The sequence below is a fragment of the Acanthochromis polyacanthus genome, chromosome 19 (assembly GCF_021347895.1).
Source record: "Acanthochromis polyacanthus isolate Apoly-LR-REF ecotype Palm Island chromosome 19, KAUST_Apoly_ChrSc, whole genome shotgun sequence".
NCBI classification, from domain to species: Eukaryota; Metazoa; Chordata; class Actinopteri; family Pomacentridae; genus Acanthochromis; species Acanthochromis polyacanthus.
In genome coordinates, this window is record NC_067131.1 from 6,691,341 (window position 1) to 6,794,785 (window position 103,445).

Below are 103,445 nucleotides of genomic sequence, written 5' to 3' on the forward strand. Positions count from 1 at the left end.
TTTCCACCCTGAGGACTACTTAAGTAACTTCCTACCCACCTACCAAAAGAAGAAGTCTGGCCACATTGTCTCCTCTGTAGAGGTCAGAGGTCAGGGTGGACTCCTGAAGCTGGAAGAACCTCAGCATCTTGCTTAAAGACTTGAGCATCGTGTTCACTCATGGACTATGGACGCTCGCTGTCGCCGCAACACAATGTGTCCTGAAAAGACATTTAACTGTCACAGGAGCACTGTGAAGACAAAAACAAGCTTTGACGGTTGAAATTATGTAGGCTACAAGTTTCTGAAACGTCCCGTTTGTTTTTCCATCCGTTCTGAAAGTGAAACGGACGCCACGGCCTACACAAAGCCACACGAAACACCAAGAAACGACGCGACTTCTCTTATTAAAATACACAGCCACCACCGGGTCCTTGGCGGGTATTTTATTTCATATATAGACGCTTTCTGTAATCAAATGTGAGTGCAATCAAACAACAGCAATACAAACATTACCAATGCAGTCTGAGAACCAGGAACAGGGTTAAAACAGGGAGTTCACTCACTCTACACAGCGAGCAGCTAGTAACCTCATGGACAACATTAAAAAAAAAAAAAAAATCCTCTGTCAGGACAGTCTGCCGTTACCTCCAACCGTGACGGTGAGGAGGCAGGTAGAGGAAGCCCATCGGACCCCTCCCTCCTGCCCTAACACCCTCCTCAAACAGGAAGTCCAACCAGTGATACAACAACCGCCCACCCGACCCATCACCCCCGAAGCCATGAGTCCAACTTGCACTCGGCTCTTCAGTGACAGCCTCCCATTTTTTTTACCCCCCCCCATCATGATTATCATCGTCATCAACATCCTAATAGTATCGACAAAAAAATAAAATCCAAAAATCATTTCCACTTCTCACGCGGCAGGAGCCTATCAGCGTCCAGAGGTCCTTCAGGTTCAGTCAGTCTCAACCAACGGCTGTCCATCCGGGTCGATTAGAAAACCACGTAGCTGTACACGTAGAACCAAAGTCCTCATGCAGTGCCCTGCGAAGGTGGCACATCACATACGTGCACAGGTGGAAGTGGGGGGGTGGGTGTTTATGATTCGGTGTGTCTGTGTGTGTTAGAGAGAGTGTGTGTGTGTGTCTTTTAAGAGGGAAGAAGCAAGGGTGTTAGGCAATTTATCAGACCCAGGAGCACGGGAAAAAAATGTCCAGGAGAAGAAGAATTACATACAAAGTCTTTATCCACCATCTGTCTCCTCTTGGCCCTCCTTGAAACACTCTCACACACAAACTCTCTCTCTCGCACGCACAAACACACACACACACATGATAGGTCCTCATGTCATTGTGAAGTCAGGTGTTCAATGTCAACATTCAAGAAAAGAAAAGAGAGAAAAAAAAAAAACACCTCAATGGTAAAAATCATCTCTACCATCACAATGCTTCAGTTCATAAAATCTTGACATTTCTGAGAAGTGATTCTGTTTTTCCTCCAGGTTTAAAGCAGTATGCGTGTGTGTGTAGTTGTCGTCGTCGTCGTCTTTGTCCCACTGCTGTACACACACACACACTCACACTCACACATGCACAACCAACATACGCACACTCACGCGCTCCAGCACACACCACATGTCCTCTTTTTTTAGTGGAGAAAGACATGGCGCAATGGAGAGACACTCCTCCTCCAGGGTGGATGCACAGATCACCAGGAGGAGACGGGGGTTGTTGCCACGGCTACCAGGGGTCATCGAGCTCGCCGGCATTCTGGGTGAGTTAAGAGGAAAAAAGATGGAGAGGAAAGCATGTTAGGTTTGTAGCGCTGCGCACGGTAGATACTCATACTCCTGATGCCTTGAACCTCACTCCTCTTTTTTCTTTTTTTTTTTTAAAAATCTACTCAAACTGAATGGATAATGGAAGAAAGTGATATTCCCCTGCCAAGCCTGTGAGTTAACACAACCAGAACCTCTGATGACTCACCTTGCGGAGAATCACGAGGCCAACTGTCAGACTGAAAAACAGGGGAGGAATGGAGAGAATGGAGTCCCTATAAGTCTACGCAGCCTCCCTCTCTCGCTCCTCGCCGCCAGCTCATGCAACGCAGCGGCGGGCGTTTATTTTGAGGTTTCGTACCCGAGAGCTGCTATTGTCTTAAAGGAGACGACAGATTAAGACGTACTTCAAGCAGCGGTGGTACAATTACGAGTCTAGGCCGGAGCTAAAAGCTGACAGAGGAGAGCGAGGAAGGTGAGGGTTTGCTTTCTGCTTTAGCTGTTCCCACAAACTTCACAGCCTACACAGACATATACAACACATTAAACGGAGTAAGGACACTGAAAAATCCCACTAAAGTGTTGGGGAATGGCCTTGTATCAAATGCCACCATACTGCATTTAGATTGCAATGATCTCTCCTGAAGTAAAACCAATGTTTGAATTGGAAAACCAGACTTTTTCAGCTTTTTTCTAACAACCCCGTGTGTATTCTTTTGCACGGTGACTGATACAGGACCAGAACAAAGGAAACAGAGCTCTAAAGTCAGTTCACAGAAAGAGACACTGATACACTCAACACAAATCATAACGTTATACCTCAAATCCTTTTTTATTTGTTCATTTTGTCACTTGCAGGACTGATTTGTCCCACGTCAGCGCATACAAATTGAACTCACGCATACACAAACACTCATACATACACTCAGTGTTTAGCATTACCTCCCCTCCGATAGTTTAAGTGCTTTAGATATTGAAAAGATAAGAAGTACAGTGCATGCATTACCAGAGTCACTGGGCTTATACTGAGCCGTGATAACCTCCCTTTACCTGCCGTCTAGAAGAATGAACACAGTTTGTTTCAATCACACTTTCAGAATGAGGTACGTGTTTGAAACGGTTTTGAACATAACCTGCGAGGACAGACGTACGCTTTTGTAACGGCTTTTATCAAGCTGCGACACAAAGCTGCGGTTAATACCAGCAGCTGGAACAGATTCTTTAATGCTCCAGATGTACTGTAAAGTCACACATTCAACACTTGAATTGTGTGATTTAACAGCTCTATACTGATGCAGATGATTTTAGTAATGAAACATGGGTTGGCTGGTCCAAAATTTTAATCAAGAGTGACGCATTTTTGCCAACACTGGATGGACTGATACGTGGAAGAAACACTCGTGGTCACAATCCCGCATGGAGCGCCACCTTCAGATCAATGGCAGAACTGATGAAACAGCAGCTGTCCTACATGTGAGTATTAAAACATGCCAGCGTGCTCAAATAATTAATGTCGCATATTAAAGGTTAGCACGCCGACATGTAAAACACTGCATGATGTATGCTGAATTCCAGCATGTTCAACAGCTTTAGGAATGTTTCTAGGAATGTCAATTTCAAGAATGTTTGATAAAGTGTTGCGAATGTTTAAACGCATCCACAGTGCCTCTGTTTATATCCACACAGTTTGACTTTCATCTGTGTATGTGAACAAAACATAAATAGAACCGCAGCATGCAAACGATTACATGTAATTTCTATTGTTGTGGTTAGAAAAGGGTTTTTGTAATATGTGAGCTGTTTAAATTCCTAACCATTAAATTAAACCACAGCTTTGCACGTGTGGCTTTTAAGGACAATGATCAGACAGTGTAAACAGTTGACAGACACTCCGAGCAGCAAAAGGTCTCCTTGAAATGCAGATTTACTCAAACGACTCGATGCCACAGATAAGAGAAAGATGACTTCACAATTTGCTGCCAAAGAAATTATTTCAGCAGCGGCTTAGCGTGTCTGTCAGCGTGGTCCTGTCCCCTAAAATGTTCACCAACTTCACAGAGCCTTTTAGGCAGAGTTGCACAACATTTCATAAGCAGCATAAACTTTGTGTGGCACTACAGAATGTAAATGGCGGACATACTTGTTCAAGACTTTGGATTTTCGGCCTACAACTCTAGTCTCGATTAGCTCACTGTCATTTCCAATGTGGAGTGTGTTTTTGGTTGTGACGTTCAATTTGCTGTGAAGATGTGATAAACAAACCAAAAAAGGATTGAACTGAATAAGACATTACATGCTGCGTTTGTATTGTTGTTCAGTATACTTATCCTCTGTGCTTTGAGATGAACGCTAGCATGTTATCAATGCATTTCAAAACGCTAGTGCTGTCATGCTAACATCTCGTTGATCTTTGAAGAGTTTTAGCACAAATGCAGGCCACATCACACCTGACAAGCTAGAAAAACAAAGCCACTGTACATACGATTAATCATCTTTGCAAACAATACGATCTTTGTTCACCACTGTTTTTCTCCATTTTTCAACCATCCAAGAATTTTGTTTTTTGCAATGAGCGTTACCGCCTTAAAGGGTTGCTAGTGTAGATTTCACTGAGACATTTACATCCACCTGAGCACAATTCAACCTCTCCAGGTGCCTGTGAGGCAGCGTTTTAACAAGTGGTGGCATGGGAGATGTAGTTTTTAGTACCCATTCTGGTTTGAACAACCTGACATCACTGAGCATGCTGATAATTGGCTTAATTCCACAATTTACCAGAAACACAAATTTCAGGAGTGACGATCGATCGGTCTCTTGCTCCGTCTCTCAAACCCATGCAGACGCACACACACATACGTACATACATATACACAAGAGTATGTTTAGAGTCTGTAGACGGAGTTGGCCTGGAGACGGTGCAGTGTGTCGCACAGCTGCAGTTCAGTGTCTCCTCTCCTTTGCTTTGTCAGTCCATCCACTATAAGCAGGTGTGGGGGAGAGGCTGGGAGCTGAGAGGAGGGAGGGGTCAGCCAGAAGCAAATAGTGGGAAATGTAGGCCAGAGAATGCAAGGTTCACTTTGGCTTCACCAGTCCACTTTTGCATGTATTAATAAATTGTTATGATTCTTTTCTTTTCTATCGTAAACATCAGTCTGTGTGGTCAAGTTTAGTAAAAGTGACTAGCAAGTTTGGGAATCCAAGCCAAGGTGGGCAGGAGGAGCAAGAAAAGAAACAGGAAAGAGAGTCCCCAAGGTGTTTTTGTGTGAACTTGAACAGACAGAAGAGCCATTTTTTGTTTGCGGTGAATTCCTTTGAAAAACATTCGAATGAGCATGACAGAGCCGGAAATGGCCGATGTGCCTGTTCAAGCTCTGTGATGAGGGAAAAGAGGAGGAGAGGTCGTAGCGCGTCTGACTAGAGCTCTGGGGAAGGGTGGATGAGTGGGTGGGTGCGGGCAGGTGCTCAGTCGGAGGAGGTTTCGGACTTGGGGGCATCTTGGCTGGCCTCCGGCTCTGCAGTGGCGGGTGAGGGCGGGGGCGAGGGGGGAGAGGGAGGGGAGGCGGGCTGCTCCTGGCCGTCGTCACTGCCGCCGCCGCCGCCGCCGCCGCCGCCGCCGCCGGTCCTCCTGCTCTCCCCTGCTCCCTCGGCAGGACTCTCCCCCCGCAGGTTGTAGGCGGCCAGGGACTCCTCCAGCACCGAGCGGTACTGCCCCCGGTAGTGCAGCCGGAACTGCCGCAGAGCCTCCAGCAGATGAGCCGCCGTGCTGCCACCTCCCTCCTCACTCTCCTCCTCCTCCTCTCCCCCCGCACAGGCCTGAGGTGACACGCCAGGGGTGAGACTCTGCAGGCACGCCCCATCGTCAAACACACACACACACACACACACACACATCGAACATCGTCGCACAGAAACATCTACCACACAGCAGCGTGACAACGTCAAGAGAGATTCTTGTACCAGTCGAACGGGCCCATGCAAAAAAAAAAAAAGAAACAAAAAATCCGCTGCTACCTCTGACCCTGTGACCAACAGCCCTTTGTGATATTCACTGTGCGGTGAAACAGAGGGAGGGGAGTTGGTCAGAACCCACACAGCCCAGAGAAAAGAGCCTGAGAGTCGAGACTCGGCTGACATTAATGTAAGAGAAACACATGTGCATTTGTACATACACATTCACACCCACCTTCACATTCAGCCCTGCAGGCTATTATAACTGATCTCCTGTCAAAGCACACACACCTTTCACTGCAATTCCTGCACGATAATGGACGTGAGATTTCCTCCTTCAACTACATACGAATTTCCTGGATGTAGAGATGACACTGAAGTTGAGGTTATGTAGCTTTTTTTGCCAGATGCCTGGAGCAGCTGTTATAAAATGTTTAGCTGTAGTTACTTAATGCTTAAGGGAACAAGATTTCCCTGTGCACTGTGGTAAACGTTTGAAATTAAATAAACACATGTCCCAGTTTTATGATGACATTTATCTTGTGCTAACGTAAATGTATTTATTAATGTGCTTTAATTTGGTAAACAATATTAATGAGCAAGTTTCATTCAAAATATGATCAAAACAGATGCCATTTTTGTTGTTTTTTAACTCTCATGTTGGTCAAAATTGACCCATTTTAAAGTTTAAAAATGTGGAAAATATATATATTTTCACAGTGAAACTTCTGATGTTCCACATTTTCAACATTTTTGGGAAGTCTTTGAACATTTTTTGCTGGAAAAAAGGAATGTTAAAAACATTCACAAAAAAATCAACCAAAATTCAGCGAAATTCGCTGGATTTTGGTTGATTTTTTTGTGAATGTTCTTAAAGAAAATATTAGAAGTTTTACTGACATATTTATTCATTTTTGATATTTTTAGGATTTTTTGAAAAAAATTTACTTATTTTTTGAAAATATTTATAAGAATTTTCTTGACAAACTTTTAAGGGAAACTTTTATGGAATTATTGGAATTTTCTTCCTGAAGGTTTTGCAAATTTTCAGAAATTTGGGGAATTTTTTTGCTGAATTTTTGGATTTTTTCAGACAAGGAAACAATATTTTTTGGTGCCTGTAAATGAGGACAACAGGAGGGTTAAATTTACATAAAGAAACATGCGTTAAAACAATCATAAGTTAGTAGTAACTCAGCTAAACATCCATCACAATGCAGTAAAATTTAGAGTCTCAGCATTTTTGTCTGCCATTTTTGATACACGTAGATAACTGCTTTTTACATTTTGAGCCCTAAATACATGCAATGAAGCACGATTGTTCTATTTTTGACTTTTGTTGGTTTAAATCTAAATAAAAATGGGACATCTGTGAGATAAAGATAGCATTTGCTGCGTGGTGACAGTCAATAAATATTTTTAAGACACAGGAAAGCATCTTGTAACCCTCTTCATGGCTTTGAATCTTCCTTTTGTGCACATATTTAGCAACATTAACGATATATTCAGCCTTATGTCTAAAGAAAATGCCATCAGGAGAATTTGATCAGGCTTCCCATCATCAAATTCACATGAAACCAGGTCTGTGAAGCATCAAGCGCCACAAGCTGGCAATTTAAAGGACGTGCACTTTTTGCTGAGGTTGCCTGAGGTCTTACCGTATATCCTGTTTCAATGATAAATATCAAATGTAAACGGACCGCAAAGAGCATCAGTGCTTTTCAACGCGGAATCCAGTCAATTGAGTTCCGCTGATCTCGCCAAGGTTATTCTGTTTAGACTTTCCTCCGCCCTCTTTCACACTTAAAATCACCTTCGTTTTCTCTCGCTCTCTCACCACACACGCACAAGAGTGTCCTCGTCTGGGCTGGTGTGTGTTTACCAGGTCACGCTGAGGGGAGGGTAAAGGCAGAAGAGGTGAAGGCTTCAGACGGAGGTCAACTCACCCCTTCCTCTTCTCTGTGAGGGTTCAGCTTGTTGTACACCGCCTCGATCACACTCCGCCTGCAAACACGCAAAACGGCACACTGAGCTCGGACGCTTACGGAAGACGAGCAGCTGCCAACATAATACAGCCTCCGTCCATTCAGAGTAAATGTATATTGATTGAGAGTTTAATGGAAGTAAAAAAGCAACTCGGTCGATATTTGAGAACTCACTATTCATGCATAAAGCGCCTGGAGAATCTCTTCATTCAGAAGTGATGTGAGGAGAATTAGCTGCATATTTTGAAGCTTTAAACTGCATGTCTGGCAAATATTTGATTACGCACATCTCATCATAGCATGCAGGGATACAGCAGTTTATTTTTATCCTTATCAATGAATCTGCAAAATACTTTCTTGAGAAATCATCTGAAAATTGAGAGAAACGCCTAAGGGAATTTTCCTACACAAGAGGTCCTCGACTTACGTTGGAGCTGTGTTCCTAAGGATCAACTTAAGTCATTTTTCGCCATAAGTCGGAAAATGTAAACTGCCAAAAATGTAAACAAAGCATCGGGTTTTTTTTTTTAGTTATTTTGGCGTTGGCTACGGCCCACAGTAGCCTGTGTGAAGGATCAATAAAGGAACAGAGAACCAGATTAAGTCTCACTCATTCATCACTGAGGGTCTCTACAATACATTGACTATTTTTGCAACTTGACCGACGCTCGTCTGTGTTTCACCCTGTTCTGAGCGTTTTATTGTAGGGCTAGTTTAAAAACATGCCATTGTAAACTGGCTCAGATTATATTGCACCATTTCAGACATACAGATAATATTATTACAGTGACTTCTCTAGTATTTTAGCTCATTTATCTGCAGAACTGCTGTGATTATTCAGCTAAATTATTTAGCTGTCGGACAGAAAGTTAATTCCAACTATTTTGATTACCTTAACTGTCAAAAATTCTATTGTTGCTACATCTGAAATGTGAAGATTAGTTGCTCTTTAGTCAGATCTGGTATCGAACTGAATATTTTGGATTTTCTGACAAATAACACAAGCTTTTTTACTGCATTACTTAAACAGCTAGAACATTCTAAGCTGGTATTTTCAGCTGTTTTATAACACTTATTGGCAATGAATTAAGGAGAAAGTAACTGTCAGATTATCTGATAATGGAAATACTTTTATTAATTGCTACATAGTTACAGCGTAATTAGCTACAGCCCTGTTGAAATGCTTCCTGAATAATTTCCGTCTCTTATGTTTTTGTTAAGACATGTTTTATACAAATAATGTTGTTGCTGTTTTCAGAGACTTAAAGGATCCCGTTTGTATTTTACTGCATAAAATATAACCACTATTCAATAGCAAGGAGCATCCTGGCATTACGTTATAATAAATAAATAATCTACGTGGATGGTCAAGTCTGATTTTATCGATCGGCGTGTGCATAAAATGCAGCTAATGTATATTTACTTGCTGGCCAGGCCTCCACCAGGTGGAAGGTTGGGGATGTTCTCTGTGGCAATGCTCCTGAGGACAGACACCAGGTCAGGGACTCCAGCCTCCCCACCGTTCCCCAGAAGCTCTGCAGACAAAATACGAAGAGGGCAAGAGCTCTGTGAGAGGTTATGCTGCATAGTGAGGCATGATTACAGTATATTATACACCGAGTTTTTTGGATGTAACCACCACCTTTCTGTACAGAGGCTGAAAAATCACCTGCAGCAGTGGAAAAATCACACACACCACTGCTTGTCTTTCAACAGCACCACTCTGTAGCAGACTGATTTCAAATATTTGTACTACCTAAAGAATGTTTATTTTGTCCTGGTTATGGACACAGAATTGGAGCACGGTATGTGGCCACTTGTTTCAGTTAACCTTTTGGAAATACACGTTTTAAAATGGAACAGTGCAGAGATTTTACCAACGACTAAACAGCTTAATTTTCCATCACGGCATATCAGTACTTGGTGTGCTCGCAAAACGGGAAAGATGCTGCTAGAAAATAAGTAATATATCCTGTTCCATAAAAAAACAGTCACACTATCAAGACTGTCCTCGTGAATAGCACTAAAAATGCCATCAGTGTGTTATATTTGCATGTGTATTTTCAGAATGCTGACCTTCAACACGGGTTTCCAGGTATTTATCCAACTCTTCTTCCTTCTTCACGGCTTCCTCGGAGATCTTGGGAGCTCCGGGTAAACACACCAGCACCACGCTCATGTTGTCCCTGCTCCCCTGCACAACAAGGACAGCGACAGAAAACAGGTCAATTAAATCTACACAAAAATATTTTTTTCCCCCACAACTGTGACGAGAGAAAAAAAAAAGACACATGATATTAAGAGTGTTTTGGTTCACTGACCCTCACAGACATTTAGGCAGTGACTGTGTTCCCTTTTCTTGTTTACAACAAATTCAGGGCTTTCCCTGTCAATATGAAACCAAGGCAACCAGTGTTTTTCTGCTACTTGATCAAAGGCATCAGAGGGTAAAGTTACTGTTGGAAAAGGATTAAAACAGGACATTGGCATGCTGTTTACAGTCCAACAATTCAGCTGCTTTCACAGCCGATGCTTTCTCGTGTTTAGGGTAGCAGATGGTTGAAATAGGTAGTGATAACTGGCAGTTTTCAGTTGGTCAAATCTACCTTTAAGCACAGTAAGCACATCAAACATACTCAAGCTTCAAACACACACAGTCATCACCACCCTGTGGAGTACTAGCAGTTCTCAAGTAGCACCCAAGAGCAGCTTTTTACTGGGTGTCTCTCTGTTTGGTTTGTGTTGCAATACAGTCTGTCAAACTGTCAGTGGCTTCACATTAATCCAGTGGCCTACAGGTGGCAGTAACACGCTGAGATATGCAGCGATGTGCCGGCAAAGACAGGAGAGAAGAAGACTACGAGGAAGGAAAGATGGATGTAAACAATGCAGAACTGAGAAAGTTTCTTTGCAAATGTCTTATGAGGCAGAAAATGCATTTAACATGTTTGACAGACCGAAAAAATGCACAGAATGAGTTTTGGTGATTGAAATCTACTGTAAATTTAACATATTTGAGGTATAGTGCATCTTTTTCTTGTGTTGTCACTAAAATTATAGAAGAAGAATGAGTTGTGAAGCTAACAGATCAGCATGTTCTCAAAGCTCAGCATCTTGCATCTGGTTTTCGGTTTTTCACATCACAGAAAAATGATCAGGGAGTGATAAATTATTACTTATTTTGTAATTATTTTGACACTTTCACCTTTTAAAGCACGGGAGTGGAAAATAATTTCAACTAATCACATACAAGTACTGCTTTTTCTAAGTCTTTCAGAACCATCAACTATTACATTCACTGTTGATTAATCAGATTTTTCACTTTCTGGATGAATGAACCCATCGTTCCATCCATTAAACCTCAAAATTCAATGATGAATGTCAGCAATATTGCAGCACAAGTGTCTTAAGATTTCTTTAAATGTCTTCTTTAATTAAAAACTGACTTAACTGGCAAAAACAAGGAACTCCTTACAGATGATCTAGAAGCAGCTAACAGTTGTTGTTTCTTTAATCAACTGTTTTAGCTCTAAAATATCTCATTTTAAGCCTCTAACCATTTTATTTCACTGGCATTATGGATATTAGCCACTCAGTACTAGCTGGACAGCATAACAATTGGCATTTAAAGGACGCACAGACAGTTATAGTCGAGATAGAGCCCTGGTCTGAACTAAATCGACAGTCACCTTGTCATTACCTTGTAAAAGTCAACGTGGTCACAGTACATTTCTGTAAGTATACAGTGTCACATACATCACAAAAGGCAGCGGCAGCAGAGGAGATTTATGACAGCGTGCGGCTGTTACTTGAGATAACCCATCCAGTAAGGTAAAAATAACTAGGCTGCTGTGCACTCGCTGGTTCTTGGAGTACCCCAGACACAAAATAAGTGATACATGGAAGACAAAAGTCTAACATGTGGACTGCTGAATGAGTTCTGTTGAGGCAAAGAGCAGTTCTGTGCTTTATCCTGCATCGACAGCTGAGAGGGAAAACGGACAGGAACAGAATGCAAAGCACTAATGCATTAATCATCATCTGATCTCACTGTGAGATGTTAAGTTTTATTACATACATTTATATATAATTTATTATATATACCTAAATAACAAAATTAGGCTGAGTTTATTTTTGTCACACATTTATCCATTATGCTATGTGATATATTTGGTGAAAATACATAGTTTCAGATTCTTATTAAAACATTGTTGGCTCATTTTTCACGGCATTATAAAGTCCTGCACCTCGACTCAGAAATGTTTTCCGTGCAGTTTAACACGATTATGGTTCCACAGATCATCAACTAAAGTTGAATTTCTTTGACTGCTTATTTTACAAAATATGTTTTAAAAATGCAGTCAACATGTCCAACATTTCCAAGTTTTGCTTCCATTTTAATTTGTTCCCAAACTTTCTGTTCCGTGTAAACACAGCCTGCAGTTCAGTCTAGTTTGGCCAAAAACCCTGAATATGTTGGATGCAGGTGTCTGTACTCACTAATGGAGTCACGGTTGCACAAAGAACAGAATCTGGATACAGCAGACAGTTTATTTTTGATGGATTTTTAAATGAGACAAGCAGAATAAAGTGATTTAGTGTTTTTAGATTTGGTTAACTTTCTGTATACAGTTTCTGGAGCTGACGAGTAATTTTTGCAATGGGCAACGTTGGTTTGTAAAATTCTAAGAATCAGAGGCAAGATCTGTCATGAAATGCATTTGACTAGCATAATTTTGAAGGATTAAAGTTTTTTTAAAATATTTTTTCAATACACACAAAACATGAAGGATTAATTCAGAATGCTAAATCAGTCAGACTTTACACATTGATCAATTTTAACCAGTATGATCCCTTTTTGTAGTTATGTGTCTCACTAGTTGGGTCAATATATAATTGTGGGACTTTTTGTAACATAGTTGACATTTTTGCTGTTTTCAGGCCTAAAATCAACATTTCTTTTATTCTAACCAAACACCACATGGTATTTTTAAACAAAGATTTATCTAAATATTACATATACAATTGAGAAAAATTGAAATTGAAAGTTATTTATAACGATATTGTAGTAAACCTGTTGACATGCCATAAATCCACACTTGACTCACACAATACTTTATATTAAATAAGTCAGAAAGTCTTGGAGTCGTTCCAGTCTTTTCTTCAGGAGGAAATGACATCATGTGGAGCAGGTCATGTGATCTGGAATTAACACACTTCCTTCAGAGGTGTTTTTGTAATGGGTAACTTAGTTAAAAATGATTTCTCGGACACAGTTACAATTTGTTATTTTCCAGTTAAAATTTGATATGTTGCCAAAAAAGAAATATGTGTCATGATTGTCTCAATTTAATAAAAAGAACACGATCAAAGCAATTTTTGAATAAACTCAGTTTATTATTGTTTAGCTAATTAGAAGATGGTTGTTATTAAATTTGAACAGTTATTTAGTTGACATTTTAGTGATATCCAGTCATTTTTGATTAATAAGTGATTGCTCCCATAATAAATACTTATGGAATTTGTAAAGACATGATCATAATGAACATAAAAAACATTAGTTGTTAATACTTTTAATAAAAATGTATGCAAACTATATCCCTTCAAAAGTCCCTCAATTATATATTGACCCAGTCTTGCGTGCAACAAAGTTCTTCCCCATACACAACACTAGATTTCCACTTATTAGATTTTAAAGTTAAATTTTGCATTTCAAATGTTCTTTATATTTGCAAACAGGAACTAAGTTAAACATAAATAATGTTCTACAGCTGTAAAGTTAAAGACAAGCTGAAAATAAGGTATCTATGTCCACGCTTTCACCTTCAGTGTGGACCGTACATGGAAAAAAGTCTTACCTTATGCAGACAGGTGTCCACCACTGAGTTACAGACCTTCTCCAGGTCATCGCACACCAGCAGTCGAGAGCGAACAAACTCACACAGCTCCTCGTTGGACATGACGTCCCAGATTCCGTCGCACGCCAGCACCACAAACTCGTCTCCTTCGGCCGCCCGCTCCAACACACACACCTCGGGCTCGGGGCTCACTAGCTGCTCCGTGGGACCTTTACCGTCCACACATTTGTAGTCGTAGTCCCCCAGGGCTCGGGACACAGCCAGGGAGCCGTTTACCCTCTGGATCATGACCGAGCCGCCAGCATTCTGGATGCGCTCCTTTTCGCGGGGGTTGCAGGGCTTGTGGTCCTGGGTGGAGAAGCCCACCTTGCTGTCTCGACTCAGCACGGCCCGCGAGTCGCCGCAGTTAATGAAGTAGAGGTGGGTCGGGCTGAGCAACACGCAGACGGCCGTCGATCCGCTGCGGTCCAGGCCCTGCCGCAGGTCGGAGAAGCTGCGCATGTACTCGTCAATGTTCAGGAAGCCCGAGCGGATGCCGTCCTTCACGCCCTCCACGGAGCCCGGTCCTGAAGCGAAGTCGGCCCCTCCCGACAAGATGTGCTCCAGCAGGTGGCCGGAACAGTAGTTGGCCACCCTGGAGCCCGCATGGCCATCGTAGACAGCAAAGAAGGACCAGTCGGTGAGTCCATGGGGGAGGCCCACCACTGCTGTGTGGGCGTCCTCCATTTCCACCCGCCAGCCCTGCATGGAGCTCAGGCCATAGCGCAGCCCATTGCCCTCACCGTGGGCACTATGTTTCTCCGTCTTCGGCTTGTCCAGGAATGCACCCATTGCTGCCTATAGCTGGAGGAAGAGAATAAAGAAACAGAAATTAAACGTTACACCAAGAGCAAAGAAAGAACAAAGAAAATGATGTGTCCCTCAAAAGGCCAGCCACCTTTATCATAAAGCAAACATGTCGTCTAACTCCACAGAGTTAAATTTAGACTGATAGATCAGTCAGGTTTATGTAACAGCCATGTGCAGTGTGTGTATATATTGGCCTATAAATAATGAGAAATATAAGCACTGAATGTCAAACACTGCTTCTAAATTTCATCATTGATTAATCTGTGCACCACAGAGGACTCAATATCTCAGCCACAAACTGTGTTTACATAGGAAAAAACTGTACATCTATCATCAGATTCTTAAACCTCCAAACATCAAGAATCCCCTATTGGTCAGGGTGTACTAGGAAAACACAGATGGGAGACACATTAAAGGAAAACACCGTAACTTTGACCCCTATAATGAGGGGGATCTGGTGGCTTTGTCATCATGTGGGGGGCATTTTACGAGCATGATTTAGGTCTAATTGTTCCTATAGAGGTAAGGGTCATCGCAAATCAATACAAAGTTGTGCTGAGCGATCACTGTTGTCCTGTGACGAAACATTTCTATCCTGATGGGAGTGCTCTCTTTCAGGATAACAATAGTGCCATCCCTGGGCCATGAGGGGTCACTGAATGGTTTGATGACTGTGAAAATGATGTGAATGGCCTCAGCGGTCGCCAGATTTCAAGCCAATTAAAGAGCTGTGAAAGATTTTGGACCAACACGTTTGACAGCAAACACCAAATGATTAAATATTAATATAATAAATATAAATATGACTCGCTGAATCGGTGCCATGGTGCACTGAAGCTATTCTGTTGGCCCAACACCTTACACATTATGTTTGTTTTCCTTTAATTTGTCACCCAATCAGTAGATATTTGTTGTGGGATAAGACTCTTTTTGTTGCTTTAAAAAAAAAAAAGGTCAATTTTTCTGTCCTCACATGAAGAAGGAAGCATGGAAGCTGTATTGTAGTACTGCATTTAACTTGATTTTGTACGTTTTCATGATTCCACAAGCTGAGACGAGCATTTAACGGCTACACTCACATATCTTACTATACACTTTTGTTGCCTATCATAACTAATTTGTTACCTCACTTCACAAATATGCAAGTGAAACAAAACTGACTTCTTTCGTCACATTTCACATTTAATATAAACATGTTTGCTGTTGTAAACTTCCATGTGAATCACCTTTTTCATGTCAGTAATTCAGTACGCTGCTTCGTACTGTGAATAGAAAGTGTTTTTAATTAGTCAATGGATGGTGAGACCCAGCGATCCCAATGAGACAAAGATAGCAGAGGAGAAACGGCAGAGGTGAGGATTACACTTCAGCTGCAAAGCTTCTTTGAGCACACAGAGCCTCTTTCAACCTAACACAGGGTAAGTAATACTATTAAGTTAACTTGTAGACAGGAAATAGACTGTGTGACATTAGTGAATCAGCAGGGTCTGAAATCCTGCCCTGCCAAGAACTGAATGGGAATGAAATCTGACTGAGCACTTTTTGCTCTTTGCCTCTCGTAAACTTCATCCATTCTTAGCCATTTCTGACCACAGGTTAATCACAATTAAAGGTTTAATTATTGATGCTGATGCAGCCAGGCAGCATCTTGGGTGTATTAAAAATTCACATGGGATGTGTTGGGACATGCTGATTCAGGTACAAACCATGAAGTCCCGTTTGAGCAACATATTCACGGGTCTGAAGGCTTATCAGACACCAAACTGCTCCGTAGCAGCTTATTATATATTGTCAAGAAAGTTTTTACTGCTCTGGAAAGAAATTATCAACGATTTTAGCGTTTGCTGCTGCAATTTCAGGGAAACTGTAGAAATACGGCATTCATGCTAGAATAGAATAAAGTTTTGTCGTATTGTTTGACAACTGTAATGTTAATGGCAAGAAATTATTTGGTATTTTTATCATTTTTTGAAAATATTTACAAGAGTTTTCTTGCCAAATTTGGGGGATTTTTTAAAAATAAAACTTTTAAAGGGAACCTTTAAGGAATTATTGAAATTTTCTTCCTGAAGGTTTTGCAAATTTTCAGAAATTTGGGGAATTTTTTAATTGAATTTTTGGATTTTTTTCAGACAAGGAAACAAAATTTTTTGGTGACCGTAAATGAGGACAACAGGAGGGTCAACAAGACATGTAACGTGGAAATTTTCGCCATCAGCCACCTGAAAAGCAGAGCTGTAGCTGAAAACAAAATCTAAATGAGCATATTCTATCAAACTATATTATAAGAAATGAAGTGATGCTAAAATTCTACACATTTTTTGGTCAGTTTTCAGCAGCCTCCAGGTCACTACACTGGCCACAGACTACAAATGTTCAACCACCTTTGGGCATCTCGCTGGCATTTCTGACCTTGCGCTATATCTCCACATAATTCCAATCAATTCTGACCTAAATGTCAGCAACTATACTACAGTACGGAGCTACTTCCAGTACGCGCTGCTTGGCTGCTGTTGTAGCACTCATGGGATCTTGAAATCAATGAAAGGCGATAAAAATCAAAAGTGCCCGGACAACATATCGATTTCTCGCAGGGCATTACTTCCCACGTGAGCGCACACACGGCATGACAGGCATGTGCCCAAAAAAGGCTGGTACATGCGAGGAGTGACTACAGCTGGTTTAGGAGGAGCGTGTATGTGTGTGTTTGTGTCGGCTCTGCGCATGTGTGCAGTGTCATAGTCTATGTGCGAGAAAAAGATGCTCTATAAATATGCCAGGCCGGTTTAGATTTCATGACTAGGGTGAGGCTGTGGGCCACGCCATTCATATTTCTGCTGCTTTCCTTCTTCACGATTACAAGATTTTCCCCCCTCGAGCTTTCATTTTTTTAACCGCTCGGCTCCAGGCTATGTGTTCATGTGTGATGGGAAAGAGTGTTCACATATGTGTACGAGAGAAAGGCAAATGTGCTATGTTCACCAGCAGTGATTCTCTCTAAAAATAAAACAAACACACTGCCATTGCCTAGCAACCACCCACCCTGCAGTGCAAACATCCAGGCTAAGCTTCATTCAGCGACATCCCCCTCTCCATGTCTTTCTCTCACTCGCTTTAAAAGACACACACACACACACACACACACACACACACACACACACACACACACACACACACACACACACACACACACACACACACACACACACACACACACACACACACACACACACACACACACACACGGCCGCTTGGTAGCGAGAGGAAGGGGGGAGTTGCATCATCCATCCATTAAAGCAGTTGCAGCAGCCAGACCCTGAAAGGAGACATGCAGGCTGCACGAACACACGCAGATACTATGAGATTTCTCTGGCCGGCAATGGTACAACAGACTGCTGGCAGCAAAAAAAGAAAAAGAAAAACGCACACAAGAAAATAAAAAGCCCAGAAAATATCCCCATTGAGACATCAAGACTGAAACTAGGAACTCTCAACCTCTTAACCTCCTCAAAACTGCTGTCACCCATGCTTTAACCACAGGTCGAAACCAACACCCCCTGATGCTAAAACGTACGTCTGCCAAAAACCACTGGCTACGAAGAGGGAAGTGGAAGGTTGGGGATTACATAATGCTGCAGAGAGCCCAAATGCTGCTCTGAGAGGAGGCACACTCACGCAAAACAGCCACTGCCGTCCTGGAAGCAAGGTTAACACACAGCTTTCAGCGCTGTCCATATGTACACATTCATATCCTACAGTTCACTGGGACTCACCCACTACAGATACACCAGCTTTGGGGTGTTGGTTTCTGGATTTGATTCGATTACAGTCTATTTGAAATTATTCATTTTTTAATTTCGCAAAGATTATTCAAGACCTTACTTGACGATAATGAGATTTAAAGCATCCTAAGACTTCCTCCAGGAACTTCCAGACCTTCGCGTTGCCGTCAACAGATCAAATTTTGCCGGACAACGCAAATTGACCCGGTGTTGCTTTCATGAATAACTGTTTTCCTGGCTGGATAAACAGAAGAGTCTTAATGGGGAGCACTAAAGAGGATAAGATTACCCAGATGACAGAAGAGGACACGTTAAACAAAGCCAGAAACAATAGTTTATCACACGTCAGCACATGCAGGTTAACAGTGACGGCCTGTGTTTCACATCAGCACTCAGCTACCGTTACAGCCCTGCATCCATTCCAACTTGCCTGGTTTTCAACACGTTAACATTAAAAATAATAGGTTACTAGTTGTTTAATCTTTATTTCCAGGTCCTTGGGAGATTACACTGAGAGCTAGTAAGAATTTAACTAATTGGCTAGGTTGCTGGCCAACTGAAGTCACCCCATCAACACTGTCAGTCACACTCTGCTAAACGGCTAACACGCTAACTCTGGCTTCAAAATATTTACTCGACTGCCTCGAAAGTTTCTGTGAAGTTAACTGAACACAGCCCCACCTTGGTCTTTCTTTGGCAATTAGACTTTCCGTTATCTGAACACCTTCGTTTGCTTTGTCGCTTAGTGTGATTTAACAAGCTAGCTTTAGATAAACAACGTACTCTCAATACCGACTGCCATTCTGTGCAAAGGTATTACATGTAGTGTCAACAAACAATGGTCTCACAAGTGGCAAAATACATCAATCACTGGCGACTGATAAGGACAAAGTCAAACCCTTCCTTCATGGGGAACAGCTGACAAGACGGCACCATCGTGTTGACTAATGGTGTGGTGATAAAACAGACAGAAAGTCCACGGACTATGGTCTTTTGCACAAAACGAGCACACAGGACATACAGATTGGTATCATATGACCTCAGAACCCCAGCAAAAAGAAAATTTCATAGAAGTGGAAGGAAAACAAAAGCGATTCACATCGATTCGCCGATCCCAAACATTGATTTCTGAGGTTGCTCTCCAAAATGCCACAGCTTTAATTTATCAGGTAACTTCACATAAAGTGCCATGAAAAGAAAAAATCCTAAAAGAAACAGGTTTTGCATTCTTTTGCCTTCAAAACAGCCCCCATGCTACGTTTTAGGCTAATAAGGTTGCTTCTGTTTGCTTTGTGTGACACCAGACTGACTATGATATTAGAACTCTGTTAGGTCCATACTATCTGTTGCAGGACTCCCATGTTCTTCCTGGCTCTGGATGTCTAGGGTCACTGCCATGAATTAATAAATCTAGGACCTGTCAGAGACCTTCCTGAGGGTACCGCGTCATCACAAAGAACCCAAACATCCGAACTGCCTAAAAAATGTGCTCATTGATGGAACAAAAACGGCACAACTCTGCTGTAAGAGCCCGGTACCAGGTCGGCATACAGCGAGAACACACTAAATCCAAGATCATCATGAAAGAAAGCATCATCTAATGTAATCATTAGCTTGGTAAAAACACAACTAGCCAAACACACTGCACACAGTTTGTTGTATTTTAAAAGTCCAGCGCTGGTACAGAGCTGTGGATAATGAATTTCACTGGTAACAACACTTGAACAGACGGGGAGTCCTCCATTACTGGAGACAAAACGTTATTAATGGAACCGTAGAGCACAGCACTTTCTTCTTCTGATTTGTTTACCTCTTTTAACTCGCAGCTGAACAAGATATTTGGCGGGTGAGATTGGGGACTGAATTCAACTTTTACCTCCCTTCTTGTACAGGCAGGAGACTGTAAGCAATTAGACTTTTTAAATTTAAAAAAACTGCATATTTTCACACATATTTCACTACTTTTTTTCTGTTCAGGAGCAAGTGGAGTTAATCAGGAAGAGATTAACTGCCAGTTATTTTTCACATTACAATTAAGTCGTTTGGCACAGTGAACTGGAGTAAGAACCTGAAGTAGAATTTAACAGAATAGATCTTTATAGTCATTGGTATAGAGCAACAAAAAGCCTTCTTTCTGTTTTATTCAATCAATTTTGAATAAAAAATAGTTTTAAATAGAATGGTGATGCCAAGAAATGGAATTTAATTTAATTTTGACATTCATATGATCATATATTAAGCATTTTTCTGACAATTAAGTTTTTCAATGAGGCCCAATAAAATAAATTCAGTTTGGCTCTGATGACGCCACATAACGTCCTGTCACCGACCATCAAATTGGTTAAATGTCAAGAGTAATAGTCAATGAACACATAAAAACAAGCATTTTACCAAAGTTTTGTGATGGAGTTTGTCTTGCTCCATGTTTTGACGACAAGGTTTTTTATTTATACTGCAAGTATTCATATATAGCACCTCCAAATATTGGTTATCAGTCTCCTTGATTACAAATAATTGATACCAGTCATGAAAAAAGCCTATTGTTCACCTAAAGTATACAGGTGCTCTGTCTGTCTGTGCGCTTGTCTCATGATTGGAGTATTCCAATTTCCAAATCTCAGGTGAACTTCTGTCTTGAATGAAAACCTTTATAAAAAATAATATTCCCTCAAAATGCCCTGAAAACAACTAAATACTGTTTTAAAAAGCTGCATCAAAGTTCACAATATTCACGTTCCATGACAATGACATTTACAACAAGAGGTGTGATGTTTCCCGACAAGACTAACATTAGTAAACACTGTACTCACTCATTAAAACTTTTAAAGAATTCTGTTCATGTCCAAGCAAAAAAAAAAAGAATAATGGTCGGAAATTACAACTGTCTTGTAGTATCTACGCTGGGCTGCAGCTTCAGTCCACACGTCTAGCTGTAGAAAACCTGCTAAATATGACATGATCATGAGATATTCCTCCATATTTACATGGTGAACAGAAACATGTGAAATCACCATTAAACTAACCAGCCCAAAGAGGATTGTGGGACAGTGAGTGGGGACTGCAGAGGATACACCGGGTCACATTTCACAGCCGCATTTGGAGGAGCCTGTGGAATGGGACAGCCTTGTCGAACCGTTGTGACGTATTCAGTCTCGAAATACGGACTTTGAAGCAGGCAACCCTGAATTGGGACACAGCTCATGTTGTGCAATTGGTCTCCTGTGTAACAGCAATGACCACACCTTCCTATTATATCCATTCACACACCGAAACATACTTAAATCTGCCTTTTTAAAAAAAAAATCTTATCTAACACTCTTGACAAAGGCTCCAGCTGAAAGCACTTCTAACCTCTACTATGCTCCAATCCTGACCTTGCCTTGCCTCCATTTTTACATTTCTTTCGCTACACGCAGAACAAAGGAGCACTGATCCAACATGCATGTGTGCTTTGTGCACATATCTGCAGCTGACTGCTTCCAAGGTTGATGTTACAACTCCTGAACAATAACAGAAAACTCTGCTATACAAAGCTCATATATAACATTTGCCACTTGACAGCTGTATTTAAAGAAAATGGGTGTTAACAAAACTAGCTTCGCGGTGACATTGGTAAATGTCTGCAATCTTTAGGAATGAAAGCATAAAAGCGCACAATGTGAAGGATAACATGCCACAAAGTCACACAGTCCTAAAGTCTGAGGTGGAACCACATGAATTAAAAGGCACCTGAGGCTGGAACTAATGCTTATTTTTTACTACTGTTAAATCTGCTGAATAATAGATAGCCGATCACAAGATGTTAGAGTCAAAACTAATGTCTTCAAAGGTCTTGTTTTGTCGCACCGAATCTTCCAAACTTAAAGATAATCAATTTGAAACACACACAAAAATCTGCAAACATGAGTGAATAGTTGCCATTATCACTTGGCTAAACAACTCTAGCAATTACTCAAACCGTTCTAATTGATTAAACGACTGTTTCAGCTCTCGAGGCAATCAAACACAGTCTGTGACTAAGATGTGTGCCGTTTAGGTCTGGACACTCCGTTCGAGAACAAACGCAGCTCAACTACAGTCCTCACAGCGGTTTTCTGAAGTCTTCTTGAAACCAAAGTCACCTTCCTTCATGAGTGACAAATTAAAAATTACAAATGAAAGCAATGATTGTCTAGTTACTAAGATACTATCAAGACTTCCAGCCACGCCTGTTAACCGCTACAATGTGTAAATTTTTATTATTTTTTTTTAATTTAAAAAGAGGAACAAGTATTCACAAGGCACTGCCAGACACAAGAAGTTGCAGTAAGACACGGGGGGAAATTTGTCTTCAATAGATTCGACAAACTATATCTGCTGTTTTCAAATAACAAATATTTCTCTATATTATTAATGCTTTATGTAATATATCCTCAGTTAAACAATGTCTGTTTGCCTGACCACCACCGTAAAACCAAAAGATATTCAGTTTACTATCAGGAATCTGCAAGTTTTGGCTACTTTAACACAGGCCAGTGGACAACAGCAAAAAGGAGGTTGCTGGATAGAATGCCTGATAGTTTGATTTAAATGTTTTAGGTATTCACATCAACAGCACCCCTTGCCAAGAACATTAAGAGACCAAACTTAATGGTGGCTGCAGCTGGTGGGGAGCGTTAGTTGCTCTTTAAATATGGGTAGTGGTCAAAAAATGGTCAGAAAACATCACCTTGTGTAGGACTTGCTGAAGATCAAACTATACTGTGCACAAAGCCCGGTGTGAAGTCGTCGTCTAGTGACACCCGGTCCTAAACCTTAACCCCTCTTTATCCTTATTTATTTTTAATTTGTGTGTATTTAATTGTTGTGCTGAGTTTAAACTTACTACCCATGTGGTTCAATTCAAAATCAATCTTTTTTTCTACTGGTCCTTATTTAAAACAAGTAATAAAAATGGTAAAAATTATCAATATCGACTGAAACTAAGCACTTGATCACGATACATTCTTCAGCTATAACAACCAGCCTTACTTTACAAGTTAATCGATTGTTAAGATCCATCAATCGACTACAGCTGCTGCTCTACAATGAATCATTTACTGTGTCTCAATTTTTAATGTGTTTATACAAACAGATATTTTTTCCAAATGTCTATAAATACCAGGATGAGGCACAGAGCACTTAATATCAATGCACTGACATTAACAACAAATCGCTTTTTAGCACTGCGCAACGGTTTACATTCTAAGAATATTTCATCAATGCAAAGAACGCAAAATATACAGAGTGCATTGCTAAGTGCTCACCTACATGCTGATTATGTACTTCCTGTTCTAGGCGAATAATCTACATAAGCTAATAAGAACGCTGCAGTCTCACTCATATGAGAACAGTCAGGCTTGTAACAGTGAGATTTTAATCAGTCGTTCCCTATCATAAAAAAATCAATGTAGGCTCTATAGGGGCCTTAAGTTTTCAATAGTACTCTGTGACGCCAGCTGTTCCATCAGTGCACAACTATAGCCGATAAGATCTGTTTATCTCAAAAAATTGAAAAAAAAAATCTTGTTGTCTTGTTGACTGTCTCATCCTTACACTGTTTCATCTGCTCCTCAGTCTTTACGGAGTGACTGCTGACTCAGATAAGATTATCAGCTATTGAACTCCTCCCATATCTGACTGGCAGGGCACAAGCCCAACACCAGGTGATGTCATATACTGGTCACCTGTGCACCTTATCGCAATCCGATACACTGGAGAAGGTGAGCAGGGCGGCTAAATTTCAGCACTGCACGATACAAAATTGATGATGAAATTTACCGTAGGCCTCAGCTTTGATGACAAATCCCTGTAATATAGCAAGGCAATTTAGAGCAGCTTGTCATCTGAGATCATACACGATTCCCACACTTTAAGGGTAATAAAAAAAGAGATAGTGGAAATGCTCTGATCACACACTTGGCACTCTTTACATGAAAAGTCAAGAGCCTCACTTTTGACATAAAAATCTTAGCAAACATTTACTTTTGTCATGAAATAAGAAGTACACTAAGAGTACTTTTTGTATTACTGGTAGGGTACCTGGTCATCAATTAAAAAGTCAGAAAAGAACTATTAGCAGCCTGGAGGCACAAATGTGTTCCAATATTTCTATCACAATATGTGAAAAGTAAAATAATCAAGACAATTTTTAGGTTTGATCTGAGTTGAAACTGGAGATTCAACTGATACATCAGAAATATTTTGTATCACAGAACAAAACAGTCAGCAAAGTCAAGAAGTAAATGGTAGCAATCTAGACAAGAGAATAATGGTGTTCATCAACAACAATTAGCTCATCAAAATTCAAATTCAGTGTCTGTTTCATTTATCACAAGTCTCTAGATTGTGGTCATGTATGCCTGAACTGCTGCATACGTACAGCAAAGTTAGATGTTAACACCCAAGCCCATATTTATGGTCAGAAATAGCCACTGTACATTTTACACAACTGACCTGTGTCAATGAACCTCGAGTGCCCTCATACAGCCAGAAATTTTGCACAATAAAGAAAATACATAAACATGTGTAGCATCTGACTGTTGTACCATCAAACAACTGAGGAATGAAGCACAAACTCAGTTCCAGTATGACCATTTAACAGGCAAAACAAAGATTTACACTAAAACTATCGATTACGCCATACATATGAAGTTACAATATTGTGAAATCACAGCTAATTTTGGTAGTTTTGGCACATTTATAGCACTACAGCATCTACTGACTTTGACTAAAAACATATCTAGTCATGCTAATTATCATCTTATTTTTAAAGGTATCTGTTTTTATGAAATATTTTGGGTAATTATTAATAAATAGAAAATCAGTGAAGACTTGGGAGGACCAGTGCTAGTGTCGCAGTGAAACATAATAAACACCAGAACAGCCTATGAATATCATTAAATGTTATCCTTTTAGATTAAATTTCATGCTCTAGCTGATTTCAACAAACGTACTACACATTAAAAAGGGGACCTTGAAGTTTTAATTGCCCTGCAAGATCGATGCAAACACATCAGAACATACAGTCCCTGCTGGCACTCCATGCATTTTTGCTTGACACATATTGACGATTAACTGTAGACATTAATATCGGTACACAGCTAATGCTATCCACTGAAATCAATGGTACTTCTGGCAGTATGTTTTGAACATGTTATTTCGTTAAATTACAAATATCCATTAGGCTGCCAAGCTAACGTCACATAGCTAACCATTGACACCCATATGACAAAGTCCGCTAAGCTGTCATTAGCTAGTTATAGCTAGTGTAGCTGTAAGGTTACCATGATAGATTAGCTCGCTTGGGAGCAGACTAAACACTGGACGGCGAAATGTTTTTAGACTGTTACCAGTACTTTAAATTTCCTTCATTCGGAATTGGCTTGCTAACGCTACCGCCAGTCAAGTTACTTTGAAACTTCAGATGATGGGTCAGCTTTTATTTTAGCAATGGCCTATTTGTACGCTAACATCATTGCACAACAGTTTCTCCTGCTTCAACCAACCGACTGATTCTGGAAATCTATTTCTGTGTTAAATACCAATCCACTGACCACTTGCTGAAAGTGCCTTCCACTAAACACTGGTCCCTCTACGCAAAGGCCTACTTTGCCTAGTGTGTTGATATGAGCTAGCGTTAGCTGGCATGCTAATGTTAACTTAACAGTTCGCTGTCGTTGGAGCCAACGCAGTTCTCAGGGTTGTCAAACTCTAGCTAATGACGTTAGCGCACATACTGGCATGCAACTTACGTTTTCCTGCTGATGTGCGAATGTAGATCCAATCTTGATTATCTGCTAGATTCTGCTTTTGTGTGAAGATATGTCGTTAACCTAGCTATCTACGGAGCTAACGTTAGCTAGCTAGCTATGTTATGTTTCCTTATTTGACAAAAATAATCGAGATTGGCCTCAGATGAGCGGCGATAATTCCTTTCTCGGCGGTTCCCTGCTTGGACAGCGTTGATTTTTACGCATGTTTGACGCCAGTTCTGTCTCTCACAATAAATGAAGACAATTCCGATCGTTCCAAAACAAATATGGACACTGAGAATTGGTTATATTATACAACACTGACAAATCTAGCACTTTCTTCCATTGAAAGGCCAGAGCTATCCTTCGACTTTGGGTGCTGAACAAGAGGAGGTGTTATTTTTGGGATCTGTGCGGTGATTGGTTATCATGTCCAGGCAAACTGTCGGTTAATTGGCTGCCTCTGCTGTCAATTAGCTCTGCCTCTGTCCAATACTACATTCTGATTGGTGTATTACGAAGTTCTGTGATGCACTGGATCTGCAGGGTACACTCGTATTTTTTATCGCGTACGCCGAAGCTAGTCTGAATGGGCGGAGTTAGTCTTGAAATAGAAACGTATAGCACCGCGGCAGACGTCGACTGACCTCATCCTACCGATCCAGCCATAAAATATATGAAATAACAAAAAAAGGCCCCCATTTAGATTTAAACTATTAGTTACTATTAGTTTATCTTCAGTTTTTGTAAAGTTTCCACATATGAAGGGGAAGTGCCCCGGAGTCGATAACAAACACTACCTAATTCAAGAACAGCATGGATGATTAAAGAGGTTCCAGAGGGAGTCTCCAACAGAAGGAATTGTTAGATTTTACTATAATCCTGCAGCAATTTTGCTATTTCAGGAATTTACACATAATCATTAAGCTTCATTCACTCACTTTGCAGAAGCAAAGTGCTCTACTCTGTGCTCTAAATCAAGAACTACAAAAATATTATCAAATCAAATATTATCTGTGTATTTTTTATATATTATTATGATAATTTCTGGTATAGAGAAAGTGAAGCAACACATAGTTTTAATTTAACCTCATCCAAAGATCTACTCTTAAATAGATTTGGGACTTCAGTTAATCAGATTACAAGGGGAAACTTGCCTTGGCTTTATGCCTGCCTTTGGTGATAACTACCACCTTGTTTAGGTGGGGCAGGTCATTTTATAGGCGTACATGTGACTGATTGTGTCATTTATGTAATTTAATTCATGATACTCTTTATTTTTAATCACTCAAGCCTTATGATCGTTAATGCTTGAAGATAATCCCTCCATAAAATAATATGCACTTCTACCACTTTGCATTGTAAATGAATTACATGCAACTGCCATGTTCAGAATCACATGCTTTTCTCACATGTTGTCTTCATTGTAAAGTATGTTTTTGTTATTGTAGGGCCTTTTTTTCCCCTTTTACTTCTTACCTGCTACACCTTGTGTGGGACAAACCACCACTTGAACATTGTACCATGCATTATTGCATGACACATGGTCTTCTTTCTGCACACGTCAGACGAAATGACGTTATCTCACCAATCATCACACCTATAGGAATGCCATAGGGGGTGGTAATTATTGCTCAAACTCTCTGTCATGTTAACCACTCAGGGTGTCAAATATTAACTACTATACTGCTGGATGTTTTTACGAGGATCTCCGATTTAAACGTAGTCAGGTTATAAGGAGAAACTTCAAGCGTTACCAAGATCACAGTGCACACCGGCAACGAATACAAATTAACACCGTACCCAAGGTTGGATTACCAACTGGGCACAGCAAGGAACTTCCCACGGTGCTGCAGAAGTATTTCAGCATAAAAAACTGTACATCCTGTGCAGAGAGTGGGAAGAATGAGGGCTTAATAGGAGGTCATCTACTCACTTTTGCCCTGGGGACAGCTAGAAGGTTAATGTAATCTGCAGGAAATTGTGATAACTTCAATCATAAATGCAACACATTTCAATACAGCAGGCTGGAGCAGGAAGAGTAAGGAAGTATTTCATGAAAATGAAAGATCTAAAAGTGGTTCAAGGAGCTGCAGTAGGTCTAAAGGTTCTCCACATGATATGTACAGTACATGTTGTACATGAGCGCTGCTTGGTCTCGTGGTGAGACATTCATAGTATTATTCATGTTTGAGATGAAAAAAATGTGGTTCTGAACTTCAGTATATCCATGCAGCAGATTCTTCTATGTTTTGAGCTGTTTTGGGACGAGATATTTGTTTATTAGTGAGCCACTCGTAGAAAGAAGACAGGAAATAGTAGAGAGAGACAGACAAGTAATAAAATGTGACAACAACGGTCAAAGGTCAGACTCCAACAGGGGACACTGCGGTTCATGATCAACGCCTAAAACCCCCAAAGTAATCAGGGCACCCCTGCTATGCCGGCTGATTCCTAAGGCCTCCGAGTAATTCAAATAAAGAGCTTTTAAGATAATCTAACAGCTTCTTAAAGCTGCCATTTAATGCCTGAATAGAGCTGTGAAGTGGGAGGAGTTAATTCATTATTCTCATTTATTTTCAGAGTGGAGAAGTTCTCAGTGTACAGAGGGGGTGTGGCATTTCAGCAATGATGAAGACAGCTCCACCTTTTGATTTTTCATCCAATAGATTTGAAATCCTGCTTAACCAATTACTCAATGACAACTGCACACCTGGTTTAGGTCGAACATACAGTATGTGTTTGCCTCAGGTCTTTGTCAACTTTGGCCCTGATGAAGACGCAGTAGCGCAGTAACATTAGTCCCTCTGCATGATGAAAAGCTGTGAATTCAGCAGTGTGATCCAGACCCTCTATTTCTACTCTGGACATTTGCTGTCACTGAGCTGAGAAGCACCTTTTTCAACTGTATTTTACTGGAAGATACACAGATGAAAAATATGAGCTGAATGATAGTTGGAGTACTTACTCCACAAGTTATTGAATTAAAAAAACAGATCTGTAATAAGAAATGCTGAAGGTAAGAGTCTATGTACGTAAAAACATAGGGGAGAATTTAGCTCATTAGGTACATTTTGACCAAAAAAACAAACAAACATTCATTTAACGAGCTTGAATTTCTGCGTCTTTAATTAATAACACTTTGGAACAAGAATTAATTTCAGATTATTTCATTATGGTGTAATTTTGTACACAGCTTCAGTAATGAAGTGCTCCCACTCTGCTCATGCTTAAGATTCCTCTCCATAGCAACGGTTACCAAGGCTCATGGGTATTGTAGTATGAGCTATCCACCATGCAACAAAACAAAACAAAAAAATGAAAACATGACTGTTCAGAAATAGGTGAAACAGGTAAAATCAAATCCCGACTCTCGGTTTCTATGTTTAGTAACATTCACAATATTATACCATTGTTAATTCAAGTCAATTCACTGTTATTAATTTAAACAGCCGGTGAGCCAAAGTGCTTTTCAGAAAAGAAATATGAGTTAAGCAAATGTTATGGCTGAAAATCTGCAATATTATTCCAAATACAATTTGACTTGACTAATTTAAATATTAAGGTTAATTACCTACAATATTATGTACTCTAACAAATTATGATCTGAATGTACTGTAAGAAATAAAGCATTTAACCGATTTTACCTGCAGTTCTTTTTTGAGCAATTTGCTTTATTCTGTTTTGTAAAATTATATAGTAATAAGTTGGTGTAAAATAATTCTGTTTTCCTGTATTTAAATCTGCTCAAACTATCATCATCTGAGAGGTTTTGAGTGCTGCAGTATTCCAGCATTATATATTTCATTTTTTTTAAATGAAGGTAAGAGTCTATAAGACGAGACAGTGAAATGTTGTAACATTCAAAGCTGGTAGAACAGTAAAGAAATAATGGTGAATATTTGTAAAATAATGATAATTGTTTTGCTGATTTATTTATTTATTTATTTAAACATACTTTTTTATTAAAGCAATTTCAAATCATACAGTGCAACTGGGCTGCAGTCTATATTCTCTGTTCCCCTCAAAAAACATTCAAAAACCCCACATAACTTCTCTCTATAAACAACCCTCCCAGACCAACAAACACATCTCTCAGTTTAGACACAAGAATCAAAGTGCGAGAGTGGAAAACTCACAAAGATAAAATGCAATATCTAAATAAAACTAAATAAATAAATATGAAAAAATAAAAGCACATTTGGAAGTAGTATCAAAAAAATAGTACAAAAGGACTAGACATTAATTGTTTTTTAAATGTAAAAAATAAAAACATTCTAGCTGATTTAAATAAAGTAAAACAGTGTAATATTTTGGTCACATGCTGTAAAACAATGAATTACTATTAATAAAAAATATTAATTTTCGATGTCACGTTAAAAAATGTGTAGTCAACATGCAAATTAATGCATTTTTCTGTTATTTAACAAGATAATATTAATAATTTAACAGAATATTGGAATGGAAACATTTTTAATGAAAAAATTTGCAAAATAGCAATTACATTTTTTTTAATTAATATTTTTTTAGTCTCTATACACAGTTTTTCTTTCTAATAATGGGAAATATTCAAGGATCCAAGGATATTTATTGTCATTGCATTTATCCAACAAAACTTTGTTGGCATTTCCAAAAAAACAACAAAGAGCTGTATAAAACAAGTACTTAATTATACATATATACAAGTAAATAGGAACAAGTATTTTTTTTAAAAGTGTAAAAGTGTGAATGAGGTGCAACGTGTGCTTAAAAGTGTGTAATGCAAGTAAAATGCTCAGTATGAATTGGCTGTTGCACATTAAGATGATTAGAAAAATATGTAATTGAAGTTTTAGTTCAAACTTAAATAAAATAAACCTGATCTTTTGGGGAGGATTTCTGCTTTCTTTTTGCTGTGAACCCAACAACAACATAATTCTGTGCATTGAGGCTACAGCGACATGACAGGGAGGTTTTGGAGGCAGGATGAGGCCACCAGAAGCTTTTTTTTTCTTCGGGAAGTCAGTTAGTAAAAGTGTTGCAATTGCTTCGATACATCAAAAGTGACAGAAACGGTCACCTCTGCACTGTTGACCAATCACCACCTCGTCAGAAAGTTACTCAAACCGTAAGATGCAGCTCCTCCAGTTACCAGAAAATCCTGCCAAGAGTTCAAACAAAGATAACAATTCGTTTATTAGAATAACAGAGATGTTACAGGCTGCAGTGAATAAAACTAGGGTGAGGAGATTAAGGCATAATATAAGTGTATGTATAAAGATGTTTCTTTATAGTGTATCAGTGAATGTGTGTGTGTGTGTGTGTGTGTGTGTGTGTGTGTGTGTGTGTGTGTGTGTGTGTGTGTGTGTGTGTGTGTGTGTGTGTGTGTGCGATGGCTGGACGGGGGAAAGCAGGGCTTATCCGTTGTCATTTTGTGTTTCTCCCTCGAGATTAGACTTGTGTCTTATTAATGAAAAACTCATCAGATATCAGAACAGCTCCCTAAGGAACCAACCAGGGTTATGAGACACATGTCAGATTAGGACTTTATGTGTGTGTGTGTGTGTGTGTGTGTGTGTGTGTGTGTGTGTGTGTGTAAGGAGTGTGTTGTGTGTGTGTGTGTGTGTGTGTGTGTGTGTGTGTGTGTGTGTGTGTGTGTGTGTGTGTGTGAGCAGCAGAAGAAGGGAGAGAGGCAGAGTGGTATTTAATTTTCCAAGATGAGGGATTATCACTGGCAGAATTTGATCATTCTGCTCTGATCTCAGGATGTTCAATCGCAGCTTATCCCAAATATTAAACTCTTTTGTCCCCCATTCCCCCCCTCTGCCCTCCTCAATCCCCAACACACACACACACACACACACACACACACACACACACACACACACACACACATGTTTGTACTTCTATCTTAGTGAGGACATCCATAGGCGTAATGCATTTCCTAGAGCCTTACCCTAACCTAAACTTAATCCTTACCCTAACCTTAACCAAACCTCAATTCATACCTGTTCTCTAAAAACAAGTCTTCACCCTCAAACATGGCTGTTTCAAAGTGAGGACCGGCCAAAATGTCCTCACTTTGTAAAAATGTCCTCACTTTGATAGTTAAATGCAGAAAATGGTTCTCACAATGTAGCAAGTACAAGAACACACACACACACACACACACACACACACACACACACAGATGTCTGGTTCTTATATCCCCGTGGGGACTTACCATTGACTCCCATTCATATCTAACCCCTAACCCTTACCCTTACCCTTACCCTAACCCTAACCTTAACCAACACCAAAACAATGCCTAACCCTAAAGAAACTTTTTTGCACTTTTACTCTTTTCAGTAACAACAACATGGCCAAGAAAACACTGTTTCCCCCCGTGGGGACCTCATTTTTGGTCCCCACCGTGACGCGAGTCCCCACCGAGATAGTGTGGAGTCAGGTCAAAGTCCCCACCAAGTCCCCACCGGTATAGATAAACATGTACACACACACACACACACACACACACACACACTCCAGGCTTCTCATTGAATAAAGTGGCCCGCTGAGCCTACTGTCAGGGTGGTGTGTGTTATGTGATTGTTCAGCCACCTGGTGACCTCAGGGAATGGGTGAGTTAGAGGGGAGGAGGAAGAGGAGGAGGAGGAGGAGGAGGAGGAGGAGGAGGTTATGTTAGGGTCGAAGCTTTAAGTGTCTTATGGAGGCAGCTGAGGGGAGTAAATTAAAAAACTGTTACATCTAATCCGGAGCGCCAAGAACAAGTGGCACACACTCCAAAAATCTGATGTTTACATGGATCTGGATGAGCTTAAAAACACACACAGTGTGCTCACACACACACACACACACACACAGTACAAGATTCCCTCTCAAGTGATGTACACATTACCAGCCCGCTAAACGCTCTGTGATTGTGTCCCGGGCCGGATGGAGGGGGTGGTGGGAGGTACGATCTGCACTCTCATTTTCTGCACCCGGGACATCTGGGTCACATCATTACTGCAATCTTCTGCTTGTTCATTCCCAGCTTTACAGGGGCTTAGAGGACGACAGACCTGCACACAAACACACACACACATGCTGAGGATAGAGGCGTGTAACAGTTGTGAACAGTGAAATAAACAACGTCTTAAAACGATTAAAGTGTTCAGGAAGGCAGGCGTTTTCATCAACACAGATTTGAGGATGCAGTGAAAGAATCTGTTCTAAGTAGAAGTAAGTATAAGTATCTATTAAAGGTTGCACAAACTGGAATACTCCACCTATAGCTATCGGAGAAAGCTCCACCTTTTTCAGTTTTGAGAGACAGTATAAGGCATGGCTCATTAACAATCAAACTTGTGAACATTGGCAAAATCAGGCACTTTAACTGTAAGCATTTTAATAAAATAATATCATTTTAGGGTAGGTTTAATCGAGAAAGAATTCAGTTATCATTGTCTTTCTTTTACTTTATTGTTTATCATACATCTGTAACCTTGTATGTTTTTCTTTTATGTTTGGGACAACGGGTGGAAATTAGCACTTGTGCTAAATCTGGCTTATTTACTGCAACCTTGTGTAAACTTATGAAGATTTCATTAATATGCACTGTCCTGTCTAAATAAATTTAAAAAATGAAATGAATGGATCCGCATGCACCTGCTAAGAATCTAATATTAGGGGCATTTCTGAAGGTTTTTTTTAACAACTAAACTGAAAATGTCATCAATAACCGCCATTAAATAGATTTATGAATGTAAAGAATCATAAAGATGACCTCAGGTTGCCTAAAAATAGCCTCTCCTGCATCCCTCTGCTGTTAAATTTATTTATTTATGCTTTTTTTTAAAGTGAAGTGACCCTTAAATGTGTGGAGCCATTGGAGCACTTGGCTGTTTGGTGCAGTTGTAGCTCCCTCTAGTGGTGGACAGCTGGTATTACAGAAGAACAGCAGTTCCGGCTTTTGGCTGAAGGGGGAGCTGCTGAGCAACACACCTGAGAGGATGAGGAAGGTGGAATAAAATCTGTGGGATCTACTTAGGTGTTTAAAAAACATAATTTGAAGAAAATAAAAATATTTAGCTTTGCTGTGATTACTTCTGTACAACTGTAAGATAAGATATAAGATAAGATAAGATAAGATAAGATACACTGTAAAAAGCTTACCATTAAATGTACTTACTGGCAGCAATTGGCAAGCAGGTTGCTGTAGAATGTTTTACAGTAAGCTTACTGTAAACTTAATCACAGTACCTATGTTGCCATTTACAGTCAGATAATTCTGACTATAAATGTTGCTACAGTAAAAATGATCCTACTGTAAATGTTGCTACAGTAAAAAAGATCCTACTGTAAATGTTGCTACAGTAAAAAAGATCTTACTGTAAATGGTGCTACAATAAAAAAGATCCTACTGTAAATGTTGCTACAGTAAAAATGATTCTACTGTAAATGTTGCTACAGTAAAAATGATCCTACTGTAAATGGTGCTACAATAAAAAAGATCCTACTGTAAATGTTGTTACAGTAAAAAAGATCTTACTGTAAATGGTGCTACAATAAAAAAGATCCTACTGTAAATGTTGCTACAGTAAATATGATCCTACTGTAAATGCAATCACAGTAATAGGGTACTGTATTTTTTTTGTCACAGTAAAAATGATCCTATTGTAAATGTTGCTACAGTAAAAATGATCCTACTGTAAATGTTGCTACAGTAAAAATGATTCTACTGTAAATGGTGCTACAGTAAAAATGATTCTACTGTAAATGCAATCACAGTAATAGGGTACTCTATTTTTTTTTACAGATGGCGCCGGCTCCTCCTCCTCCTTGAATAATGCAAAATGCTCAGAATTACCGTAAAGTGATTAACAGTAACAAAAAAAATTCTACTGTAAATTTAGCCTCTCGGTAAATTTTACCCATGATGCATTGCAGATCGACAGCAACTTACTGTAAACAGGTTCTACAGTAGCTATTTGGTCATTTTACAGTAATATTACTGTAAAAACTACAGAAACTTGTTACAGCGTAAGATAAGACACAACTTTATTAATCCCAAGGGAAATTCTCCGTTATTTATTTCTGTAGTTTTCATCGTCAAACAGGATATATGTCAAATGTGATATATTTTAAATTAAGGATTTTAATTGATAATGAAATAACTTAAGTTTTAATGGAATTACATGTTAGCATTTATTGTTTTATATGATTATGCAGCATATATTTGCCAATAAAAATCATCAAGAATACATATATCTAAAGTAAAAACACACAAAAGATGTCTGACTCTAAAATTATTAAGGCAATCGTTAAATGTTTTCACGCAAAGTTACGCAAATACTCAGTTGACATCATTTATGCTGTTTTCCTTGTTCATTAAACTTTACTTATGAAATCAGGAAATAATAATTATAATACAAATAGTCAAGCTTATTTCATGCTACTTTTTAATAGCAACCTTCAGCTCAAAGTGCTGCACAAATTTTAAAAAGTAATTGTTAAATCATTTAATAAATACATTTAAAAGAAGAACTGATATGAAATAAACTCCTAATACAGTTATTATTATTATTACAGTTATACAGTTATTTAAAACACCAATATAAAAGAAAAATGCAACGAATCATAAGAACAAGCTAAATCATGCCTAATGATTTTCAACTTTGTGTTTTCTATGCCTTGTTTTGATGTATATTATGTATTAAGTCACAATGAATTGCATTGTTGTTTGAAAGTGCTCTGTAGCGTTACCTTACCTTTATGGTGGTGCAGTGTTTGTGTTATTGGGAAAACAAGTGCAGTTTAGTTTTGCATCGAGTCCTCTCCAGACTGTTAATTGAATGTCATGGAAATCGTTAGAAAGCTCATCATTCTGAAACTTATTGGACAGTCATAATGAAATATCTACGTTTCTCCTTTAAAATGACATCTTCAAGTTCCATCATTTCTTAATTAAGCATTTATTGGTTCCTTTATGTTGTTTTGAAAAATGTGTTTTAAATTTTAAAAGTTTATTGATGGATCATTATTGTGTTCTTCATAACGTTCCAATTTTATTCTCCATGAAAACATAAATTGTGTTAAGAGTAGCATCCATATTAGCGCTTACAGTCTCATTAAACATACTGCTGGCATCAGTTTGTTTTCAGTAATTTCAAGTCAACATTATCTATGCTTCATTTATATGCATCAACATTTCAACAACAGCAAATCTAATCAATCTTAATCGGCTTGCAATTGAAACATAAAAACCAATGTCATCCTAAAGTTTATTATAGAGATTTATCACAGTCAAGCACATCTTGGAGCTCTAACAAACAAAATAAACCTCCTTCCTTCTCTTCATGTTCTGAATATATTTTATTATTACAACTGTTGTTTAAATCATGTCTTTTTCTTTTTTATGTATAGCATTTTGAGCTGCAGTATGTCTAAAGGTACTGAAAAAATAAAATTGCTTGGAATTATAAATATGATTTATTAACAGAACATGACATGATTCATTTTTATAAAAGAATTAAATGGAAAGGCAGAGTTTGGTCATTTCACAACATTCATTTTGCTGTCTTCTCCTGCCTGCTGCTGAGAAGCATCCCCACATCACGATGCCGCCACCACCATGCTTCACGTCATGATGCTGTCACCACTATGCTTTACGTCATGATGCTGTCACCACCATGCTTCACATCACGATGCCGCCACCACCATGCTTCACGTCATGATGCTGTCACCACCATGCTTCACGTCACGATGCTGCCACCACCATGCTTCACGTCATGATGCTGTCACCACCATGCTTCACGTCATGATGCTGTCACCACCATGCTTCACATCACGATGCTGTCACCACCATGCTTCACGTCATGATGCTGTCACCACCATGCTTCACATCACGATGCCGCCACCACCATGCTTCACGTCATGATGCTGTCACCACCATGCTTCACGTCATGATGCTGTCACCACCATGCTTCACATCATGATGCTGCCACCACCATGCTTCACGTCATGATGCTGTCACCACCATGCTTCACGTCATGATGCTGTCACCACCATGCTTCACGTCATGATGCTGCCACCACCATGCTTCACGTCATGATGCTGTCACCACCATGCTTCACATCATGATGCTGCCACCACCATGCTTCACGTCATGATGCTGTCACCACCATGCTTCACGTCATGATGCTGTCACCACCATGCTTCACATCATGATGCTGCCACCACCATGCTTCACGTCATGATGCTGTCACCACCATGCTTCACGTCACGATGCTGCCACCACCATGCTTTAATCATGATGCTGCCACCACCATGCTTTAATCATGATGCTGCCACCACCATGCTTTACGTCATGATGATGCCTCCACCATGCTTTAATTTATGAACATCCATAAAACAGGTATTCATGAGATTGGGTGGTCAAACAAGTGTTGTGCTAAGAAACTGTGCATTAGAATCGATAGTAGTCCAGTTCTGCAAGACAATCTGATCAAAAACACACATCTGTCATCTTCAAAAGCGGTCAATACTGATGCAGTCATTCACATCACGATGCTGCCACCACCATGCTTCACGTCATGATGCTGCCACCACCATGCTTCACATCATGATGCTGCCACCACCATGCTTCACATCACGATGCTGCCACCACCATGCTTCACGTCATGATGCTGTCACCACCATGCTTTACATCACGATGCTGCCACCACCATGCTTCACGTCATGATGCTGTCACCACCATGCTTCACGTCATGATGCTGCCACCACCATGCTTCACATCACGATGCTGCCACCACCATGCTTCACGTCATGATGCTGCCACCACCATGCTTTAATCATGATGCTGCCACCACCATACTTCACATCACGACGCTGCCACCACCATGCTTCACATCACGATGCTGCCACCACCATGCTTCACGTCATGATGCTGCCACCACCATGCTTTAATCATGATGCTGCCACCACCATACTTCACATCACGATGCTGCCACCACCATGCTTCACGTCATGATGGTGTCACCACCATGCTTCACGTCATGATGCTGCCACCACCATGCTTCACATCACGATGCTGCCACCACCATGCTTCATGTCATGATGCTGCCACCACCATGCTTTAATCATGATGCTGCCACCACCATGCTTTACGTCATGATGATGCCTCCACCATGCTTTAATTTATGAACATCCATAAAACAGGTATTCATGAGATTGGGTGGTCAAACAAGTGTTGTGCTAAGAAACTGTGCATTAGAATCGATAGTAGTCCAGTTCTGCAAGACAATCTGATCAAAAACACACATCTGTCATCTTCAAAAGCGGTCAATACTGATGCAGTCATTTATTTTACATTTAATATTTTAATTAAATAACATTAATTGATAGAAATCAGTTTTCATTTTGATATGAAAGAGTTTTTTTAAAGTAACATCTTGTCGGAAAAGGCAAATTCCGCACTCACCCCAAGTGGATGGATGAAGGTTAATGACATGGTAGTTTTTCATTTATTAACAGCAGCTTTTTTTCGGCTCTAATCAATCAAACACAGAAGTAACAAGAAGCTAGAGAATGTATTCTCATTCTTAGAATCCTGTGTCTGGACATGTAACCAGTTTAGTGGTGACAGACGTCGCTGGTGCGCAGGACAGGAAATTCCCTCTCATTGGGGTTTACCTGCTGCCTCCAGGTGACGCTGAGCTAAGACTAAAAACTCTGCTCCAGGTGAGGCTCGAACTCACAACCTCGGCATTGCTTTGCTGAATACTGTCTTATAAGTACCGCGCGCTAACCGATTGCGCCACTGGAGCTTCGGCAGTAAACGGTCGGGAAGTCGGTTTAAGAAAGCCACGAGCACCGGCGATGACCGAAAACGTTTGATTTTGGTAATTTTTTGGTTTGTAGCCCGTGTAGCTGCAGAAACGATGCCGACCGGATGAGAAGTTTACGGGACGCCGGTGGTCTCACAGCGTTCAGCCGAGAACAGCTTCCACTGAGCCGACTCACGTGCTGCGTTCACGTACCTCTCATAAAGCTCGAACAAACCAAGAACACTGAGAAATATGGTGTTTTTGATTAAGAAAGGCAAAAGGAAAGGAAATAAAACACAAAACAACGAGGATTTGTATAATTTAAAAATAAAACCATTCGCGTAGAAAGGAAATCAACATAAAGTGAAAACGTGAGTTAAATATATAATGAATATTATTGTAGGGTCATACCCAGATAGCAAACTATGGGTGAATCAATGTTGAATCTATGTTGAGACCTAACGTAGAAATTATACAGAAAGCGCAAGGTTGATAAAATGTTGAGTCAACATTTGCTTTTCAACCATAAATCACACTTTACCCAGATAACAAAAGATGTTAAATCAATGTTGAATTAGGGTTAAGAAGGTTGAATTTTGGTTACGGTTGAAGATTGATGGTTGGATCAATGTTGATTCAACAACATTTTGTCGACATTGAAGTTTGTGTTTAAAAGATGCCATTGAATCTACGTTGTATTTTGGTTTAGTTAAAATGTTTGACAGGTCAATGTTTAATTAATGTTGAATCTATGTTTGCAAACATGTAATCTATGTAAGCAAACGTTGACTCAACATTTTATCAACCTTGCGCTTTCTATATAATTTCTACGTTAGGTCTCAACATAGATTCAACATTGATTCACCCATAGTTTGCTATCTGGGTAACCTTAATAGTATCTTAGATAAATGTGAATGTTGAAGTATTATATTGTCTTAACCTTAATGTTTAATTTATACAAGTAAATTTGCATGTAGGGTCTTAAGCTTAATATTTAAAATAGTCAGGTAAGAATGTCTGTTCAACTTTCTGTTGCAGTTCCAAAATTGCTCTCTTTCGCTCATCTTCACTTGTGTACTTTTCAGTGAATGCTGAGTGCTTATTTTGAAAATGTCTGTCAAGGTTACATTTTGTCTTATTCGATAATTTCTCACCACATATTAAACACACAGGTAATCTAGCATCATTGGCAGTTAGGGCAAATGCATCTGTCTGAGCTTTACAGGCACCGATCAGCGGGCTACGCAGACAACCGCTGATGCTAGCAGTAAACCCGCATATGTGGCACCTAACCCACAAGCTACTTTTAGCAGGCCTTTACCATAGCGACGCCAAAAAACCAGGCTGAACAGCAGCAGCTTGAGTGTTTCCAAGAAAAATCCATGGACGAGTCCGTGACCTTTGCCTCTCTTGTGCATCCAGCTGAGCTCCGTGGTCGCGGCTGTTTTATCCAGTTGACTTTCAAGCAGCTCATCAAGCATCTTTATGTTGTGTAAAGTTGTATTTTTGCTTTCATTTACTTTGAGCTTAAGATTTTCTACATATATCTGTAGACGTCGAATGCCCTGTTCAGTCATCTCTGAACGTTGTGTGTCCTTTTGAATAGTGATTTGGTGAACTTGCTGCCGAAGATTTTTTATATCCATCTTTAAACTTTGTTTGTCCTGTTGAACAGTGGTTTGCATGTCTTTTTATTTTTCTCGGCATATTCATAATTCAACACATGACATACAGGAAACACTAACATAAACATTCTGAATGAAGAGAAAAAATCATGTGACCCCATCGGTCAGTGGAGGCTCTCACCTCAAAGACATGCGGCGGCGATACCAGTTTCAAAACTTAGAATAAACACAACCTGAAGGCTGCAGGAGGGGGCAACTTTTTGAGGCCTGGGGCAACATTGTCATGCAGCAAAAAGGAGGGGGAAGAGAGAGGAACATGTGATTGTTAGCTTTAACCCTCCTGTTGTCTTCATTTAAGGGCGCCAAAAAATATTGTTTCCTAGTCTGAAAAGAATCCAAAAACTCCGCAAAATAATCCCCAAATTTCTGAAAACTTGCAAAATCTTCAGGAAGAAAATTCCAATAATTCCTTAAAAGTTTCCCTTAAAAGTTTAATTTGAAAAAATCCCCCAAATTTGGCAAGAAAATTCTTATAAATATTTTTAAAAACTGAGTAAAAATCTTCAAAAAAAATTTAAAAATCTCTACAGTGATTACATACACATCAGTAAAACTTCTAATAGTTTCTTTAAGAACATTCACAATAAATCAACCAAAATCCGGCAAATTTTGCTGGATTTTGGTTGATTTTTTGTGAATGTTCTTGAAGAAACATTTTTAAAATTTCTTTTTTTTTCCACCAAAAAATGTTCAAACATTTCCCAAAAATGTTGAAATTGTGGACATCAGAAGTTTCACTGTGAAAATAAATTTTCTTTCCACATTTTCAAACTTTGAAACGGGTCAATTTTGACCCACAGGACGACACGAGGGTTAAAGAACAGAAAAACAGATGTTGTTGGAGAGTTGCAGACAGCAGCTGACAAAGTTGCACTGATTTCTGCCTCAAAAAGTAGCCAGCATGTGACAGCCTTGAGGGAAATATGACAGATCCATGCCCTTTTTCTGCTGCAAAGGAGGTGCTTTAGTACCCAAGTCAGGGCTAGATTAGGTAGGTACAGTCGGCCATAGAAATAGGATGAGTAGAATTTACACTGCTGTAATGAGATATACAATATATTATACACTGGTTCATGTGGGAGGATTATGTTGTTCGATGTAAAGCTGGCTCTTCTACTTCTTGTTATATTTTCAAAAAAAAACCCTGCAGATTCATCATGAATAACTGACAGCGTTTCTTTTGGGGGGTTGTTAAATAACGTCTCCGGGTCATCATTCTTCAACACCGGCACCAGCTCGTTTTTACTTCAAGATGAGCCTGAAAAAAAGGAACTCTAAAGCAGCCGTTTCAGACTCAGTATAGTGCATTTGTTCTTTTTTTATGTCAACGGCAGACATTCGTCTCTTCTCCCATGTCACAATAACCCCCCACAAAAAATGCATTTTTTTCCCACCCCTTTCCCGTCTTTTGCCCAGCCCCATGCCCCCTCCCAAAATATACAAACTGATAAAACTTCACAACAATTCACCATCAACACAAAAAGGTCACACAAAGTTCCGTCGTTATGTCCATCCATTAAAACTAAGAACAGCAACATCTCCCTTCGTTCACGTTTGTGTTGTTGGCGGAGTCTGACACACACACACACACACACACACACACACACACACACACTGCAACATGCACCCAAATACAGTATATACACGTACAAACACTTTCCCAGGTGGGGGTTTAATGACAGGCAGCACTTGCAGTCGATTCATGTTTCTATTGCATCACATCCTTCTGTTGCCAGACAGCTTGTTTAATTGTTGCTAAGGGGGGTTAGAATAATGGTATTTACGGGTTGAAAGCAAAGGGAAGGGTCTGGAGAGCGAACAGGAGGTGGAGGTGGAGGTGTGGAGGTCACAGAGTCCGATCAGTCGTGGATGACGATGGGGCCTCGCATCCTCAGGCTGGGGTGGGGGTGTGGAGGGGCGAGGACCAGCCCCTGCGGCGGGCCCTGGGAGACCCTGCGCAGGGTGATTTGCTCGCAGGGCTGCCGGCAGGCGTGTCTCAGCTGGGAGCGTGACAGCAGCCGCCGGGCCCTCCTGCAGGGGCGGAGACGACACGGGGCGTGAGCCAGGAGGAAGATGCAAAGACGATAACAGTGAAAGGTGAACGTTAAACAAGACCAAAGGTTAACCCTCGTGTTGTCCTGCGGGTGAAAACTGACCCAGTTTAAAGTTTGAAAATGTCTGGGAAAAAAAACTAAATTCCACAGTGAAACTTCTGGTGTCCACATTTTCAACATTTTTGGGAAATCTTTGAACATTTTTTTGTGGAAAAAAGAAATGTTAAAAATGTTTCTTAAGAACATTCACATAAAAATCAACCAAAATCCAGCAAATTTCGCTGAGTTTTGGTTGATTTTTATGTGAATGTTCTTAAAGAAAACATGTGAAGTTTTCCCAATATGAATGTAATTACTTTATTTATTTTTAGGATTTTTTGAAGCTTTTTACTTTTTTTTTTTTTTTAAATTTTCTTGCCAAATTTTGGGGATTTTTTTAAAATTAAACTTTTAAGGGAAACTTTTAAGGAATCAGTGGAATTTTCAGAAATTTGTGGAATTTTTTTGCTGAATTTTTGGATTTTTTTTCAGACAAGGAAACAGTATTTTTTGGTGGCCGTAAATGAGGACAACAGGAGGGTTAATTACTGACCCCAGACTAATGTTACTGAAGAGTAATTCTTGATGTACTTTGAGTATTTTCATTTTCTGCAACATTTCAGACTCAAATATTGCATTGTATCCACATTGTCTGACAGCTTTTACAAGTCACTTTGCAAATTCAGAAGAGCAGGGGAAGACGTTATCGATCCCTGCAGGGAAATTCAGCCCAAGGACTTCATTATCTAATACTAATCTGTCTATACTTTTACTCACATAACACTTTAATAGTATCATTTTACATGTAAATGAGCATTTGCAGGAGGAACATGCAGGGATTCAAAGGTGATAAAAGTGAAAACAACATTAATCAAGACAAGACATTCATTCTTGACCCTGGATTAATTTCTCTCAAGTATAATTATTTATTTACTTTGAGTATTTTCAGTTTCTTCTACTATATACTTCTTCTCTGCTCTATTTCAGATGTAAAAAATGTATTTCAACCCCATTTTCCGACTGTTTTTGCTAGTTATTCTGCAGATTCAGAAAAATAAGGGAAGTTTTTATTGATCCCAGAGGGGAAATTCAGCTTGAGAGCTTCATGAGTGATAAATAATTAAAATCCAATGATATACATTATTCTGATCACATAATGAATACCATTATTATATTTTAATGCTAATTTTTCTATACTTTTGCTTTTGTTCTACTTGTAACTGAGCATTCACAGGAGGAACATGCAGGGATTCAAAGGCGATAACAGTGAAAATTCAACATTAATCAAGAGAAAATGTTCATTCTTTACCAAGGAATCATGGAATTTTATTATAATTCTTGATATATTTTGAGCATTTTCTATACTATACTTTCTACTTCCTCTCTGCTCTATTTCAGAGGCAAATATTGCATCTTAACCACATTTTCCGACAGCTTTTACTAGTTAATTTGCAAATTTTGAGTAATAACACAATGCACAGATGATTCCTGCAGTACCATTTGAAAGAAATTACAGAAGATCAGGTTCAGTCTCAATTCTGTCATTCATGCTCTCCTTCTGTTTTGGATTTTCAGTGGAAACCACAAAAAATTGTATAATTTTAATATACTTTTCAATGTTTTCATTTTCCGCTACTTTAAACATCTTCTCTGCTTTATTTCACGTATAAAAACTGTATTTCAAACACATTTTCTGACAGTTTTTACTAGTTACTTTGGAAATTCAGATTAATAATAGAGAATATATCCAAGTAGCACATGATTCTTTGTAAGGGAAGACTTTATTGATCCCTGAAGGGAAATTCAGCCTGAGTGCTTCAATATCAATATTTAAAATCTAATAATAACACTATTCTGATCACACAGTGAGTACCTTTAGGATATTTTAATGCTCGTCTTTCTATACTTTTGCTTAAGCGTGATTTTAATTGCACGATTTTTGCCTGTAACAGAGTATTTCCACATCACAGTCGACAAAGCAACGCGACCAGTTGATCCAATTATTGTTTCCAAGGTCGGGAATTAACTTTTAGTCTCAACTTTTAAGCCAACATGAGCGAAAAGTCATTAAAAATGCTCAAAAAGCTAAATTATGCAGTCTGCTTTTTGATGAAAATCTGGCAATTCTGAGGAAGGTCGCGTGGCTTAAAACATGAACAAGGACAGCTGCTAACCCTGATGTGAAAGCGACTCATTTGGATTGTAGTGAATTCAGGAGTAAACGATCGAACATGTTTGATCAGTGACTCTTTGAAACAGAGATGGAAAGCTAACTAAGGGCTAAGCTACTTGTTAATGAAAAGTATTCACTCTGTCTTTGAAGTCGTCCCTTTTTATTGCATTTTCAGCACTGGATCGTGGTCAGTTTCAAAGATTCTTTCATTTCAAAGTGAAAACAGATTTCTACAAAGGAATGCCAACTAATTAAAAATAGAAAATGTAAAATAAGTGATTGCTTAAGAATTCAGCACTTATCAAGTCTGCAGTCAGAAGACACACCTTTAGCCACAATTACAGCACTGAAACTGTGTGGAAATGTCTCAGTTGTACCTCATTCTACTTTGCCAAACTGCTCCGTCAGGTTGTAAGCAGTCACGAGTCCCTTTTCAAGCCCTACTACAAACTCTTATCTAACTGGATTGAGGTCTGGGTTCTGAGTCGGCCAATTTAACTTTCCACCTTTACAAGCCTTCCAGAGCCTGCTGCTGATAGATTTAAGAAGAGCTCTGTTCAACAGTAGCTGTATGCTCTTCCATGTCACTGCTGAAGCCTGTAACTCCTTCAGAGGAGTCGTAGGTGTCTTGGTGGCCTCCTACATTAGTTTCTGTCATACATAGTCATTTAGTTTTTGAGGGCAACCTTTTTTTGGCAGAATTATCCATGTACCATATCACTTCCCTTTCTTAATGACGGATTTTACTCTGAGTAATGCAGCAACCAAGGAATTTTCTTGTATCCATCCTCTAACTTGTGCTTTTTATTAATGCTTTCAAAGAGTTGCCTGGAGTTGATTTCATCCTAATGGTGTAGTTATAATCAATGAGTCACCAGTAAGTGGACCTTCTGGATGCAGAAGTCTTTATCCTACAGTTTATTTTATATTTATATTTAATTTATTCGACACTACTGTGTAGAAATTGGGCGGCTGTGGATCAGGTGATAGAGCGGGTCGTCCAATGATCAAAGGGTCGGCGGTTCGAGTCCCGCCTAGTCATGTGCTGTTGTGTCCTTGGGCAAGACACTTTAACTGCCTTGCCTCCAGTGCTGCTCTCACACTGGTGTGTGGTGGACGGAGGGGCCATAGGCGCGGATTGGCAGCCACGCTTCCATCAGTCTGCCCCAGGGCAGCTGTGGCTACAAATGTAACTTACCACCACCAGAGTGAGAATGTGTGAGTGAATGAATAATGGATCCATTGTGAAGTGTTTGAGTGCCTTGAAAAGTGCTATATAAATCTAATCCATTATTAAATCTGTTTTGACTTTGACATGAAAGATTCTTGCTTTGTAAATGGTTGCAAAACAACAAACTAAATGAAAAACTAAACTGACCATGATTCCATGTTAAAAAGCAGTAAAAGGGTGAATGTTTTTTAAAGACGCTATATGCATGATTTCAAGTTCCTTGTACTTTGCTTGAGCTTTTCCATTCTCTGCTGCTTGATATTTATACTCCATTACAGAGGAAAATATGTCATTTTTAACTCCACTACTTTGATGTGGTTTAGTGCACAAAATACAATCAACAAATATCTTATGATATAATGTCATACATTAAAATTAAACTTTATTGATGTCAGAGGGAAAATTCACAAGATAAGCAGCAGATAAACTAAATCATCTTTACCAGTTCCAACATAAAAGGGGTTAATAAGTCAATAAAACACATTATTCAAAAACATGGCATTCTGCATGTGGAGTACCTTTACTTTTGCTGCTATATTTTGATGCTAATGCTTTCATATTGTTTCTTCAGTAAGTATAAATTTAATGCATGTCTTGTAACATAGTATTCCTACACTGTTGTATTAGTACTTCTACTTTGAAACATCCACCTCTGCTTTTAAAGAAGCCTATTTTTGCATTTCCCAGAGTTCCCTCTGTTCCCATAGCTACCATAATTCAGTGGGTTTCCTTATAGATCTTGACTTTAATTATTCTCTCTGATGTGCTTACATGTCTTCCTACAGATTTGTCATTTTAAAGCAGCATCTGCAGCTGCTGCAGCTGAGCTCTAGTCTGTTTACCAGAGCTTTGTGCTCAAACAGGCAAACCTGCTGCTGGAATCAGCTTCATATTCAGCTCACAGAGTGGTATCGATCATCTGATTTAACTCTGAGCCTGACAATAAATAAGCTTCTTTCCCAACTTTACAATATTTTAGGCTGTCGATTGATGATTCTGGAAATTTTGAGCTTATAGATTTGATTGTTTTCCCATTTATTCATTACTTTTATGTCTTTGGCAGGTATTTTCATGCATGTTTTGAATGTGATGTGTAATTTTCTGGAAATTGCAAGCTTGCAGAAAATGTTTTTCTGATTACTTAAATGTAGCTGACTGCAGTAGCGAACAGACTCAATGATTAGACAGCAAATTTGTCACATGCATTCTGGATTTACATGAAAAATGCATCATACTGGATGACAGTTTGTTAATTACTGAGTTGTTTAAAGCAGAAGGAGCCAGAAAAATGTTTCTGTTTTCTGTGATCAGCACATCTAACAAGCAACAGCTTTATATGAGGTGTAAAGTCTGAGCCGCATAAGCAACAGCTCGACGAATCTGAGATTAAATGAAAAAAAAAAAAAACTCAGAAGAGAAAAGGCTGTAAAGTTTAAGTTAGTGCAAATGATTTAATATGATAGTTCAGTCTGAAGGCACCGTATTGCGGTTCCAGGCTGCCGAGAAAGGAATCAGAAACAAGCAGCTTGTCTAATTTGGGAAGGATTCACCAAAGAAGAGTGCAACATTTACTGAAGCATCAGCAGCAGAAGAACAAATACATGTGTCTGTAATGAGGCCAGAGAGGGGAGCATCTCTGCAGGATTTTCAGGCTTGTAAAAAGGGGCTCGGAGGTAATTTCCAGACTGCAGTGGGCTTTGTGATGCGACAGGGAGGCACTTTTCACAGCCCACAGCTACCCAGTGCACTAAACCCAAGACTGTGGGACGGACAAACTGGCAAATGTTGAATACAGTTCTAATGGAATTCAATTGGAGATAAATGTGAGGTACATAACCACAACGTCGAGGTGATTATTCATGGTTCCCTTTAGGCGGTTTGAGATTTAATGCACAGCTAAAGCTCTGTGTGCTCTCCTCGTTTCCTCTCTCCTCAGCAACACTGGGGATGTTTTTTTTTCTTGTACACCACAGATCCTTGCTGCTGATGAAGCAAACGTTATGGGGCTGTACGTCTAAATGCGTCTGAGTGCAGGCAACAGTCATGCATCTCTGCAAAAGCGCGATTATGGCACAGCAGGACGTCCACGTATTGTCGCGTGGCGTTAAAGCAGAATGTAAAATGGAGAAGACCAGCACAGCTTTGGTTCTGGTGGCGCATTATCTGCAGCTCTGCCGTTTGTCTGTTCAGCTGGCGGTTGGGAAGGGGAAGGCAAACATGTAAATCTATCCTCAAACATATCAGGCTGCCTCATTTACATTTGACTTTCTCTAATTCTGCTCCTGTTCTCTGATGCTTTGCTATAACTACATTAATACACATTACATTACTAGATTAATACTGAGGCTTGTAAGAAGCAGTTTATTGCTGTAAGTATTTAAAGAAGATAGATAGATAGATAGATAGATAGATAGATAGATAGATAGATAGATAGATAGATAGATAGATAGATAGATAGATAGATAGATAGATAGATAGATAGATAGATAGATAGATAGATAGATAGATAGATAGATAGATAGATGCAGTTTGAATAATAATGTAGGAAAATGAAAGTTCTGCTTTCCAACTCTATATTCACTTTTGTACTTCTTGCTAATCTTTTATTTTGTTGGATAATTTTACAGTTGAAGGCTTTAAATGGTTTAATCTTTTAAAAATGCATGATATTTTCGTATATTAAGTCACATAATCAACTCAACTGTGAACAATTTGATTTATTTCACACTTGTCCTCATGCTTAAGTGTCAGCAGGAAGCAGTAAGTATTTTCTTAGTACCTTAATTGGACTGTAAATGTTTGCTTATAATACAGCTAAATATTTCAACAACTGCTGGATTCATGGGCATAAATCTTCCTACAGATATTTATGCTCCCCAGAGGATGAACCTTCCCATTTTGATGAAAAAATCTCAACATTTTGGACGGATTTTCCAAAAAATGTGGCACAAACATTCACGATCCCTTCATTTTTTTCCCTTCCACTTAGCAGTTTGAACCACTTTAATGACACTGCAACACACTGCGTTACCTACGACAAGAAAAGTGTTAATCTGTCATCTCTATTTCCGTTTCTATTTGTCTCTCTCCCCTCCTTGAATAAGTGGGAGTGATCTCCCACTCCTTCTCTCTGCTCTGTGACTCGCTGTGTTCTTCATCACACTGAGAGAGAGAGAAGAGAGATAAAGGAGGGATAAAGAGACAGAGAAGGGGAGAAAAATGAAACTTCCAATCATCTCTCATCAGCAGCAGCCTCTCAGAGCAGATCTATCAGTCTTTTACTCAGAGAGCCACTAATTGCCCCCACTAGGAGAGTGAATGGGAGCATAATATAACAGAGGCTGCAGATTGATGCCGTCTCCTCTCTCACACCAACACACAGCCGTGTTGATCTTAGTGGTAAGCGAGTGATCCATGTGAGTGCAGCCAGAAGTTAATGTGGTAATGATATTTCCACTCAGGGCCCAGCGGTGCTCGGCTCCATCTGCACCAGTTCGCTGCTCTAATTTTAGCCCCGGCGGTCCGAGGGTGGCATGAGAGCCGGGTGCCATGGCTCATTTAGACACAGGCTTAATGGGAGAACATCTTTCTCTGGCACACACGGACATGCAAAGTTTGATCGATTACGTGCACACACACGTACGTACGTGGGCGCGTGACTGAATGTGTGCAGAGAGAGAAGATTAATTGCAGTTTATTCAGCTGTATGTTCAACAAAAGCTGCTGTTTGGGGTTCTTGAGACATTGAGATTTCTACTTTTATTTAACCCTCCTGTTGTCTTCATAAAGGGCGCCAAAAAATATTGTTTCCTTGTCTGAAAAAAATCCAAAACTTCTGCAAAAAAATTCCACAAATTCCTGAAAATTTGTAAACCTTCAGGAAGAAAATTCCAATAATTCCTTAAAAGTTTCCCTTAAAAGTTTTTTTTTAATCCCTCAAATTTGGCATGAAAATTCTTGGAAATATTTTCAAAAAATGAGTAAATTCTTTAAAAAATTCAAAAAAATATCTAAAGTGATTACCTGTATATCAATAAAACTTCTAATATTTTCTTTAAGAACATTCACATAAAAATCAACCGAGATCCAGCGAAATTCGTTGGATTTTGGTTGATTTTTATGTGAATGTTCTTAAGAAACATTTTTAACATTTCTTTTTTTCCCACCAAAAAATGTCCAAAGATTTCCCAGAAGTGTTGAAAATGTGGACATCAGAAGTTTCACTGTGAAAATATATTTTTTTTCCCCACATTTTTAAACTTTAAAACGGGTCAATTTTGACCCGCAGGACAATATGAGGGTTAAAGACCTTCTTTTCAAAACTGGATTGAACTCTTAAACAAATTATATGTTCACAAATTTAAAAAAAACAAAACATCCTATTCTAGTTTGAATGCAGAAGGATGCAGAGGCAGTTCTTTTTCTAATATTTTCAGCTGTATGTATATATATTCAAATTATATATTTCTGCCCTTGATTGATTTGATTCCCTTTTAGTCTTCACAGAGTTTAATATCCTCCTGAGAACCAAGGGGGGGAAAGTATCCTTTAATCTAACTTTTTTTGCAACCTTTATTGGCTTAACTTTTCTCTTTTCCTGGCATTTTGCTGCTGTCGCATTTTGTCTCAGCATGAAAACAAAGCTCCCCTCATCCCACCCAGTCACTTGAGATATCATTGGAAAGGCCAGGATGTTCCCCATTAGGAACGTCAGGATTTAGTGGGGTAGCTCAAATGAGTCAAAAGATATAGATCAGAAACAAATGTCCAGTACTGAGGATATGAATGAATGGGCCGGGTCTCAGGAGGATATACATCAATTTGAGGCTGCACTGAAGCACAGCGGAGCCTTTGAACTGAAAGCTAATGCCAGCATGCTCGCAGTGGTAAATATTCTGCACGTCAATAGCGTATTTGACCCCAGCCAGGGTTCTACCAAGTGCTTCACGACGTGTTTCTCATTCACACACTCGCACAGCTGCCATGCAATTTGCGAGGGCAACTTGCGGTTCATTCTTGTGGAGAAGCCAGGGGGTCAAACTGCCAGCTTTGCAATCAGTAGACAACCTGCTCCAGCTGCCTCAGTAAGAGGCTAATGCATACCAGCTGTAATGTTTTTTAACATTTGCTCATAAAAGAAAAGAATGTGTTGAAATTTGCAGCGACGACATGAATGTTTGTATCAAAATTCCAAGAAATCCATCCAAAAAGTTGTCAACCCAAAAGCGTAGACCTCATAAGGGTGTTTGATTACCAGAATTATTAGGATCAATCCTCTGGGGAGCCTGAATATCTATTGCACATGGAATTGCAATCCATTTAGTAGTTGCTGAGATAGATCAGTTTGCACCAGATTGGTAAACTGCCTGACTGACACTGCTGGCAAAAAGTAACTGAATCGATGCCAGCAGCAAGAGTTAAACACAAAAAAACCTCACAGTGAAGCTGAAAAAAGCTTCAAACAGAAGTAGCTCTGTGTTTCTATATCCAGTCCAAGATTTTTGAAATGCTGAGGTCATGAGCCGATCACATTGTTCTTTCCAGAAATCAAAAAAAGGATGAAGTGTTCCCATTTTATCTGACAAAATGAACGCTAAATAAATTCAGCTGCAGTGGAATTTAGCATGTTTTTTAGTCTGAAAGTGGTGATTTTAAATGCAATAAGTGTGGAAATACCTGGCGAGCTTGTCAGCTTTTTCCACTGTAAAATGCAAAAAGAAAGTGTTGTTATGACAGGAGTGACTGTCACCCTTTCATCGCTTCCATCTAGGATGTTTTTCCCCCCGTGTTTCTGGTCAAAAGCAATCTTGATTCAGTCGGTCAAAGCGGCTGCATTTTTTGTGTTTCTCGGCTGTCTGAGGAGCTGCGAGACAGTGTTTTGATGAACGATGTGCTGATGTTTTTTATACCCTTAGATACAGCATAATGAGAACAAGACTCTGGAGGCTTCCCAGACAGACACTCTGCTTCTGCTGCTTCAAAGCGCATGGGTATTGTGTTTTGGTGCTTTTGTGGGGTTTTTTTGTGTTTTAGCGCTGTGCAGCTGTCTGAAAGTCACCACGGACAAAAATAAATCAATTTATGACACAGCTCAATTCTTCTTATGTGTTTTCCCCCTCGGGTCTCAGCATCCCTTGGCTTCCCTTCACACACACATAACACACACACAAATCAGTCAATCAAAGGGTCAATAAAGGGTCACCTTTGCTTACCTGGTCTCCCGGGTGACGAGGAAGAAGCTGTCATCGGGGGCATCGATCCAGTTGGGGCGTCTCTTGCGGATCATCACTCCACCTCTGGTGCTGCCGCTGCCGCTGTTGCGCCCGTTGTGCTGCAGAAACACAATTTAAATGTCGTTTTATTAGAATACGCGGTGATGCGGCTGCAGTGAATCTGTGATGAAACGGTAGAAGACACCCACCAAGAGAGGTCCACCTGTTGTGCCTGGGTTCTCTGCAAAAACAAAGCCACAGCGGTGAGAGAAAGATGCAAAGTGCGCGTGAGGGAATCAGTCAGTTGTGAATGGGTATTGATTAGTTTATTGCTTTTCCTAGTTTATAAGTGGTGCAAACAAAATGACTGTGTTTCAATTTCAGTAGAAATAGTGAAGTTACCAATAAAAAACAAAGTGTCAGACTGAAGTTGAATCATCCAAACTATCCAAATGACCCCCATCTGCTGATTCGTTTTCAATAGAATTAGTTGTCATTCTCTCCAACGAGCTAGTTTAGATAAGAAATGGCAGAAAAGGTTATCAACTCCGGGTGTATTTCCACTAATCGGAAGCAGAAGGATAACAAAACACATTGGATATCAACACTGTTTGGTCCCCAAGGTTAACTCACATCATAAGTATGGAAAAGAAACAGGGGATGCATTTGCCGATTTATTTGTATTATATTTTCAGTCATCGGGGGGGATTTAACAGAAACACTTTCTGCTTGTGGGCAGGATTATGTTAAGCAATAACAGTGTTATTGGAAAACAAGTCACAATTACTTTAGTGGAATTAGTTCAGCTATTTTTTTTTTATTCTTCTTAACAGGGAAAATGTCCGTGTGTGTACCTGAGCGCCTGTCCGGCTCGGCCCTGCTGTGGTGATGGTAGCTGCGTTTTCCCAGCATACCGTGGGGGCCGTGGGGGAGGGAGGAGAGGAGGCGTCGAGGGGGAGGCGTCTGCAGGCCCGGGGTGCGGTGGGAGCGAGGGGCGTGGGCCGCCGGACGGGACTCTGCGGAGAGACACCACACTGGAAGCTGCATGAACTGGCTCCTGTACAGCATCTCATGTTTTATTGATTCATTCAGGAACACTGGAGGAATCTGATTATCATTCAGCTCCCACTGTGTGTGTGTTGATTTCTTTTCTTTTACCTAGAAACTGCAGAACACTGGTCAGAGTGCTCCTTTGGGCGGCTCTGGTTTTGGGTAGTCGAGTCCCCTGCCCTTCGGACACCCTTAGCATGTCTAAACCAAACACAGAAACGCGTGTCAGTGAACGCAGCGTCTCTCAGGCTGCACAGTCTGCTTATTTATCTGATTGAACAAGGATGTCTTGTATAGATGACCTTTTGGATGCAGGAATCAATGTGGTGACTTGCTTTCAGGGATGGCATGACTGATAAAAAATAAAACAAAAAAAGTAACCCCACCCCACCCCCACCTCGGCATGCACATACAGATGTCAGTACATGCTTACATGCACTCGAACGACACACACATCAAAATACGAATGCGGTATGACAGCAGGAGTCCATGCTGAGGGGAAGGGAGTGTGCCGCCGCTTCCTCCGGGTGTGGTGGAGTTGATGGACAGATAACACAGACACATGAAGCACAAGGACTCGGAAGAGATGCTTTCAAGGTGTGACTTTATTTGAGGTCTACTCTCACATTCACACAGTAATGAAAGAAAAAAAAGAGAGCCAAAAAAGAGGTAGAGGATGGGATGAGAATATTGCAACAGTCAGTAGAAAATGAAGGATTGAAGGATGAGGAGGCGATGCTGGGAGGGGAAATAAAGGGGAAGAAATGAGTCTGAATGGCAAATCCTGTCCGCGGGAGACAGAAGGGGAGGGAGACGCGATGAGTTCATATGAATATTGCATGATTGGAAACACAGGAAATAAAGCTGAGCGGATGGTATGTCGAGGGTGCGTCCAAGGGGACCTGGACCTCTTATGGGTGAGCCTGATCTAGAGTGGGCGATGCGGCCAGCAGCAAAGAAGAGCAGCTACATTTTTCTATCAGTACCCGACAGTAAAATCTTCTCCTCACCTCCTTTCTTTCAAGTTTCAGCAGCTTAAATCTATCTAAAGCTCACAATCAATCATTTTGTCCAATACACTCACAGAAACACACAGAATGAGGGGGAAAAAATGCAGAAGAAACAAAATGTTTTTTTAAAAAAAAATCGGCGATGGCAAACACGCTGAAGCTGAGGTTGAGTATTTACAATGAACATTTGTAGCTGAGACAACTGGCTCAGTCACGACAGCACAGAGAGGGCGAACCTTCAGCAGGGGCGCCGTGCAAAATAGAGCTTCTCTTAGTAAAATACACTTTCTCTACATCTAACTTCAGCAAATATACGGCTCAGACTGGAATATAACTTCTATCAGATGCTGTTACAATCTACTTGTTAATGACAGGAGCAAGTTCAGGTATTAGGTGTGTAATTTCAACGTGTATGCAGACGTGCTTGTGTGGAATAGCCCTGTTTGTTCCATCTGTGTGTAGAATTCCAACAATGTCTTTCAGTTCACAGTGACCAAAAACTACAACAGATAAAAGAATAAAAAAAATTTAAAAACATGAATGAAAAGATGATCAAAACTCATAATTATGAGGACAGGCAGTCTTTATTGGAAACAGGGGGTGGGAGAATACAAAAACAAAATAATAATAATAATAACAATAATAATAAAAACAGAAAGAGAGACAGACGGGGGAGGGGGGGAGAGACGGGCAGAGATGGGGGGGTTGATGGTGGGGCAGTCGGGGTGAGGACAGGTGAGGAGGGGTGGTGAGTGTGTGTGTTGCTGTGTTTTGTCTGCAGGTGTGTTGTGTTGTGTGCGTCCATGTGGCAGAAGTTAGGAGGAATTGAAAGAGCTCTTACACTCTGCCTTTATGGCCCCACAGTTAATGGGGACAAAGGGCCGGCGCGCAGCGCGGCGCAGCCTGATGATGTCACGGCACATGTGCCGGGCCAGCTTGGTGAGGCGGGTGGCCTGCAGCAGGAAGGCCTGCTTGGTCTTCATGGAGGACTTCGGGGAGCCGCTGTTTCGCATCGGCACCATGTGGTTGGACTGGCGAGGAGCGTGACCCCTTGAGCGAGACTCCTGAGAATCGAAGGAGGGACAGAAAAGGCAATGAACAGCTGACGGAAGATTTAAAAATAAATGCTACCGAGGCTCCAAGTCCCACTTCAATTCCAGGCGGCTGTCTGTTCCACTAGCCTCGTGTCAATGTAGTTAATATTTAGAGTACGTTTGTGTCAGAAGCTCACAGGGAGCCATTTTAAAGGCTTAAAAAAACATATTCAAATGTTACTTTTCACTTTTCATGCTCTGTACCCCATAACAGACCATGGCAGGTCTGACAGGCATTTTATCTAAAAGAAACACACCATGCTAGCACCATTTATCATTGCGGGAAACTTCAAAAACACGAATAATTGTCAGATATTTTCCAACTGTCCTCGATTAACGTGACTTTGTTGGGTAAAAAAAAAAATCAAAAGCTAAAAATTAAGATATTTCATCAAAATCACTGTTCTGTATGTCTCATCTAAAAAAATGTCAAACCATTTTTAGTGTCCAGACGCTGTAAAAAACTGAAGATTCTACACTCCTCTGCACAACCAACGGAGACATTAACGATTCTGCTGCAACCAACGGTCGTGACAAAAAATTCAGGAACTTCTCAAGCTCAACTGCAGCAGTTTTAAGAGCAGATTTCAGACTAGAAACAAATTAAAACTGTAAGTCGTGAAGTATCTACAGTCTGCAGAGCACCACTTTCTTCCTGAGTATTGATAACCCCTGAGGGCACTTGGAAAAAGACTAAGTTTTTTTCAATGAAATTCGACTTTTGCTTTAACTTTTTTTTAAATGATTTATGGCATTCTAACTTTGTTAGACTGCAAAGGGGACGTTCTCCAGTTCCCTCTGCTTCTAGCCATGATTGTGCCGTTTGCTCAGAGAAAAGAAAAATGTAACAGGAGCAAATACTGCGTAGGGTTCAGAATGTTAAATAAAATAATCGATCGAGCAATAAATTCTTCCTTCATAAAGGTTTTAATGCTCAGTTGTTGCTCAAACTATTTCACAGAGGAGTTGTTTCAGCTCATCGGTCACTGTGGGGGCTGCAGTTTGTGGTGCTGTTGAACTGTATTGTGTAAGACAATGAGGCGATTTCAATATTTTGTCCACCTCGTTTACGCCTTTGAAGATAATTACAGCCTCCAAAACAAGCATAAAGTTGAATCAGCACCCTTCTAAAAACAGTTTCAATAAAAGCTGAACATTAAAACCTTCATGAATTGGGCATTTACTGCTGGGCTGCTGTTATCACTCCACATAACCGGCAGCCAAGTGTGTGTTGTGGTGTAGAGTCGACCTTTCCACACGTCACAGTTCGTACACGTTCGATTTATAACATTAATAAAGGCTGATATTATTACTTAAAAGAAACATTACTTCTACGCTCACTGGTTTTACAGTTCAGTTAACATTTACATTAGTCTGACAAAAGGATAAGTAAAGTCACAGGGTCCTGCAAAGTCCAATTCTGAGACGACACCTTCTAACTGGTAACTTTTCGCAGCACTTGAAAAGAAGTCTGAGTGGAGCGTGTGTAAATTTATTAACAGCTAATAAGCCAGACAGAGGACGGGATATTGTGAGCTCGATGAATAATTGATGGTGGCAGCCGAGGCATCACTTATAGACCGTGGATGTTACATTTTACAGCCCTGCAGTCGTGACAATTCAACTTCACAAAGTCATTTCTAATGCAAATTTATCCTGCACGCTTGCACAGATTTCAAGGAATTAAAAAAGCTTTGTTTTTCTGTAATCTCCCAAGCCTTGAGTTTGAACATTTAACCACGGTTTGAGAAGTTCGGTTTTCAGTCTTGTCTGCGTTTTACGTCTGTCTGAACTCACGTTGCTTGCTGGACTCGGGGAGGTCCTCTCCTCGGGGCCCTCAGCTCTGCTCGGCATCTTCAGACCGCCGTACTTCTTCCAGTACATCCAGCAGGAAACGCACAGGCGGCACTGCATGTTTGGAGGCCCCCATGAGTACCACTGGGCCGACTGCATGGCTGTTAATGTACAAAATGCATTAATGCTTGCTAGAGGGACTGCAGAGGGGAAAATGGTCTCAAGGCACTCAGAAAATCGATCTCTCCTCCACTATCCCCGTCTGTCTCTAAATGAATTTATCAATATTCATACTCCAGAATTACTAACACTGCATAGCCGCTATCGACTATAAAACAAGAGATAAACATTTAAACTTGAATACATGGACAGACAGAAGGACAACAGACAATGTGGTAGAGATAGATTTAAATTTTCCTGGTTTTAATTAAACCCTAAACCTTATTAAATCCCACTTCCAGTTTTTAAGCACAAATTGGCAAAGCATGAGGACAATTTATTGATTCACTGTCACCAATTCTTACACATTCTATGATCTGCATTCTGGCAGCTGAAGTATAGTTGCAGTTCAGCTTCTGCTAAAACAAACAGCAGCGTTATTTGCATATTGCTGTAGCCAACACTACACTCCTTGGTGCATTCAGTTTCAACAGTGCGCCAATTTGTGAGTTTAGGGTAAGAAATATGAGGTGCAGGAACAATTCATTAATCAAACCGACTGCCCAGAACAGAAAGTCTGATAAATAATTGTCATTTATTAAAAACAAAATGGTCATATTTTCTGCTGCAGCTTTGCACTTTTCTGTGTTCTTTCATTGTACATTAGATATCTTTAAGCTTTGGACAGTGAATTGGACAAAACAGGACATTTATAAACACTTCCTTGTCAAACGGTGATTGACATTTTGAAAAAAAACTGCATAGTTTGTGTTCATAAATCGACACGCAGACTTTCATGCACATTTTTACGGTGTTCTCAATCCTTTTCATTGTTCAGGTTTATTTTCGGGGATGACTTTTTGCCTGTATTCACAGGGACAGTGAAGATAAGGATGAGAAATGCCACTTCTTAAGGCATATGGGCCCATGTAGCAAGTAAAGGAGCAGTTCTTCTTACCTAACCCCCATCTAGAGCCAAAAGTAGAGAGATACTGATTCATTTATGAATTTATAACAGCTGAAGTGTATAATAAGATGAGCAAGGAAACCCAAGTAAAGCATCTTTTCTAGAGTCAGAAAAACTAAATAGCGAGCTCTTTAGCCGTCTAGCACATCATTTGTCACACTTTCATTCCTAATTGACCGACATCCACTGCTCTAGCGATGTAATTTCACACGTGTCCTGCTTCACCACACATTCGTTCCCTCACTCGCACACAAACCAAACTCACTGTAGCAACTCTCGCAGGCTCTGCCTCCGCCTGCTGCATGGTAGGCCCCGGGGCCCGCTCCGTTCACTGTCGCCATCTTGCCATTGGTCATTGAGATCTGGTTGGGGTTGGGTTTGTTACTGTCAGAGACGAGAAGAAGAAGAAGAAGAAGAAGAAGAAGCAATTTAGAAGACGGAACGACTGCAGCCGTCTTCTGCAGTGCTTTAAATTAGAGCACACTGGAAATGATCGTCTCGCCGCTACAGGAACGGCAATAAAATCCACATCTGAATAATGAAATATAAAATGAAGAGACTTACTATGTGGGGATATAAACCTGCTTCAGTTTGCTTTCTGCCTCTGCTGCCTTCAGTCTCTTCTGCTCGTGGAGAAATACAGCGGATTTATTCATTAATAACAAAATAAAAGATCTCTTGTGTTCAACAAACATCCAATCAGACAATCCGGAACCTTTTAAAATCAGCTCCACAGGGTGAAATTAGGCCTACAGGATTACAAATTTAATCATTTATTGTGCATTTCTAAGGTGGGGTTTCCTGTCTTCTTGGCACGTAACTGTTTGCGTCACATTCCACTGAGTACAAAAAGCTGATTTATCTCTGCAGACGTTAGGAATCCTCTGACACAAAGGCTTAACCCCGTATCACAACAGGAGTGATATTCATGTTGTGTTTTTGGTTGGTGCTCCCGTCCTGAGCAACTTCTACAGCTTTACTTTACTTTGTAAACTTTTCCTGTAACCAAACTCCTGTCAGTGTACCTTTAAACAGACAAGTTTAACACGTCATTGCACCACTCAGCCTGTAAACAGCTTTCTAAGTCTCCATATCTTGTGCTGGACATGCAATTACATATCTGACAGAACATCTGCACTGCACTTAAGAGGTATAAAGTTTCAAAGATCTTGTCATATTACAGCTCTAATGAAGGAGATAAGTGCATTAAAAATGTTAAGATCCACCATTTCTCAGCCTCATTCATATGGACCAATGTTCAGTAACTCTTTAATGGATTTGTAAAATTAAATTCAAAGTATTCTTGCAAGAGAAACTTGCAATACAGTAGCTAATAAAACTACAGCAGTTGTGGAGGCAAAAAAACAGAAGAATGTGATATATTTGTCGACAGACATACAAAAGAAATGAAAGCATAAAAGGACAAAATAACTCTCAAAATCTTTGAAAGGTAAAACAATAGAGTGCAAATGCATTTTGGTTGCTTTTTTTGTTTTGATTAAGCAGCTTCAAGGCACTCTGTGGAGTTTTTGCCCACTAGCAGCGCTACAGTGTTGTGATGAGTGGGTCCCGAGTATGTACGTTCTTCTATAAATGTGACGGAAAAGGCACTTTAGTTGCAGAACAATAGATGTAAAGAGGAACGCCTCAGGGCCACTTGAAGCTGTTAAAAGCTGTCAGACTGTCCACAACACAGCCAAAGGCGACAACAACAAATAATTTATGGTTTTCATGAATGCTGCGGTAATCTCACCTGTTGCACGTATCTGTCTGTGGTCTTCCACATGTAGTAGTACTCTATGATACTGGTCAGAGACTTCCATGGCAGCTTCAAAAGCAGAAAGAGTAGAATGTGGAGCCATGGGGGGGGAAGAGAGAGAGGCAGACAGAGAGCAAATTGATGATATTAATATCTCATGTACTTGCCATCTGGGTGTGAAGCCTTCATGTATATTCATGAGCGAGACGCATCGTGATCACAGAGGCTGAGAGCTACTGGCTTTGCTTGGTTCTGGCCCCAGACGAAAACACACTCTCTTGCACAGACAGTGATTCACACATTTAATAAGCATTCATGAGCACCTGGTGCCACCGCATACACCCATATCCTGGCTTTATTGTGCCGTATAGGTAGACGGTGGGAAGGAAAGTTCAGAAGAATCAAACAGTCACTCCTCCAAAGGCCTGAAAGGCAAGTGTTTATACTTGTAATTTTGCCCTTCACAGAACAGCAGCTGCGACCGGCTTGAATTAATACCGATTACTAATTTGGATTCCTATTGTGACAGATTTTCACTGAAGAGGACGAAAGCGTCTGCAGAAACTTTTCAAATGTCTCCAGCAGCAAAGCCAGAACTCTCCACCGTTTATCAGTATGCTAAACAAGTTCCACTTTTCATTACAATAGACTGCAGCCTGTAAGAGAGCAGCTCATTTGGTCTCTCATCCTATAAAACGCAAAGAAATGCTCCATAAAAACAAAATATTTAAAGACTGCTACTTCTGCATCAGTCTTCATTTATTCAAATCATCTTGGCACCACTACGGCACTTTGACGCTGCAGATGACGACATCCCAGAAGCAAGAGCGCAGTTACAAAGAAACACTTACAAAGTCTTGTCGGATGTCGTTGAAGTCTTTTCCATATTTCTCTAGTGCCTCTTCAAACATGGCCGCTTCCGAGGCGCTCCACTCCTCCATCTCATCCCTGCAGAGCACAGGGCCGCCCGCTGGGACCAGTACGCTCAGCGCGCTGGACAGGTCGTAATTATGACGATGCAGTGTGTCCATCGCATGGAACTGCGAGCACAGAAAGAGGGTTATCATCTATCATTTAAATGCTCATTAGGGGTGTGTGTGTGTGTTTAACTCACCAATGTGATATCTCGTGAGGCTGCAGCTGCACTCATGTGTAAGCTTGGCTGTCTAACCGAGCTGCTGCAGTCCAACGCTCGGGCAAAGGTCCCCACCGCCCTGAGAAAATACACACAAGCATAAACAGTGAATGTGTACTACATATGTGACTCCTGCATAAAACTAATCAGTAGAGATCTTTGCTTGAAATGAAAATGTTCAGTAAATGCAAATGAGTTGCAAGTGTAAAAATCTCGGTAAATAATGGTTTATTGTTTATTATTATTAAAGCAATTACAGTGATTTAATCACAACTCCTTGCATGATCAATTTTTAATCCCCTTTCATTCATTTCTTATAAATAAAAACTGTGATAAATCCACAGACTGAATAAAAGTGAGAATAATGAGCCTGACTTATGAGCTGTGCCTCAATGCCAAGAATGTGTATTTATTGTGTTTACCATTACACAAAAACAGATGGAGTAACGGAGCAGAATATTGTACCCTTCACAGCAAGAGGGGTCATAAAGTTTCAAAAATTACATATTTCATTTATTAAACTGCCTGTTTGGGCGATTTGATCAGGAGGTTTCCAGCGTATGTCAGAGGTGACGTACCGTGCCACCACTAGGAATTGGTCTATCTGTTTGTTGGTGAGTGGACACTCTGGATCCCACAGCTTCTCTTCTAGTTTGGCCTGGTCCCGGTCATCTGCTTCACCTGCAAAACACAAAGGCGTCAGCTTGCAGATGGCACGCTAACATAACTGCACGCTGAAGGTGAAGAAACCAATTTATACTCCACACTGATTTTCTACAAGTTAAGTTCATGGTTATAAACCCGTGAAATTGCCCGGAAATTACCTACAAAATGTTCAAAGAAATCACTCATCAGAAGACTGCACAAGAAAGAATGTATTCATTTTTGTTTTAGAGAAATGGCTTATTTAACAGAACCAAGTTTCATCTACTATTAACTGTCTAATTTACCTTCTTGTAACATTTCAGGCACATCTGCCTGAAAGCGCGGTCCCACTCTGATCTCTCCTTTGTCAGCAAGAAGAGTCTTCTGTGTCGGGTCATACACCAGCGAGTAGAAGAAGGTATCCTGAAGAAATGGAAATATAAGTTATACAAATCAAGGACAAAGGGTTCATACGCCGACTTCAACGACAAATTGAACCTTTACATGTGGATCTATTTGAAGGTTCGCTGACATTTTCATTCAATTTGTCAAGACATTTTGCTGGTTTACCCCAAACCTCTACCGCTTATTATAGATAAAACAAGAAAAGCATTCAGAGAGCACCGTACTCTCATCAGAGCTGTTCATTCCCCCATATGTTATTGTCAGAAATGCAGCATATTTTTGTAGATTTTTTTTTATTGATGATCAGAAATCACGGCAACATAGAATGTGTCCATTTAATATAGACGCACCCATAAACAAAATGAGCTTGCACTGAGCACAGGTGTGTGTTATGCATGTGTACGTTATGTATGAACCGTAAATCGTGTGACCTAAATATGCAGCGGGCAGCGGGAATTGATGGGACTCAGAAACACCCCCACAATTTAATCAACTGTTCCTTGCATGATTTCTGACGGATAAGTCCTGATAGGTCCACAGCGGTGGATTTGTACAAGGATCGCAATCATATGATCGTCAGCAGGCAGAACGTAGTCATATGTTGTCATAGTTACAGTGACGCCGTGATGCTATCTTGCAATGGGAAATCCTTAACAAATCCATGGATCCACACTGTAAGCCGCATCACTGCCAAAATCTAATGAGGTGGTCCTTGTGTCATTTCTGATCTTCCCTGAAAATTTCATCCAAATTTGCTATTCTGTTTTTGAGTAATGTTGCGAACAGACGGAAGGATTCCTTGGCAGAGTAGCAATATTTAATGGAAAATCAGATAAACATGGTATAGAACGTAAACAAAAAAAACCCCTGATTTTTCTATATTCAAAAAGAATGACCAAAGAGAAAAAAGTCAAGTATTTTTTTAACACATATTTACCCATTTTGCTCATTTTTAAGCAAGAAAAATCCAGATAGGAAAAATTAATTATTCGGCCATGTGACTGACAATGAATGTAACCATTAGTTGCAGTCCTTGATGCCTCTCAGTTTTTGATACCAGAAAATATTTAGGCCACTTCCCTTTTTGCTCTATTTGACTGAGAATACATTTGCAAACGTTTGTACAAAAACACACTTTCACTTTGTCACTGTGGGTTATTGAGTGTAGATGGGAAAATGCCAATTTTATTCAGTTAATACAAAATCTACAACACAATTAAGTGGAAAAAGGGGTATGAATGCTTTCTAAGGCCACTACATTAAAAAGGCATGTAAAATATAAATGCACCTTCTATGCTGCGAGCCTGAGCGAACACAAGCCAGTGACAGACAAGATTTTCTTCTCTCGGGCTTACCTCTTTGTCAAGGTATGAAAGAACGGCTTCAGTCTCATTCAATAATGCGACACTGCACTTCCCCCTAATGGAGGGAGAGAGGGGGGGGCACCATGTAAAACACAGACAAATGAAGTCAACAATGCTTGATGGATGTGTTCATGGCTGAATGAGCGATCATCCATGGGCACTGCCTGCAGAGGATGACCCGTGGGGTCCATTTTGTGCATCTGTACCTGATATGTGTCGCAGGTAGACTCTCGTACTGCCGGGAGAGGAAGAGCTCTCTGTGGCGAAGCTGGTGTTTCTGTTTTTCTGTTAGATCTGTCTCTGTTGGGTTCTCCTTCTCCTCTTCCAACTCCTCTGCAAAAGGCACACAGAGGGAAGACATCAGAAATCAGATTAAAAGAAACACTTACTTGGCATGTATACGTCACCTGTGACAGGTAAATTTCTTCCCAACTCTTTTTCACAGTCACAAATCCACCCATTTATCACTCAGCCTTCGGACGCTGTGTTCTAGGTGTGCCGTCTTCAGATATAATACAACAGATTGGCACAATGGTTCTCGAGCGCTTTGCAATCACACTCTGTCGCCGCTATCCACTTAAAAAGCCAACGCCATTATACTTACGACTGCCTAGAAATGTAATCTGAAGAGCACAGCGTTCATCCATAAATAGTGGATTAGCTAGTTTGCTGCAGCTGAGTCAGCACACAACGCCAGGCAGTGTATAAACATTTTAAAATCACTGTCACACAAAGCAGGCATACACTTACAAACAAAGATCACCCCCCCATTGAAAACTATATTATTTTGGCAGCTGTTTTTCCAGCAAAACGGCACCACTATCGAGCCACATCGCTGCAAGGAAGTCCTAGTAAAACCCTGATTTCTCATTGTTCACCCGATTCTAAAAGACTACAAAACTTTCAAACAGGATTTCAATCTCATATTTGTATCTGAGAAACAAACTTTTAAGGGAACTTTGTAAGAGGCTCAGTGAATGTATGCGTTCAAATATTGCTCGGCGATAATGGTAAAAGAGGAAGCAATCTCAGGCTCTGTTGAATTTTTCCATCTCAAATTTTTTTGGTCGCTTTAATGCCACAAATATAATTCTGTTCACCTCTATTATGCTGGGAAATCGGCAGCAATCTTTTTGGCAGAGAAAAAACCCCAAATGACTTCTACGGCTAGTGAGGAAATGACACTTTGATGGGAGAGCGATGCCAAAATTCGAAAAACGTGACTGCGCTTGTTGTTTAAACTGGAAATACTGGGCAACAACGACGTGCTGAATGGCAGCAGTGAGGGGAGATGCAGCGACACGTCCACCGCAACACAACGAGAGCCTGTACGGGGATATTTTCTCATTTCAGTTTTTAATATTACAATAAAAACATGTCGTGGAAATGCACATTATTATTTGTGAACTGTGAGTGCTCATATCTGTGGTAGCAAATTCACAAAGGCGAATGTCACCTTGCTCAAGAACACCTAGTGATGACTCAAAACATCAGCTGAAAATAGCTCTAGTATCATCATTATCGCTCAGTCAGTCTAAATGTGAGAGTTTTTGTTGAAGTCGATGTGTTTAAATGATTTGTTTGTGGTCGTTCTTGATATTGTGACATTCACAGCTAAATGCCACCTTGGTAGGAGGGAAAACCTTTGTGGGTTTTTGAGATTTGGGTGAACCGACCTGTTAACTCGCTTGCAAAACTCACGTTTAACCCTCAGCTGCTGTTTGATTTTGCTCTGCGATGATTGATGAGCACGACGAACAAAACAGATGCAAATTTTGCTGAGAAGGCTCCAAAAGGAAAAGCCCTGGACTTCCCTCCTGACATTTTTACCCAAGTTTTGAAGTAAACCTCAACCTGTAGATAAGCATTTCCAAGAATTTCAGGTTTGACTCATATGAGCTGTTGTACTTCTGTATATCACATTTAGTGGCTTTTCTTTCGTTTTCCCCCAGAACTAATCTGACTCAAACTGAATGAATTCATTTTTTTTTTACATTGTGTCAGGCAGTAATACATTTTACTATTGTTTCTGTCTCTTCTTCTGACCAGCTGGCAGATGACAGACTCCGAATGGCTTGCGAAATTGGCACAGCGTTGCGATCAATGCATATGTCTCCGCATACTGTACAGCTTATATTTTTGCTCTTAAGGTCGCTTTATGTTTACAGAGTCGAGCTAAATCTGCAAAACTGGTTTTTACAAGCAGTTTGCTCACGCACAGAACAGCATTCAGCCATTATACATTCCTGGTTTTCCTGTCAGAGCTGAGAAATGTAAACCTGAAATTAAAAGACACGACGCTCACTGGGCGTCCTGCTGCTCTTCATCTCAGTCGTCCTCATCTTAACTGCTTTGGCATCTTTCTTAGTTTGAGTAAGCGACTGATAATTTGTTATACGGTGACCGGGAGCCTCTGGAAACAGGTAGAAGTCTTCCCACACAGAACAGGTGCTGCTGTGATAACACTTTCTTTTTCTTCCCACTTCTTCTCATGCAGCCACACTGCAATTCTCTGTTTTTGAGTGATTGAGAAATTAATGTGAAATACCGCATAAATGTGAATGGCGACACATTTTTCGAGTCGCACAGGAGCCCTCATTTACGTTTCAATTTTCTCTACGCTAAAAATAGCAGTGACTTAAATGGCTGGTCTCTGAAACCGTGGTCAACATAAGAAAAAACACCTAATTAACAGCAAATGCTATAATTTACAATGCGTTGCTGGAAATGTCTGCCTGACTGACACGCAGCAGACAGCTAATGACATTTTCCTTGAACTTTCGAACTGTAGCTGAAAACCACTCAGCCTCCTGTTAGTGCTAGTATGTCCTTTAATCAATCAAAAACCGGTCAGCTATTTTATTTATAAAATAATCATTTTGATTATTGAAGTCAAGAACACAAAAAACTGGACAAATTTTCCCTTCTTAAATGTAAGAGTTTGGTGTTTAATGTACTAAGTTTTTAATTTTTCAATTAATCTTTTAATTGTTGGTTGCCGAAAACCAACACTAAAAGACAAAAACTTTTAATAAGGTCATAATGGAACAGTTAGATTTACAAAATGTTAGAACTTATTCAGCGAATTGAAAAAAACATAGCATAATTTTCCAAAACCCAAGACGGCACATTAAAGTTGTTTGTTTTGTCTGACCTGCAGTCCAAAACCCAAAGATATTCTGTTTACAACTTTGCAAAATCGAGAAAAAGAGCAAATCCTCACCTTTGTAAAGCTTAAAACAGCCAACACGGCCAGTTAGTTTTGGTTTATCAACTATTCAATCACTCCACTTGTTATCTCAGCACCACATTAGTATATTAATAAGCAAATCCTAAAGAAACTCTGCTGAATCTTGATAGAATATGCTGCTTGAACGTATCGGAACTTTAGTCCACATGTAAACACAAACTCTGGATATGTAAAAAGGGCTGCTACTCACTTGCATGTTTATCTGCGAGCTGGATGAGGCTGTGGGAGATGTCTCTCCTTCTGTAGAAACAAACCACCTTGGCCTCCACATTTCCACTGGCGGTCTAAAACAGAGCAGAGGAGAAAAGATCCAGGTTGACTGAAAGAAGTGGCAACACCTCCCCGCACAAGCCGCTAATTTCCCAAGAGACCCAGCTCTTTTGTGTACTCATCAAGCTATGCTGCTATGACAGGCTGACCAGGCCTGCCACTGTGTTTTTGATCAGATGATTGATTTCTTGTCTCCCTGTATAATTAGGCCGACAAGCTTTAAGACTCAGCCGGTATTAAATATCGTAACTGAGGCAGAGCGAGTGGATGTGGTCGTACGAGGTTTTTCTCAAACCTTACAGCTTTACTCAACTGTAATCCTCCCAAGTTCTGTTGCTTTTCTGAGGAAGTTATAGGTAAGAGAGGATGTGTTTCAAACAGCTTTCACACAAAGGATGCTGACAGAATAACAGGAACAAGATAGTGCATTGTAATGCCAACACCTTTACAAGCTACATCACAAAAATGTCATGTTTGATCAACCTCACACATTTAATAACAAATTAACATGAGAGGCGTACATACAAGCTGTATTTGTAGCAAGACAGCATACAGCAGGAAATTCCTCTTATTTTATCTATCCTGTTCATCACTTACAATAACTGCAATGTCTCATGTCTTTAGATTATAATCTACAGCCTCCATATGCTTTTTCTGTAACTAATACTGACCTGATCTTTCGTTATCTCACCCACACAATCTGATAATGACCTGCATTTATCTCAACATCTCTTGCAAGCACAACACAAGAAAAGCTTTTTCACACCACCAAAAACGCTGGTGTAGTATTTCCCGCTCAACACTGCAGCAGTTCTGTTCAGAAAACTTGATATCTGATCAAAAATAGCAGCACAAATATCAGACTTTACATCACTTTCTACTCAAATGTTTCTTTAGTTTAATATGATGTAAGCTCTTGAAATACTCCTTACAATCAGCACTCCACCTACACCCCCACAGGTGTGTCCAGTGTTACAAACATTGGGTTGGGTAACCAGGGAACATCTGTCTCTTTCAGTCACATTAAGAGCACCTGAAGTCACAAAATGCACAAACACAATGGCAAAAGCGAGGGGGGTGGGAGCAGGAACGGAGAGGAATCTGTGCTATTCACCCTCAGGGATAAGGGGGAATAAACACACACAAAAATGACACACAAACACCTCAGTACCTTGTTGAGTTCTTCTATCCGGCGGATCAGGTAAGGGTTACTGGAGGAGTTCTCAAAGAATACATAATCTGCAACGGCAAACACACACTGATTACTTCACCGTATCAGATAACTGAAATAGACAAAATAATCTATTTCAACGTGTATTTTGCACTCATTGGTGTATTCCCAATTTGGTGACATAGTCAGTTAAGTGGTAGGAAACTGGCTGGGTCACGTACTATAGAGTAATTTTCACCCCTATGAATTAAATATGTAACGCTGAGCAGCTAAAGACACAATATAGTGGTGTACCATCTATAAATACGTGTACTCGTGTTGCATATCTTGACTTTCAGCTATTGTTAAACATGTAAGAAGCAAAAACAGATTTGCACACCACTAATAAAATGAAACTGCAACAAGAAAGCAACACTGAGAACATCAAACTCCAAGTGAAACAGGCTAAAGCAAAGGCAAACGCATGTGTAGTGCAAGATTCTTAGAGCTTGTAGGACAGTTAGGACACTATTTTGCTTCCTTAGATTAATAAATCGGAAGATACGGATGTGAAAACGACAAAAAAAAAAGCTGATATAATGGCAATATTTCCCCTGCGCCAAAATAAAACCAACATGACTTCACTGAACTGTGTGAGGAGGATGTACAGGAACTGTGCAGAACTACAGTCCATGACAAGGGCTGCATTCAGGCGTTGTCTGAAATACTGTAATTACTATGTTCCAGACTTACAAACAGTGCAGAGTGGAGGTAAATATAAGAGAGTTGACAAGGAGTGTAAGAGCCAACTGCTTTCAGTTGAAGCATATGAATGATCATCTCATTATATGTAATAATACACAAATTCTTAATATTTATATATAATATAATAAATTGCAGCTCCCTGATCTTTAATTTGTCATTTTAGCAGCAACACCATTCAGAATATCTACTGGGAAGTAATATTTTTTAAACACTAGATCCACAGCAGATTTGATATTACTCAGACAGGGCAAATAAAAACCCTGAATGCACGTACAGGTTTGCAGGAGTTGGAGTTTCCAAAGAACACCTGAAGGCAGCAGGAGAACTTCACTAAAGGTGGCCAAACGGACAACAAAGTGATACACCAGGTGAAAACGCCGGTGATAAAAGTGCTTCCAATAATATCACCTGAGCGACTAGATGGTTGTTATTTATGTGGCATGTCAAGCATGTGGGCATTTACGCAAATTCACCGTCTTAATGTAGATTTAAAGCTCGGGTGGAGGTGTAAGATTTAATCCACGCAGACGCAGCGACGCCATGAATCGAGACAATAATTTGATGTTGAATTCCAGCAGACTGCTAACGAGCTAGCTAGCCAGCCAGCAGCCCAATTTGCTAATTAATTACACTTGTGTTGAACGTAGGTGCACAGTGGGGCAAAAACCCGGCGTGTAATATCACCAAAATTGCTAAATACACATCTCGAACTAAGATAAAGGAGCGGCGAGGCGGAGATAATGGTAATCAGTGAAGCCATTGCTGGTGCTAACGTTAGCTAAATAAGGACTCGTACTAATGGCTGCATGCCAGAAGAGGCAAATACAAAGGCAGCCTCAGACTGCCCGTGGTAACGTTTTCACAACCTTTTTAACATATGTCTGGTCGTCGAGCCCCACGTTGCATCAGCTTCCCGGTTCAAGTATTCGTCAAACTAGCCGGCAGCAAAGGTGGTGACAAGTGAAAAATGTTTACATTGTGAGCTAGCCATTTAGCAAGCTGGTGGCTAGCTGCTGTGGCCACGACAAACGCGAGGCCTGACCCATTTTGAATCCCAAATATTTAGAAATTCTCACCTTCCTGCTCCGACTCAGTGCAACCCAGTTGGTGTAGCACATCCGTATCTCACTAGCAAACACAAACGAGCTGAAATAACGCTGCATTACACCCGCTAGGATGCAAAACTGGAAGGGTTTCTGTTTGATAAAAAAGATCCACATTGACATACATACCTCCGACCCGGTACATGTTGGCCGCCATTTCTGCCCTCCCAGAGTGTAAACCATAAACTAAGAGTAAAATAGAATAAATTACTAAAAATAATAAAACTCGGGCTCTTAAAAGCTGAAAGGTGCGATAAACTGTGGTCGTCGAGACTCCGGATGTGTACCCTATCGGGAGAATTTTACCAATTCAGCCCCCCCTCCTCCTGCGCTTCACAGTACCCTTTACAATACAGTGAACTCACGGCAGCCAAAAGAAGTCGGATCAACCCGAAAAACCACTGTGACGCTGCGAGGGGGCCGCGCACGCGCAAACACAGGCACGGACACACACGCAACACACACACACACACGCACACACGCACACACGTGTGTGTGTCTTGCTATCATTATGGGGACATACCATTGACTCCCATTCATATCTAACCCCTAACCCTTACCCTAGCCCTAACCTTATTAACCAAACCCTAACCCTAACCAAAACAATGGCTAACCCTAAAGAAACGTTTTTGCACTTTTACTTTTTTCAGTAACAACAACATGGCCAAGAAAACACTGTTTAAACTTGTGGGGACCGAAATGAGGTCCCCACAAGTTACATAGTTTTCGGTTTTCCTACAGTTGTGGGGACATTTGGTCCCCACAATGTAGCAAAAACATGGGCACACACACACACACACACACACACCAGCCTACAACTGTAATACCTGTTCTGCAGGTAAGCGTATAAAAGTTTTACGGTTTCTTCAATATAACATCACTGCTTAATAATACAGGAAGAGAAGTCCAGACTCAACAAATGCACCAAGAGTTAATATTGCAACCGTTTTTGTTTCAGTTTTTTTGCATGTGGTTCTGCACATAATCTGTTTCCATATGTTTAAAAAAAACAAACTGTTGTGCAAATTGTGCAAGAAAAGGTGCATTTTTTGCATTAAACCCTATACTCTACATATGCATAAAGCATTCCTGCAACAAAATTGTTGTACAGATTGTGCAAAAAGTCCTGTTTTAAAATTTTTGCAATAAATCATATACTCTAAATATGTGTAAGGGACAAACTGTTGTGCAAATTCTGCAAAAAAAGTGCATTTTTTTGCATCAAACCCTATACTTTACATATGCATAAGGGATTCCTGCAACAAAAATGGTTGTGAATAGAATAGAATAGATGTGCTTTATTGTCATTATACAGTGTACAACGAAATTGGAAAGGTTCTCCTTTTCAGTGCAATGAAATCTTAAGAAATGGTGCAAAACCGTCTATTTATAAATATACATATAAATAATGGTGTGAATATAAATAGCAAGTGAATGAGGTAGTGGTGTATATTGCACATTTCACATTATTGAGCAAAAAATGTGCTTTTTCAGCTTTTCCAATTTTTTGCAATAAACCATATATTTTGTATATGCATAAGGGACAAATTGTTGTGCAAATTCTGCAAAAAAGTGCATTTCTTGCATTAAACCTTATTCTCTACATATGCATATAGGATTACTGCAACAAAATTGTTGTGCAGATTGTGCAAAAAGTACTTCTTTTTAAATTTTTGCCATAAAACCATATACTCTACATATGTATATGTGGCTCATGCTTTCCAAAAACAAGAATCAAACCTGTAAAGTCTCATGGGGAAGACTTTCTTTCATAAGCAGCTGGGGATCTAAAGCTTAGACCCATTCTCTTCTGGTTTTGTCCAACTGCTTCACTAAGGAGGCACTCCACAAATTATGTGAGGTCCTTCAAGAAACAACATAAAGCCTCTCACGCACTGCAAGGCCTCAGGGTCAAACTGGTAAAAACAGGACAGATGAGAGACAAAGATTCACATATAAGGGAGCATAATACACAATACCTTTATTTGCATGGCATCTTTACTTTACAATAAGGCAAACAGTGGAAACAAATTCAAACAAATGAGATCCAAACCATGCAATATGACAAGATAAAATCAATGCACATTTAAGACAGCAGCCATTGCGTCCAAGTGTACTTCAGTGAAAATTATTGTGCTAATATTAAAGTATGCATAGCAATAACACGCCTAGTGTCTGCAAGTAAATATTGTAAACCAGTAAAATATACAATTTCCATCACACTCATGAGAATATTTCCAATGTTTCGTGGCAAGAAGCAGAATCCACTTTGGAGATAATCGTGCGTAAATTACGCTCCACAATGTTCCTGTTGGACTTTTTCCTCCTTCACTGCGTGCGTCTGTGCGCATGTGACATCATTGATGGGATTGGCTCGCCCTGACTGGGGTGGAGAGTCTCTTCCACAGGCTACACAGGGAGAAGGAGAGCAGAGAGTGAGGGACAGAAGGGAAGAGTTTTCCAGCGGCCACGGACCTCAACGCAGGGCCACCTCCACTCAAAGCGAACCACGCCCCGGGGGCGGCAGGGGGAGACCGTCCACTCCCCAGCTGCCCAAACAGTCCTGTAATGGCAGAGAGAGATGAACTGTGAAGGGGCGCTTTAACAGGGCACAGGTTGGCAACATGAAGTTCGGGAAGAGCATCTGCGTGCTCAACGTAGGGGGAACCCGGTACGCCTTCACCCGTGAGGTGATCAGGGATTTCCCTCTCCGGCGCGTCAGCCGCCTGCATGCCTGCGCAACCGAGAAAGAGGTTCTTGAACTGTGCGACGACTACGACCGGGACCGGAATGAGTTTTTCTTCGATCGCCACGCGCAGGCTTTCGTGTTCATTATGCTCTACGTGCGCTCCGGTAAACTCCGGTTTGTTCCCGGAGTGTGTGAGCTGTCCTTCTACACTGAGATGCTCTACTGGGGACTGGAGAGCGCGCACTTGGACTCCTGCTGCCAGAAGCGCCTGGACGACAGGATGTCTGACATCGGACTGGACAGTCTGTCCGAGGGGGACATTAGGGTGTCCGCGGACGAGTCTCAGAGCCCGGAGGAGTCGGTGCCGCGGACTGCACTCACCGGCCGCGCTAGATGGCTCGAGATGATGCGCAAAACATTTGAGGAGCCCAACTCTTCCCTTGCAGCGCAGCTTTTGGCTTCAGTGTCCGTGATCTTTGTCATTGTTTCTATGATAATGCTGTGCGCCAGCACGCTGCCGGATTGGGATACAGCCAAGAGAAACACTGTGGAGGAGCACAGGTAGGCGATGATCAAGAGTCAGTAAAGTTCAAGGAATAACAGGGCCCCCTCATGAAAAAGCTGCCAAATGTTTAGGCGCAATGTGTGTGGATATCTTAAAAGTGACATGGTGCTCTGAAATCCTGTGCGTAAAAGTGAATTCAACAGGCTGGGCCGTGTAAAGGATAGATTTCTGTCATTACAAACACTCTATAAATAAATAATAACACTCATAGAGGATTTCATATGAGCGGCTGCTTGCGTTCAAAGCAGCGGATCCAGGAAGTTGCCGCATTGAGGCATTTTTTATACTCCAGCTCTTTGAGTGCCAGTATTGTTCACTATGAAAAGATTAAAAAATGACGAATGATTTTGAAGCAGGATATTCAAAACATCTACGCATTAGATGGAAAGGGAATTTGTCACTGGGATTTAATGACGCTGCTGAAGTCAATAAACAAACTGACAAGTTTCGACCAATACATTAAACATTAGGATCCTCCGTGACAGTCAGACAAGCCCCCAGGATAGCTAAATCAATGATGAATCCATAGTGTCTAAAAAGTGAGGTGTTGCTCTATCTTCCTCCTTACTTTTCCCCTCCTCCTCGCAGTTGATATATGTCTTCATTGCACAGTGCACAAGAAGGACAAACACATCAGATAATGCTGCATTCATGATATTTGTCTGGTTGATGAGGTGAAAGTAGAATGTGTACTGAGGGATTATATATTAATGTAAGCAAACAAAAAGAAATTAGGCCACTATCAGTGGTCAGCTTCTGTCTGAGTCACCTTTTGGAGAGTTAGTTGGACTGAAGTTTGTGCATGCAGGGTGAAAAAGTACATTCTCTCTCTCTCTCTCTCTCTGCATTTTTTCTGGCCTCAGTCACTCTCTATATAAGGTCAGGTTATGTTCACTCAGACTGGATACGGTTTAGAGGTTTGGATCGGTTGCAGTGCACTGCACCATGGTTAGGTAATCAGTTGAAAGTAGTTTTCATCAGGGTCAACAGGATTCCTATTTAGTCTCATGCCGGTGGGTGATGCAGTTCTATCAGCTGCTCCATAATTTGGTTTGGTTTAATTGTGCTGATTGTTGCCCTTCAGGCTTTGTGGCATTTGCTTAAATGGGGTAATCGAGTGGCATCTCTTTGAAGGGTTTTATCCCCCCCCACTGTCCCCTTCTGCGCATCTGTCCTCTTGTCTTTGTTTGCTCGCATTTCCCATCATTTACTTCACCCCCTGCTTTGCTTCCTTATTTCCTCCCATTTACTGATTGTCCAGCAGTATCTCATGTCATCCATATCTCCCTGTAGCTCCTCTGCCATTTCCTGTTTACAGTGTGTTCAACTCATTTTTCCCTCCTCTCCTCTCTCTCTGTAGGATCGTGGAGGCAGTGTGCATTGGCTGGTTCACAGCTGAGTGCATAGTGCGCTTTCTGGTGGCCAAAGACAAGTGGGAGTTCCTCCGCAGGCCGCTCAACATCATCGACGTAATCGCCATCACCCCCTACTATGTCACCATGGCGATGGCCCGGGCGGGGATGCCTGGCGCCGGGCTCGGGGTCGCCGGCGTGTTCCTGCGGGTGCTGCGGATGATGCGGGTGTTCTGGCTCATGAAGCTGGCCAGACACTTCCTGGGCCTGCAGACTCTGGGCCTGACGCTCCGCCGCTGTTACCGGGAGATGGTGATGCTGATGGTGTTTGTGTGCGTTGCCATGGCGATATACAGCGCTCTGGCCCAGCTCCTGGAGCATGGCTTGGACTTGGGCACGCAGAACCACGACTACGCCAGCATCCCGGCCGCTGCCTGGTGGGTCATCATCTCCATGACGACGGTGGGGTACGGGGACGTGTATCCGGTGACTATTGGGGGACGGGTGCTCGGCGGGATGTGCGTGGTGAGCGGCATCGTGCTCCTGGCTCTTCCCATCACCTTCATCTACCACAGTTTCGTTCAGTGCTACCAAGAACTCAAGATGCGCTCCGCCAGATACGCGCGCAGCCTCTCTGCAGAGATGCTGCAATGAAGCGTGCATTTATACCAAAACAAAACCAACTCATCAAATCACTCCCATTGTGAAATAATGATGCCAGCTGCCCTGTATGTGTGTGTGTGTGTGTTTTAATATTTCCTGCACCTGATTTTATTTGCTTCCTGCTGTGTTGATGATCTCGCCTTCAGCCAGCATGCTCTGCTCGTGCCTCCTGGAAAAAAAGAAAAGAAAAAAAAACACAGTTTGAACAGGCTAACAGGAACACACAAATAATGACTTATTTAACACACCGAGGTGCAGACAATCCGGTTTTTGCTGTGGCTGCTGTTTACACTGTATTCCCATGGTTACTGGCAGGGATGGCTGCAAGGAGGGTGCAGTGTGTGTTTGTGTTTTTTCTGACCATCACTTTGTCTAAAGCTTTGCACCCAGATGGTACAAGTTACAAAAGATTGACGTGTGACCTAGATGCATCCTGTTAAACCTGTGAAAGAGAAGAGAAGGGGCGAGCATGTGAGTGCAAACTGGGGATGGAGAAGGGGTTAGGCAGAGGGCTTTGGTGTGTAGGAGGAGCTTAAGTCGACATTAATGACATATGAAGACAGGTCAGCGGGAACTAAGGTGACAGACAATGACAGGGCAGATGGAGTGGGAAATGGCTGGTGAAAGAATAACAGATGAAGGAATGTGGAGATCACAAAGAATGAATAGATGGAGTGTATACTGCTTCTCCATTTGAGAGTGAATGTAATGCATTTTGTATTTCTGTGTCTCCAAGGCAACCTCATCCTCCAACATGTCAATCATGATGGTGGTTGATTTGTGTGCACACAAATAGTCTACATCCACGCACACCTCCTGGCTGGCAAACACCACTTTTTTCCCTTTTTCTTCTTCTTTTTCACTATGATTATTGGGACGATCACATCACAGGATAAGCTTTAAAAAAAAAAGAAGTGTGGAGTAAAAATGAACAGTAGAGGTTGTCACAGATGATGGTTCTGACATTCGTGATTCAGACATGTTTGCACAGTCCGCGCTTTGCCAAAATGATACGATTTGTTGAGGAGACACATGATCCAAACAAACAAGTCAACACCTCTCCCACACAACAGTCTTTCTCTGCATCTCCTCTCCTCTTCCTCCTGTTGCCATCAACCGTCCTCCTTTTTTTTTTTTTTTTTTTTTGGTTGCACACAAATGAGCACACGTCCAGATCTTCTTTTGCAAAAGGAAATCAAACAGTTAATGAGTCTGTCATGATCATTGCAGCCCTGAGTGAGTTTGGCCTGCACCATGGCCATCGCAGTATCCTCGTTGTGGTTGTTATTGGTGTGCTTTCTTTTTTTTTATAGGTAGTTTGGCTGCCACAGAAATTAAATTAAAACACAATCAATATTTTATTACCTACCTTATAATGCATAAATCATGTAGCATAGATTAGAGCCCAGTGGATTTTGGCCTGGCCTGATTGAAACTATCAATCACAACTTTTTTCATCAATACACCATGGAGTTGTAATTAATGTGATCAATGTGTGAGCTTTTTTAATAAAACTACTCTGTGCAAAATGTCTGTGAATGTTATTGCAAATCGTAGAAATGGCCTTAACTGACTCCAATATCTGCTTCCACAGTGTTAGAATATCTTTCTTTGTAACCTCCATGCATGATCAGAGGTAAGATAGGGCATTTTTTGGTATGGACCCTGCTAAAATTCAAAAGTTCTTATGTGATGATGCACTGTACACTCCTGGTCTGCCTCCTGTTAGCAATGGGACGTTGCACTGAATGTGAGGAACACCTGGCGTTCAGTGCATTCACTGGATTCACACCGGGGTGAGCAGTAATGCACTCAGTCTGGCTCACAAAGTACTGCTACAGGGGTAAATCGACCGACTCGAAAACTGCTGCTGCTCTCAGGCTTTGGACTTTTCAAACGCTTCTCTCACTGAGCTCAGGAGCTGCTACCAGGAGATATTTGGGAGGTGTTTCGTCATAAACCAAAGTTCTCAAGCTCGTACGTTTTGCTAAATTACACAGAACATTCATGCCTGTTCAGGATCATATCACACATGTGGTGAAGACTTGGAAGAAATTTAATAGAAGGTGTTAGGGGTATTTGTGGGGGAAACGGAAGTCATCACTATACTGACAAGTGGATGCTTCACACACATCTTCAACCTGACAGCACAGAAGGTTTGCACAGTCAAGATTCAAGTTTTTTTTTTTTTTATTTATCCCTGTGGGTAGATTTGTTGTGCAGAAAAAATGATTGCATTTGGCATTCCATTACAAAACACACATTGAATCTGACAGGTAGGCCCTCAGTGTTCTTCCATTCGCCAGTATAACAGCTGGGATGAGTAAAAAGATAAGATAAACTAAATTAGATCAAGATAAATAAGAAACAAGACACAATAAAAAAAATCTTAGGGAAATAAAAGCAATCTTTGGGACAAAAATGTAAAATTTATAAATCACAGTGACTTCAAGGTGGGAACCCAGGTAAGAGTTTTGATTTGTCACACACAGTATGAGCATTAAGATGCAAATCAACTAATTTATGAGGCTGTGCACTTACAAAAAGACATGATCAGAAACATTCCTTAAAAAAGTTGTGTGTATGTTTATGCAAAAGAGTGTCTATGTGTTATATATATATATATATATATATATATATATTTATAGTGTGTCACTGTGTTGTTGTTAGAAATAAGCTGCTGTGACTTGGATTCAGATCTGAGGTCAGAGTTTACAGTTCTGACAACACGAAGAAAGAAGCTCTTCTTGCGTCTCACTGTGTTTACCTTGATATTGTGCAGTGGTCGGTAAAGCGTTGTTGGAGTGGTGAGGGTCCTCCATGACCCTGCTTGGTGTAGATGTCCTAGAGGATGGGGACCTGCAGGATCCTCTTTATCAATTTATCTAATCAAAATCCATTCAGTAAAGACCAGAGAAGTGTTTGTGCAGAACACAATGAGATCACATTGAATTTGACCTCTGGCTTTTTGGATACAGACTGTAATCAATTCATCAATTTAGCATATTAGACACTTGTGCAAAAGTTTGTCACAATTAGAACCCCTTGACCTCGAGCTTGAGCTTCAGTTACAGCCAAAGATGTGTTTTTTGAGGTTAAAGTGACAATGAACTTGAAGCACGGACATCTAAGCAATCCTCTAGTCCAAGTGGACATTTATTCTACATGTCACCCTCTCTGTGCCTCTAGAGGAAACGTTAAGGAATCACTAAAACAGTCTGGAAAACATGAACAATCTGTACAAAATGTTCTGACAATTATTTCAGTAAAGATTCAACTATTTCACTGAAGAGAAGGTTTCAGAGACCCCTTAACGGACTGGTGACCTGTTTAGGCTGCATCCTGCTATTGGCTTTCTCCACAGAATAAAGCAAATGGATGGATGGATGAAAGTTTCATTTTATGGTACCACTACAGTCTTGACAGTCATATGATTCATCCTCTGGGGATTATCGGTATTTGTATGAACTGTCGTGGCAACAAATCCAACAGTTGCCAAGACATATCAGTCCAAACCAAAGCGATGAGCTGAATAACCAGGAATACAGTTCACAGCATGGCTTGTCTGTCACATTTCTTTGCATGGCAGCATCTAAATGAGTGTTTACTAGGGATGTAGTGCAACAACTTAATGTGTATCAAGCTTTTGCATTTGCTGAATAAATTTCACTGATAATCTAAAGACCCAAAAGGCTTAATTTGCGACTTCCTAGGAAAATACATGATAAAATCTTCACGTTTATGGCAGTGAAAAAATGTACTCACCTTAAACCACTCACCAGTTCATCTCTATTTTTTGCAGCTTTTAGCTAGCTTGCAGTGCTTTCTTCTCACAGGCAGTCAAGAGCACTTGTAAACTGTGTTTTTTGAAAAGCTCTTCAACGAACACAGCAAGATACAGCAAGATAGGCTCCAGCCCTGCACACAGCAAGACAGAGAGAAAATACAAGTTAACACAGCCTTAGATGGAGGGCTGTAGACAAACTTTCAACAAACAAAATGAATCCTAAAAATGTTACATGATATAACAGAAGAAAAGCAGGTAATCTCTGACATTTACATTTTTTATTCATGCGAAATAAATTGGTCTCTTGTTGTGGATCAAAGTTTTCTCAGCAGTTACAAACTCATTAATTTACCAAAAGCGTAATTTCCACAAGAGGTCGAGGGACTTTTCATGCTGGAGGGGAACATCTGCAGGTGCTATTCAGAGCTGAAAAACACAGCGACCTTTTCGTTTAAAAGGCGAAACAAAACAAAAAAAATGAATCATATTTTGATTACCACTTCACAATTTGGGATCATAGTCATAGTTAAAAGAACTGATAGGAAAGCAAAGTTTCATAACAATGTCACAAAATATCAATAAGTGTAATTTAAGGAAGGGTTAGTTAATATTTCACTCTGAAGCTAAAAGGACCAGATGTAGTAGTAGCAGCTAAATCCATTTTCTGTATCAAAAGTACAGGCACAGTATTAATTTTAACAGCTGCTTGTAGCATCCCTGGCATTATTAAAGAAGTGCTCTCTGACTGATGCCTTTTCAGTTGTTTTATTTTGAAAGACACCGTAAGAGCTAGGACAATAACAGAAAAAGAAAACGAAATATCACATTCATATCTTAGCTTGAATACATTTACTGTAATAATAGCTCATAGAAAAATTGAATTAATCCCAAAATATACACATTATAAACGAACGAGTAATGACCGGACGATACTACAAAAACTCAACCTAGCTAAAACACACAGTCAAAGTTGACACAAAGTCCACAAAACCATCAATAAAAAACGTCACAATTTAAACTACCATAAACTCAAATTAAACAGAAACACACACACACAAACCTTGTCCCCTTTTAGCCAGGTGCTGAATTTTTAAATGGTTTGTCCGTTTTCTATTTCCTAAACTTTCCGTTTTTTACCTACACTCTACACTTTTTGTTGTCAGACGCCATACTCCTTCCTGCCATACAACACTACCAAAATAAAAGCACCCGATTTAACTTAATCAGAAGGAACTTAAATAATAAGAAAAATCGAGATGAACAGATAAAATTTAGGTCATTTACACTGCTAACCCACTTAAAGTAACTTCATAATTTATAGTTTTTTCGTTTGTTAATGACAGAACGGATGCCAAAGCACGTAAATCACATTTTCTCACTGATAACTCCAGGAAATACGTTTGTTATCAGTAAAGTTTTTATTCTCATAGATTTATTTTGAATGTACTTTAACCAATCAAGGCTATCTGGTTTGGTTGTAGCCTCACTAATGTCTCATTAGCAGCAAGATAAATGTGGCCTTGAAGCATTTACACAAGTTTTACTTCTTAAAACATTTTCTTGAAGGACTGTGGAATGATATTAACATTTTATGTTTGTTTTGCTGTGAGCATCTTGACACTGTGCTTTACTTATTTTGGCACTGATATATTAAAAGACAATGGCAAGAGGTTTCTATGATTATTAATGTTGCTTTTATGGATGATTTATCTTTATTGTATGCACGCATACAATAAAAAAAAGAAACAGTACCAAAGCATATATCATCAATCATCTTAGCTGAGTTTCATTTTAATAAGTGCACCAGTAAAAACAGTCAGAGTGTAGTAATTATTGTCAATGTTTTGGATACTATCATCTATTTTCAAAGTGTTTGAGTATTCTTCCTTAAAATTTTCACATCTCTTAAGCATACACATAATCTCCACTTTGTGAAATCTTTCTTGAAAAGCTTTAATGATATCAGTGTATCGTGCCCTTTTTTAGAGTTGGCATGATAAATCTGGGAGTCCCTTATTTTGGCACTGGTACTATAGAAAAAACTGAATGTTTACTAATGATATATTTATGGCAGATTTTTCTTTATTGTACTGTTTGGGTTTTTAAGTTACAACAGAAAGAATATGCTAGTTAAATTGTTTGAATGTTGTAACAGTTAACATTGAATGTCTTTATTTGAGTTTACCTTGTTGTTTTGTTTTATCTGTTTGCTTTTCATTTTTATGCAACTTTAATTATTTCTTTCTTTCTCTATTATGTGTTGCCACTGGTCCCTGTGCCTGGCATTTTGTTCGTAAGACTGCACTTTATGTACATTCAATAAAAAGACAAAAATATCAAAGTTTAGAACATCAGAGGTTGCAGCCCCAAATATTTTATACCTATATCCCCCTAAATCTAGTCATCTGTCATTCCAATCATATCCTAAAGTCCTCAGAACGCAATAAGATCAAAGTGACTGGGATATTACTTCACTGTTTGTTATGATTTTATTGTGCAGTGACATTAATGTGTGTAACTATGTGCCAAAGTGGGTGAAAACTCATGTTTCCTTGCCACTTGTCTCTTGACACTTTTATTCTACACAATACTGTTTTCCATATGTGCATTTTGCTTTGATTTGACCATGCCATTGTAACATTGCAGAGAATACTATCCTGGGCGTATTTGTGTTAATATTACGTTACAGTGTACATCCATCATACGGGGGATTAATGTAAAAAAAACATTCATTAATTAGTTTCAGTAAACCTTTAAGTCAAATGTGATGTAATTGTTTGTTTCTTTGTTCATACTTACTTTTCCTTATTCCTGTTTGCTGATTCTCCATGCAGGACTAGTGTTTTGGAGGGAACTGGTCTACCACTTCCTGGATTTATGCTATTGCTGATGTCATCACTGGGCCAAACCAAGTGGAGGGTTTTTTCCTTTTTTGTTGAATGTTTCTTTTGCATTAAAAGGCATTATTCAGTAGTGATTTCAAATGTTTAGCTCTTAGGGAGACATTTAGAAATGTTAACAGAGTAATTGGATGGAATTAAGAGTTTAAAATCTAAAGACGGCAATCCTGGGCTAAGACGGCATATAAAAAATCATAACAGAACCTCTTGTTTAGAGAATATTTTCCTAAAATACCTCTTCCAGGTCAGCACTCTATATTTAAACAGGCAGCGCTGGGGCAGCCTCCTGATACGTCACTTTCCGTCGACGGAAGCAGCAGGAAGGCCCTTACCGGTTGATTTTGTTGTGTGGAAAACCTTTCCCGTCCTTCAACAAGAAAATGAACTACAAATTCAGCGGTTTTACTCAGAAGCTGACGGGCTCTGCTACTCCTGCCGCCCACAGTCCTCAGGTGAGACCGGGGAACGGTTTGTCGGTGAGGGACCGAGTCGGTAACTACGGGGATGACCTTGATGTCACTGTGTTGGATTACGAAGTAGTACTGTGGGTGCGTTTTCCTTTTCAGGGCTGGAAACTAAATTAAAGACACTAAAAGAGTCAGTGTAGTTAACTAAATCTACAAAAACGTATAGTAATTCCTGACTATTGTTTTTTTTTCCCCTCATAGTTTTACTCTGTTAATATATAATGATTGCTAACGTACTTTGCTCGGTGGCCAGCTGGTAGTAATAGCGATATTTTCATCTGAAGTTCACTTGGCTGAGCTATTTAATACTCCAAAACAGTCATTTGTAATTTTTCCTGAATTTGTATACCGAAATGTCAGAGATTATGAAGAAGTCGTGGCCTTTCTTTTAATTTCTCTGTACAGTGCTGTTCACATTTTTCATTAGTGCTTTATCACAGAACCTTTACCTAGCCTTTATCCCAAAAGGTTATTTCTAATATGTGGTTCTGACCCTGGTGTGACTTTACAGCTCATTTCGAAATTCAATCGCCTCTCTGAGCATCTGCCAGATGTGACCTTTATGATGGTGCCTCTGTCTGTCCTTTTTACTGAGCTGTCTTTGTTCTGCTGTGATCGTGGGTTAATCTGCCTCATAGCTCTCTTGTGTCTGAGGTTGGAAGTCATTCAATCATTTCTCCTTTATTAAAACGCGGAGTATGTACATTAAGGTATGGAGACGACATTTACAATGTAGCCGAGTGAAAATAAGAACCTTTGATTATAATAAAATATTAAAACTCATTTAAAGTTTTACAAACATTTGAAACAACTAAAACAAGAATAACTGAAAGTACAAGAAGATGAATTTAAATAAAGCCCGAATCGCTCTACGAATCATAAAGAGAGTCCAGCTTTAGAAGTTTTTTTTAGGTCACAGGTGCACAGCGAGTACAACTGGATTTTCCAAGCTCAGTAAAGGGCAAGAGCCACCATTAAAAGACAGTTATTCAACATTTAGTTTGTCAAAAGTAAAGTACGACTGTAACAGTGCACTGTATTAACTCAAGTATTGTTCTGTAGTCCAGTTAAAATTTCTGTTTCATGCTTCTTTATGCTTCTACTTTGCTGCTCTTTTGAGGAAAACATTATGTACTTGTACTTCATAACATTGCCGCCATAGCTACAGTTACAGCTGATTAAGATTTTACATACAGAACGAGCAAGACGTATAAGGTTTGAGTCACTATTATGTGTCAAACCTCTAAACCTCGTGTGTTTTCTGGGCTTTACTTACTGTGGGGTCATTTTTCTCTGCAATATCAAAGTGTTGCACCTCTGTCGAAACATCAAAACTGTGGCTAGAAGTAGAGAAATCTCAAAAATGTTCTCTGTACAGTGTGGCAAAGTTATAATGCCAGAAGAAACAAGTGTCCATTATACACCAAGTGGCCACAGATGTTACCAATACTTGGAAAAAAATGTGACTCTACATATTATGGATGTTTGGCTGCTTATCTTTGTCAGTGCATTGGCTTCCATACTTGTCTCCAGTCTGCTTTGTGTAAACACAGCCTACATTTCAACACAGTTCAGCCAAAAAGTCCTTGAATTTTTGACACGTGACTGTTTGTTGTAACCAAGTTACTTGTTCGTTTTTGTTGATTTCCTTAATGACACAGTATAATGATGCCAATGAAATAGCATAATTTTAAGCTTAGATTTGGTTCTGTTTTCTGACAGAGCAATGTGTCCCACATGAGCAGTTCAAGGAATGTTAAAAATCCAGTGTTTCTTTCTGTTTTTGTAGTTTCTGACTGATAAGTAGTGCAGTTTTGATAATTTTTTAAAAGCATTGCATCAAGCCAGCCAGCTGGCTTTGAGGTTCAGTGGGTTCAACTACCCTGCAGGAGACAAATTAGTTAGACAGTGATGCTTTATTCATAATAGAAACCGGATTTTCCTTCATACAAAATATCTGGGAACAAAGTGCACATGTACAAATAAAGCTGCAACAATTAATCAGTAAGTTCTCAAATATTACATTAATTGCCGAGCATTTTGACCATTAATCAACTGATGAGTAGGGTTTTTTTAATTAAAAAAATGGCAAAATTCTTGTTCTAAAGCATAAATAATAATTTTTTTTGGTTTCATAACTTCTCTATGGTAGTAAGCTGAATATCTCTGACATTTGAGGATGCTATCTTGGGCTTTGGGAAACACCAATGGACATTTTTCACCGTTTTCTGACATTTTATAGGTCAGACAAGTAATTGATTGGTCAAGAAAGTAATGGATATAAATCAACAATAAAAAAAATAAGAATTACTTGCATAATATACAACATTGCAAAAAGAAAGATTGTGCGTTTCATTTTGCCGTCTGTTATGTACCAGCAAGAGTGAAGAAACCAGGTTAATCATGGTGTGTGCAGCAGAAGAAGGATCAGATGCAACACTCAGTCTGCTGATAGTCAAACAGCAGCAGGTGGAAGAGATGACATGATTACCATACATTTTGGCTTTTTACGGCTTTGCAGAATTTGTAAACATACAGTACATTTTCCTTTTTGTTTCAGCCACCAGTCATAAATACAAGTTCATGTTGTTTACAATGATCCATATCACACACACAGTGTTGTGCTGCAGAATTTTATCGTGATTTCCTGACAGCAGTTCTGTCCAGATGATTTATATCTGTGAGTCTAGACAAAACAACACAAACACATCTCATATATAATGCAGCACATTTCTGTATGAAACGCGTCCTCCGAGATGACATTACAGCCCAACAGTTCCATCACAAACCAAGCATTAGAGCCTTCATGAAGGTTTACTGCGGGGCATTTTTACATTTGTTCTAATGATGCTTTTACTAGTTAGTATATTAAATATGCGGCTGTATTTTTTTAAATGAATTATTCTGTGGAATATTTTCTGAATTGAAAGGCTAATTATTCTGTTTATAAGATGTCAGAAAATGAGAAAAACAGCAGTTTTCTGCAGCCCAATGTTTTATATTTCTGCCTCTTGTTTAGTGTGACCAACAGTTGAAACCCCAAGATAATAACTTTAATTTATGAGAAAAATTAAGTCTAAAAACCAAAATACCTTTTACAATATTTATCAAATATAACAAAGTGGATTTTAGGCAATTAGCATTTTTACCCATATTTTTTTGTGAAACTACTTGATAATTCATTGACTAACCTTTGCATCTTTAATTAAACCATTCTTCCAGTGTAAAATATTATTGCAGGCTCAGGCTACCAGATGACTTAAGAGACCACAGAGCCCAGTGCTAATTGAGGAAATGGTAGAGAGAGAAAACCGCTCTGTATCTTTCTCAAGCAAACTTTTTGATTTCTTAATATGCGAGATGTTAACGTGGATAGTGTCTAATAATGGCTGAAATATGACCTTGCAGCAAAGATACTGGACCACTGTCAAAAGCTGAAGTTGTCATTGTTCACATCAAATGTTTTATGTGATTTTTTTTTTTTTAAAAGAATAAGAAATCTAGTGTAGATACCAATGTAAACACAAGGCAAGTATTCTCTATTTGTGTGAAGAGAGGAAGGCTATTTAGATGGTGCATGATCCTGAAACAAAGCTTAATATACTTATTAGATTAATAAGACATACATAATATAATTTATTTATTTGACATAAACAGATTTGTGTCAACTGCTGTGGTTTTATTCAACTGTAAATAGAACAGGCCCCTGTTAAAAGCAAATAGAATTACTCGTTTAGAATTTTCCCATAGGGGTCAATTAAGTAATTCTATTCTATTCTATTCTATTCTATTCTATTCTATTCTATTCTCAAATCCCTTGGTGTATATTTCGAGACTTTTCACAGGTTTCTTGACTCTGTTGAAGCAAATCCACACCTTTAATTGTCAGGGGTCTACCCTAACAAGCCACCGAGTCAGTCTTGTTCACAAATGTGCTGTTGAGTGTCACCACTTTTCCCCCACACATAAGTCCCGTTAAAAAATAGGGATCTATCCAGCACAAGTGACAGAAAGATGCCCTGATAATTCACTGACTGTAGAAGAAGAGTGATTCTGAATACAATATACACACATATGTATGGGGTGTCTGAAATCTTTTTTCCCTCACTGTATCAGTATTCTATCATGTTGAAACACTGATAGCAGGTTCTGTTCTTCTCTCAGCCATTTTCTCCTGCTTTATCTCTTTTAGATTCATTTCAGAAGCTCCTGTGTTAACATGTTATTTCCATTTTTGTTATTTGGTGTTACTCTTTAATAAATCAAAAATAACTAAACAAAGAAAACATGTCGGACATGCAGACTTGTCTTTCCACCTTTTATGTGGAACAAAGGTGACGAATGAAAACCAAAAAACAGAAGGTCCACGTCCAAACATCACTGCTGACCTCACAGAGTGTAATAAAACTGTTGATGCAATTTCTTTTTACAGCAGCGGTTGTAATTTCATGGCAACCGCAGCCTTTTCCACTAACTGAGCAATTTTCACTTCGGAAGCTGCTCACGTGACCTCAGCTCCATCTGCCCTTTACGAGCCGCCTTTACTGCCTCACAGATGACGGATCGATAAAAGCTGCCGTCTGTCAACAGAAACGCAGACGGGATGACAGGCGGCACGGAGACACATTTTCAGGCAGATTAGAGTTTGCTTAACCTGCATACCTGAATTTTTATTCCTTTTTTTTGGCATTTTCCTTAGCCTTCCTACCACCTTCTGTGATTACCAATCATACAGTAGAACCTACAGAGGAATCATGTCCACAGTGTGTTTCTGGTCTAAGATGAGCTCCTACTGCGAACACATTTAGTGAAGGCCTCTCTTAAATGGCAAGTAAAAATAATCTGCTTTCAGTGCCTCTGCTTTTTCATATGTCAGATTTAATTTTCCCCGCTCCCACACTCTCTGCCTCCACATGCTCTAACAAGGTAATGGGTCTCCCAGTAACTTTCAAAAGCAAGGTGGGTGAGAAGCTTCCTCCAAGTGTGAGGATACCAGCGAGGACTTCATTAACACCAGAGTGTGCTTCTGGATTATTATTATTATTATTATTATTTCGTTTCGCTTGAAACGCCATTGTGAAACGTACGGATAATTTCCTTACGCTTGCACCTAAATAACAGAACCGCAAATCCAATGGATCAAAAGATTTGCGGTTCTGCTTGGGAAATAACTGTGCAGAACGTGAAAAGAGCTTTAAATAAAGGCCAGTCTCATTCTTGGACTTCCTTTTCTTGGGGTAGTTTGTTTAAAATGTGCCAAACAAGTGTGGCTGCTTTACATAAGAAGCCCAAGAAAATGTTAAGTTATCATGTAAAGATGTAATTTTGAACTGCTTTCCACAAAAATAAGCCTCAGGATTTATAACGCTGAGCTGCTAGTTGAGGTGCTCTTTAATGATCTTTAATGAACGGGCACTTATTCAATCTCACGAGTGAAGCCGTAACTTGCGAGACGAGAGCAATCAAGCGCTCATGTAATCACGTGCATTTATACAGCAGTGTTGAGCTCAGCAGAGCGCCTACATAATTGCCTTCTCTTGTATGTTATTTACAGAACATCAGTGTGAAGAAACCCTTTTTTGTTTCCTGTTGTTGCTGAAAAATCTGAATACCTTGGTATAAATCCAGCTTTTGTCCAATCCATAAACATTTGGAGACAATCCAGTTACATTTGCTCTAACTTTTATCTAGTTTGAGCTACGTTAGATACTATTTAAATTCAGTTTCAATCCTCTAACACCGGCATACTGTTAAAAATGCTTTTTACCATAAATGCCTCATAACGAATGCAAAGACTCACCTAACATCCTCTTCCACATGCTGTGGACTTTCTCCCTGCGACAGTAATTTTACCGAGATGCTGCAAAAGGTCTCGACTTTCACAGCTTCTCTACCAAGGCGTCTTATTATTCTCAAATGGAAGCATACCTCACCCCTAATATTTGAAGGTTACATCGAAAATGTGCCGAGCTGCATCAGAGCGGAGGAACTATCACTAAATACTGTTTTCCTCACATAAAATTCTTGACTCCGGTGCCTCACGATGCCGAGGTTGGCTGATTGCCTCGCATCCCCTTCCCTCCCTGATGTTTTCCTTTGAATCTATTTGTTTCTCTGTTATTCTCTTTTTTTCTCCTTTCTGTTCTTTTTGTTTTTGTCAAAGTCAAAGTCTTCTACCCACAGGGCTGAAATGGGTGGGCGGGGAAGTAGAGTGGGTTATGTAAGTGTTAAATGTTAAAAATGATGTTTGTGGGGAAAAAAAAAAATCAAAAATCCTCGTCATGTTCACTGTGGACTGCAGCTGTAGGTTTGCCAAAGCAGTAGAAGATGAAGAAATCAGAGGAAGGCGAGGCGAACGCTTTTTATAGGCACTCCAGTAACTCTGTTAAGGAACTTGGTGCATGCACATTACTGACACAGATTTGTTGGTTGTTTTTGTTCAGGGGCTGAAGCCAGGTTTGCCAGCAGAGTCTCCAACCATGATCTTTGCTACACCCACAAAGGTGGTGTCAGAGGGCGCAGCCACAGCGGAGTACTTGGGAACAAACAAGGTTCCTGACCTGCAGAGGATTTTCCAGGTAATGAAGAAGTGAAAAGGACACCTTTATTAACAAGAGCCAGACCAATTATCAGAATAGTATATTTCCAGTTTTCAGTATCAGTATTTTTATATCAGTAAAGTGACTTGAATGTGCTACTTTGGCTGTGATGTAGCTGATTCGCTCTGTCTGTATATTCTGTTGTCTGAAGCAGTGTCCCACCCACTGCACTGTCAGAATATATGTCATGGGTAGCAGCCAGTCATCTCTGACAGCTACTGTTTACAGACAGGGACAGACGAGCACATTTGCAGAACGAGTTTTGAAGGTGAGGTGGCAGATACTGCTGAAGTCATGACAAACGCTGCAGTCTTTCACAAGCATGCCCACTGGAAATGCCCAAATATTCACTCGCTGGAGAAATTGCATTTGCTAGGCTAAGGCTATCGCTAAGAGGTTTGCCATTAGGCCTGTGGCTAATGCTAGCTGGAGTACTTGTCACAGATATAGTAAGATTTATTTTGGCCATATGTTCTAACTGATAGACATGTCTCTCTAACAGAAACACAAGCTGCAAAAGGTAAACAAGAGGCATGAAGCCATCGCCACATTGGCTAAGGCTATGCTAACGGCTAGCATGCTAAGTTAGAAGGCAGGCATAGAGTGCAAGAAAACAGTAACTAACAATGCCTTAAAATGTGGGTCATATCGGGCAATTAAAGTGATAGAATAATGGAAGTTGTTTTTTTATAGACAAGAATGGCAGACATAGTTGCAGTAGACAAAATGTTCAATCTTACAGTAAACGCATGAGAGCATCGTAGCATCACGTGATGCTCTGGTGTCATCGCTGCTATTGCTATTGTGTATGTGTAATTATAATCTTTATTAAGACCCAAAAAATAAATAAATAAAATAGGTGTATGTTTATGTTTATGCATACCAAATATAGACAAAAATATATAATAGAATAAAACAAAAATAGTAATATAAAATATATAAACCCAAATATCGAAAAACAAATTTGCTTGTGTGTGTATATATGTACATTTATAAGTATATAAAATAGAAAATGATTGTAAAAAAATTATGTATTTTTGCAGTGGGTTTTACAAGGTTAATGCAAAAGCCTAGTTATGAATGAAAGGTTCCCTACTATCACATGCTGTTAATATGCAATATTTAATGTATATTTGTTCTGAATATTGGTTATCAGTCTTTCTACTCTTAATTGATGTTGTTAAAACAAAAAAACTTCACATGGATTTATCCCTAGTTTCAACGACAATTTTTCCTTTCTCTCGATTTCCTCTGTGAGTCATATTCTGCTAATCTAAAAAAAAAAGAAGTATTCAGAATGAGTGTTCATGACCTGCTAGCTATTTCAGTCAAAACAGTGTAGACTTATTAGCATTAGGTGATGACTGATTGTTATTTCACTCTCTGTTCTAAATGGACTCCTGCCACCCCCACACCCCGAGCCCCGGCGGTATTCACCACGCAGGAGGAAGTAACAGAAATAATGGGGAGAGAATAAGAGAGGCTGAAGTTGGGCGGAACAATCACTCAAATAAATGGAAATTGCGGTATCGACTCTTGCGATTTCCTAATTACAAAAACGTCTGTTCAGAGTGAAGGTGTTCCAGTGAGACACTTGAACAAAAATAATCGGGGCAGATGCACATTGGAGAAAAATACTTTTTTATTTAATTAAGCTGCTATCTTAGTTGTCAGGGGCAGCTTTTCATTCTAAAAATGTTTGTTAAAGCCAACACTGAATTTCTGCTACAACTCTGGAGAAAAAGTTTTGAAAAACAAACATACTTGTGGAGAACCTTGGTGTTGTGGTGCTTAGGAAAGGGAGAAGATGGTGTGTCTGATATTGCCTTGTTGGTGTTGTTGCTACAACATCCTAAATAATTTAAACTCCAGGACTATTATTGCAGCTGACCAGTTATGTTTCTGTGCACTCAGAGCTTTGCAACTCAGGTGAAAACACAGCAAAACTACTGGAGGGCAAATTGGAGAAGTTGGCCCTCAGGGTTTTCTGGCAGAAAGGTTTGAAGAAGTCAAATGAGGTAGTGAAAAAAGGTGCATGTATGGAGGAGGTTTAGGTGAATAAATGTGCCAAACACAAGGCTTTCACCTTGGAGAGTGGGAAAATTCACTGATTTATCTTTTTTTTTTCCAGTCCCAGTGTGGTTAGGTTTAGGCACCAAAACTAGTGTGTTAGATTGAGGAAAAGATCATGGTTTGGGTTAAAATAAACCTATTTACAATGTTACAATGTGTTGGAAAGCTTTTCTGGCAGGCAGAAAGCCCTGAAAGCAAATTTCTCCCATGTGCGTATATTGGCAGCCGTATCATCTCTGTTTTTGCTCTTTTTTTTTTTCCTCTACGCTGCAAAGCTACAACTTCACAACAACTTGATTTGCCAGTTGCAATAATGGCTCCTAAACCAACATTAAATGTAGCACATCAACAGTGATACCAGATCATGCAGCAACTCAAATCTTGCCCTGAGAACACATTTTGCTCAACTTACTCTTCTTAATTTTTTTCCCTTTTATTCCCTTGCTCCTGCCCTCCCCTACCCGCCGGCTCCCTCCTGTTTCCTCTTCTCTCAGACGTCAGACGGTGTCCCCGTTCATCTGAAGCGTGGAGTTCCCGACAGGCTACTGTACCGCACCACCATGGCTCTCACCGTAGGAGGCGTTGCCTACTGTCTGGTGGCTCTTTACATCGCAGCCCAGCCCAACAAAAAGTGACCAACGCAAACACGAACCCGGGAACACAGTGTCGCTGCTCTAATCGACCCAACATTCACAGTCTCCGTCTGCCCTCGCTACGCCACCTCTTGGGACTCTTTTTAGATGAGAATTCGCCGCTATCAGGACATGAAACCAATGATAACAATTCTAATGTCTGTCCTCTTTGAAAAAGAGATGTCTAAGTTAATAAAGTTTAAGGGGAAGAAAGGTAAAAGATGCTTCAAGTCTTTTTTCCTCTATACTGTCTGTCATGTTACTGAAACAGCCGATAAACCAACAGATGGATGGGCATCGTGTCTCGATGGAGTCAACCCATCTGGAAAATGGCGGCTGCTCACATGACTTAAATACCGTCTCATGCAGTATTTACATGTGTGGGCCCTGGTGAGATGTCAGATGCTCTTCGCCATCTCATCTGAAGATCGGCTCAGTCAGTACCTTTTCCTTTCACAGTCTTCAGCCTTTTCAGTCTGACAGTATCTTCCAGTAACATGCAAGTCATATTTACAGCAGGGGAAGAAATACTGGGCTCTTTTATCTAAAGAGATGCTCAATGTGTGTGAAATTCAGTTTTACACACATATTTAGCAGCTGAAAATGTAAATGTCTCAAAATCGTCATCCTGCAAGTCAAAACTGAGCTGTTTTAAAGTGTGAAAATGTGGAAAAAAATATATATTTTCACAGTGAAACTTCTGGTGTCCACATTTTCAGTATTTTTGGGAAATCTTTGAACATTTTTTTGGTGGGAAAAAGAAATGTTGAAAATGTTTCTTTAAGAACATTCACAAAAAAATCAACCAAAATCCAGCGAATTTCGCTGGATTTTGGTTGATTTTTTTTTTGTGAATGTTCTTAAAGAAAATATTAGAAGTTTTATATATTTATATGGAATCACTTTAGATATTTTTTAGCATTTTTTGGAAGATTTTTACTCATTTTTTGAAGAATTTTCTTACCAATTTGGGGGATTTTTTAAACAAAATTTTTAAGGGAAACTTTGAAGGAATTTTCTTCCTGAAGGTTTTGCAAATTTTCAGAAATTTGGGGATTCTTTTTTGCTGAATTTTTGTATTTTTTTCAGACAAGGAAACAATACTTTTTGGTGCCTGTAAATGAAGACAGCAGGAGGGTTAACATGCAGCCCAGGAGGTTCATTAATATTCACATGAAGCATCAAAATGAGGGAAAATGGGATCTCGCTAGCTGTGACTTGGTGTCCGACAGGTTGGTTTAAGTATTTCTGAGACTCCTCGGATTTTCACGACAGCTGTCTCTAGAGTTTTCTGAGAATGGTGCGAAAAAAAAAATAGTGTTGTGTGGATGACCGGTTGGAGCTGACGGAAAGGCTGCGTTCACTTAGACCGACGCTCTTTTTACAACTGTGGCGAGCGGAGAAGCTTCTCGGAAGGCGCAGCATGCCGAACAGCAGAGGACCATGCTGGGCTCGGCTCCTGTTAGCCAAGAACAGAAATGCGAGGCTGCATCACGGATCGGACAGCTGAAGACGGAAGAAAAACGTCGCCTGCTCTTGGTGAATCTTGATCTGCTCGGGCTGCAGATGGTTGGGCCACAATTTGGCACCAACAGCTTGAATCCGTGGACCCAAACCTGCTTCGTGTCAACAGTCCAGGCTGGTGGCGGTGGTGGTGTCATGGTGTGGGGGATATTTTCCTGGCACACTTTGGACACTTTCATAATCAAGAATGGTTTGAAGGCCACAGTTTTTTGTTTTTTCTGCATCTCTTACCGTCCTTTAATCGCTTCTTCCAGCATGATGTCACAAGCAGAAGTCTCGCAAGGCGTGAAAATCAGTCCAGTGGACAATTTTCCTCTCTAGTTAGCAGATTTAAATCCAATAGGACACCTTTGGGAGAGCTGGCAGCATCTTGTGAATCAATGGCGCCAATAATGGAGGCTGTTTTTAAAGCAAAAGCAGGTCCTACCCAGTAGCAGAACGGTGTTTCTAATTCCTTTTTTTGTAGAATTCCTTTATTGTCACTGAACAAAGGTGCAGTGAAATTAAACAGCAATCCTGTCGATAAATACACAAAACTAAGCAACATTTTTAAAAATACAGAGGGAGATGTGATAATATACAATATAAAAATCTAGTAGAAAAAAACCCTATGTATTCATGAAAACAGTAGTTTATTCTTTGGTGTATTAAGAACTACAAGAACTGTAGTTTAACTGGCTTAATAGTGCAAAAAGGTTCAGTTTATATAAGTTGCATAAGGGAAAGAAGGCCCAAAGGTTACACTGTAAAAAAAAAAAAAAACCCTACTGTTTTTACGGTGAAATTCCGACAGTTGCGGTTGCCAAAATGCTACTGCAAAACTACGGTAAAACATTTTCCACATTTACGGAAAAGAAATTTATTGATATTGTTGATTTTAGGGTTGAAAAAACATGCTTCATTCAATATTTTACAGTTTAAAGATTTAAAAATTTATATGAAAAATACCATATGAAATAAAATTTGTGCCACTTATTCTAAATATTACAGCAATTTTCCATTATCAGCACAGCAGTTAGTGTATTTAACATTAAATATATGTGTTTTTAGCAAAAAAATGCGGTTAAAGCTGTCATAAATATTAAAGCATATGTCCTTTATTAACACAAAAGTAACAGTCTGTATTTTTTACATGTAGTAAATGCAGAAATTGCCATGTTAAATAAATATTGCAGCATGTTTCCATTACCAGCACAACAATATGTACATTTAGCTGGGAAAAACTATTCTTTTCTGGAATTAAATGCAAAAATTAGAGTATTGTTACACACATTACTGCATTTTTCCATTAAAACTGTGCAGGAGTTGGGAAATGCACACATAAACTGCATCAAACTGTTTCAGAGTTTACAGATTTTTAGCGCCATGGTTGACAATTTTTCACCATAAAGTTACAAACATTTTTTACAGTGTAGTCCAAATATAGTCCAGGATTATGATCATATTGAGGTCTTGAGATAAGCTCAGTTTCACCATTATGATTTTGCATTGAAATCAAAGGCCATTTGTCCCTTTGAGGGTTTCTTTGCAACCATTTCTGCATGATGGCTTTCCTGCTAGCATCCAAAAGTAACTTAAAGAGATATTAATCCATTTTGTCACATAACAATCAGCCACCATATTAAAACCACAATAATCATCTCGTTACAATGCAGGTTTGTGCTGACATTAATGTGGATGTGACAACTCTCACCCACTTCAACATTGTTACAGACCAAGATTAAGCCCTAAAAAACCCACAAAACCTGCAATTCTCTTGGTTTAATTTTTAATTTTAAAATAACAATGTTCTCTCAGCAGTGTTTCTTACCTTCTCTGCCAAATATTACATCGAACATTCACCAATCTCCTCAGGCCTGATTTTCCTTTTCTCATCCATTTCCCATTTATTTCTTATGTGCCTCCATGTCTTCTTCTTCTCTTAATGTACTTTCTGACCTGGAGGAATCCGAGACAATCTCTTTTTCCCGATTACGCGCAGTGGGAAGGTGTTTAAAAGACTCAAAGCCATTATCATCAGCTTAAGTGCAGTAAGCTGCGATACCTTGATGCTCTCACAGCGCCGTTTTTCTACTGATTGTGTTTTGATGAGGCAGGATCCCGTGATGGCCAGCAGCCGAACACTTGCAACCGTTCCTCCTCTGATTTGTTCCTGCACTTGTTCTGTTTTTATAGAAAACACCTTTGCGGTCAAGGCAACAGGAAGACAATCATTACAGACGAGAAGGAGATAAGAGATCCAGACACTCGAATGGCCTCGAACACCTGAGGTCAGACACTTGACCTCAATCTATTCCATAATGTATTGCACTGCACTGCTGAAGAGAAAAGAAGATATCTAATTTATAGACGAGGCAGAGCGTCACCGCAGAAATGCCCGTGGCTCGCAACCAAAGATGAAATTATCTTCATGAAACGTGCTGTATGAGGCTTTCACAATATTCACAAGCCGCAAAACTGAACCGTGATTTTCTCTTTACTCTGCTGCTTGCTGATGTTGGGGCTTGTTACCATGGAAACACAGTCTGGTGCCTTACTTTCATCGTCCCCATTCTTTATTTTTGTGCAAATGAATCGCTTGCAGTAGACGACTGTAAATTTAAAACTAAGATTCACTTACAAATCTTGGCTTATAACCATTTAAAGTAAAGAAATTAGGGACAGGAAGTGAAAAAAAAGTCAAAACCAGTAGGATTCATGATCTGAGTATTTGTTCCTAGAAAAGCAAAGGAGTCATTCTATCTCAGATAATCAGATTTTTAGAACAGTTTGTGCTCGACAGCGTCTGATCTGCCTGAAAATATTCTAGCAGAAAATGTGGACATTTATAGAAGGTATTTGAATACTTTCAGAGATATTTTTCTTTCAAAAATGCCCGTTCACCCACTTTCAGCACCTGTTTCTGACACTCAAATTGGAGGCTATGAGTGAATTACAATATCTGAGGAGATGGGAATAGATAAAAGCCTGACATTTCCACAGTTGCCCATTTAGAAAACTGCATTTTATTACTTGGATTAAGCTATCTACCAGTGCCACTTTTGTTTTTGTAGTACATCTTGTCATACCTGCTCATTCAGTCAATTTTTTTGTGAAGTATTTCATATTAAATAGCAAATTATATGTTTTGTTCTGTGTTATTGTGACAAACAGCTACATGTGATTCAGAAAATATGACTAGCTGTGTCTTGTATTCAACTTTTTTTTTGTTTGATGTGCCTCATGATGGCTTCTTTTGTTCATGTTCTAACTCACCCATAATAACAGTCTATTTGATGTAGATTCTGAATGAAAGGCACAGTGAGAAATAACTGGAAATTTCAGGCTTTTATCTTTAATAGTTCCTGACGATCAAATCATGAAAAAACATGCCAAAAATGAGTCCAAAAAAAATAATTAAAGTAGCTAAAAACCTGAAAGGATCTGATTTATCAAACCAATGTTTCACAGATGCCATTTTCAAAATCCGTTTTTATACGTATGAAAAACCGTGCCTCATTCGTCTTGCATCCTTTTGTTGCTGCTTCTCCTCCAGCAGCCAGGACAGACATGAGAGCTCTGCAATCACCTGTTTACGACGCACTAACACAGCACTCCAACTGTTAATGAAGCACACCCCGGATGGAGTGTGAAGACAGGAAACCGGGGCAAAGGGAGAGACAAAACACAGGAAGCCGGTGGGATGTGAGGAGGGGGAGGACGGGTGTGAGAAGAAGGCTGTTAAACGGAGGATGGGGTGTGACTTATCAGAAGGAAAATTGAATCCCTGTTTGAGAAATCTGTTTACTATCTATTAAAAGCTTGTCCATGCTGCCAATCCACCTTCTCATTCTAATCACCTCTAGAAATACATCAAGGTAAAGCAAGCACGTGTGGGGTTTCTCGTTTATAATAGCGGCAGAGCCAGAGGATACAAAAAGTGGCGTTACGCATAATTATTTTACAGTTTTACACCCCAAACTAAACATCTACAGTACCGATAAAAAGTATTTCCCTTCCTTGGAACTTTTCCCCTTTAACCCGCCTGTTGTCTTCATTTATGGGCACCAAAACATTTTTTACTCGTCTGAAAAAAAATACAAAAATTCAGCAAAAAAGTTCCCCAAATTTCTGAAAATTTGCAAAACCTTCAGGAAAAAAAATTGTAATAATTCCTTAAAAGTGTTTTTTTAAAAAAAAAATCCTTCAAATTTGGTGAGAAAATTCTTGTAAATATTTTTTAAAAAATGAGTAAAAATCTTCCCCAAAAAATCCTAAAAATATCTAAAGTGATTATATATATATCAGTAAAAATTCCACTATTTTCTTTAAGAACATTCACATAAAAATCAACCAAAATCCAGCGAAATTCGCTGGATTTTGGTTGATTTTATGTGAATGTTCTTAAAGAAACAGTTTTAACATTTCTTTTTTTCCAACAAACAATGTTCAAAGATTTCCCAAAAATGTTGAAAATGTGGACATCAGAAGTTTCACTGTGAAATTTTTTTTTTTTTCCACATTTTCAAATTTTAAAAAGGGGTAATTTTGAGCCGCAGGACAACATGAGGGTTAATCGCTTTTCAGTACTAAATTGTGATTGACATAATTCAGCTTTTTGGACAAGAATTTACAAAAAAAAAAGAGTATTTCATGCCAAAGTGAAAGCTTGTTTCTACAAAGTAATATCAGTTAATTAAAAATGTAAATGATTGCTCAATTGGTGCAAGAGGTCGCACAATTAGTGAGACAGAGATCATCTGAGTGCAGTGAATGTGTCTCAAGTGATTGTAGTATAAAATCACGAGTCCAATCACTGGTGAATCAGTGCTAGCTAGAACTACACAGTGAAGACAAAGGAACACTTCAAGCAACCCCATGAAAGGGTTATTGAAAAGCATTAGTACGGGTAAGGATGCACAGAAAAATACTTGAATGTCACCTCGGGGAAACAGTTGAGTCCATCATTAAGAAATGAAAGGAAAATGAGCCTAGATTAAGCCGTCCTCAAAAACCGAGTGACTGTGCAAGAAAGAGACGAGTGAGTGAGGCCACCAAAACACATACGACTCCTCTGAAGAAGTTCCAAGCTTCAGCAGCTGAGATGTGGGAGAGACTCCACAAACATCAACTGTCGCCTGTTCTTCACGGGTCAAAGCTTTATGGAAGAGTGGCAAAGAGAAAGCCAAAGCTGAAAAAAGCTCATAATAAACCTCGACTGGAGTTCACTGTAAGGCATGTGGGAGACTTTGAAGTCAGCTGAACGATTGTTGTTTGTTCTGATGAGGCCAAAATGGAGCTTTTTTGGCAGTTAGACCAGACGGTGCGGTCAGTGGACACCAAATACTGAACATCATCACAAACAATGTCCTCACTGTGAAGCACGGTGGCGGCAGTATCATCATTCAGGGCTTCTGGAGTTGCCAAATCAGAGCCAAAACCTCAATCCGGTTGAGAATTTGTAGCTGGACTGGAAAAGGCTGTTCACTCACAATCCCTGTGCAAACTGTCAGAGCTTTGGTTAGTTGTGCAAAGAAGAATGGGGTAAAATTGCAGTGTCCAGATGTTCAGGCTGACCTGTTCACACAGGCAAAGGTACATCTACTAAATCTACTAAATATGGACTTGAAGAGGGTGAATACTTTAATAGAAGCTTATTTTCTGTTTTATATCTTTAATTTATTGGCATTACTTTGTACAAACTGATTTTACTTTGACATGAAAGGGTATTTTTTGTAAATTCTTGTCCAAAAAGCAAAATAATTGTGGCTAAGATAAGCAATAACAGAGGAGGGTGACTACTTTATAGGTAAATATGTTAAACTGCAAATCATTTTTACTTCATGCCTGGTTGGAGACTAAAGCCCACATTCAGACAGAACTTGTTTCTCTTACAGAAGCGAGTTAATCACATATTTCTCACTGCCTACCCACTAATATTCACAGGCAAAATTACCCACTGATTCCTGAAATGCAGAGAAGATCTTTCTTTTTCTCCTACATGTTTACCAGCCTAGTGTGAAACTGTCCTTTGTGTTTAAACGGAGAAAGATAACAGATAACACATAAATATATAGCCATGTTTGTGGGAACATTACGCTCCTAAAATCCGATATAGTTCAATGTCAACAGATTTTCCCACATAAGAATAGTCTATCATGCATTTCGTAATTTTGCAAACTTGTTAAATCTCGTCTGGAATGATGAATTAAATCCCCAGGAACCATATGGAATATTTTCTCACTCACCTCCCCCGTAATGTTAATGCCGTCCAAATGGGTTCTGGGTTGAGATTCGCTGTTATGTTGTGAATATCACAAGTCTACAGTTTGTGTTCTGTCTACAACTTTAAAATGTACTCGACGCAAAAATAGGAAGAAAGCAGGTGCACCTAAAACGATGCCGTAAATGATGTGTGTTGGAAAAATGCTTCCTCAGTTGTGCATTTGTTGTCTCCTTAAACACACGAGCGAAAAGATCAAGTGGAGGCACACATTGATTTTCTTCCGTGAGTCTTTTGTTCTGTCTCTTTGAATTGGATTGTTGTTTTTTTGTTTGTTTCTCCCTCATTATCTCTAAGAAGTTTACCGTGCATCCTGCTTCCCTTCTCGTTTTTGTGTTCGGGTGGCATTGGGATTGGAAATTAACAAAGGTTTCTCAGAATAGCACGACAGACAGCGTGAGTCTGCCTTTAGATGCAGCAATTCTTAGCCAAGTGCTCACAATAATGTTCACAATAACAATGCAAACATGCCAACGCAGCAGATTGAATATCAGAGTCCAAGATGATGCACAGATAGCTGCCTCTGTGTTGCCCTCTCTGGTTTTATAATAATATATCCGTATAATAAGCATCATTACACATGCGTGCTTACAAAACTCCGGACAGTTTAAAACCTTGGTGTTTAATCTTGCTTTTACAGCCATGTGAGAACAAAGACTAACTCAGCCGCTCACGTCAAAACACAATTTAGAAAAAGTCATTCATGCTTTTGTTTCCAGCAGCGCTCACTCTTACTGAGGTGTTTTCACTTCTAAGAAAAAAAGAAGCCATCAAACAGCTTCGGCTTGCACGAACTGCAGCTGCTGGAGTTCTTAGGAGAACCAAAAGAACTGAGCACATTGGTCCAATAGTGGATTTCAATGACTCGAAGTCTCGCTTCACTAGAAATCACTGAATGGAGAACGACCAAAATCCCTCTGAGGTGGATTTCTTCTTGCAACAACTCTCAGATCACTGGAGAGAAATCAGCTTTAAAGTCAACAACCAGGTGAGATTAGAGGTTTTAAATGAACAATTTCTGATCTGCACTTGAAACCAAACTGTTCTCAGATCTGTTAACTGATCTTCTGTGCCTGAGATTCACCTCCTCATGCTGCTATAGTCCTCATTAAAGTCGTCTTCTGTCTAATATAGTTGTGCTCTCTGTCCTCTGTCTCTTGTTCCCCTCTGCAGGTATCTCTGGCCTGCAGTTACTGACCCCAAAAACCTGCTCAGCGTTTGTATTTTGCTGTTTTCCGGTGCTTATTTTTTCTGTCTCCACCCTCCCCTCACCCCAGCAGGTCGAGGCAGATGGTTGCCTTCCCTGAGCCTGATTCTGGGTGAGTTTTCTTCCTGATAAAAGTGAGGTTTTAACCAACTGTTGTCAGAACTTTACTCAATGAACAGTTGCTGGGTTTCCCTTTATAATATTGTGAAGTCTTGACTTTACTAGATAATGTTCCTTGAGCTGATTTATATGAAGATTTGGCAACATAATAATTGAGGATTTCAGCAGATTGACTGGTTTTTTTTCTTTTGTGTGTGTGTGTGTGTTCTTTTTACTGTTCATAAATCATAAAGTCGTAAAGATCATAAAGTAAAATACTAGATTGCTCATTGTTCTTTTGTTGTTTTGTCTCATTTTTTGTCTCATTTTTGTCGTTTGTCTCATGCTTTTGTCATTTTTTCTCGTTTTTGTCATTTTGTGTTTCCTTTTTGTCTCGTTTGTTTTTGTATTATCTTTGTCATTGTGTGTTTTGCTTTATTTGTTGTTTTGTGTGTCTTTTGTGTCATTTTGTGGGGGCTTTTTGGACTCGCTTGTGTTGTTTGTCTATTGTTTTGTTGTTTTGTTTCTCGCTTGTGTCACTTGTGTAATTTTTTGTCTAATTTTTGGTGTTTATCCACATTGTCGCTTTGTAATTTTGTCATTTTTGTTTTGTTTTGTGTGTCTCATTTTTTAAATTATTTTGTGTCTTGTTTTTCTCATTTTCCGTCTCCTTTTTGTAATATTTTGTCTTGTTCTTGTTGTATTGTTGTGTAAATGATAATTTGAGGCATAATGCTCTTGAAATTGATTTTTTTTTTCTTCAGAAATTTCAGAATGTTCATGATGTTTTGTAAAAAGACAAATCCTTAAGTGTAAACATTTTCATAACGTACTTTTTTGCACTAAACAAAAGGAAACAAGAGTTGTGGTTATTCATAGGTCATTATGCTCTGATTTTACTGGTCTGGCCCACTTAAGATCCAACTGGGCTGAATGTGGCCCCTGAAGTAGAATAAAGAGGTTGGCTAAATGTTCCTCAAATTCATTTTTGAATTAAGACTAATATTCAAAACCACTGCCATGTCCTTTAATCTAAAACTACATCAACTGTCCTGTCCTACTAATCTAACATCAAACAGACAAGGAGCGACATTAGCATTCATTTGGTGACATGCTTCTGCTCTCCAGAAAAAGATTACTCCAATTTTCACGCCGCGTTCCACCGCTGATATTGGGGTCACTTCATCTCCCGAGAAAAATGCCTCGTTCTCGAGTTAGATTCTTGACTCCCTTCACCAGCTCTCTCTGTGAATGAGCTGCTTGGCGCTGGGCTGCTAATCGGCTCTCGCTCGCTGAGAACAGCTGCCTGATGCGGCTGGAGCTCACATTAAATATGCAGACTGTAAAGCCAAGATGATCTAAACAAGGTCAAAAGGCTGCACACAGAGCCATGTGCCGATTATCCTTCAGCAGAATGTTCCACCTCTTCACATTTGTCATTGATTTAATGCTACCCTTAGAAGTATTGATTCAGGCAGGTTTAATTTTGGGCGACGGCGTCCACCACAGGGAGCAGAGGGTCCAATTTAATTTAGATTCTAGCACTCTGGTATCGTCTCTAGCCCCGGAGGAACAAAACAGAAACCTAGCAGATCCACACAACAACAAAGCCATGCTACCACTGGCTTCCAGAAAAGGCTGGAGAGAAGAGAGAAGTGGTGGTGAGTGACAAATTACCTCTCCTCACAATGGCCTGCCACAATAGCACTGCCTGAGAACAAATAATGAATAAATAAAGTTCTCCGTGACTGAGCGAAGAAAGCAATTTGTGAAGCAGCAGCGGCTTTTCTGTGTGTCTGAGAGCAAATGGTGTTGTCTCACACATGAAACGACCACAAGTATAACTGAACGGCTGCTCAAATCCACATCAGAACACCACAAGGAAACTCAGAAATCATCACATTACATGCATCTTCGCTGTCCTAAAAATATACACTGACGCCACAGATGAAACTGGGGTGAGATGGAGCTCGGGTCAGGACAGAATCAGTTCAATCAAACCCTCTGCTCTCCGAGGACCCTCCTGGCCACTTCCTCTGCCCTTCGTCGGCGATGACGTATCCAAAGCTGAAGTGGGAAATACAAACGACGAGGGTAATGGAGTTAACAGCATGAGGTCATGAGAGAGATGGAAGGAGAGCTTGAAGCATGAATAAGGTGTGTTGATTGGTGTTGTAAGCACATGTTGGCTTCTTCAATGGCTTCTTCATTTTTTCCCCTCCTTTTCTTCCCTTCAGGCTATTTTTCCCCAGCAACAACCTTACATAAGAGTTCAAACAGAGGGCGAGTGGACAGTTTCGCTCCTGGCTCTGCACTAATACTGTCCACAAATCATAAAAACACTGCAAAGATGGCTGACAGTTTTGTTTCTGAGTGTATAATTTTTTAAGTTGCACTGCATGTCGGGGATTTCTGCAAGCAGCATACCTCATCTACGTCGCAATTTGACACTGCAATGCAGAAAATGTAAGTTTCACTGTGGTTACTGGCTTCAAGGGAGAGAAAAAGAGATGTGGGCAGCAGGAAAAAAGGAAAATTAATGTCCCTAAAATGAAAGGGAATCAATATGGT

At 39.9% G+C, this 103,445-nt stretch overlaps 4 protein-coding genes, 1 long non-coding RNA gene and 1 other non-coding gene across 11 annotated transcripts; 2 read left to right on the forward strand and 4 right to left on the reverse strand.

The window, feature by feature from the left end:
- Positions 1 to 410: 410 nt before the first annotated feature.
- On the reverse strand, positions 411 to 26,352 carry ppm1bb (protein phosphatase, Mg2+/Mn2+ dependent, 1Bb). 2 transcript variants are annotated; one of them, XM_022189849.2, is made up of 6 exons: positions 25,954 to 26,350; positions 13,551 to 14,393; positions 9,769 to 9,886; positions 9,116 to 9,227; positions 7,654 to 7,711; positions 411 to 1,751 (listed from the first exon to the last, which is right to left on the reverse strand). In XM_022189849.2, exons 2-6 carry the CDS (start codon positions 14,379 to 14,381, stop codon positions 1,722 to 1,724), a joined length of 1,149 nt encoding a protein of 382 aa, XP_022045541.1. In that variant the 5' UTR covers positions 14,382 to 14,393; positions 25,954 to 26,350; the 3' UTR covers positions 411 to 1,721. The 2 variants fall into 2 exon arrangements, with proteins under 2 accessions (XP_022045541.1, XP_051795254.1); XM_051939294.1 differs by lacking the exon at positions 411 to 1,751 and adding an exon at positions 2,568 to 5,572 and having other exon boundaries at positions 25,954 to 26,352.
- Positions 26,353 to 38,647: 12,295 nt separating this feature from the next.
- On the reverse strand, positions 38,648 to 38,741 carry trnai-uau (transfer RNA isoleucine (anticodon UAU)). Its single transcript has 2 exons — positions 38,704 to 38,741; positions 38,648 to 38,683 (listed from the first exon to the last, which is right to left on the reverse strand). It is a non-coding gene; the product is annotated as a tRNA-Ile (tRNA).
- A 1,667-nt stretch (positions 38,742 to 40,408) lies between these two features.
- Positions 40,409 to 70,461, reverse strand: mta3 (metastasis associated 1 family, member 3). 3 transcript variants are annotated; one of them, XM_022189846.2, is made up of 19 exons: positions 70,185 to 70,461; positions 68,209 to 68,276; positions 66,958 to 67,051; positions 63,724 to 63,850; positions 63,509 to 63,572; positions 62,054 to 62,171; positions 61,682 to 61,784; positions 61,083 to 61,182; positions 60,820 to 61,008; positions 59,963 to 60,037; positions 58,774 to 58,832; positions 58,475 to 58,593; positions 57,087 to 57,244; positions 55,037 to 55,259; positions 53,294 to 53,386; positions 52,990 to 53,151; positions 52,345 to 52,376; positions 52,136 to 52,254; positions 40,409 to 42,457 (listed from the first exon to the last, which is right to left on the reverse strand). In XM_022189846.2, exons 1-19 carry the CDS (start codon positions 70,210 to 70,212, stop codon positions 42,286 to 42,288), a joined length of 2,103 nt encoding a protein of 700 aa, XP_022045538.1. In that variant the 5' UTR covers positions 70,213 to 70,461; the 3' UTR covers positions 40,409 to 42,285. The 3 variants fall into 3 exon arrangements, 2 of the variants coding, with proteins under 2 accessions (XP_022045538.1, XP_022045539.1); XM_022189847.2 differs by having other exon boundaries at positions 42,317 to 42,457; positions 52,126 to 52,254; XR_007937919.1 differs by lacking the exon at positions 40,409 to 42,457 and adding an exon at positions 52,538 to 52,645 and having other exon boundaries at positions 52,164 to 52,254.
- Positions 70,462 to 72,011: 1,550 nt separating this feature from the next.
- On the reverse strand, positions 72,012 to 82,214 carry LOC110947366 (uncharacterized). 3 transcript variants are annotated; one of them, XR_007937921.1, is made up of 5 exons: positions 80,172 to 80,373; positions 79,464 to 79,537; positions 79,090 to 79,242; positions 75,427 to 75,493; positions 72,012 to 72,464 (listed from the first exon to the last, which is right to left on the reverse strand). It is a non-coding gene; the product is annotated as an uncharacterized LOC110947366 (long non-coding RNA). The 3 variants fall into 3 exon arrangements; XR_007937922.1 differs by lacking the exons at positions 72,012 to 72,464; positions 80,172 to 80,373 and adding an exon at positions 81,911 to 82,214 and having other exon boundaries at positions 75,376 to 75,493; XR_007937920.1 differs by lacking the exon at positions 72,012 to 72,464 and having other exon boundaries at positions 75,376 to 75,493.
- Positions 72,431 to 76,855, forward strand: kcng3 (potassium voltage-gated channel, subfamily G, member 3). Its single transcript, XM_022189844.2, has 2 exons — positions 72,431 to 73,305; positions 74,670 to 76,855. The coding sequence occupies exons 1-2, from the start codon at positions 72,680 to 72,682 to the stop codon at positions 75,313 to 75,315; spliced, it is 1,272 nt and encodes a 423-aa protein (XP_022045536.1). The 5' UTR covers positions 72,431 to 72,679; the 3' UTR covers positions 75,316 to 76,855.
- Positions 82,215 to 82,298: 84 nt separating the features above from the next.
- LOC110948361 (cytochrome c oxidase subunit 7A-related protein, mitochondrial) lies at positions 82,299 to 92,002 on the forward strand. Its single transcript, XM_022189843.2, has 3 exons — positions 82,299 to 82,463; positions 88,922 to 89,056; positions 91,645 to 92,002. The coding sequence occupies exons 1-3, from the start codon at positions 82,392 to 82,394 to the stop codon at positions 91,783 to 91,785; spliced, it is 348 nt and encodes a 115-aa protein (XP_022045535.1). The 5' UTR covers positions 82,299 to 82,391; the 3' UTR covers positions 91,786 to 92,002.
- The last annotated feature ends 11,443 nt before the right edge of the window (positions 92,003 to 103,445 follow it).

What these genes read in the sequence shown, in the direction of transcription:
- mta3 (XM_022189846.2), bottom strand. Translation starts at nt 70,212, where the DNA reads ATGGCGGCCAACATGTACCGGGTCGGAG. An exon ending in TTTCATACCTTGACAAAGAG is followed by an intron (nt 62,172 to 63,508) that starts GTAAGCCCGAGA and finishes CCATTTCTTCAG; the next exon opens with GATACCTTCTTCTACTCGCT. An exon ending in CCTCACGAGATATCACATTG is followed by an intron (nt 61,009 to 61,082) that starts GTGAGTTAAACA and finishes CTGTGCTCGCAG; the next exon opens with TTCCATGCGATGGACACACT.
- LOC110948361 (XM_022189843.2), top strand. Translation starts at nt 82,392, where the DNA reads ATGAACTACAAATTCAGCGGTTTTACTCAGAAGCTGACGGGCTCTGCT. An exon ending in CTGCCGCCCACAGTCCTCAG is followed by an intron (nt 82,464 to 88,921) that starts GTGAGACCGGGG and finishes GTTTTTGTTCAG; the next exon opens with GGGCTGAAGCCAGGTTTGCC. An exon ending in ACCTGCAGAGGATTTTCCAG is followed by an intron (nt 89,057 to 91,644) that starts GTAATGAAGAAG and finishes CTCTTCTCTCAG; the next exon opens with ACGTCAGACGGTGTCCCCGT.
- ppm1bb (XM_051939294.1), bottom strand. Translation starts at nt 14,381, where the DNA reads ATGGGTGCATTCCTGGACAAGCCGAAGACGGAGAAACATAGTGCCCAC. An exon ending in CCTGGAAACCCGTGTTGAAG is followed by an intron (nt 9,228 to 9,768) that starts GTCAGCATTCTG and finishes TTTTGTCTGCAG; the next exon opens with AGCTTCTGGGGAACGGTGGG. An exon ending in GGTGGAGGCCTGGCCAGCAA is followed by an intron (nt 7,712 to 9,115) that starts GTAAATATACAT and finishes GCGTGTTTGCAG; the next exon opens with GCGGAGTGTGATCGAGGCGG.
- kcng3 (XM_022189844.2), top strand. Translation starts at nt 72,680, where the DNA reads ATGAAGTTCGGGAAGAGCATCTGCGTGCTCAACGTAGGGGGAACCCGG. An exon ending in AACACTGTGGAGGAGCACAG is followed by an intron (nt 73,306 to 74,669) that starts GTAGGCGATGAT and finishes CTCTCTCTGTAG; the next exon opens with GATCGTGGAGGCAGTGTGCA.